General features: G+C 42.6%; 1 protein-coding gene across 1 annotated transcript; it reads left to right on the plus strand.

The window, feature by feature from the left end:
- Nucleotides 1-281: 281 nt before the first annotated feature.
- On the plus strand, nt 282-120,150 carry ctnnbip1 (catenin, beta interacting protein 1). Its single transcript, XM_060852101.1, has 4 exons — nt 282-396; nt 47,308-47,431; nt 58,770-58,860; nt 113,075-120,150. Exons 2-4 carry the CDS (start codon nt 47,336-47,338, stop codon nt 113,131-113,133), a joined length of 246 nt encoding a protein of 81 aa, XP_060708084.1. The 5' UTR covers nt 282-396; nt 47,308-47,335; the 3' UTR covers nt 113,134-120,150.
- The last annotated feature ends 24,029 nt before the right edge of the window (nt 120,151-144,179 follow it).

Consider the following 144,179-nt stretch of genomic DNA (forward strand, 5'->3'; position numbering starts at 1 on the left):
CCGTGTGGGCGCAGGCTCGGGAGACGGTGACGGCGCATCCGGGAGGCGGGACTCTGAGTGACGGACATTGCCGGCAGGACGCACGCGCATACGTCGGGAGGCGAGGCCTGAGACGGCCGACCACGCAGCGACGGCTGAACGCAGGCGCAGACTCATGTGGCGCCGTCCGGCGGGACGACTGCCGGAACAGTGCCGTACTAGCGCAGGCGCAGTAAACTCCACAGCCGGGAAGCCAGCCCGGGGGTGCCGATCGGACGCAGGCGCAGATCCTCCGGGGTGCCGGCCGCCGGCAGGGCCTCATACCGCTCGGATTATCAGCTCGAAGAAGCCGCCTTGTGTGTGAGTGCCAGGCCGGGAGGAAGAGGCACCTTCACAGGGGAGGGTCAGCTGGACCGGGTAAGGAGCCGCTGTGTGTGTTGTTGGTGGAGGGTGTGAGTGTCCGGGGAGGGGCTGGTGGCTCTGGGCCGGACTCCACTCTCTGAGCACGGACAGAGCCACCGCTTTGTCTCCCCTGGAGCCTCGAGCCCTCACATTAAATCAATCTAAACATCACTCAAATAAAACTCTCAGTGAGTTCAAACCAGCAGGGCAACTAGTGCCCCTGTTCCGTGACATTGTAAAACCTCAGCTGAGAGCTTGATACAAAAGGTTTCCTGTGTCTGAGAGACTGCTGTGTGTTGAGAGACAGATGTACATTGCTGTAGCGCCCTTCACAACCTCAGCTCGTCCCTCAGCACTGTGGCAGCCCCAGGCCAATGTTTAGTGGATATAGCTTGATATCCAACCATGGCAGATGGTGACACTTAAATTCAATCAGAACTGGAATAAATTGCTGCTGCAATGTGTAACCACTGTCAGATTAGATTAGATCCCCTACAGTGTGGAAACAGGCCCTTCGGCCCAACAAGTCCATACTGACCCTCCGGAGAGTAACTCACCCAGACCCATTTCCCTCTGAATGATGCACCTAACACTGGACAATTTAGCATAGCCAATTCACCTGACCTGCACATCTTTGGATTGTGGGAGGAAACTGGAGCACCTGGAGGAAACCCACACAGACACGTTATGACAAAAATCTCCATCTAGTTTACTAATGTCCTTTAGGAAAGGAAATGTACTATCCTTACCCAGTCTGGCCTACATGTGACTCCTGATCTACAGTGATGTGATTGACTCTTTAAGTGCTCTCAGGGAACACAGCCAGTGACACCCTGATTGCATGAATGAATTTTAAAAAGAACAGACATTAAAATAGTTTGTTTCTGTAGTCACTGTCATAATGCATGTGCTGATCAATTCACACACAGTATGCTGTCCTAGTGTGATGTTAACCAAGGAAATCATTACTTTTTGCGATGTAGATTGGGTGAATATTTGGAAGGGCACTGGGGAATGACTCCCCTACAGCTTTTTGTTGAGATCATTTTCATCTCTGTGAGAACAGATATGTCCTCAGTTTAACATCACAGCTGAAAAACAACAACACCTTGCAAAAATGTACTTGCTTGGTACTCTACTGGAATGTTAGTATGTTTTGGTGCTTAAATGTTGGACTGAAATAATTTATGGATTCTGTGTGTTTTGGAGGGGAGATGGTGAATGCTGTAGTTGCTTTGTGTAAAGATTGAGGTGCTGCCTTTTGCAAGTTTATTGAGGAAGGTGGAGGTAGTGGGAAAATAGTGTGCTTTCAGGAAGTTTTGACAGTCATAACACCACTTATGCTGTCCTGCCCCCCACCTACCTAGTATGCAAACTTAGAATTGTTATAGAATCCCCACAGTGCAAAAAGAGATCATTCAGCTCGTCAAGTCTGCACTGACTCTAAAGAGTATTCCCATCACCCCATGCTTACTCTAACTAACCCACCCCTTCTACACATCTATGGTCACTGTAGGGAAATGTAGCATTACCAATCCCCACCTAACTTGCACATCTTTTTACTGGGGGAGGAAACCAAAACATTTTGGAATTCCATGCAGACACAAGGCGAACGTGCAAGCTCCACACAGACAGTCACTCAAAAATGGAATCAATCCCGGAGCCCTAGCACCATGAGACAGCAGTGCTAACTACTGAGCCACCGTGCTGCCCTTTGGTAGGTGGATGCAGGCAGAAGGAGTTTTAAAGACTTGATTTTAAACATGAATTGACAGCTAAAATGACCAGTTCCAGAACAGTCTCTTCATGTGTAGATCAGATTTCAATAAAAATACAACAAATAAAAATGTGTACCTGACTAAATAAAGCAAGCAAAACAAATAGAGCTCCAAGATCAGTACTTGTGTAGTATTTTGAAGGGTTGACTGAGGGAGGAATGTTGAAGTCACTAGAAAAGAACATCATTTTCAAATGGTGTTATGAGATTCTTAATGTTCATCTGAAGCCCCAGAAGATTTGAATGATTTATTGTCAGTTTTACAGTGAATGGTTCAGTAAAATACAGTGAAAGCTTCAACTGTTGCCCTAGTCTGGCGTCATTTTAAATAGTTTAAGAGTAAAAAGATAATAACTCAGAGCGTCTATCTTTATTCTGCTGCCTCTGCCATGTGTCACTCACCAGTGAAACGACAACACCACCCATTGTCCACTGACTCGCTGCCGCCTGTGCTGGACCCGCCATTGTAGGAGTCACCACTCTTTGTGCCATCTCTTCATTGACCCCACCTCGCTGATGCTGCTGAGTCCCATGCTTGAACCCATACTTGCTCCACGACCAAGAGTCTCTGGCTCCGCTGCTGCCCCACCAGTGCTGGGAGTCCCCGCTCTGGACTTAGTACAGCCAGGAGTCCCTTGTTCTGCTGCACAGCCAGGCCAGGCTACTAGTGTGTCAAGAGTATCCTGTTCTGGCCGCCCTCCTCCGAGATAGAACATAGAAAAGTGCAGCACAGAACAGGCTCTTCAGCCCATGGTGTTGTGCTGAGGATTAATCCTAATCTAAAACAGAATAACCTAACCTGCACTCCCCTCAATTCACTGCTGTCCATGTGCATATTCAGCGGTCACTTAAATGTCCCTGATGACTCTGCTTCCACCACTACCGTTGGCAACGCATTCCATGCACGTGTAACTCTTCGCATAAAGTACCTACCTCTAAAATCTCCTCTATACCTTCCTCCTAACAACTTAAAACAATGACACCTTGTGGCAGTCAATCCTGACCTGTGGAAAAGTCTCTAGCTATCAACTCAATTCATGCCTCTCATTACCTTGTACACCTCAATCGGGTCACCTCTCTTCCTCCTCTCCAGAGAGAAAAGTCTGAGCTCAGTCAACCTCTCCTTGTAAGACAAGCCCTCCAGTCCAGGCAGATCTTGGTAAACCTTCTTTGCACCCTCTCCAAAGCCTCTACATTTTTTTCTGGTCACCCTATTGTAGAACCGGACACAATATTCCAAGCGTGGTTTCACCAGGACTTTGTAGAGCTGCAGCAAAACCTCGCAGCTCTTAAACTTAACCCCCCTGTTAATGAAAGCCTAAACACCATATGCTTTCTTAACAACCCTATCCATTTGGATGGAAACTTTGAGGGATCTATGCACTTGAACACCAAAATCCTGCTGTTCCTCCACACAGCCAAGAATCCTGTCTTTAATCCTATATTCACCATTTAAGTTTGACCTTCCAAAATGCATCCCTTTGCATTTATCCAGGTTGAACTCCATTTGCCATTTCTCAGCCCAGCTCTGCATACTGTCAATGTCACGCTGCAGCCTGCAATAGCCCTCGATACTATCAACGGCACCTCCAAACTTTGTGTCATTGGCAAACTTACTAACCCACCCCTCAACCTCCTTATCCAAAGCATTTATAAAACTACAAAGAACAGAGCCTGAGGGACACCACTCGCCACTGACCTCCAGGCAGAATATTTTCCATCTACAACCACTCTCTGCCTTCTGTCAGCCAGCCAATTCTGAATCCAGATAGCCAAATCTCCCTGTGTCCCATACCTCCTGACTTTGAGCCTACCGTGGGAACCTTATTAAATGTCTTGCTGAAGTCCACATACACCACATACATCCACTGCTTGACATTCGTCGACCTGTCTCATCACCTCCTCAAAGAACTCAATAAGATTTGTGAGGCATGACTTGCCCCTCTCAAAGCCATGTTGACTGCTGTTAATCATGCTATACTTTTCCAAATAGTCATAAATCCTATCCCTCAGAATTCTTCCCAAAACCTTACTGACCACAGATGTAAGACTGACTGGTCTGTAATTGCCAAGGATTTTCCTATTCCTCTTCTTGAAAAGAGGAACAACATTTGCCTCCCTTCAAACCTCTGACTCCCTTGGAGAGTGAGGAAACAAAGGTCTTCACCAGCAGCTTAGCAACCTCCTTTCTTGCTTCGCAGAGCAACCCAGGATAGATCTGGTGTGGCTTTGGGGACTTATCAATCTTAATGTTTGCCAAAATTTCCAGCACATCAACATCCTCAATCTTGATCTGTCCAAGCCTGTTTCCCCGCTCCTCAAAGTTCTCATTCACAACGTTCCTTAGTAAAGTCATAAAACTCTTTTAGGGCTTCCCCTATCTGCTCAGACTCCACGCACAAGTTCCCTATGCTATCCCTGATCGGCCCTACCTTCTCCCTGTTCGTTCTATTATTCTTCCCAAATGAGTAACATGTCTTTGGGTTATCCCTAATCCTTCCCGCCAAGCCTTTTTCATGCCCCCTCCTGGCTCTCCTCACTCCATTTCTGAGCTTCTTCCTAGCAAGTTTGTAATCCTCTAAAGCTGTGCTAGATCCTTGCTTCCTCCACCTTGCGTAAGCTGCCTTCTTCCTTTTGACGGGAAGCTCCTCTGTTCTCAGAGGCTCCTTAATCTTATCCCTTCTTGCCTGTCTCAGAGGAACAAACTTATGCATCACTCGCAACAACTGCTCCTTAAACAGATGTCGTTGCCATCTTGAAGAGTCCGCTCCTGACACCTCCGAATGTTGGAGGAGCTTTGCTGCCACTGACGCTGCTGTCGGCCCCGAGTGCCAGGAGGACGAGCTTGCTGCCTGCTGCTGTCACCCCTGATCACCAGGAGGTGACGCGTCCATTGCTGCTGCCACCTCTGATTGCCAGCAAACCCGCTGCCACTCTGTGCAGGGCCTGTTCACTGCCATGCTGATGCTGCCAACTAACCATTCAAAGACAAAAAAAAAGAAAAATAGCAGAAGTGAAAATAAGAACAAAAATAGATGAGAGCAGGCGAACTCCAGGGACAAACCTGCACATTGCCCTGTTCCCCAACCGCCATCTTGAAAAATGTCTCATGCTCTGACAACTTCTGAAGAGTGCACCTCAGCATCCCTGTCTTTGTTGTGGTATCAACTAACTGTGTAAGTTTAAATCTTGATGTGGAAATTGAATCTAGAATCTTCTAACCCATAGATGAGTGCTATCAACTGAGCTAAGTTAACGGTTTTATAATTGGTAAGTGATGAGCTGCACCTTCTCAAACCCCAACGCTATATCCTCTGGCCCTGAGATGTATCTATCGAAATGTTAAGAGGCAAGGGAGAGATGGTGGTCATGTCAGTGGGTAAATAATGCAGAGACCCAGGCTAATTCAGGAGAGATGATCGGAAACTTTTCTACACAAAGGTGATCGAGGTTTGGAACTCTCTTCCGCCAAGGGCAGGGGATGCTGGATCATTTGTTCATTTTAAATCTGCGATTGATAAGTTTTTATTATAGCTGAAAATGTCTTGCTGGAAAAGCGCAGCAGGTCAGGCAGCATCCAAGGAGCAGGAAAATCAACGTTTCGGGCATAAGCCCTTCTTCAGGAAGAAGGGCTCATGCCCGAAATGTCGATTCTCCCGCTCCTTGGACGCTGCCTGACCTGCTGCGCTTTTCCAGCAACACATTTTCAGCTCTGATCTCCAGCATCTGCAGTCCTCACTTTCTCCTAGAAGTTTTTATTATACAAAGGTATTGAGGGATATGAGCCGAAGGCAGGTAGATGAAATTAGGCCACAGATCAGCAGTGATCTCATTGAATGGCAAAACAGGTTCAAGGCGCTGAAAGGCCGCCTTCTGTTTCTAATGGGGATGTTATGACAGCTGATGGAATTTAAATTCTACTAGTTAAATCTGGAATTGAAGCCCGTCTCAATAATGGTAACCATAAGTATTCATTAATCATCTTGTTCATTTTATGGTTGGCAAGATATAATGTGTGTTGTGTCCCAGAAGTCAGTGCTGGGCCAGGAATGGTTGCTACATTTGCTGAAACACAAAGGTAGGTAGGAAAGTAAGTTATGAGGGGGAGATTGGTGAGCTACAAATGGATATAATAAGCATTCAAGAGTGCATTAGATGATTGTTTGAACAGAAAAAGTGTAACAAGGAATTGGGAAAAGAGAAGAGAGTTTTGATTTGATATATTATTGGCTTATACCGAGATACAGTGAAAAGTATTGTTTTGTATATTAGCCAGACAATCATACCTTACTTAAGTGCATCAGGGTAATAGAACAGAATGCGCAATATAAAGATCAACTCTAATATATGAGCCATCTGTTTATCAGTCTGATAACTGCAGGGAAGAAGCTGTTCTTCAATCTGTTGGTACTAAGTCACAATGTGCTTTGTGTCTGTGTGAGCTGCCCAAATCAGCCAAATGACCATTTTCTCGCTGTAACACCACCGTTGTTCTGAGAAATCTGTTGAGTGAGCGAGCAAAGATTTGGTGATTGACTTAATTTGGGGATACATATGATATTGTCCATTTTAACAGGAAGAATGAAAAATATCAATATTAGCTTATTGTGAGATTGCAGAGCTCTGAGATGCAAAGTGAGCTGATGCATAAATTACCAAAGGTTAAAATTGAGGTACAGCTATACCATTTTGGATACTGTTGGGGGAGAGGGCTCACCAGGGGAGGGCAGCAGTTGGCGCCGTGGCGGGCTCTGCTGTTCAGAAAGGCGGGAAAAAGACTCGTAGAGCCATAGTCATAGATGATTCTATTGTAAGGGGAGTAGATAGGCGCTTCTCTAGCCGTAAACGGAACTCCGGGATGGTATGTTGCCTCCCAGGTGCTTGGCTTAGGGATGTCACGATTGGCTGCAGAACATTCTGAAAGGGGAGGGTGAACGGCCAGTTGTCATGGTGCATATAAACTCCATTGATAGAAGTGAAAAAATGAGATGAGCTCCTGAAAACAGAATTCAGGGAGCTAGGAGAGAAGTTAAAGAGGAGGATCTCCAAGGTAGTGATCTTGGGATTGTTACCAGTGCCATGTGCTAGCCAGGTTAGAAGTGAAAGAATAGGCAGGATGAACACGTGGCTTGAGGGATGATGTAGGAGGGAGGGGTTCAGATTTGTGGGACATTGGGACTGGTTCTGGGGAAGGTGGGACTATTCCAAATTAGATGGTCTACACCTGAATCAGACTGAAACTAATGTCCTTGGGGGAGTTTTTGCTACTGCTGTTGGGGAGGGTTTAAAATAATGTGGCATGGGGTTGGGAACCAGAAGAGAAGAAAAGTAGACAGTGAGGTGGAAGCTAGTGATTATAAGGAACAGGGTCATGAAGTTAGCATTACCAAGGGGAGGAGTAAGCAGAGAGCAGGTGAATGCAAAGGAATAGGTGATGTGAGGTACATATGCTTTAAGGCAGACGATCTTAGGGTTTGGATTGGTGCCTGGGAGTACAACGTAATTGTGATCAGAGAGACTTGGTTGAAGAAAGGGCATGATTGGCAACTAAATGTTCCAGGATATAGATGATTCAAACAGACAGGGAGGAAAGTAAAAGGGGGCGGTGGGGAAGGAGTTGCATTGCTTGTCAGGGATGATATCATGGCTGTGCTAAAGGAGGACACTATGGAAGGCTTGAGCAGTGAGGCATAATGGGTAGAGCTGAGAAATAAGGGTGCAGTTACGTGGTTGGGGCTGTACTACAATGGTGAGTGTGAGGTAGAAGAACAAATAGGTAAACAGATTATGGAAAGATGTAGAGGCAACAGGATGGTGGTGATGGGAGATTTTAATTTTCCCAACAATGACTGGGATACACTTAGTGTCAGAGGTCTGGATGGGGCAGAATTTGTGAGGAGCATCCAGGAAGGTTTTCTAGAACAGTATGTCAATAGTCCAACTAAGGGAGGGGCCATATTGGACCTGGTGTTGTGGAATGAGCCAGGCCAGGTGGTAAAGTTGCAGTGGGGGGTTTCTTTGGGAATAGTGACCACAATTCTATAAGTTTTAGAATACTCGTAGACAAAGGTGAGAGTGGTCCAAAGGGAAGAGTACTAAACTGGGCCAAGGCCAATTATATCAAAATTCAGCAGGAGCTGGGAAATGTGGATTGGGGGCAGCTATTTGAAGTGCAGTCCACATTTGACTGGGAGGCTTACAAACGTAGTGCAGGATAGGCATGTCCCTTTGAAAACAAGGGAAAGGAAAGGCAAGATTCGTGAAATGTGGATGACAGGAGAAATTGTGCAATTAGCCAAGAGGAAAAGGGAAGCATACTTAAGGTCCAGGCAGCTAAGAAGAGAACAGGCTTTAGAGGAATGTTGGGAGAGTAGGACCAATCTTAAACAAGGAATCAAGTGGGCTAAAAGGGGTCATGAAATAAGTTTAGCGAGCAGAATTAAGGAGAATTCCAAGGCCTTCTTTCATAGGTAAGAAGTAAGAGAGTAACTAGAGAAAGGGTTGGTCCATTAAAGGATAAGAAAGGAAGGTTGTGTGTCAAACCAGAGAAAACATGTGAGATTCTCAATGATTACTTTGCATCAGTGTTCTTTGAGGAGAAGGACATAATGAATGTTGACGTAAGAGATAGAAGTTTGTTTACTCTGGATCACATTTACATAAGGAGGGAGGACGTGTTGGGTAGGCTAAAGGATATTAAGGTGGACAGATCACCAGGACCAGATGGGATCTATCCCAGGTTGCTGAGGGAGGCAAGAGAGGAAATAGCTGGGCCCAGACAGATATCTTTGTAGCATCCTTAAACACAGATGAAGTGCTGGAGGACTGGAGAGTTACAAATGTTGTCCCCCATTCAAGAAGGATAGTTGGGATATTTCAGGGAACTACAGACCAGTGAGCCTGACATAAGAGGTGGGAAATTTGCTGGAGAAGGTACTGAAGGATAGGATCAATTTATATTTGGAAGAGAATGGGTTTATCAGTAATCGGCATCATGGTTTTGTGCGGGGGAAATCATGCCTCACCAACTTGAGTCCTTTAAGGAAGTGACTAAGTTGATAGATGAAGGAAGAGCTGTAGATGTCCTATGCATGGACTTTAATCAGGCATTTGATATGGTTCCCATGATAAATTAATGGAGAAAGTGAAGTCACATGGTGTGCAGGGTGTTTGGCTAGGTGGGTAAAGAACTGGTTGAGCAACAGGCGACAAAGAGAAGTAGTTGAAGGGAGTTTCTCGAAATGGAGAAAGGTGACCAGTGGTGTTCCACAGGGATCAGTTCTGGGGCCGCTGTTTATGATGTATGTAAATGATCTGGAAGAGGGTTTTGGTGGTCTGATCAGTAAGTTTGCAGATGACATGAAGATTGGTGGAGTAGCATAAAGCATAGGGGACTGCCAAAGAATACAGAAGAATATAGCTAGACTAGAGAGTTGTTGTGGTTCTGTTCGCCGAGCTGAAAGTTTTTGTTGCAAACGTTTCGTCCTCTTTCTAGGTGACATCCTCAGTGCTTGGGAGCCTCCTGTGAAGCGCTTCTGTGCAGATTCCTCTGGCATTTGTAGTGGTTTGAATCTGCTGCTTCTGGTTGTCAGTTGCTGTCCGCTGCAGGAGCCGGCATATAGGCCACAAATTCTATCAACAGACACATTGACCTAGACCCTATATACCGGCCACTGCAGCGGACAGCAACTGACAACTGGAAGCGGCAGATTCAAACCACTATAAATGCCGGAGGAATCAGCACAGAAGCACTTCACAGGAGGCTCCCAAGCACTGAGGATGTCACCTAGAAAGGGGTCGAAACGTTTGCAACAAAAACTCGCAGTTCGGCGAACATAACCACAACAACGAGCACCTGAGCTACAAATCTTCTCCCAAACTTTGAACGAGAGAGTTGGGCAGAGAGATGGCAGGTGGAGTTCAGTCCGGGCAAATGTGAGGTGATGCATTTTGGAAGGTCTAATTCTAGAGTGAACTATACTGTAAAGGGAAGAGCCTTGGAAAAAGTTGACGAGCTGAGAGTTCAGGTTCACTGTACCCTGAAGGTGGCTGCACAGGTGGATAGAGTGGTTAAGAAGGCGTGTGGAATGCTTGCCTTCATAGGACGGAGTATTGAGTATAAGAGTTGGCAGGTCATCTTAAAATTGTACAAGACTTTGATTCGGCCGTATTAAACAACTGTGTGTCCAGTTCTGGGTGCCACATTACCAAAAGGATGTGGATGCTTTGGAGAGGGTGCAGAGAAGGTTTACGAGGATGTTGCCTGGTATGGAAGGTGCTAGCTACGAAGAGAGGTTGAGTAGGTTAGGTTTGTTTTCATTAGGGAAAAAAAGAGATTGAGAGAGGACCTGATTGAGGTCAACAAAATCATGAAGGGTATAGTCAGGGTAGATAGAGAGAACCTTTTTCCCCAGAGTGAGGGATTTGATAACAAGAGGTTACGTGTTCAAGGTTAAAGTAATGTTTAAGGGGGATACATTACATAGAGAGTGGGAGGTGCCTGGAACAAGTTGCCAGCAGTGATAGTAGAGGCAGGCATTGTAGATTCTTTTGAGTTGTATCTGGACAGATGCATGAGTAGGTGGGGAACAGAGGGATACAGATCCTTAGGAATTAGGCGATGGGTTTAGACAGTGGATTTAGATCAGCACAGCTTTGGATGGTTGAAGGGCCTGTTTCTGGGCTGTAAATTTTCTTTGTTCTTGTATTTTGATTAGTGCAACCAAGGAGTGGCAGATGCAGTTTAATTTGGATAAATGTGAGGTATTGTGGTTTGTTAAGTCAACCAGGGCAGGACTTATACAGTTAATGATAGGACTCTGGGGAGTGTTGTCAAACAGAGACACCTAGGGGTTCAGCTACGTAATTCTTTAGAAGTTGTGTCACAGGTAGGCAGGGTGGTAAAAAAGGCATTTGGCACACTTGCCTTCATTGCTGAGACCATTGCTCAGATCATGACTTGGGACAGCATGTTGTAATTGCACAGGATGTTGGTGAGGCCACTTTTGAAATACTGTGTGCAGTTCTGGTAGTCCTGCTATAAGAAGGATATTATTAAGTTGCTGGAAAGATTTACCAGGATGTGACTGGGACTGGAGGGTTTGAGTAATAAGGAGAGGCTGGATAAGCAGGATTACTTTTCACTGGAGTGTAGGAGATTGAGAGGTTATCTTTAATAACATGAGGGGCAGAGACAAGATGAATTGCAAAGGTCTTTTCCCTAGGGCAGGGAAATTCAAAACTAGAGGTGTAGTTTTAAGGTGAGGAGAAAAATTTAAAAAGGACCTGACGGGCAACTTTTTCCACACACAGGGTGGTTTGCATGAATGAACAGCCAGAGGAAGTGGTGAATGTAGGTACAGTGACAGCATTTAAAAGGCATTTGGATGGGTACATGAATAGGAAAGGTTTAGAGGGATATGGGCCAAATGTAGGCAACTGGGACTAATTTGTTCAGCATGGACAAGTTGGCCCAAAGGTTATGTTTTCATGCTGTATGACTTTATGACTGTATAAAACTAAAGTAGGGAAGTTATACTTCAGTTATATAGGTATTGGTGAGACTACATCTGGAGTGCAGTGTACAATATTGATCACCTTATTTAAGGAATGATATAAATATGTGAAAAGTCATTTAGAGGAGGCCAGTACTTGGAATGGGCATGTTGTCTTATGATAGGTTGGGCTGACTAGGCTTCTGTCCTTTTGATTTTAAAAGAGAAATAGGGGACTTACTTGAAACATATAAGATCCTGAAGGGTCTTAATAGGGGAGTGAGGATGGTTCCTCTTGCAGCAGAATTGATAACTAGGAGTCATTAGGGTTTTTATTTATAACTAAGGGATCATCCAGTTATGACAAACAAGTAATCTTTTCCCATGGAGAGTCATGAGTCTGAGCCCTCTCCCTCAAAAGGCAAAGTCTTTGAATATTTTTAAGGAATTGAAAGGCTATTTGGATCAGATGGGAATATGGAGTAATCCAATCAGCCATAATCTTATTGAATGGCAGAGCAGGTTTTGGAGGCCAAATGACCGCCTCCTGCTTCTCGAATGTTCGCATCCTTCAGGGAAGGAAATCTGCTCTACTCACCTGGTCAGGCCTCCATGTGGCTGCAGATCGGTGGCAACCTGATTGTTTCTTAATTGTCCTCTGAAATGACCCAGCAAGCCACTCAGTTTGAGGACAATTAGGGAAGGGCAGCACATACTTGCCTTGGAAATACTGTCCACATCTGATCAAAGAAATAGAAAGGGGACTCATTGGCACAACACTTGCACATTGCGAGCTAGTTGTAAAATAGCGGCTTTGAGTGATCAACCTACTTTCCTGAGATTACAGAACTTGTGGTCAAAACAACTGAGGGATTGAATTAGCATTTAAGAATTGAATGTTATGGAAATATGAATGTTTGAAGCGTTGATAAAAGTGTTGTTAACTGGGTTGGAAGGCACTTGAGAATAATGCATGAGCTACAAACAGGTGGCAGTGAACTTGAGTCTCTGGAATCCTTGTTGCTGTTGGGAGCAGTCGTTGTCAATTTTTAGCAGGACGACCAGGCTGATTTTCCACAGTGATTCTAATATCACCAAATAGCGACCCAGCAAATGGGGCCATCTGCTTCGGATGGCAATCCCACGCCTTAGAAGAGAAAGTGAGGACTGCAGATGCTGGAGATCAGAGCTGAAAATGTGTTGTTGGAAAAGCGCAGCAGGTCAGGCAGCATCCAAGGAACAGGATTCCTGAAGAAGGGCTTATGCCCGAAATGTCGAATCTCCTGTTCCTTGGATGCTGCCTGACCTGCTGCGCTTTTCCAGCAACACAATCCCATGCCTTAAACTATCACTTTTGGGCGACTAAAGGAAGGTAAACATCAATGATTCACTTCTAGGCAGTACAGTCGGTTCTGCTATAACGTGGTAATCCCATTCTCATGCAATTCTGTGTTATAAAAAAAATCTCATAATAGCAGCACCATTAAAACCAATGGGGCCGGAATTGTGTTATAATCAATACACACTTTAAATATCACGTGATAGAAACCTAGTTGCCTTCCCCTTGGGCCCCCCACATTCCTGTTGAAGAGCTTATGCTCAAAATGTTGACACTCCTCTTTGGATGAGAAAGTGAGGACTGCAGATGCTGGAGATCAGAGCTGAAAATGTGTTGCTGGAAAAGCGCAGCAGGAGAAGGGCTTATGCCCAAAACGTCGAATCTCCTGTTCCTTGGATGCTGCCTGACCTGCGCTTTTCCAGCAACACATTTTCAACTCCTCCTTGGATGCTGCCTGACCGGCTGTGCTTTTCCAGCACCACACATTTTGCCGCTATAGAAATAGGGTCACCCAATTCATCAATAGTGTTATAGCGAATTAACAAAACACATGATAGCAGACCAGATCTGTATTCAGAAAACATGGGAATATGCTGACACAGTCAGTGTGAACAAGAGGTAGGAAGTTATGGAAATGTTAAATAATTGTGTGTTTAATATTGGGAACTGGATTTGAAAATAATGTTGCAACTATAGTGCATTCTTATCAAACTAATTAATTTTGCATGAAATATATTATACCTCTACAATTTCTATAATACTAATTTCACCACTAACACTCCTAAAGGGAGAGATCAGACTGATGATTTACATACTTTTCACTTGCAGAGCAATAGTTTACCAAAAGTGAGGAGAAAGGGGTGGCACGGTGGCTCAGTGGTTAGCGCTGCAGCCTCACAGCACCAGGGTCCCAGGTTCAATTCCGCCTCATGGTGACTGTCTGTGTGGAGTATGCACATTCTCCCCGTGTCTGTGTGAGTTTCCTCTGGGTGCTCTGGTTTCCTCCCACAGTCCAAAGATATGCAGGTCAGGTGAATTGGCCATGCTAAATTGTCCATAGGGATAGGTGCATTAGTCAGAGGGAAATGGGTCTGGGTGGGTTACTCTTTGGAGGGTCAGTGTGGACTGGTTGGGCCAAAGGGCCTGTTTCCACACTGTAGGTGGAATCTAATCTAATCATTTATTTTGTGGACACTTGCATTAACCGCTTAGTCTAAAATGCTCATTACTTGCTTGGAATTCTGCACAACGTTACGTGTCTGGAATGGCACAAGAGTTCACAGTTACCTTCATTGTCAACCTGAACAATTGCAACCTTTTTTGATTTTTCTTATGGATATGGTTTTTGATAGATTTTGAGTTCCCACCTCTTGAAAAAAAGGCTGAAATTTTGCTAGGTGCAACATGATGGGCACTGGTTTCCCAATTACAAACGGTCATGAGCCTTGGTCAGCGTGTATAATTAGATTAGATTGGATCACTTACAGTATGGAAACAGGCCCTTCGGCCCAACCAGTCCACACCGACCCTCCGAAGAGCAACCCACCCAGACCCATTCCCCTACATTTACCCATTCACCTAACACTATGGACAGTTTAGCATGGCCAATTCACCTAACCTGCACATTTTTGGACTGTGGGAGGAAACCGGAGCACCCAGAGGAAACCCACGCAGACACGGGGAGAATGTGCAAACTCCACACAGACAGTTGCCTGAGGTGGGAATTGAACCCGGGTCTCTGGCACCGTGAGGCAGCAGTGCTAACCACCGAGCTGCCCAACCAGTATGCCTTAACCAGTACCAGCTACAATAAACTGACTGATCATTAGTCTCATTTGTTTTTGTTTTGTGAGTTTGCTGCAGACATATTGAGTGTTGTGTTGACCAGAATAAACAATGCCTATATTTCCAAAGTAATTCATTGCCTTTTTAGTCCTCTAAACTGTGCAAGATGCTACAAAAACTCCCAATTCTATCTGTCTTTGCATGTACACCTTGATAAGAATGTTTGCAATGATTTGCAAAGGTACTGAATCATGCCCTCCTCTAATGGCTTGATATGATAATCTTCAAGTTGAAAGAATTTAATTGTGAATTGATGTATATCAACAGGAACGGTGGTACTGTTCCCACTTCTAGGGCAGTAGTCGCAATCAAGACCCTCTTGCCCCAGAGACCTGTCGTAAAATGAGAAGATTTAGTGCATATGTGTGCAATGTATTTTTAAGTGTCAAGTGAACACTGGGGCTGTTGTCTAAAGTACGTCATATAGATTTAAATTTTATGCTTCCATTAATTTGCTGTTTCTCATTACTTAACAATTGTGTCCTCTAATTAAAGGTAAAATGATTGACCTGCATTCTAACGTTACAGTGACACAGTTGCGTTGCTGAATCACTTTAGGAAGAACTTCTGCTGGGTAGGAGCCTTGGAAAATTTAGCTGTTTCTGGTCAAGCATTGAGTCCACAACAGTGGTCACTGAAATTTTGATTGTTTTTCCATGTTTGGTCAAATAAATCTCATGTTAGCTGAGTGGAGACTTACCTGCCTATTGTTCGTTCTAAGAGGAGGAGATTAGGCAAACCCCCAAATAGCTGTCTTTGAGCTGGGTGGTAAGCTGCCTGCTTTCTGATCCTCCAGTCATGCCTATTCCAGAAGGCCAGCACATGCTGGGACTTGAATTTTATAACGGAGGCCAGCCATTCTTGATGGATGGAAACCTACAGTGCCACGAGGATATTTTAATCACGAGATGCAGAGGCTTTTCATTTTACTATTTTTTTTCATTGATTGCAAGGTGTTCCAGCGGTTGAATGAATTTTGCTTGAATTATGTTTACATCAACTATGGGTTTGGTAGATAGTACAGTCACCAAATCAGAGATTAAGTCTCACTCCAGGGGCTTGAGCTGATATTCCGTTGCTGTATTGAATGATGTACTGTTGGAGTTTGCTGTGGGACAGAGACTTATGCAGCATGGAAACCACCTTCAGTCCAACTGGAACACACTGGCCATGTTCCCAAGCTACCTGCCTGCATTTTGTCCATTTCTGTCCAAACCTTTCCTATTTATGGACTTATCCAAATGTCTTTTAAATGTTGTAACTGTATCTGCATCCACCACTTCCTCTGGCACTTCATTTTACACATGAAACTACACTCTCTGTAAAAAGGTTATTCCTATCCTAAGGCGTCACCCACTTCCTTCAAGTGAGAGTAAATGTAAAAGATTCCATGGCACTGTTTAGAAGAGAGCAGGCAAGTTTTCCCTCGTATCTTGGACAAAGTTTATCCTTTAATAAGCATCACCTAAAACAGATAGTGATTAGTTCATATTGCTGTTTGTTGGAGCTCACTGTACACAAACTGATTGCTGCTTTTCTATGTGAAGCTAAGTAGCTAGATTAAAAATCAGCTGTGACTGAAGTAATGGCAAATTTGTGATGTCCTGAGCTCGTGAGCTACACGAATGCAGATCCTTTTTAAGGAGACGGTCTAAATTAAGTTATACTGTCAGCATTTTCCCTCTAAATGTAGAATACAATACCCCCTAAGTTGTCTCAGTGATCTGTATCTAATTGAAAGGTTATTGAAATAACAAAGGTTATTCTAGTGCTGTCATAGAGATTTACAGCACAGAAACAGACACTTTGGTCTAACTTTGCTCCAACCCCAACCTCACCAGCAAACCAGCAGACAAAGGGTGTGCAGTGGTAGTTTGGTGCACTGATCTCTACAATGCTGAAGCCAAGCGCCAACTCAAAGACACTACCTCTTACCAACCCCTCAACCATGACCTCACTCCCACCATCACCAAATCATCATCTCCCAGACTGTACACAACCTCATCACCTCAGGGGATATTCCACCCACAGCTTCCAACCTCACTGTTCGGGAACCCCACACCGCCCAATTCTACCTCCTAGCCAAGATCCACAAGCCTGACCACTGTAGCCGACCTATCATCTCAGCCTGCTCCTGCCCCACCGAGTCCTGCTCCACCTACCTCAATACTTTTCTATTCCCCCTGGTCCAGGAGCTCCCCATATACATTCAGGACACCACCCACACCCTCCACCTCCTCCAAGACTTCTGTTTCCCCGGTCCACAAAGCTTCATCTTCACTGTGGACATCCAGTCCCTCTACACCTCCATCTGCCATAACGAGGGCCTCCAAGCCCTCTGTTTCTTCGTCTCCCGACATCCCCACCAGTACCCTTCCACTGACACTCTTATTCGTTTGGCTGAACTGATTCTCACCCTCAACAATTTCTCCTTCCAATCCTCCCACTTCCTCCAGACAAAAGGAGTAGCCGTAGGCACCCGCATGGGCCCCAGCTATGCCTGTCTCTTTGTCGGTTACGTAGAACAGTCCATCTTCCAGAGTTACACCAGCACACATCTTCCTCCACTACATTGATGACTGCATTGGTGCCACCTCGTGCTCCCATGAGGAGGTTGAACAGTTCATCAATTTCATCAACACATTCCACCCCAACCTCAAATTCACCTGGACCATCTCTGACACCTCACTACCCTTCCTAGACCCCTCCATCTCTAGCCACAAGGACTGATTGAACACCGACATTTTTTACAAACCCACTGACTCCCGCAGCTACCTGGATTACACCTCTCCCACCCTACATCCTGCAAAAAATGCTATCCCGTATTCCCAATCCCTCCGCCTGCACTGTATTTGCTCCCAGGAGGACTATTTCTGCCACGGAACACACCAGATGGCCTCCTTCTTTAAAGACTGAAATTTCCCCTCCCACGTGGTTGAAGATGCCCTCCAACGCATCTTACCCACATCTGCCCTTGAACCCCACCCCTCCAATTGCAACAAGCACATACACCCCTCCATGCCCCCCCCCCCCGTCCTCACCTTCCATTCCACCAATCTCTGCATAAACTGCATCATCCACCGACATTTCTGTCACCTACAAATGAACCCCACCACCAGGGATATATTTCCCTCCCCACCCCTATCCACTTTCCGCAAAGATTTCCCTCTGAGACTACCTGGTCAGGTCCACGCCCCCTAACAAGCCACCCTCCCCTCCTGGCACCTTCCCCTGCTACCGCAGGGATTACAAAACCTGCATCTACACCTCCCCCTTTACCACCACCCAAGGCCCCTAAAGGAGCCTTCTACACTACACCTGCACTTCTGCATGCCATGTATTGTATTAGTTGCTCCTGATGCAGTCTCCTCTACTTTGGGGGGGACTGGATGTCTTCATGCAGAATGTTTTAGAGAACATCTCTGGGACACCTGCACCAATCAACCCCACCACCTTGTGGCTGAAAATTCAACTCCTCCCCACCCCCCCCCCGGACTCTCATCTACTTTCTCTCTAGCCCCACCTCCCCTCACATTTATCCCTCCACCCCGGAGGCTCCCAGCTTCATTCCTGATGAAGGGCTCTGGCCCGAAACATTGATTCTCCCGCTCCTCGATAATGCTTGACCGGCTGTGCTTTTCCAGCAACACACTCTTGACTCTAATCTCCAGCATCTGCAGACCTCACTTTCTCTGACCAGATATTCTAACTTAATCTAGTCCCATTTGCCAGCACTTGGCCCATATCCCTCTCAACCCTTCATGTACCCATCCAGATGCCTTTTAAATGCTGCAGTGATACCAGCCTCCACCTCTTCCTTTGGCAGCTCATTCCGTACAAGCACAACCCTCTACTAGAAAATGTTGCCCCTTAGGTCCCTTTTATGTGTTTCCCTGTCCATTGCGCCTCTTGCAGCTTTTGAGCCTGGGTAACTCCACCTTAGTTAGGTTGCTGTTCCCTAATGTAAGGTTAAAATTGGCTAGGAGAAATTGAGAACTGGAGATCAGAGTTGAGAGTGTGGTGCTGGAAAAGCACAGCCGGTCAGGCAGCATCTGAGGAGCAGGAGAATCCTGATGAAGGGCTTATGCCTGCAACGTCGATTCTCCTGCTCCTTGGATGCTGCCTGACCGGCTGTGTTTTCCAGCAACACACTCTCGACTGCTGTTCCTTAATGTCTGCTTTGTTATATTTGAATTTTATGGACTTGGGTGTTTAGAAGTGACTGTTGATTTATGGGTAAATTCCAAAACTATTTGTTGAGAAATATGGCAATTATTGGAGCATGGATTTGAATTTCACACTTTGCTCTTTTAGCACCATGGTGTGCAGTTATGTACGTCTAATAAAGACCTAGAGATTGGAGTCCCATGCTCTAATATGATGATGTGAATTCATGTTTACCACATCGCAATCTTCCAGGTGTTTCTGAATTAAACATCTATTCTAAACAGAAATGTCAGTGATTGTAAGCCAAAACTGGCTTGTCCTATATTAGGAAAGTAGTTTACGATTGCGGAGGTTTTAGTTCTTAACCCTTGACCCTCTGACAAAGGGTCCGTTAGCTCAGTTGGCTGGATGGCTGCTTTGTGATGCAGGCATTGCAGATTCAATTCCCACCCTAGCTGAGGTCACCCCAAAGGTCCTGCCTTTTCAACCTTACTTTCTTGAAGCATGGTGACCCTTAAGTTAAACTCGCAATCAGTTGTCTCTGTCTGATGAGGGTGTAGCTCTATGATCCTGAGGGACTGTGGTCGTTGTCATTTTGAGGACTGGGCAGCTGGTTTGTGATACCGATAGCATGGGTTCAGTTCCCACATTGGCTGAGGTTGCCGTGAAGAATTTTCCTTCTCAAGCTCTCCCCTCGTCTGTGATGTGGTGACCCTCAGGTTAAGCTACCACCAGTTATCTCACCTTGTAAAGAGGGCAGCCTTATGGTTCAGTAGGACTCTGGTGAGTTTTCTCAGTGTGGAGTCTAAAGATCTAAAGGGGAAGGTTGTTTACCTCGTAATACCTTGTAGCAGTTTTTAATGTGGCATTGTTTCAGCCACTTGGGGACTTGGGGTGTTGAGCTCCAAGACTGGTTCTTTGTGCACGTGTAATATACCCAAATGAAGTCCATTTCAATCTCCAAAGGTTTTCGGCCACTAACCTGTCAATGCTCTCTGATTTTTATTGTGTGTTGCATTGTTAGCTGAGCCTTACTTTTTTGCCAAGTAGAATATTTCCTTCAAATTATGACTGCTGTATTCAGAAAGCTGTCACTGTCTTTCAGAAGTTAGGCAGGGGGTCTGTGGGAGTGAGTCAATATTTGAGAGAGAGATTGGGAACATATCAGTCTTCACAAAATGTCTCCCACACAGACTTTTGGAAATCACTAATCTTTCCCACTGCAGTACTCATTTTTTGCGTGACTTCTCATAAATCTTGAGTTTATTATGAATATGTGCCACAAGCGTTGTTTTAATGAATTATGCAAGGTGCCAGAGTCAGGATGAGAAGCAATTATATTGCTCAAAATTTCATATGGAGGTCAGCACTTTAATTATTGCAGGCCCAACTTTTTAAAGAAAAATCTTCAAGTTCCAGTGCATTAATTAAATTTTAATATTGCAATTAGAATGAGATAACAAAGATGACAACTCGTGGTTATTAAAACATCATTCCTCTTGCCTTCACAAAATATTAAACCTGCTGCAACAGGATTTTTCAAAATGCTTTAAAGCCAGTGAAATAGTTTTGAAGTGCAGCCATTGCTGTGGCTTAGGAAACAGGGCAGCCAATGTGCACACAGCAAGACCCTGCAAGCAGCAACGAGATAATGACCAGGTAAATCTGATCTCGAGATGTTAGTGGGGCAGAATTCTTGGTCAGGACACAAGTCTGTATTTGAGGGTGTTCTCAAACATGCCAGAAATACTTTGAAGCACGATGAAGGTAAAGAAAAAAAAATCAAACAACCACATTTTATGAATCTTCTCATGTAATTTTATTTCATTAGGGAGGAATTGTGAATGAGGTAGCAGCTCAGTTATGGTGGGTAGAGCATTGAGTGCAAGCCTCCTGAACCTAAAGAACATTGAAGACTGAGACTCCGAAAATGGACTGATTGGGTATCTGTAGTTGTTACTGCATAACGAATATCGATACCATCATCTCATATCTGAAATTTCCCTGACTATTTAGATTATACTGGTACATCTCTAATTGTTTATTTTACTGTGAAGTGTCTGTTTAAATACATGTTAAAGAGACAACAGATTTATAACATAGTTACTTAGCATTCAGTTGTTGGTATAAAGTACCATATGGCTGCGCTTCCTGTGCAGATCTTATTAATCATCTCTTTTTACATTTCCATCAGAAAAAAGTGACAAACGCATTTCAAAAAATTTAAAGCGCCATAGGATATCAGCAATTAGCTTGTTAGGTGAAAATGAACACCCATCGATGAAGGAGGGCAAACGTTACAGCAATGTCATGTGGATTGCAAATAGAAGCCATCCACATGTTGATAGAATTAGTTGTTAGTTGTGAGATGAAAGGTGACTTTTATTGCTATCAGCTGTGTAGAATGAAGTAATTATGCACCTCCTTCCCATTTGAGAAAATACATAATATGCACATGCGAAACTGAGAGATTTCAAACAGGATCGACAAATTCATTCAAATTACATAACAGAAAGTAAGTTTGTTCCTCTGATTCTGCTGAAGTGTAATGTTGCGGAGTTGTTGACTATTTCCATTTGAACTGTCAAAACTGGTTCAAAATCCAGCAATACTGTTTTTGTACCTCCTGAGCAATGGTTGTTTGAATTGCTTGGGTTGTAGAATTTTGGGTACATGATGTGTTGTTGATCATAAAACACGTTTCTTGGGAGGACAGATGGCAGATGGTTGAGAATCTGACCTAATATTCTACCAGCATTGTGTGGTAGGCCCTTCTATCTTGTTAAATTAGGAGTGTATTGTATTCTGCACGTAGCCTGTGACAAATCTGAGTTGGCAATGGCTGTCCAAAGTTGGATCATTCCATTCTGAACAGTGACATCCTTCATCCTGATGAGTTGCAAAGAATTGAGACAAAATCCTAAGACAAGGCAAAAGTCAGTGCAAATGCACAATGGCTCACCAAGTAAAACTTAAGGAACAAAGATACTATTTGTTTTATTGTTTGAGTGGATTTAAGTTTATTTTTAAAAATACTTTTTTGCTATTTTCTGTGGCCAGTATCTTATACTTTGGCACTATACTTTAGAAAGTATAAACTCACTTCTTCAATTCTTATCCAGGAACATTTAGTCTTTCAGTTCATGTAAACAGCTAAAATTGTAATGCCCATCATCTGGCTATTAGTGTGATTTCTTTTTATTCACTCACAGGATGTAATTTGGACAGAATTTATTGTCAATGTCAAACTGCCCTTGAGAAAGTAGTAATGAGCTGCCTCCTTAAATCACTGCAATCCATGTAGTGTAGAGACACCCACAGTGCTGTTAAGAAAGGAGACATGTTTCCAAGTCAGGATGATTCATGGCCTGGAGGGGAGCTTGCATTGTGGTGGTGCTCCGATGTCATAAGACCAGCGATGCCCTGTGAATGAATGGAACAACAAAAATTGGCCGCTAGTAGAATAAGACTCAGATGAGTTTGCCCATGATTTGGGAGTCTGCTGTCTTTGAATTTGAAGGCCCTGTTCCTCTTTGAGTAGTGTTAGGTCTTAGTAGGCAGGCCTTGCTGTAACAGCTGATCTGAAAAACATCGCTAATTTGTTTTTATTCGTTCTTGAGATGTGGGCATCATTAACTGGGACATTTATTGCCCATCCCTAGTTTCCATTGAAAGGTGGTGAGCCTTCTCAAAAGCTGTCAAGTGTGAAAAGCAGGGCAGGAGCCACAAAATCTCTTGCCTTTCTCCATTCATAGCTTTCAGGTTGTAGACCTTCTGCAGTTACAAGGAGAGGCAGCATTTCTGGTTTCAGCAGATGTGTAAGAAGTGTCCTCTTTTCACCCTCTGCTGCAGTGTGACATCTGATGTGGCAGCTCCCCATGCAGTCGGGTGTTGGTTGGGACATCTGCTAAGTGTTCTCTAAAATCCTGAGTCTCAGACTGGTTCAGGGGCAGCTATGAGCTTTGAATCGAAAGCACATGCATTTATGTCCCCTAAAAATCTTGGCTCCTTTTCTTTGTAGAAGTAATGGGATGTTGTACATTTGAATGTATTTTCATCACCTTTCCTTGGTATTTCATTAAAAATTAGCAGCCGTCTAAAACCTTCAATTAAAAGCAGTCAGCTTTATTTGTAGTCTTGATGTGGAGGTGCCAGTGTTGGACTGGAGTGTACAAAGTTAAAAATCACAACTCCAGGTTATAGTCCAACAAATAAACCTGTTGGACTATAACCTGGGGTGTGATTTTAGCTTTACTTGGTTGTTTCCTTGCATATGTCACTAATTTGTAAACCTTTTCTGTCAAAGCATTTGCAGTAGAAGTTTTGTAAGCATGGTTACTTTGAGAGTTTTTGTGATGCTGCTATAAACCTTGCTACTTTTCAGAGGTATATTAGATTATCTTTTCCATTATGGATTTTTTTCACTTTTAAGTTTCTTTTCTGTCCCAACTGTATCTTCATATTCTCACTAGTTGAAAACCACCACTTCTGGGCTACGCATCATGCCATGTGTGTGATCTCTAAACCACACTGATCCAATACCATGATCCGCACATATTCCTTAACTCTCATCTCCTGCCCTTGAAATAGGCAGCCATTATAGATCCTCTCTGTTTTGATTCCCCCAGAGTGGTGTCAATTCAGCATGCAGCTGCTTGTCTTTCTAAGATAGCCAGACATTTTAAAATGCAGTAAGATGCTGAACCATTGCCTTTGTGCTTTATTTTCACCTCTGAGGCTGTACGTTGTAAATTTGGTAGTGCGTTATTAGAGTTTTGCTTAATTAAACTGTAATTTTTGATAGCTGTTTGCAACTGGATTCAAGGTCTTTATCACAGTAGTGGAATGTGTTTGCATATTTACTGGATCTCGATCTGCTATTCTACCCCACCTCATCCCCACCACACCTGAATGATTTTTCCCTACCCCTCGATCCTCTGGGATGAAGAGCTGCAGCTGCTCTATTACCAAACTCCAATGGAAAGTTGGATAATGGGTGTCAGCATTCTATTTGGAAATAGGGATTATCACAACCATGTCTTACCTATACAGCTTTTGATATCCATACGCTTTGCAGCAGAAGAGCTCCTGGCTGGTTTGTTTCAACCCCAACGATCATTTACTCTGAGTTAATCTTAGTGACTCAGTTGCCACTCAGTTAAGTCGACACAAACTAGGAGTCATGGTTGGTTGTGCAGTTATGTGCGGCTTGGTGCCGTGTTAAGCATGCATTGCTTTTACTCACTAGAATGGGTGCTGATGCTTTTGGTGTTGTAAGATATTGTAGTTAGCTTTTGGTGATACAAACCAAAAGATGTACTTGAGAGTGAACGATAGTAACAGGGAAAAAGCACAAGGGTAAGATTAATTGGATATCTGTTTCAGAAATATGAACACAATGGGCTTTTCTCTATTTTAAGATTCTATAATTCTGTTAATGATTTGGATACTAAAATTAAAATTGTTTACACTGTAGATTTGCTTTAATTCTGCATTTTTTAAAATCAAGCATCCTTTCAGATGGGGTATCAGTTAAAACTACTCCACTTGTTCACATGTATCTAAAAACCCATCACATGGTACTACTCAAAAGCATGATCTACATTTTAACTTCCTGACATTTTATTAAAAGCAATTTTTAAAAGAGAGAGTGCATAGTGACACACCTCTGGAGCAGGTGGGACTTGAACCCAGGTCTCCTAGCTTGGGAGCTAAGGGCACAATCATTGAACGACCCTGCCAGTCCAGGCATGCTATTAGATGCTTTCAGGACAGATGGGTTCTAAACCCAGGCCTCTTGGACCAGAAGTAGGGGCATTATTACTGTACCAGAAGAACACTTGCCTTCTGCCAATATATTTTACATAACCATACTCTAATTTAATTCACCAGTCATGTATGTGTTTTAATTTTTTTAGCAATGCTATTATACACCTCTGGAGCAGGTGCAACTTACTCCTGACTCAGAGTTGGGTAATCTATCACTGCACCATAAGAGCGCTTGTCCTTCTGCCAGAACCATCAGAATTAATGTAGAGCACTTGCTGTTACCCCAGCTGAGATCGGGTAATTTAGGGGAATTGCATTGGGTGTATCCCTGGTTGAGTATAGCTCATTGTATTATAATAACTTAGCTGACTGCCTCCGGAGAGAACCAGTTTTGGAGATGTCTTGTCATTGTGCATTATTTGTGCTGATTTAGAAAATTAATAAAAATATTAGCTGAGTTAAACTGTAAAGCTGACAATTTAAAATCCCTTTAATTTGACTGATGCCATTGGCCGCTCTTTATCGTGTAATGCTCATTAAAAAGGTTATATTGTATTTTCAAGACATTGTATTTTAGCGAAATGTATTGCCTTGTGACTCAATGTAATTTTAAAACCATTAGTCTGTTCTTTGCGTTGTGACCCTGAATGGTGGACGAGTAATTGGAGATTTTTCTGTTTTTACTTTTGTGTTGCAGCATCAAGAAAATGTGGTAATCTTATTTCAGTCATTAGTGCCGTTGTTTGAACGAAGCAGGATCTATTTTAATACAGTTACAACTGAAATCTGAGCTGAGGATGAGAAAACAGTAGATGATCCCAATCATTTCAGACATGAAAATGCAATGCAAGTCTGCCTTGGTACCAGGTTCCCCTAGCTGAAATCTCCTTTATACTGACAACTGAGCAAGAGAGTCTGAAAGCAGTCTGAAGCCAGAGCTGTAGCTCAGCTGCCTAATGTCTGAAGGTCTGCTGATCCTGTGCTTCTCTCTTGAAGTTATTTCAAAATCAGTATTTGGTGCTGCAGTAAATTGATAGCAATTTGTAATGCTTGCAGACTTGAAATAAGTGTTGGAGTGAAAATGGATTTGGTTTTCACATCTGATTTTTGAATAGTATGTATAATCAGTAATTACATTAAGTTTCTAAGTACTGAAATTAAATTCAGATTTAACTTGCTTACAATTTAGCATACTAATCCATTGCCTGGTATAATTATTTCCGTAATCCTGCGGAGAAGCCAATGTGAAATAATCCAGAGTAAAAATATTCAAGTCTAAATGTGATACTGGATTTGAAATTGATTTTTGGAACATATGTGGGCAGCACGGTGGCACAGTGGTTAGCGGGCGGGACAGTGGCACAGTGGTTAGCACTGCTGCCTCACAGCGCCAGAGATCCGGGTTCAATTCCCTACTCAGGCGACTGACTGTGTGGAGTTTGCACATTCTCCCCGTGTTTGCGTGGGTTTCCTCCGGGTGCTCCGGTTTCCTTCCACAGTCCAAAGATGTGCGGGTCAGGTGAATTGGCCATGCTAAATTGCCCATAGTGTTAGGCAAAGGGGTAAATGTGGGGGAATGGCTGGGTTGCGCTTCGACGGGTCGGTGTGGACTTGTTGGGCCGAAGGGCCTGTTTCCACATTGTAAGTAATCTAATCTAAATATGTCCGAATGCAAAAAAATTTGCCTCTTCTTACTGTTGACTGTACCCCCCAAAAAATTGACAGTTCTATTGTGTGACATTGAGCAATATGTTGGAAAAGTCCGTGCGCCTTTTGTTTTATATTATGGGCTTGTCAGCAGATCACTTACATGATTGCTATAATCGGACTTTGTGTTTCTGGATTAGGAGCCAGCACAAATTGCCTTTTTTCGTTGTCCTGAGTCAGGGCTTGTCAGTTTAAGTCTCACTCTGAAGACGTGAGCACAACAACCTAAGCTAAGAAATCAGCAGAGAACAAAGCGCATGTCAGACTGCTGGAAGTGCTACTTTTTGGATCAGATGTTAAACCAAAGCAGAGTGTTATCTTGGGTGGACATAGGAGCCCTCTTGTGGTGCAGTGTTAGTATCCCTGCCCCTGGACTGAGAAGCCTGGGTTGAAGTCTCACCTGCTCCAGGGGTGTATATTAACATCTCTGAACAGGTTGATTGGAATAGCAAGTAAAAGATCCCACTGAACTATTTCAAAAAAGAACAAGGATATTACTGGCTCACTCGCCCAGATTCCTACCTCAATCAATGACATACCAAAACAGGTTATTTGATCGTAATACATTGTTATTTATGGGGAGATCGTTGTAAATAAATTGACTGCAATGTTTTCTACGACAATTGCTACACTTGAAAAGTAGACTCACTATGAGATGCATTTGAAGCCATCTAAAGCATTTATATAAATGCAAGTTTTTCTTTTTGGTTCTCTAATGAATAGGTAGCTTATTTTAAAAAAAGATCAATTATGCCAGGAATGTCAAACTGGCCTTCCTAATCAGTCATTGTTTTGTGATCTTCTGAAGAGAGGATTGGCCTTGATAATAGGTGACATTAGATAATAGATAACTAGGTCACAACCAGACTTGCATGTCGAGAATAGCCATTTGGTTGAGACCATAAGATACAGGAACAGAATTAGTCCATTTGGCCCCTCGAATTTGCTTTACCATTCAATCATGGCTGATGTTTCTCAACCCCATTCTCCTGTTTTCTCCCTGTAAGAATGATTCCTGAAGAAGGGCTCATGCCCGAAACGTCGACTCTCCTCCTTGGATGCTGCCTGACCTGCTGTGCTTTTCCAGCAACACATTTTCAGCCCTTCTCCCTGTAACCCTTGATGCTCATACTAATCAAGAACTTATCTATCTCTGTCTTAAATACACTTAATGACTTGACCTCCACTGTCTTTTGTGGCAATGGGTTTCACAGATTCACCATTCTCTGGCTTAAGAAATGCCTCCTCACCTCGGTTCTAAATGGTGTCTCTTCACTCTGAGGCTATCCCCTGGACTCCTTGTCTCCTACTAGTGGACACCTCTTCTCCATGCCCACTCTATCCAGGTCTGTCAGTATTTTGTAAGTTTCAATGAGATCCCCTGCCATCTTTCTAAATTCCATCAAGTACAGACCCAGAGTCCTCAAAACAATCCTTATGTGATGATCCCTTCATCCTTGAGATCTTTCTTGTAAACCTGCTGTGGGCTGCCTCTGAGGCCAGCACATCATCCTTGGGTATGGGGCCCAAAACCGCTCCCAATAATCCAAATGCGGCCTCTGCAGTGTCAGCAGTACATTTCTGCTCTTGCATTCTAGAGCCCCTTCAAAATTAATGCTAACATTGCATTTGTCTTCCTAACTACAAACTGAACCTACATCTTAACCTTAAGAGTATCCTGAACCAGGACACTCAAGAAAGATTTCTGAAGTCTTTCCCCTTTCAGAAAATAGTCGATGCCTGCCCTTCTTATCAAAGTGCATAACTTCACACTTTGCCATATTGTATTCCATCTGCCCCTTCTTGGCCCACTCTGCTAACCTGTCCAAGTCCTCAGCTATGTCCCTACTTCCTCAACACTACCTGTCCCCCTTCTTATCTTTGTGTCATCTGCAAACTTAGTTACAATGCCCTTGTTTCCTTCATTCAGATTGTTCATATATAATATGAACAGTTTTGGTCCCAACACTGACCCCTGCAAAACTCCACTAGTCACTGGCTGTTAGCCTGAAAAAGGCCCCTTTATCCTCACTGTCTGCCTTCTGCCAATCAGCCCGTCCTCTATCCTTGCCTCTAACACCATGGTCTTTGGTTTAACAGTCTCCTGTGCAGCATCTTGTCAAAGACGTTCTGCAAATCCAAATATACTGCATCCACTATCTCTCTTGTCTAACTTGCTGATTATCTTCTCAAAGAATTCTAACCGATTTGTCAGGCATGTCCTCTCCTTAATGAAAGGAGTCATGATACCTGTTTGTGAAACTTTCCTGTAGAATGAGTCAGTGTTAAGGAGCAGGTGATAATAGTGCAGGAGAAAAGACAGAGAGGTGATTAATAGATATTTTGAAGACATAGACTGAAGTATTCTGTTGAAATGACAGCTCTTTCTAAAAAGGAAATAACTGTAGTTTATTTGTTTAACATTGACTCTGGTGAAGTTTTGAAGAATGCAAGCTGCATAATTATTTTTACATTTAAAGCGAACGTGAAAAACAAGCTTCCCAAACTATGAATGAGGACTCCTCGTAGAGTGATGAGTTGAAACTTTGGAGTCATGAGCTCTGAAGCAGCAATGGCTGATGTAGAACTTTCAGGGTTATAAGAGCTGTGCTTTTTTTTAATTTGTTGACTAGGCCAGCTAGGCCACCTTGCACTCCAGAGGCTCATTGAGGACTGCAGATGCTGGAGATCAGAGTCAAGATTAGAGTGGTGCTGGAAGAGCACAGCAGGTCAGGCAGCATCTGAGGAGCAGGAAAATCAACTTCAAAATGGGGGTCTCAATGGGAAGAAAAAATTTGGCCAACATGAGTATATGACGGGCAATAGTTGACTTGGGTTTGAATTTGATCCAATTCCGGCTTATTAGAATATTTGAGAAGTTAACCAAGTTAGTGTACAAAACCTGTTCAGTATTTAAGGAGGCAATGGTCTAGTGGTATAATTGCTAGACTCTAATTAATCCAGAAACTCAGCTAATGTTCTTGGGGACCTGGGTTCAAATCCTGCCATGATAGATGGTGGAATTTGAATTCAATTAGAAATATCTGGAATTAAAAATCTACTGATGGCTGTGAAGTCATTGTCGATTGTCATAAAAAGCCATCTGCCTTTCCTGTCTTCAGGAAAAGAAATCTGCCATCCTTGCCTGGGCCAGCGTACATGTGACTCCAGACTCTCAGCGATGTGGTTAAGTCTTAATTGCTGTCTGGGTAATGAAAGCTAGCCTAGTCAGCAATATCCATGCCCACATCCTGTGAATGTTTTTCTTTAAACTCAATCAGAACCTACTGAAAATACTCAGCAGATCCGGAAACATCTGTGCAACAAGAAATCATTAACAGTTCAGGTTAATGTTCTGTTATCAGAACTAATTCAGCAAATGTAATTACTTGGATTTCAAGAATATGTTTGGCAAAGCAGAACTAATGAGAAAGATTAAACCTCATGAAAAGCTGACAGGTTTTCCTGATGGGTGAACTAGAGCAGAGGAATGGCAGTGGCAATTGTTCCAGTTGTATTAAACTTATAAAAAGCATTCAACTGTCGAAAGAAGATTGATGATCCCGAGAAAGACTTGTACCACTTTATGTGGGTGGGCAGATGGATTTTAATGGAGTTAATTGGACGGCAGTGTATGTGGGTGAAGTAATAACATACAGATGTAATATAAAACAGGATTAGATGGTAGACAGTGGAAAGAATTTCAGTTATCATGAGAATATATCCAGTAACATGACAGTTATCAGCAAAACAGATTGGAGGTCTGGATACTTCTTGAGCACACTGGATTGCAAATCTGAATAAACTGATAACAGTGGATTTTGTACTGATTGAAGATGATGTTAGTTCTGGAGTATTAGAAATAGTTTGGAGTAGACTGACTAATCTTTGAGGTATTATAGAAGAATAGACTTGAGTGACTGAGTCAACTTTCACTTGAGGAAAGAAAATTGTGGAGTGACATGATGAAGCGCTTTGAAATAAAAAGAGATGCAGATAAGCCTGGAACCCTCAGAGCTGTTTATCCTGGCCCATGAACATAGAATTCAAGCATGCAGTTTAAACTTCGAAAGCTTCAAGCAAATATGTAAATTTGATCAGATGCTTTTTCCCACAAGATAATGGACTTTTACATAAAATAATTGCCATAAACTAAATTGAAATCTTTAAAAGAGAAATGGATTTGAATATCTGATGATTATAATGATATGGCAAGAGAGATTTTCTTGTTTAATAGGAAATGGAGGATGACGGAATTAAATGTTCAATAATGTAGGGTTTAACAAGTTAGTATTTAAATTGAACTCCATTAAAGAATAATTGCATAGATTCGGAATGGAATAAGTTGTGCCTTCAGCATTGGATAGACTCTACCACTTTTTTATGTCTCTTCCCCATGCTTACTCTGATGTTAATTCAGCATGCGTTTGAATACAATTCCTTGTCTTCTCCAACACACACCACCTACATTCTCCCACTTTATTCTCTCCCTCCATTTTTGCCAAAAACCCACCTGTCGCTGAGACCTTTGTCAATGTTTTTGTTACTTCTGACTTGATTGTTTCATCTGTCATCTGCATCCTCCTTAAACATCAACTCACCATAAATGTTCCTACCCTCATTGTGTCCCATATTCAGTTTGTACTTGTTCCCATTAGTCTGCATTGCTCCTGCTTCTCCAGCATCAAATTTCATCAATCTTTTATTGGAGTTCAGACCCACAGGTCCTGAAGAAGGGTTACACCCGAAACGTTGACTTCTCCCCCTCTTGATGCTGCCTGGTTTGCTGTGTTCTTCCAGCCTCCTGCCTGTCTATTAAGGAGCTATATAGCAAGTTCATCAGTTCCGATGTATCACCTCATCCTACCCCTATAACCTTCTGCAGTCCTAAGCTCATTTTCTGACTCGCTTCTTTTATCCATTCTTTCTTCCCTTTGCCCTGATATTTATGATGGTGCTTTTGACCCCTTAGCTTAAAAATGTGTTTCTAGACAAGCACAGCAGGTCAGGCAGCATCAAAGGAGTAGGAGAATCGACGTTTCGGGCATAAGCCCTTCACTGCAATGCCTGACCTGCTGCGCTTTTCCAGCAACACATTTTTAAGCTCTGATCTCCAGCATCTGCAGTCCTCACTTCCTCCTTTTGACTCCTTAAACTACAAGCTGTAGAATTTCTTCCTCCTTCCTTTCCATGCCATCTAAAAAACAGATTTTTGATGAAACATTTGACCTCTTCATATCCTGTTATTTAGACCCAACATTTCAGTATGTGCATGCACAAATGGCAGTACATTTCTGTTAAAATTGCAGTGAAGACAATGATCTGGTACGGATAATCTCTCTGAATGTAGCATTATGGAAATAAATTCAAGATTTTCAAAGTTTGTGCGAAGATTTGTAGCTCGGGTGCTTGTTGTAGTGGTTCTGTTCGCCGAGCTGGAAGTTTTTGTTGCAAAAGTTTCGTCCCCTGGCTAGGAGACATCATCAGTGCTGTGGAGCCTCCTGCGAAGCGCTTCTTTGATGTTTCTTCCGGCATTTATAATGGTCTGTCCTTGCCGCTTCCGGGTGTCAGTTTCAGCTGTCCGCTGTAGTGGTTGGTATATTGGGTCCAGGTCGATGTGTCTGTTGATGGAGTTTGTGGATGAATGCCATGCCTCTAGGAATTCCCTGGCTGTTCTCTGTCTGGCTTGCCCTATGATCGTAGTGTTTTCCCTGTCGAATTCATGTTGCTTGTTGTCTGAGTGTGTGGCTACTAGGGATAGCTGGTCGTGTCGTTTTGTGGCTAGTTGGTGTTCATGTATGTGGATTGTTAGCTGTCTTCCTGTTTGTCCTATATAGTGTTTTGTGCAGTCCTTGCATGGTATTTTATAAACTACATTAGTTTTGCTCATGTTGGGTATCGGCTCCTTTGTTTTAGTAAGTTGTTTTCTGAGCATGGCTGTTGGTTTGTGTGCCGTTATGAGTCCTAAGGGTCGCAGTAGTCTGGCTGTCAGTTCTGAAACGCTCCTGATGTATGGTAGTGTGGCTAGTCCTTTTGGTTGTGGCATGTCCTCGTTCCGTGGTCTATCTCTTAGGCATCTGTTGATAAAGTTGCGCGGGTATCCGTTTTTGGTGAATACCTTGTATAGGTGTTCCTCTTCCTCTTTTCGCAGTTCTGGTGTACTGCAGGGTGTTGTAGCTCTTTTGAATAGTGTCCTGATGCATCTTCGTTTGTGTGTGTTGGGGTGGTTACTTTCATAGTTTAGGACTTGGTCTGTGTGTGTTGTTTTCCTGTGTACCCTTGTGGTGAATTCTCCGTTCGGTGTTCTCTGTACTATCACGTCTAGGAATGGGAGTTGGCTGTCCTTTTCTACTTCTCTCGTGAATCGGATGCCTGTGAGTGTGGCGTTGATGATCCGGTGTGTTTTTTCTATTTCCATGTTTTTGATGATTACGAAAGTGTCATCAACATATCTGACCCAGAGTTTGGGTTGAATTTGTGGTAGGGCTATTTGTTCTAACCTTTGCATAACTGCCTCTGCTATGAGTCCCGAGATTTGTGATCCCATGGGTGTTCCGTTGATTTGTTCGTATATCTGATTGTTGAATGTAAAGTGTGTAGTGAGGCATAAGTCCAGTAGTTTAAATATGCCGTCTTTGTTGATAGGTTCCGCCTCCTGGTTTCTGTTATGTATGTCCAGTAGACACACTGATGATGTCTCCTAGCCAGGGAACGAAACGTTTGCAACAAAAACTTCCAGCTCGGCGAACAGAACCACTACAATAAATTCAAGAGTTTGGTCAATTGATCATTATCAAAGATCTAAAGTAAAATAATGAAAACTTGACCGTTTTGTTGTCTGAGTTAGGGTGAAGAATATGTATGTGGACCATTTAATCTCATCAAGCCTGTTCTGCTGCCATTCAATGAGAATATAGCTCATTTGTGGTCTAACACGATGTGTCCATCTTCGCCCATATCCCTTTAAAAGTTTGGTTTTAAAAAATGTCAATTAATCTGGGATTTAAAATTAATAGTTGACTCCTGATAACCTGGCTCTTGTGGAACAAAGTTCCAAACATCGAATACTCCTTGCATGCACAAATATTTCTTAACCTCACTCCTGACAGGAAATCAGGTGCTGGGAATCTGAAGTAACACTGTAAAGTATTGGAAATACTCAGCAGGTCAGGCAGCTTCTGGGGAGAGAGAAAAACAATTATTGTAGACCAATGAGTTTGCATTAGAATAGCACTGCCCGCTTTCTGATAGGGGTGTGGGAGGGGATGTAATGTTGAGATTGTGGTTGAGTTGCAGCTTTTTATATATTTATCTGACAGTCCTTGGCATGTAAATACATTTAAAAAACAAAAATTCTATAGTTTAATATGAAGGTTGGTTTTATTTTGCATGTTAAACATTCCTTCAGCCATTACAGCAGCATTTACCCTGATTTAGTCTGTTCTGCCTGTATATAGACTGCTGACTGGCGAACAGATGTCTTGTAATTGAAAAACAAAGCGTCCTTTTCTTCCACAGTGCCATAAATAGGTCATGATGAAGTAAGACATCCTTTCACAATTCAGAGCCAAGACATTTTTTGAATAGCATGTGAGCGTATGAGAATATAAACCAGGAAATGTGTCTTTTTTAAAAATATAAACTCGGTTCTAGTTTGCTTTCCTCAAAAGTGTTTTACGGGACAATTATATTACCGAGATTATGTTGGTGCAGACCTGAATGTCTTTGCACCAGTGCCAATTGTATACAGCATTTCTGGCAAGAAGCTTGAGACCACCTCCAGCAGGTGGGGATTACTGGAGCCAAGTGCAAATCTAAATTTAAACTCGATTTTCATGTTAGCAGGAATAGACTCTGTGTGTGTGTGTGTGTGTGTGTGTGTGTGTGTGTGTCTCTCTTGCTCATTCTCTCCCCCTCTCTCTTAAAATGTAGCTGTAATGTACAGACCTGTGTTGTGCTACACACTGAGAGATGTAAGAGCGAGTACAATATTGTGACTACAATTCTAACGCTATGCCAACTTATGTCTAAGACAATGTGTATGGGGGATAGGGGTTGCAAGATGTGATAAGGGGAATGCATTTCCTTTTATTCAGAAATCATTGCTGATGTCCTCTTGTTTTTCCCTCTTTGCTTCAAGTCACTGAAATGCCTGTGATGGACTCTCCTCCCACCCCCACCCCCCCCCCCCCCCCCACCCCTATGAATGTACTCCCAGACCCTCACCCACCCGGTAACACGTTCATATACAGTAGGTGTAATGCTTCCTGCAGCCTCACTGACCTGTTGAGAGTTCATTTCTTTCTCTTTCTGGCATACCTTATATTAAAATGTTGGTTAAGAACATCCCAAATTATGTGAAGTCTTTGTCATTGCTGGAAAAGTCGAGTCATTTACCAATGTGCATTATTTTTCTGTTTTTCTGTGTTCCATTGTTTTAAATAAGATGAAAAGCAGTAGTCTTGATCACAAAATGTTGTTGTTAAAAAAAATTATGTCAACTCAGGTAATTGTGTGCAGATCTTCTTGAATAGTTAGTTTTGCCAGGCATATGCTAACTGTTGTCTTAACTCAGGGCATTGTTGTCAAGTCCAGTCTCAGCTTTGGGAATTGACAGCAGCTCGGCTGCCTCAAATATGCTCACTCTTTGCCCTAGTAAATTAAAACGAAGAATTTACCTGGAAGAGTAATCAGTCAGTTCACCAAGCAAATGTGTTGGATTTGCTTTCTTGTGGTCCATAATGACACACGTAGAGAGGAAAAAAAATGAAGGTGTTGTATTCCCGAGAATGGAAGTCTCCAGGATGGTTTTGTCATGTCAATGTGGTGCTGTTGCTCTTTTTGCACCAGCCAGAAACTGTGCAGTGATTTCTCATGGTTCTCAGCTAAGCTGTTCTCCCCGAGTTGGGGTGGGGGCGTTGGTGGTGAGTGGATTGGCAGTGGGGGTAGGGGGGGGAGGGGTGAGAGATTCCTGTCAGTTGAGCACACAGCAGCTCCAGTGAAGAAAAATCATGGATCCATGCAGGTAAGCAGGATATGTGGTGAGAGACAAAAAGGGCTGGGGGGAAAAAAAATAGTTTATACAAAAAATAACTTGCCATTATGCACAATTCCTGTAGGCTGGTTTGCTTTCCAGCAGAGTTTAAATTGATCAGTGCTGCCTCAGCTGTTGAAACCAGCACTGGTATAAAATTATGTGGTCGCCACAGCGTTCTTTTGTGCTGAGTAAATTTGTTCTTGCCGAGCACAGGATATAGATTGCTCAGGAGCAGTAACTGTTATTTTAAAGTGGCCTGTTACTCTGAAATGAGAACATTTTAAGCACGGCATTGCCACACTCAAGTGCAAGAAATTATCTGGGATTTTAGATATTTAAAATAGGTAGATCAGCTCAACATTAAGCAATGCTTTTTTTTGAAAAAAGAAACAGGAAAGAATGAAGTGCTGCTTTAGTGTATATTAGAGACTATTTGAGAGACTAATCATTGGGTCTCATGGAGAAATCCAAACCAATTAAACACAAACAAGTTTCCAAATGTTGTAGGCTCCAGCGTTTTCTACGTTTTGTTAAATAAGCTAAACAATACACAAGCTTGTAAGCAGCAGTTTCTCACAGAATGGGTCCTTGTGTGTTGTCTCACTGTTGTGTCCTTTCAAACATATCTCAGTTAGTAGCAATAACCTTGGTCCTTCATGTCACAGCCTCAACCAAATTTGAAGTGCACTCTGCACACCTGTCTTTTCATACCATTTGAAACATAAACACACGCAAAATACAACATCTGCAACTGGCATAAAGCCAAATGTAATCCAGGCTGTTAAAGATTTATATTCTTTAATGGAATTGCATCTTTGTAATTCCAGACTGGAGTACCCACTTTCTAGCTACAATTGCACTAAATCAAACGGTGTGTACAGAAGAAATCACTTTGCCTTCAGAAGGAGTACATCAAGAGAACACAACCACATTGTGACAGTTCTCCAAACCACAAGTTTTGATCATCAAATAAAAGATAATTCCAGGAAAGAAAATTGAAAATGAAAAGATTTTTCTCTCCGGGCATATGAAATCCATAGTATTTAAAACACAGTAGGTATCATTTTCATTGCATTACATGTCCAAAACTCCAATGAGAAGGGTTATCACTCCCTGGAAATTTAAAAAACAATAGCTTCTAATGCCAAAGCCCACATTTCTGACCATTTCAATATTCACATTTTCTAAGTGTTTGAATTTAAATCTTTCTGAAAAGAGACACATGTTGCTGAACCTTTTGGTCTTAGAACTCAAACCAACTTTCAGTAAATTTAGTTCTATGTTCCAAAGCCAGATGGCATTAGTTTAGAATGGCATCATGGTTGGCAAAGACATGGTGGGCCGAAGGGCCTGTTCCTGTGCTGTACTGTTCTATGTTCTAATTCCAAATGTTGGCAAATAGAATGAAACCACGTTGCGTTTTGTTTGACTTGGGTTTTATTCTGGCTACAGTGGATCTGTAAACAGCGCAAAACATTTTAAAAAATTCCCTATTAAACCCAAGGCAGCCTACCAGGTCACCTATTCTGGATTAGTGGTGTCGGAAGAGCACAGCAGTTCAGGCAGCATCCTTTACCAGGTCACCTAGTTTACATTAACACAGAAATGGAAGGTAATTTGATCATTCTGACAACAACTTGAATTTCAATAGCACCTTTTTGTGTAGTGAAACTTCCCAAGGAATTTTGTAGGAATGTTATCAAACAAACATTGTAACACCTGGGTTAAAGAGGTGGGTTTTAAGGACCTTCTTAAAGTAGGAGAGAGGTAGTAAAGCAGAGGTCCTTAGTAACATTAAAATATTGAATTATTGTTGGGATGTGGGCATCACTGACCAGATCAGTATTTGTTGCTAATCCCTTATTGCCAATGAACTGAGTGGCTTGTTAAAGCTGTTTTTGTACAGTAGATCCTTCTACAGTGTCACAGTGCTCTCTCGAACTTGATTCAGTTAATTGCAATAACCTTGATCCTTCGCGTCAACCAAATTTCAGAGGGCAGTTAAGAGTCATCCATGTTGCTAGGATCTGGAGTCACAGGGAGTCTACAATGAGTGAGGATGGTAGCTCTCCTTCGTTTAAAGGGCATTAGTAAACCACATGGGTTTTAACAACATTACTGAAGTGAGTTTTTTAAAAATTCTTATTAATTGGGCGATAAATTGAACCCATGTAGGGCAATAGCCTTTGGTTTACTAGTCCAGTGACATTACTCTAAACTATCAGCTTGCCTATGTTTTACTGGCATTTCAATAGTGGTTGGTTGGTGTTCCATACAGTCATTTAAGTTGACCCAGACTCTTGAAGTACAGTGTGTGAAGTGGTATGGGTTAAGCAGCGTAGTATAGTGAATGTTGTTGTTTTGTGCTCTCTAAAAGCAAGTGCAAGCTATCTAAAGTATAAAGTCAGCCTTGATCCCATAATGGCCATTTTCCATTATAGGAGGCATAAGATGAGCCTATTTATTACATTTTCATTTCTGACCAAGCACATTTATTGAGAAACAATTAGCTTTTGACAAATTGTATTGCTGAAATTGTAGCACTTAGCATCATTCAATTATGATTCAAATTTTAATGAAATTGCAGAAACACTTGAAGTTGTAGCATAAAATGCATTTAAGAGGAATCTAAGTTAACACATGGGAGAAAAAGAGGAAGGTGATGTTGCTAAGGTGAGTTGAGGCTCATGCACAACATAAAATGCTGGCCCAAAGGAAGTGACTGCACAGCCTGTTCTGTGCTGTAAATTCAATGTAATCTTCAGAGATCAGGGAGAATTTGAATGTTTTCTAGATTCAATCCTTAGGGTATGCTGCATTTGCTGATTGTAGCTGGATGGCTGTAGTTAAGTATCACAGTGCTTCAAATAAACTATGCTAACGAAGAAATAACTCAGATGTTTTGGGGTGTTCCTATTACTTCTGCTGATCTCCCGCTGGAGGGTATTTTTTGAGTGAGAGCAGGATTGACATAGCTGTGATATTGGATTAAAGTGGTGCTGGAAAAGCATAGCAGGTCAGGCAGCATCCAAGGAGCAGGAAAATCGATGTTTCGGCCAAAAGCCCTTCTTCAGGAATATATTTCCCACTCTGAAATAATTTGCATGTACCCTTTTATTGAAGATAAGCCACCAGAGTGAAATTTGAAAAGAGAGCTGGTACTTCATACAATGACCATTGCTAAGAGGGGAATCATGCAACAGTCCCTCCATATTTGGTATCAGTCTAGTAAACCTTCCCTGGGCTATCTCTAATGCCAGTGTATCTTTGTTCAGGTAAGGGACCCAAGCTCTTCATTGTATTCCAGCTGTGACTTGTATAGATTTAGCAAAACCGCCCTACTTCTGTATTTTTCTATTCCCTTTGAAGTAAAGGCTAACATTCCATTTGCCTTCCCTTTTACCCGCTTAACTTGGATGCTAGCGTTTTGTGATTCATGGGCAAGAGCTCCCAAATCCCTCTGCTCCATTGTTTTCTGCAGTTTTTCATCCAACTAAATAGTATTCACCTCTTCTATTCTTTGTGCCAAAACGTTTTTGTGTTTTCCCACATTATATAACATCTACCAAGTTCTTTCCTACTTGCTTAGCCTGTCGAAATCCCTCTGCAGACTCTGTGTAATCCTCGCTGCTTGCCTTCTCACCTATTTTTATGCCATTCACAATTTGGCTATAGTACATTCACTTTACTCATTCAAGTCATAGAATTATTTGTGGCCATTTTACAGCCAATGAAGCACATTTTGAAATTGTTGTAAAGTAAGAACTGTGGAAGTCAATTTACATTAAACACCTACAAACAAATGTGTGGTAGTGGCCAGTTAATCTCCTTTTATTCATGTTGTTTGTCAGATAAATATTGACCAGGGCAAAATGTGTGAATTGCATTTGAAAATGGAATGCCTTAATGCTCCCTTAAATTAGGGGAGTGCTCTTATGCATTAGTCCCTTCTTTTTAATGATGCATAGAATCAACTTATGCATTTGCAAATTCTGGTGCACGTAAATGGTTTGAGTTTTTATTATAGACTTGATTTTGTGGCATTACACATCACATTACGTTGTCAAGGAGAACCATTGTCCGGCTGAAAGTTTTTGTAGCAGATTCTAAAGATAATGAAGTCTCTATCGCCAGGCAGTAATTTTATACCATGCCAATATCAGCTGAAAGTCAGCACCTGTTAACAGTAGAACAGCTAGGGTGAGGTATTCGCACCTGTTAGTTTAAGGTGGTCAGTCTTAAAGCTGATGGTTTCTGCTTGATGCATGACACTTGAATACACAGCATCAATTCTGACAAATTAGTTTGCAGAGGTTTGTAACTTGGCAGGCATCTTGCAAACAGGACGCCACTTCTGCCAAAGGCAGAAACATGTCCTTTCATGTCGTCTGTTCTGCTGCATCCAATCTCCTGAAAAACTCCAAAACAAAAAAGGGGCTTGGGTTGCAGTATCCCATGTCATTTCACCTGCAGCAGCTGATGCAATCTTGAACAATGGGTCAGAATTTCAAGCCCATATTGCAGCTATAGCACGGGATTTCAAAATGTAGCTGTTTGTTGATTCTAAATTATTTTCATACAATTCTCAATCTCTCCCCTGATCTCCCCAAAAGAAAACCTTGGACACTAACTCCTGCTTAAATTTTGTGTAAGCCAATCTCCCTTTGTCACCTTAACCATTTGACATTTTATTAACGATTGCTGTCTGGGGTCAGTGTCATTGACATTTCAGTATTGTGCCAGCGCAGGCAGGTGCTGCTTTCCAGCAGAGGTCACTGGATAGTGATCTGGTGTAGGAATGCTGACTAATTTCTTCTCCCTCCCCTATGGATGCACAGGCTAGTTACTGTGCCTGATCGCTGCTCCAGCACAAACGGGAATTGAACTATTGCCCACAGTTGTTTTGCAGTACAGTGTTTGATCAGGTGGATGACTTTGCCCACTAGATCCCCACTCCTCAAGTGAATTTGTCTACACTGGAAACCTGCTTATAATGTGCACTAATTTGTAATTCTAACTTTCAAATCAGAAGCTATTGATGCAGACTGACTGGGATGAGTGTGCAGATTCACACTGGTAAAATACAGATTGAGGACTGTGTTAAGAAGGGCTTTATGCAAAAAGTACTTAACAACTGGAATGGACTATTGTGATGGCAAATAACTTGGATTCATTTAGAGAACAATTGAATAATGTGTTGGAAAGGGTGGAAAATCTTAGGTTGCTCCATGAGCCCAAGTTAGTCCAGCCTTGCTTCATAACCAGTGTCACCAATTTGTGTTGATGGAACCCAATTTTACTAAATCATGGACATGAGCATCAGACCTCACGATTCTTCATTGTATCAGTTCTGGGGATTGAATATCTCCTGCACAGCCCAGTAGCCAAGCTGCTTGCACTATTCATGATGTTGTCCAAATACAACAATGTTAAGTTCCAGCATGGTATCCCATCATTCATACTCCATTGACTTAGAGTCACAAGCACAGAAACAGATTGTTTTGTCCGACTTGTCCATGTTACTCAAACTAAACTAATCCCATTTGCTGCAGACTTATTAAGTTTCAGTCTGTTTCCATTGATTACTGATCCACAGTCACAAATGTAACTCTTATATCCTTAGCTAATTCAACATGATAATCTGTTGCTGTCCTTGTGGTTATTTGTTTTTACTGAACATCACATTGTTTAATTCAAAGATTAAAAATTAATGTTCTGTCCATAAATATGACCGTGTGTTTCCAGTTGCCTGTTACTTCAACATGCCACCATGTTCCCGTATCAAAATTTCTGTCTCCGGAGTGTTGCAGTACTCCAGTGAAGCTCAACACAAGATGGAGGAACAACATCTCGTCTTCCACCTGGGTACTGTACAGCCCTCAGGAGCTGTTCAAATTGAGCTGAACAGTTTTAGAGCATGAACATCAGCTTCCTTTCTATTGATTACCCGGACTATCCCAGGTCATGTCAGTGAAATGTTTTGTTTTTAGCACAACCAACACATTTTCAACTGCTTCTCTTCACTGGCCTGCGATCACCAATCCCTTTGCCTGCCTTTTTTATTGCTCTCTCTCTCTCTCTCTCGCCTCCTTTACCTATTCGCCTGCTGCTTTCTCCCATATCCTCCACACCAGTTCAAACACCACCTTTTCCTCACTGCTTCTAGTTCTGAAGGATCATAGAACTCAAAATTTTAACAAAATGAGATACAGTGAAAAGTATTGTTTTGCATGCTAACCAAACAAATCGTACCATACATAAGTACATCAGGGTAATAGAACAGAATGCAGAATATGTTACAGCTACAGAAAAGCTGCAGAGAAAGATCAACTTTAATACACGACTGGTCTGTTCATAACTCTGATATCAGTGGGGAAGAAACCGTTCTTAAATCTGTTGGTACATGTTTTTAACTTTTGTATCTTCTGCCTGATGGAAGAAGGTGGAAGAGAGTATGACTGGGATGGGAGGCATCTTTGATTATATTGGCCGCTTTCCCAAGGCAGCAAGTACTGATGGATTCAATGGAGGGAAAATGCTGCCAGACCTGCTAAGTTTCTCCTGCAATTTTTGTTTTTGTTTGTTTTAAAAAAAAAACTGGCTTCCATTTGTACAGTGTTTTTACTGATGTCTGAATGTCCCAAATATGAAGAACCTTTGAAGTGTAATCATTGTAATGAAGGAAATACAAGAAAGGGAACTTTGCTGGAGCAGAAGCCACCATGATTATACCAAGCGTTGATGAGTGTCGCTTAATGCGACCGTAATAGGTTACAGGCAGCAGAGAATGGAATAATCTCAAACTTAGAGTGCGGAAAATGGGCCTGCATGGCAGTGCAGCATTGGAGTAGTCAAATGGCAGGCTTGCATTTGGGTAGACTTATGCAGGTTAAAGTCTTATTATTGGATATGTGTCTGCAGATTCATCTCCGAACCAAAGACTGCTTGGTTGACTGGAAAGTGTTTTGGGGCAACCAATTATTTTGGAAGGTGCGGCATAAACTTAAATCTTTCTTTTCCTCCTATGACATTGGAGAATGGCACTCTGGATTAGAGTGGTGCTGGAAAAGCACAGCAGTTCAGGCAGCATCCAAGGAGAGAGAAATCGACGTTTTGGGCAAAAGCCCTTCATCAGGAATACAGGCAGAGTGCCTGAAGGGTGGAGAGATAAATGAGAGGTGGGTGGGGGTGGGGAGAAAGTAGCATAGAACAATAGGTGAGTGGGGAAGGGGATGAAGGTAATAGGTCAGGGAGGAAGGTAGAATGGATAGGTGGAAAAGAAGATAGGCAGGTAGGACAAGTCATGGGACAGTGCTGAGCTGGAAGTTTGGAACTGGAGTGAGGTGGGGGAAGGGGAAATGAGGAAACTGTTGAAGTCCACATTGATGCCCTGGGGTTGAAGTGTTCCGAGGTGGAAATGAGGCGTTCTTTCTCCAGGTGTTGGGTGGTGAGGGAGCGGCGGTGAAGAAGGCCCAGGACCTCCATGTCCTCGGCAAAGTGGAAGGCGGAGTTGAAATTTGGGCCACAGGGCAATGTGGTTGATTGATGCAGATGTCCCAGAGGTGTTCCCCAAAGCGCTCTGCTAGGAGGCATCCAGTCTCCCCAAGGTAGAGGAGACTGCATTGGGAGCAATGGATACAATAAATGATATTGGTGGATGTGCAGGTAAAACTTTGGATGTGGAAGGCTCCTTTCGGGCCTTGGATGGAGGTGAGGGAGGAGGTGTGGGCGCAGGTTTTGCAATTCCTGCGGTGGCAGGGGAAGATGTCAGAATGGGGGATGGGTTGTAGGGGGGACGTGGACCTGACCAGGTAGTCACGGAGGGAACAGTCTTTGCGGAAGGTGGAAAGGGGTGGGGAGGGAAATATATCTCTGGTGGTGGGGACCGTTTGGAGGTGGCGGAGACGTCGGCGGATGATTTGGTTTATGCAAAGGTTGGTAGGGTGGAAGATGAGCACCAGGGCCGTTCTGTCCTTGTTATGGTTGGAGGGGTTGGGTCTGAGGGCGGAGGTGCAGGATGTGGACGAGATGCGTTGGACGGTATTTTTAACCACGTGGGAAGGAAAATTGCGGTCTCTAAAGAAGGAGGCCATTTGGTGTGTTCTGTGGTGGAACTGGTCCTCCTGGGAGCAGATACGGCGGAGGTAGAGGAATTGGGAATACGGGATGGCGTTTTTGCAGGAGGTAGGGTGGGAAGAGGTGTAATCCAGGTAGCTGTGGGGAGTTGGTGGGTTTGTAAAAAATGTCGGTTGTCATTAATGGAGATGGAGAGGTCCAGGAAGGGGAGGGAGGTGTCAGAGATAGTTCAGGTAAATTTAAGGTCAGGGTGGAATGTGTTGATGAAGTTGATGAATTGTTCAACCTCCTCGCGGGAGCACGAGGTGGCGCCAATGCAGTCAATGTGTGGATGATGAATGGAATAGAACCAAGGCTGGTTCAACCTGAGTCAGTGTGTTGTCCAACAACAAGATTATTACCTTGTCGCCCATGGTACAAAATATACAATTGATTCATGTAACCTCATTTTGCAGATTCAAGGTGATTAAACTTGACTTCAGTAGATATTGAATTCTGACTGGACTATTAGCTCAGAGGCCTGTTCTCTAATATTTGAGTAGCTTTTTTTACAAGTTAATTTGATGTCCAGAAAGTATATTGAAGCAAGTTCCTTTTAGCCTAACCTCTACACGTGATCTACATGAACTTCAGTAAGGCATTCCTCATGGGAGATTGGTTAACAAGATTAAATCTCATGGAATACAGGAAGAACAAGCCGTTTGGATACAGAACTAGCTCAAAGGTAGAAGTCCGAGGATGGTGGTGGAAGGTTATTTTTTCAGACTGGAGGCCTGTGACCAGCGGAGTGCCACAAGGATCTGTGCTGGGTCCACTATTTTTCATCATTTATATAAATGATTTGGATGTGAGTATAAGAGGCATAATTAGTAATTTTGCAGATGACACCAAAATTGGAAGTGTAGGGGACAGCGATTACAATGGGATCTTGGTCAGATGGACCAATGGGCTGAGGAATGGCAGATGGAGTTGAATTTAGATAAATGTGAGGTGCTGCATTTTGGAAAGGCAAATCTTAGCAAGACTTATACACTTAATGGTAAGGTCCAAGGAAGTGTTGCTGAACAAAGAGATCTTGGTGTGCAAGTTCATAGCTCCTTGAATGTGGAGTCGCAGGTAGATAGGATAGTGAAGAAGGCATTTGGTATGCTTTCCTTTATTGGTCAGGGTATTGAGTACAGGAGTCGGGAGGTCATGTTGCAGCTGTACAGGACAATGGTTAGACCACTGTTGGAATATTGTGTGCAATTCAGGTCTCCTTCCTATCGGAAAGATGTTGTGAAACTTGAAAGGGTTCAGAAAAGATTTGCAAGAATGTTGCCAGGGTTGGAGGGTTTGAGCTATAGGGAGAGGCTGAATAGGCTAGGGCTGTTTTCCCTGGAGTGTCGGAGACTGAGGGGTGACCTCATAGAGGTTAATAAAATCATGAGGGGCTTAGGTAGGGTAAATAGCCAAAGTCTTTTTCCTGGAGTGGGGAAGTCCAGAACTAGAGGGCATAGGTTTAGGGCGAGAGGGGAAAGATATAAAAGGGAATTAAGGGACAGCCTTTTCATGCAAAGGGTAGTGCGTGTGTGGAATGAGCTGCCAGAGGATGTGGTAGAGGCTGGTACAATTACAGCATTAAAGGGCATTTAGATGGGTATATGAGTAGGAAGGGTTTAGAGGGATATGGGCAGAGTGCTGGCAAATAGCACTAGATCAGATTAGGATATCTGGTCAGCAAGGACAAGTTGGACCGAAGGGTCTGTTTCCATGCACTATGTCTCTATGACTATGACTCTATCACAAGTCAGTTTGTTCAAGATCTGACTCTGTCGACTACATATATTTTATTTGAAATCTAAACTGAAAAATAGAAGTTTGAACTGTTTTGCAAAGACTGAACCAGTTTTTTTTAAATAACTGTAAGCAGAAACTGCACCTTCTGGTGTTCGCTCATTGGCTGCATGACCATGCGACTTTTGGAAAGCTGGATTTGATACTTTTATGAGGTTAGCTGACATGAGTTGCTTTTGGGTTGGAAGGCAAAATTGCCCATCAGTATTGGTTTTAAGTAGCCGTATGTCACAGAACAGAGAAGCAAGCAGTTGCACTCAGATTCCACTCCTCCCCCCACCACCAAAAAGCCGACAGGCAAGCCAGATCTCCTCTTACCCACCTCTACAAGACTCTGAAAGGAAAAGACTCTTCCAAACTCGATCAAGACCTACATCCAACTGATTAGCCACTGAACGGAGGATTGCCCCTGGTTGACAGCAGTGGTATCACCACCGAAACAAAACAAAGTGAGCAAGTCACTTTAATTCCCCTTGTGGTTTGGACTCATGATCCACATAATTTTTATTCCTTTTTGCCTATATTTTCCAATCTCAATATTTCTGCCAAGCTGTCAGTCTTGTTCAACCCATTTGTGAGCGAGTGCGTGCATGTTTGGATTTAAAGAGGCTATTGTTTAAGTTAATGATGACTCATGGGGTTTGATTTCCAGTGCTCCCTCCCATCTGGGTTGTGACACCACAAACAGCAATGTGGGGGTGACAGGGTAGTTTAATTCAGTAATATTACCTATTCAGGATAAATACTGGAAAATATTTGAGAAGTAAATACTGTTCCATGCTGGAATAGTACTGTGGATTCTCTACACATGCCTGAGGGGCAGACTCCACTTCAGTTCAACATCTCTTCTGAAGTAGTGTTGTTCTGATTAATGTAGCATTACCTCAGGCTAACGCTCTAGTGCAGTGTATGTTCCAGACTCTAGACCATTTTGACTTGGGGGAGTACACTTTCCAGAGCAAAGTATAATTATTATAACACTTCCAAATTTGGGGATTGACCCTGGGGCTTCATATCTACAAGAAATACAGTGCTTTGGTGTCAAAATACTTTCATTTCCTAATTACAGGTGTTGACTTCATGTTTTCTACACCAAAGCAATTTTTAAATTATATACATTACCCTGATTTTTGGTTAATGAAAATACATAGTTCCTTGAAAGTGGAGTTGCAGGTGGATAGGTTAGTGAAGAAGTGTTCGGTACACTTACCACTAATGATCAGTGTTTTGAGTGAAGGAGTTGGGATGTTATGTTGCAGCTGTACAGGACATTGGTGAGGCCACTTTTGGAATGCTGTGTTCAGTTCTAGGAAAGATGTTGTGAAACTTGAAAAGGTTCAGCAAAGATTTACAAGGATGTTGCTGGAGCTGGAGGACTTGAGCTTTAGAGAGAGGCTGAATAGGCTGGGGCTGTTTTCCCTGGAGTGTCAGAGGCTGAGAGGTGACCTTATAGAGGCTTATAAGATCATGAGGGGTATGGATAGGGTGAACAGCCAAAGTCTTTTCCACAGGGTGGGGGAACTCGAGAGCATAGGTTTAAAGTGAGAGGGAAAAGATTTAAAAGAGACCTAAGAGGCAGTGTTTTGATGCAGAGGGTAATACATGTATAGAATGAGCTGCCAGAGGAACTGGTGGACGCTGGTACAATTACAACATTTTAATGGTTCTCTGGATGGGTATGTGAATAGGAAGGGTTTAGAGGGATGTGGGCCAAATGCTGGCAAATGGAAGTAGATTTATTTGATATCTGGTTGGTGTGGATGAGTTGGACCGAAGTGTCTGTTTCCATGCTGTGCATCTGTATGACTCTATGATATTGTGAAGGAAGAAAAGGTTCAAAAATATGGTACTTAAAGAACATTTTTTCTTCTCATTTAAGTGATAACAGAGCGGCTGGAGCTGAGCAGATGAACCGTGAAGGTGCCCAGGAGAAGAGTCCTGAAGAGATGTATATCCAGCAGAAAGTGCGAGTGCTGCTGATGTTGAGGAAGATGGGATCAAATGTGAGTGATGAACCTCGTATGAATGTTATTTCTAATATTTAATCAATCTTTGTTAATAGAATAATAGGATGGCATTGTGTGGTTGGGGGGCTATACGACCAATCATACCTGCACTGGCTGTTTGGCAGAGCTTTTGACAACTTGTATTTATATAGCAGCTTTAATGAAATGAACCATCCCAAGGTAGTTTAGAGCAGCATCATAACCAACATGACACTGAGCCACTTAATAGATATTAGGCTGATTTTGAGAAATGTCTTGAGGAACAATTACAAGATAGAAAGATGGAGAGATGTAGGGAGGCTTTTTGGAGATTGAAGCCTTGACATCCGAAAGCATGGCATAGTATAGCAAATAAAATTGGGGATGTACTTGAGACCAAAATTACTGGATTGAGGATATCTTAAGGTGGGAAGGGGTGTGTTGGGCTGGACAAGATAGCAAGTCTATGGCTTGTAAATGAGAATTTTAAAATCTCGGAACTGGACTTTGTCGCATGCAAAGTCACAGGTAGCAGAGTTTTGAATGACCTCCAGTTTAAGGAGGGTAGAAGATGGTCTATCAGCCAGGAGCAGGTTAGAGTAGTTGGGCTTGGAAGTAAGGAAAGCTTGCATGACGGATTCCGCAGCAGATGAATTGAGGTGGGTGAAGTCAGATGAAGTTATGGAGCTGGAAATAGGTGATGGCATGAATATGAGTAGGGAGCTCAACTCAAGTTCAAACATGACACCGAGGTTGTGATCAGTCTGGTTTAGTCTGAGCGTCACCAGGGAGAAGGCTGAAGCTGCAGTTACAGAATGAAGTTGGGAGCAGGGACTTAAAACAATGACTTCAGTCTTCTCAATTCTAATTGGAGGCAATTTCAGATATCAAGCATTGGATTAGAGATGAGTAGTCTAATAATTTAGCACTAACCAATTAATAGCATTCTCCTCTCTTTTACCCATAGCCCTGTACATATACTGTTCCCTTTTCCATAAGTCTGTTCAGGTGAATGTGGTCAAAATCTGACTTCATATTTTGTGCAGTCTTAATTTATTTTTAATTTGCAGGATATGGGTATCGCTAGCAAGGCCAACATTTATTGCCTTGAAAAGGTGTTGGTGTTGAACCTCTGCAGTCCATAGCAGTAGTTACACCCATGGCACAGTTAGAGAATTCCAAGGTTTTGACACTGTGACGCTAAAGGCATTGCAGTATATTTCCAACTCAGTGGTGTGTGGCCTGGATAGGAACCTGGTGGTGTTCCCATGTATCTGCTGCTTTTGTCCTTCTAGGTGGTAGATATTGTAGGTTGAGAGAGTGCTGTCTGAGGAGTCTTGGTGAGGTATTGCACAGCAAATTGTAGACGGATGCACGCTGCTGTCACTGTACTTTGATGATGGTGGGAATAAATGTTGAAAGATGAGATGTCAAATCAAGTGAGCTGCTTTGTCCTGAATGGTGTTAAGCTCTTGAATGTTATTGGAGGTAAACTCAAACAATCAAGAGGAGATTATTCCATCACACGCCTGATTTGGTGCCTTAGTGTTGGTAGTCAGGTTTGAGGAGTCAGGAGGTGAGTTATTTGTCACAGAAGTTAACCTCTGACCTGCCCTTACAAACACAGTATTTTTATGGTTGATCCAATTCAGTTTCTGGTCAATGGTAACCACCGGGCTGATAATCACAGGTCAGCAAATGTAATGCCACTGAATGTCAAAAGCCAATGATTGAACTCCCTGTAGTTGGAGATGGTCATTGCCTGGCAGTTGTAGAGGGCAGAACTGACTTGCCACTTATCAGCCTTTATTTGAATGCTATCCAGGTCTTGCTGTGTTTGAACATGTACTGCTTCACTCTCTGAGTTATTACAGTTGATGCTGAACATTATGCGATTATTAGCAAACACCCTCACATCTGACCTTCTACTGGAAGAAAGGTCATTGATGAAGCAGCTGCAGATGGTTGAACCTCAGACACTACCCTGTGGAACTCCTGCAGAGATGTCTGTCGTTAAGATAGTTAACCTGCAACAACCACACCCATTGGCCTTTGAATTTAGCAACAACTCCAGAGAGATTCCTCCCTGGTTCCCATTGATTCCAGTTTTGCTATGTCCCTTGATGCCACACTAAGTCAAATGCTAAGCTTGTTGTCAAGAGCAGTCACCCTTACTTCCCTCTTAAATTCAGATTTTTTTTTGTCCATGTTTGGACCAATTCATGCTCTAGAAATATGTTTGAGAGTATGGGTGTTAAATGAGCATTTGTTAATAAAGCCATAGGGATAACACAACACATGACTATTCAACCATTCTCTGACCAATACTGAATTTAGATATAATTACTTAAGAACTGACAGTTGGGGAAGTCAGAAATTCGGTCTCAGTTTTGCAGCTAACTGCTGGTAACAATATTCAGGTGACAGTAATATTTGTTAAATACCTAATTCATAATTCAAAGGACCAAAACACAGGGAGCTAGGAATTTTAGCCAGCTCTGTGAAACCTCATGAAAATATATGCTTAGGTTAAGTGACAACCCATGAAACTAATTTTAATCTCTCCTTTGTGTGCTTTTTGATATGGAGAGAAATAGAAGTCACTCATGCAACAACTTGTCTGGTATTAAAGCCCTTCAGGGTTTATGGTACTCCAGAGTGAAATGCATTTGATATAGTCATGTAACAAAACATTATTCTTGTGTAACAAACCAGATCTTAAATGGCAAGTCAATAAATGTGGATTTTATTGTACTCGTGAGAGCTAGACACATAATCATAACCACACTGCTTGTTGGTTATTCTTTATCCCTTGTTTTTGAAATGAATTTTGCATTCAACAGGGCAAACTCACTAGACTGTGCATGTAACTGTGAAAGGGCAGTGCCTGTGAGTCTCCAGTTCACTGGATTTACTGGAGGGGCTTGACTGGGGTAGGTGGGGGGTCAAAATAATGTCTCTTCAGGGTCTTGAGAGTTTTTTGACCACTTTGCAGCAGCTCCTAGATGGTGCATCCATCCACTGTAAGTGCCAGCTGTTTTGTTCTGTTTGATGTCAAACTGCTTGAGTGTTGTTTGGAGCTGCAGTCATTCAGACAGGACTGTATTCTATCTCACTCCCTACTTTGTTCTTTGTAGAAGATTAATAGGCTTTGGGGAATCAGAAGGCAGGTTGTTTATGGCTGAATTCCCAATGTCTTGATCTTGCAGCCGCAGTTTTTACTTAGGAATTTATTGCTGTTCTTTCTTTGTCGCTGGATCAAAATACTGGAACTCCCTCCTTAATGGTAATGTGGGTATACCTACAGCAAACGGACTGCTGTTGTTAAAGAAGGCAGCTCACCAGTGTGAGACTTAGGAAACCATTTTCAAGCAACAATAAATGCTGGCCCAGCCAGCCACACCCACATCTTGTGAATGAATTGTGAAAAATTATCATTGGCATAGTTAGGTTTTTGGTCGATTTGAACCTCTGAGGTTGATGATACAACCCTTCAGAAACCCATATAAACTGTCCACCTTTACATTAGATGTGCCCAGCAAAATAAAAGTTTGTAATTTGTGATTTTCAAATATTTTGGTCCTTCTATTTTATAACAATGAGCTGTTTCTAATTGACATGTAGTTCTCTAATTTACAGTGCATCTGCGAAGGAACTTCATGAGTATCTCTTGTCTGTGCCCCAGTTAAGGCGATTTTTTTTTTCTGAGCTGGAGCTTCTCCAACATTGTATGAAGATGTGTATCGCCTAATAATGCAGCAGAGTAGCATTATGGAAAGGTTGCAAAATATGCAGATAAGAATGAGGAAGAGCATCTCCTGGGCTCTCAGCGAGCTGCAGATGGCTGTCAATGTTTACAGAATTACATCTTAATTTTAAGAAGGTAGCCCTGTTTAAAGTAAACTTAATTCCTCTCTTTTTCACGTATTATCTTCATTATCTCATTTTGTTTTAAAGCTTTGACTCCTACTTGCAAAATGATTCACTCAAACCCTGCATTTTCTCATCAAAATGGATGTTCGTCATGCAACAGCCTAGACTGCGGGTTATTTGACTTGGTGCTGTTTATGATTTTTATTTGAAGATGGCACTAATATCTGTTTAGTTTTGCAAAACTCTTAAACTATGAGCAGAGGCTCAAGATTAAATCATTTCTATAAAAGAAAGTCATAGATGTACTCTGGAATGAAAATGGTCCTATTTGCTGTAGATCAGCCCTGCCATTTTAAGAAATGTCTTGTTTGATTGCCATTCTCTTTAAATCTAGTGCATTCTGAAGATTTAACATGGCTCAGGGATGGGCAGGACTGGCAGCTTAATGTTCCAGGATACAAATGCTACAGGAAGGATAGAGGGGGAGGCAAGATAGGAGGGGGAATGGCATTTTTGATAAGACATATAGCATTACAGCTGTACTTAGGGAGGATATTCCTGGAAATACATCCAGGGAAGTTATTTGGGTGGAACTGAGAAATAAGAAAGGGATGATCACCTTATTGGGATTGTATTATAGACCCCCTAATAGTCAGGGAAATTGAGAAACAAACTTGTAAGGAAATCTCAGCTATCTGTAAGAATAATAGGGTGGTTATGGTAGGGGATTTTAACTTTCCAAACATCGACTGGGACTGCCCTAGTGTTAAGGGTGTAGGTGGAGAGGAATTTGTTAAATGTGTTTAAGAAAATTTTCTGATTCAGTGTGTGGATGGGCAAAACTTGACCTACTCTTGGGAAATAAGGCAGGGTAGGTGACTGAGGTGTCAGTGAGGGACCACTTTGGGGCCAGTGACCATAATTCTATTAGATTTAAAATAATGATGGAAAAAGATAAACCAGATCTAAAAGTTGAAGTTCTAAATTGGAGAAAGGCCAATTTTGACGGTATTAGGCAAGAACATTTGAAAGCTGATTGGGGGCAGATGTTTGCAGGTAAAGGGACGGCTGGAAAATGGGAAGCCTTCAGAAATGAGATAACGAGAATCCAGAGAAAGTGTATTCCTGTCAGGGTGAAATGAAAGGCTGGTAGGTATAGGGAATGCTGGATGACTAAAGAAATTGAGGGTTTGGTTAAGAAAAAGAAGGAAACATATGTAGGATATAGACAGGATAGATCGAGTGAATCCTTAGAGTATAAAGGTAGTAGGAGTATACTTAAAAGGGAAATCAGGAGGGCAAAAAGGGGACATGAGATAGCTTTGGCAAATAGAATTAAGAAGAATCAAATACATTAAGACCAAAAGGGTAACTAGAGAGCGAATAGGGCCCTTCAAAGATCAGCAAGGTGGCCTTTGTGTGGAACCGCAGAAAATGGGGGAGATACTAAACGAGTATTTTGCATCAGTATTTACTATGGAAAAGGATATGGCAGATATAGACTGTAGGGAAATAGATGGTGACATCTTGCAAAATGTCCATATTACAGAGGAAGATGTGCTGGATGTCTTGAAACGCATAAAGGTGGATAAATCCCCAGGACCTGATCAGGTGTACCCTAGAACTCTGTAGGAAGCTAGCGAAGTGATTACTGGGTCTCTTGCTAAGATATTTGTATCATCACTAGTCACAGATGAGGTGCAGGAAGACTGGAGGTTGGCAAACGTGGTGCCACTGTTTAAGAAAGGCGGTAAAGACGAGCCAGGGAACTATAGACTAGTGAACCTGACGTCAGTGGTGGGCAAGTTGTTGGAGGAAATCCTGAGGGACAGGATGTACATGTATTTGGTAAGGCATGGACTAATTAGGGATAGTCACATGGCTTTGTGCATGGGAAATCATGTCTCACAAACTTGATTGAATTTTTTGAAGAAGTAACAAAGAAGATTGATGAGGGCAGAGCAGTAGATGTGATCTATATGGACTTCAGTAAGGTGTTCGATAAGGTTCCCCATGGGAGACTGATTAACAAGGTTAGATCTCACGGAATACGGGGAGAACTAGCCATTTGGATAGAAGGTAGAAGACAGAGGGTAAAAGCAAGTTACTGCGGATGCTGGAATCTGAAACCAAAAGAGAAAATGCTGGAAAATCTCAGCAGGTCTGGCAGCATCTGTAAGGAGAGACGTTTCGTGTCTAACTGACCCTTTGTCAAAGCTTTGACAAAAGGTCAGTTAGACATGAAACGTCAGTTCTTTTCTCTCCTTACAGATGCTGCCAGAGCTGCTGAGATTTTCCAGCATTTTCTCTTTTGGTAGAAGACAGAGGGTGGAGGGTTGCTTTTCAGACTGGAGGCCTGTGACCAGTGGAGTGCCACAAGGATTGGTGCTGGGCTCTCTACTTTTTGTCATTTACGTAAATGATTTGGATGCAAGCATAAGAGGTACAGTTAGTAAGTTTGCAGATGACACCAAAATTGAAGGTGTAGTGGACAGCGAAGAGGGTTAACTCAGATTACAACAGGATCTTGGCCAGATGGGCCAATGGGCTGGGAAGTGACAGATGGAGTTTAATTCCGATAAATGCAAGGTGCTGCATTTTGGGAAAGCAAACCTTAGCAGGACTTATACACTTAATGGTAAGGTCCTAGGGAGTGTTGCTGAACAAAGAGGCCTTTGAGTGCAGGTTCATAGCTCCTTGAAAGTGGAGTCGCAGGTAGATAGGATATTGAAGAAGGTGTTTAGAATTTATTGGTCAGAGTATTGAGTACAGGAGTTGGGAGGTCAGGTTGCAGCTGTACAGGACATTGGTTAGGCCACTGTTGGAATATTGCGTGCAATTCTGGTCTCCCTCCTGTCGGTAAGATGTTGTGAAACTGGAAAGGATTCAGAAAAGATTTACAAGGATATTGCCAGGGTTGGAGGATTTGGGCTATAGGGAGAGGCTGAACAGGATGGGGCTGTTTTCCCTGGAGCATCGGAAGCTGAGGGGTGACCTTATAGAGGTTTACAAAATCATGAGGGTCATGGATTGGATAAATAGACAAAGTCTTTTCCCTGGGGTAGGGGAGTCCAGAACTAGAGAGCATAGGCTTAGGGTGAGCGGGGAAAGATATAAAAGAGACCTAAGGGGCAACTTGTTCACGCAGAGGGTGGTACGTGTATGGAATGAGCTGCCAGAGGAAATGGTGGAGGCTGGTACAATTGCAATATTTAAGAGGCATCTGAATGGTTATATGAATAGGAAGGGTTTGGAGGGATATGAGCTGGGTGCTGGCAGGTGGGATTCAATTGGGTTGGGATGTCTGGCCAGCATGGACGAATTGGGTGGAAGAGTCTGTTTCCACGCTGTACATCTCTATGACTCTATATGGTATATTTCAGTGCAAGGTTTCTGAACATAGAAAGAACTATCAAGTATTTTAAGCGCCTGTTGGTGCACCAGTAATAGGGTGAGATCAAGGGAGCTTCCAGCATATTAGGGAGAATGAAGCCAGTTTCAACCAATGTTTTCTCAGTATGCAAACTGCGTTTTGAAAATAGGCACTTAATTGTTAAATCAAGTCATAAATAAGTCTGAATTAGTTAGAAGTTTTGCTTTAATATCTGTTGGCTTTAAACAAAAAACTGAATTGTGTACTTATTCCAGCCTTTGATCCTTTAGTGTCAGAAAAGGTGAGTTGTATTCACAGGGACATGGTGCACAAGCTGATCAATTTAGTTACAAAAGGTTAGAAAGCCCAGTCTCTGATATTTTTACATAAACACAAGATCTACACACATACAACTTACTAGAATAACATTGACATGGCATCACTATTGAGTTGTTCCTGAGGGGATGACAGATAACTCACGTCCTTCACCAACTTAGTAGGTTTGATTGTGGGAGAGCAGAGAGTTCTGCCTGACAATGGCTTTGAGTCCTGTTTGGCTGAGTGCCCACATGTTGTCTCTCAGGAAGACATTGCATGGAGGCTAGCTGCCAGAGTGTCAACCCTCTAGAGTTAGCCTAGAGCTTTTGAAACTCCTGGCCGCTGCTGTGATCAATGTGGGAGAAAACTCATGAGAAAGCCCAAAAGCAATTTGTTTGGGTGGGTGCTAGTTTATTAGTTACAAAAATATTGAAGGTGTGGGTGGGGAGCTGGGAAACCTTCAGGAATACATCCAACCGGAGTTGGCAAATGTTTTCTCTCGGGGAATTGCTGAGTCCAAGGGAGAGTTGTAGCTTACCTGCTTGCAGTGAATTTGAGGAGGAGAGTTGGTGGGTTACCATGAATTGAAGGAAATAGTCTCAACAGAAGCTTCATATGACACCCAAAGCAAAAAGGATTAATTTTGTGCAGCTTCTTTAAATCTGACATGCCACAGCAAAATTAGTTTAATTGAAATTATTTACTGGCTTCTGTATCATTCACCAGAAAAAAGGCACTTCCTCCAACCATTGTGTCTCGCTGAGCCTTTGTTCCCAGGTACTGAATCCTCTCTGTCTTGATGGGGTGACCGTTCTGTAAACAAGAGCCAAACCAGGGTGGATCACAGTAAAGTCCAGTTACATCCTGTCCATGTATCTGAAGGTGCCTGTGTAGCTCATTACTGTCCAGTGACCTTGGCTGATTTCCTTCCCATCCTCCCATGCTCAGAGTCAGCAGTCAGGGAGAGTAACAATTGGTCTGTTTGGACCATGGCGTAGATTTTCAATCTTGAAGATTCATTTATTTAGCCCCTTTATATTTTGTTTTCAGCATAATTGCAGTGTGGCGTTTTTGCTGTTGTAAAGTAAAATTGAACACAACTCCACTAGGATAGACCATAACATATGCTTGCTTGCAACAGCAGTAGTGTTGTACAGTGTAATACTTCAGTTATGATAGTCAGAACCATAAGTCTCTTCTGAATTCTGAATTGTGCTGTTTTCCTGCAGAGGATTACAGAGTAAAGTTAAATTTCCTGTGGTGGTTTTCCTGCCATTGCTACAACACAGTGAAACCAGTCAAAAAATTAACCCCTTTGATGCAAGAGTTAGGAACATGCTATCCAAAGTAAGTCTGACTATGCATAACTAGGCAGGCTTGTATAGATTCTGAAGGGAAAATGGTACACTTCTCAAGGAAAGAAAGCTGAAATAATTGAGGCAGCACAGGAGCAAGTGATAATCAACCTAATATATACCTATTATTTGTTCTGGGTGAAACAAAACGGTTGCTGGAAATATGAAACAAAAACGGAATTTGCTGGAGAAACTTAGCAGGTCTGGTAGCATTTGTGGAGAGAAAGAGTAAACATTCAGGGTTCATTGGCCCTCTCTCAGGACTCTGAGCTTTGGCTATTTGTTACAACATGGTGATCCACAGCTAATTAGCATAAAAGAGGAATTGATGTGGGTTTTTTTGGATGGGTTCATAGTATATTGATAGACTGCAACAGTCTTATTCAGTTATCTCCCTAACTGCAATGTCTAGGAAATATAGGGTAATGTAATATTTCTCTCCCCTTTATTATTTTTTTGCCTGTAGCTGCTTAATTCTTGTAACTTTGCTGATTCAGTCCATAATTGTGACTACCCATATATATGTTGACCAACTTCTGCACAAACTCATTAAAACAGAACTATTATTTTCACCCTGCTTCCCTTTGTTCTCTAGCAGAATCAATGACCACGATAATGATGTTGGTCTCGACCCCAGTTAAGTTATTCTGAATTGTGCTTGTCATTGTCCTTCACCATTGATCCTGCTGGAATTGATAATGTTAGCAGAAAGGCATTTAATTTATATGTGGCTCCTGGGCTCCTCTCTGTCATGTGTTACCTCACTCTGCGTGCAGGTGTCTAGTGATGCCAAGTTAGCAAAAGATCAGGACTGAGGCATCTCCTGGCTCACGAGATCTGAACTCTTGTCCTCTGCCCCGTTGGTCTCAGTGGCCTTCGGTAGGGAACTCTGTGCAGACTGAGCCTGATGTCTGGTTTTCTGCCAGTATTCAGCCAGATCTTTATGTTGCTCTCTTATCATAAGGGCCTAGCAGTTTCAGTTCTATCCATGCTTGTTTTATCTGTGCCCCTTTGTGCCTTGAGTATTTCAATGTGATTACTTGACAGTGGATGTTTCTAACAACTAAAGAGAAATCATTGAAATTAATTTAATCCACCATCCTATAAGGTAAGTTATTAACAAGATTTGTAAATTTTCAGTTCCTTTTGAAGAGCAAAGTCAGCCCAGAAACACACTGCTTATGTATTTGGACACACAGTGAAACACCTTGGATATGACACCTCAATGTATCGGCCTAGGCAGCATAGCAATCCTTGGAAAAATGCTAACCCTTGAGTAATAGCAACTCCTACTTGCTCTAATCGCGCTTTCAGGTTGTTGAGGTACATAAAATGAAGGATGATCGGCTACATCGAGTACTGATGCTGTCCAAGAAATAAAACTGTAGCCTAACACATCAGGACTGTAAGAAACTACAGAAGGTGGTATGCACAGGACAGACCATCACGGATGTCAACCTTCCATCCATGGATTTTATTTACACAGCTCATTGCTGTGGAAAGGCTGCCAACATCATCAAAGACCCATCACACCCCGGTAAAGATCTCCTACAACTTCTTCCATCAGGCAGAGGCTACAGAAACTCTGAACACACTCTGTCTCTCACACTCTCTCTGTCTCTGTCACTCTTCACTGTGTGTGTGTGTGTGTGTCTGTGTGTGTCTCCCTCTCTCTCTTGCTGTCTGTGTGTGTCTCCCTCTCTCTCTTGCTGTCTGTGTGTGTCTCCCTCTCTCTCTTGCTGTCTGTGTGTGTCTCTCTCTCTCTCTTGCTGTCTGTGTGTGTGTCTCTCTCTCACGCTCTCTGTCTCTGTCTCTTGCTCTCTTGCTCTCGCTCTCACTCTCTCTCTCGCTCTCTCTTCCTCCCTCCCTCTCTCCAACCGCAAATAATGCTGCTCTTGCTAAAGCTGGTCTCACCTAGCGCACACCCTATACAATGTAACCTGTATGCCTCTGTCGAAATTTTTTTTAAAACCTTTGATCTGTTCATCCTTGTTATATGATCTGCCTGTACTGCTCATAAATAAGGTACATGTGGCAATAAACCAATCAATCATGTTAAAGAGAGTTTAGGATGAGTTTTGTATTTCCTGCGGCAACGTTGGCTGCATTCGTTCCACATAAGTTATATTAACTGTTGAGCTGGGTAAACAGTGAGTCTTTTTCCAATGTTTTCTGTCTGTTTTGGTTCAAATATTTATATCCAAGTTCGTTTCAACTTGGCAGCTCCCATTTTACCTAAAGATGGTGCAAACTAGGTTGATGGGTTTATTGGTTACTTCTTGATTACTAGGTCATTTCTGTCATTTTTATGTCAATGCTTAGAGTTTTGAAAGAACTTAAACTTACTGCTTAAGAAGATCACATTTGAATGGACTTTTACTATCACAAAAGCTGCTCATCAACATTTGAAAGTAAAACAGGATCTTTATTTTAACAGCTCACTCCAAGTGAAGAAGCATTTCTCCGAACCTATGCAGGAGTAGTGAACAGCCAGCTTAGTCAACTTCCACAGCATCCGATTGATCAGGGTAAGTGAAAGATCGATTAAGAATGAGCAAACCAGCACAGAGAGTGCTGGAGAATCTCTGATCTGCCAGCATCTGTGGAGAGAGAAAGAGTTAATGTTTCAGGTCTATTATGATGACTCCTTCCGTTATGAAGAAGACTCAAAACATTAACTCTGCTTCTCTCTCTACAGGTGCTGCCAGACCAACGGCTGAGTTTCTCCAGCATTTTGTTTGTTTCAGGTTTCTAGCATCCACAATATTTTATTGTTCTGAGCGCGCATTCGTGGCAATTGGTTTTAATTCTTAGTGTTGCATATTTATATTTGATGTACAGATTTATTTTGTTAGAACCAGGCCTGATGCTGGATTAATCTTCAGTCGCATGTGGTAAATCAAGTACTGAATGTTAGCAAGTTGAGGCTGCTTTATTTACTTGGCTTACTGAGGACTTCTAATGGCTAGAGCTGAGTATTGCAGAATCATAATATGAACTGCCATCCTTGCATGATTGTAGAATATTGAAACTGTTTATGAATCTGGAACAGCTGGGAGATCTGTTGTTCTATTCCCAGCCTTAGTAAAGAACACCTTGGGATCTGAAACCTTGCCCTTATTCCTTGCAGAATAGAGATGCAAGGCTCCTTACATGCACTCGCTTCTACTTCTCTCACTCTCAGCTCGTCTATATGATATGATATAATGATTGTAGTGACCCTACAACATCTGGAATTGTGCTTTACTACTTGACAGAGGGTACTGTACGATGTTATTTCTAATAATTTGTTCCTTGACTTTTATATATTTGCCTAAAACACATTGGTCCTGAGTTTCTAATTCATTACAATTAATGTCTGCTTCTGATCAGGAAAAGCTGCTGAACATCTCTGCTTCTGTGGTTAAGCCTTTCCCCATATGGATTAAATGCCCTGCTGCTTAATCTTGTATTTCAGTTTTTCAATTTATGTAGGATTTGTATGTTTTGAGACTACATTAGACATTCATTTACAATTTAATCTGCCAAATGTACAAGTTGTTCAGACTTAAACCTGAGGCCAATATTTATGTAGCACTTTTGACAGAATGTAGTGTTTAACACTAGTATTATTTAAAAAAGACATTCAAGAACAAGGAGATAGTACAACAGATGTCCTGAAGCCTTGTCAAAGTGATCGTTTTTGAAAAGTGTCTTTATAGATTAAAGTAAATTAGATCAATCTTAAAATACGGAGTTGTAAATATGCATTGAGACTTCACTCCTAAATACTGTTGAAGGAAATGACTTGTTGACTTATTGAGTGATGTATTGATTATTAAATTCTTACCAAAGCTGTCCATGACCACAGCCATTCCTATTTCTAATCATCTCCAGCTGCACAAGGTATCTGCACGCATCTAAACTTGGTCTCTTCAATATTGCCAAATTTTAATGAATTCACCATGTTGATGCTGCCTTCAATTACTCAGGCTCTAAACTCTATTTCTGTGCCTTATTCTCGCTGCTTCTCTACCTCGCCTTCTTCCTTTAAGATACTTCCTAAAACCTATATCTTTAAACTTTCTGCCATCTGACTAATATCTCATGTGGTTCTGTCAGATTTATAATGCTGCCATGAAGCAGCTTGGTATGTGTTGTTATGTTGAAGGTGCTGTATAAATACAGATTGTTGTGAGGGGGTGATCTCTGTTGTCCTGCTCTACATAGATGGATGGGCTGCTACTGAGAGAGAGTAAGCTGACAATAGCACTTGGGGAAGAGTAGATATTTTTGCTTGTGGAGTTAGCTCATTATCAGGTGGAACATTCCCTCGGGGCAATGATGTCACTTATTGGATCTCCATAGAAGCTAGCTAATTTGAAATGTGGGTGTAAAATGAAAACTGACTTCATCCTCCCTTCGTGCCAAGAATGGGGATGAATTTGTGGTGTGTGCAGAGATGGGTTGGGTAGAAATGTGCTATAATTTTTAAATCATTTTAAATTAATTGTTAGCATTTGCTTATTTTCATAAATCGCAGCTCTTCTCAAAGAAAGACTGCATTAAAGGAAACAGGTCCAAGATTCCCCAAGGAGCCTTGTGCAATGACTCATGGGTAAATAAATTTATAAAACTCATTTTCAGGATGTGGACATTGCTGGCAAGCCTACTATTTATTGCCCCTCCCTATTTGCCACTTGTAGTGCTTTAGAACACACCAATGACTTGTGAGGCTGTTTCAGCTGACACGTAAGAGGCATTCACATTAGTGTGGAGCTATAGCCGTGTTTACATCAAGAGGTGTGCAAATGACAAATTCCTTCCCTGAGGTACATTAGTGAAATAGATGGGCTTTTACACCAATTCCACAGTCACTTTTGCTGATACTGGCCTTTATTTCCATTTTTCTAAACTGAATTTGAATTCTCAAACTGAGACCTGGGGTCTGAATGTTGGTTCTCTGGATTATTAATCGAGGCTTTTCTAACAATGCTGACCTACCATTGTCTACCAGAGACAAACTGGGTCAATGCTGGCTTTATCAGCCTCCCTGTCCAATATCTGCCCTCAGAATGAATATTGAATAGTTTCTTGTAAGCAGCTGATACCCTTTTGACCCTGTGCATATGGCTGTTTATTAATTGGGACTCTCCTCCATCTTTAAATGTGACATTTCCTCATGTACAGGAACTGGATGTTACTGCTGTTGCTGTCCATTTTGCCTAGGATGTCTCTCGTGGTGAAGATAAAGGGTTCTCTGCGGTTATTGTGCCCAAGGTCCTTAGTGCACTAGCTGGTCATAGGTCAACGGTGTTAAATTATTACCGATTGTTGTGGACCAGGCCTGACCCCCTCAAAACATTTCAAGAAGGTAGCCCAGACCTTAACTTTTCTAGTTGTTTTAAGCAGGTGTAAGGTGGATATTCCAGGAGTGAAGCAGCTGGTCACTCTTAAACAAAACAGAACTTATTTACAGACTACTGAATGAAGCATGAACAAAAGAGAACACTATATAGAATAACTTAAACTATCTGAAAACCCATCCGACCCGATAGCAACTTAATGATGCTGTTCTAATTTCCTGCAACATCCCCATAAACACACCTGTTGGCAAAAAGGTAAATTCAAACACAGGTTCTTACAACAGAGATGCGAGAGAGAGGATCAGCATGGAACCTCTCTCCACTGGAGCCGTTTCTTTGGGTCCCCAGCTAAAACTATACCAAACTAGAAAAAACCCTGAATTGGGAGATCTGAGCACTCCCCGTTCATTGTACAATGCTTTTAAAACAAAGCCTAACCCTGATTGTTGCCTTGGGCAGTATCTGTTAGCTATTAGCAAAGACCCTCAAATCCCAGACAAATTGGAACCTCTCGGGCCAGGCAGCATCTGAGGAGCAGGAGAATCGACGTTTTGGGCATAAACCCTTCATTAGAAATCCCAAAACGTCGATTCTCCTGCTCCTCTGATGCTACCTGGCCAGCTGTGCTGTTCCACCAGCACCCCACACCCGACTCTGATCTCCAGCATCTGCAGTCCTCACCTTCTCCAAATTAGAACCTCTGCTTTTTACAACCCCTCTTGAAAAAGACCAAGGACAACATAACCTTGTTAAAGGAGCAGCATTGTCACACTGATGACACACATTTTCTGCTTAGGATCCTGCAGCATTCAGGACTCCATATCGAGTTCAGTAACTTTACAACTTGAACATCATCTGTGACAGCCATGTGGAGCTGCTGGTGTTGGACTGGGGTGGACTCAGTTTAAAAATTACATACCAGATTTATTTGGAAGCATTAGCTTTTGGAGTGCATCTCCAACATCAGGGAGCTGTGGACCAGGAGCATAAAACACAGAATTTATAGCAAAAGATTACAGTGACGTGCAACTGAAATGATATATTGAACAAACCTTGTTAAGTCTTTCTACTTTTAGAATGGGTTGCAGGTTTCATTAATATGTAAATTCTAGAACTACTTTTGAGTCGCGTTCTCAAGGTAACTTAAGGTTTAAAAAAAAATAAAGTGACATCTCAGCTCAGACAATGCATTAAAGATCTGAGGTTAGAGTCTGTCTGTATCCCACTCTTGAATCAGACTGGTTCTATTTCCAAAGCTGCACAAGATGGGGGCCCTCAGAAATATCTACCGTTTTCCTGATTTGAGGATTCCCTACCACCGTTATTGACAGGACCTTTAGCCGTGTCTGACCCATTCCCCACACTGCTGGCCTCAACACTTCACTTCTCTTCCCTCACACACACTGTTGGAGCCCTCTGGTCCTCACCTTCCACCTTACCACCACGCACATCCAAAGGATCATAAGCCACCATTTCCACCACCTCCAATGAGATGCCACCACCACACATTTGTTTCCTTCCTCTCTCTTGTCAGCCTTCCATAGGGACAGTTCCCTCTGGGCCACCCTGGTCCTCATTTCTTCCATTCCCAACATCTCCCCACGCCACCCGGCAGCTTCCCATGCCATCGGGGAAGGAGTCTCACCTGCTAGTTTACTACCTCCCTCCTCACTATCCAAAGCCCTGGATACACTTTCCAGGTGCAGCAGTGATTTACCTGCACTTCACCCAATCTAGTATACTATATTTGCTGCTGTCAATGTGGTCTGCTCTGCACTGGGGAAATGGGATGTAGACTGGGTGACCACTTTACAGAATGTTTACATTCTGTGCACAGAAGTGACCCTGAACCTCCAGTTGTCAGCTATTTCAACGCACTGTTCCCTGGCCAGCACCTCATTTTCCACTTGGGGACCCTGCAGCCTTCAGGATTCATAATTCAATAATTTTATGACCTGAGCACTACCTTCCATGTCCCACTACCTCCACACCGCAGGTCTAGTCATCACATAGCTGTTTTGAACATAGCCAACCCATTTTCACCCACTAATGGCTCACTTTTCTTTGTTCTCAACTCACCATTATCCATTCCCTCACTCAGCGCTTGTATGTCTGTGCATCATCTCCACCTATTGTCTGCAACTACTCTTGTTTTCATTCTTGTTATCTATTTTCACTTTGCGACATTTCCATATGTTAAAGATGTTCTATAACTTTAGTTAACGATCACACAACACCAGGTTATAGTCCAACAGGTTTAAATGGAAGCACACTAGCTTTCAGAGCACTGCTCCTTCATCCGGTGCTTGTGGAGGACACCATTGTAAGACACAGAATTTGTCCTCTAAATTCTGTGCCTTACAATCATGTGCTCCACAACCTCCTGATGAAGGAGCGTCGCTCCGAAAGCTAGTGTGCTTCCATTTAAACCTGTTGGACTATAACCTGGTGTTGTGTGATTGTTAACTTTGTACACCTCAGCCCATCACCGGCATCTCCAAATCATGACTTCTATAACTTAAGTTTGTTACTGCTGTGTTTCACTTGAGTATATTTGTAAATAATTTTGATTCACTGACTAATAGTTCTGCTGTTATAAATCTCATGTATGCTTCCATGAGTATTGTTTGTTGGTAATTAGGGATAATTCTTAGATAAGATTAGATTAGATTACTTACAGTGTGGAAACAGGCCCTTCGGCCCAACAAGTCCACACCGACCCGCCAAAGCGCAACCCACCCATACCCCGACATTTACCCCTTACCTAACACTACGGGCAATTTAGCATGACCAATTCACCTGACCCGCACATCTTTGGACTGTGGGAGGAAACCGGAGCACCCGGAGGAAACCCACGCAGACACAGGGAGAACGTGCAAACTCCACACAGTTAGTCGCCTGAGGTGGGAATTAAACCCGGGTCTCAGGCGCTGTGAGGCAGCAGTGCTAACCACTGTGCCACCGTGCTGCCCCATCTTCTAACATCTTCTAATGATGTTTGGGGGGATGGGGAGGAGAATGAAAGGATAATTACAGGAGGGCAATGTCAAACCTCAGGATGTGAAGTAGTGGCCGATGAAGATCACTATTTATTATGCCATGTTAAAATGAAAAGGATGTAGCCTAACTCACTGGACTGCCCAATTATTGATGATGTGCATATTTGCAGGAACGTTTTCAATGTTAAAAACATTAAGATGCAAGGCCCTGGCGTCAGTTATAGATATTTCAGTCGGCCTATTCAGATTTGTAACACATCTCTGAGATGAGCAAGCCTTGAACCTGGACCAGAGGTGGGAGCACTGCCGCTGCAACACAACTTGTCGTCTTATCAAAAGGAGATTTTCACGATGCTTTAACCAACCTGTTCAGCGATGTTATTACGCAAGTTTTGGATCAGGTGGGACTTGAACCCAGGTTGTGTGGCTCAGAGTTAGGGACACAGTCACAAGAGCTCTGAGATATTTCTAATCAACCAGTTCTGACACATAATGACACACGGCTGGAACAGGTAGGACTTGAATCCCAAAAAGAAAGAACAATGATCTGGGAATACTGGAAATCTGAAACATAAAACCAAAATTGTTGGAGAAACTCAGCAGGTCTGGCAGCATCTGTGGAGAAAAGGCACAGTTAACATTTCCAGTACAGTGACCCTTCTCCTGAGGAAGGGTCCCAAAACATTAAAGCGCAGCAGGTCAGGCAGCATCCAAGGAGCAGGAGAATAGATGTTTTGGGCATGAACCCTTCTTCTGGTTTCCTGAAGAAGGGCTCTTGCCTGAAACGTCGATTCTCCTGCTCCTTGGATGCTGCCTGACCTGCTGCGCTTTTCCAGCAACACATTTTCAGCTCTGATCTCCAGCATCTGCAGTCCTCACTTTCTCCCAAAACATTTAGTCTGCTTTCTCCTCACAGATGCTGCCAGGCTTGAACCCAGGCCTTCTAGCTCAGAGGTAGGAACACTAGCAGTGTGTTACAAGACCCTTTAAAGTTATTTTGTAATGATCTTGCTCGGATGTGATTATATACTTCTGGAGAGGTGGAACTTAAACCCTTGTCCGCCTGGCTCAGACGTAGGAACACTACCACTGCGCCACCAGAGCCTTTCTTTTAATTTTAATCTATCTTTTTGATCACTCTGTTCAGAGATGTTGCTACACCCTCTGGAGCAGGTGGGATTTGAACACAGGTTTCTCAGTTCAGGAGTAGGGACACTACCACTGCCACTATGCCAGAAGCACCCTTAAAGTGTTAGTAGAAACAGTTACCAACTAAAATCTGAGTTGCCCTGAGTTTGGGTGGCTGTCTATGTTCCCACAGTGTGGAGTTTGTGTCGGTGTGGGTTTTCTCTGGGTGCTCTGGTTTTCTCCCAGTGTCCAAAGATGTGCAGGTTAGTTGGATTGGCCGTGCCAAATTGCCCATAGTGTCCAGAGATGTGCATGCTAGGTAGATTAGCCATGGGTTATAGGGATAGAATAGGGGTGTGGGTCTGGGTGGGATGCTGTTCGGAGGGTCAGTGTGGGCTTGATGGGCCGAATGGCCTGCTCCTGCACTGTAAGGGTTCTCTGATTCAGTTTCATTCCTGATGAAGGGCTCTGACCCGAAACGTCGAATTTCCTGTTCCTTGGATGCTGCCTAACCTGCTGTGCTTTAACCAGCAACACATTTTCAGCTCTGATCTCCAGCATCTGCAGACCTCACTTTTTACTCTCTGATTCAGTACATGCTTTTAATCAGTCGATTCAGATGTGTTGTGACACATGCCTGGAGTAAGTGGGATTTGAACTCAGGACCCCTGGCCCTTGATTGGATTTTGCAAGCAGTTAATCAGTGTTCACTTCTTACATTGACATACTTGATGCTCGGTATAATCAGGTGTGGATTCCGGGAGATAGATCTCGACTGGAATGACTGAGGGTATTCCTTATTTACTTTGTAAATATGTGTACAACACAGAATTTCACTCCTTCTTGTGCCAGCTCCAGGATTGAGATCTGCTGGACAGACTATGGGACTATTGAAGTTAATCTCAGTATTCCTAGTGTAGGATAGTGAAGAAGGTGTTTGCTATGCTTTCCTTTCTTGGTCAGAGTATTGAGTATAGGAGTTGGGAGGTCATGTTGTGGCTGTACAGGACGTTAGTTAGGCCGCTATTTGAATATTGTGTACAATTCTGGTCTCCTTCCTATCGGAAAGATGTTGTGAAACTTGAAAGGGTTCAGAAAGTATTTACAAGGATGTTGCCAACAGGGAGGAATTGAGCAATAGGGAAAGGCTGAATAGGCTAGGGCTGTTTTCCCTGATGCTGAAGGGTGACCTTTACAGGGATTTATAAAATTATGAAGGGCATGGATAGGATAAATGGGCAAAATCTTTCCCCTGGGGTGGGGGATCCCAGAACAAGAGAGCAGAGGTTTACGGTGAGGAGGGGGGAAAGATGTAAAAAGGATGTAAGGGCCAATTATTCACACAGATGGTGTTCTGCGTATGGCAGGAGCTGCCAGAGGAAGTGGTGGAGGCTGGTACAATTGCCACAGTTAAAAGGCATCTGGATGGTATGTGAATAGGAAAGGTTTAGAGGGATATGGGCTGGGTGATGGCAAATGGGACGAGATTAATTTAGAATATCTGGTCGGCATGGACAAGTTGGACTGAAGGGTCTGTTTCTGTGCTGTACATCTCTATGACTAAGTAGGAGAAAACTCAGCCTGTCTCTGGGTTCCATTTGCATATCAATAAAATCTGCTCCAATTTGAGTGAGACCAGGTCAGACTAACTTCTGATATCCGCCTCTACAATGAATGAACTTGCTGAAATTTTCTGTCAAGAATCACACATGAAGAGTGAGCACTAAGGTGAGGTAACACAATGTAAATACGACCTGTGAAACTACCTCAGCACGGACCTGTAACACTAGGTAGAAGAGAGAAATGGAAGGGAGGTTTTAAAAAAAAGGCTGAAGGAAGACTACTTGAGAAAAATTGCATTTTGTTTTCATTCATCTTTTGTAGGTTTTTATTTTATTTGAATGTTCTCCCGAATTGATTCCATCATTCCAAATCAAAAAGTGTGTACACCTGAAAACTGGATGTAGCTAATGTTCAAATAAGCTGTGCTTGACTTTCAGAAAATTAATCCAGTTACCCTAGCAACAAAGAGTTGTTACCTTCAGGTTGTCAGCAATGCTCAGACAGTAAACCAGAAATTCATATTGACAATGCTCTTTTTGTGTGTTATAGTGGTGATAACATTCCAAGCCTACTTACCCTGGGTTCAGGACAGTACATTTTGTGCTCAGTGTCAGCAATTTTTTCATGCAGTGCCTGCAGGCACATTTTGGCATTGTGTCCAAAAATATTTTGATTAGAATGGATTGTTCTCTCCCTTAGCAGTGCAAATATATCCTTCATTCTAATTCTGTATTATTATTGAGTAGAGAATGGTAGGGTAGGAAAATAAGAGAAAACTGGTATGATTATCAAAATCTATTTCCTTAAAAATCAGTCACCATATGCTTTCTTTCACACAAGCACCCTATGAAGTGTCAAATAATTGGACCAAGCTTTGTGCTGCTGAACCATGCATACCCAAGAGGGGGTGCTTTTTTATATATACCAGCTGAATTGCTGCAATTCTATTCAAGATCTCTCAGCTGTAAGGAATAATCAGCTGAAGGTCTAGTCCCTGATTGTTTATCCAATGACCTTAACTGTAAAGTGTGCAAGGACAGGCATCAGATGTGAACACCGTCAAGCTTGGCTACATTGTGGAATGGTGGGAAATTTTATGGAATTAATTATCTAGGACGGAGTAAATGAGCAGTTAGAAAAGTGTAAGCTGATTAATGTGGCTTCTTGTCTAAACAATCTAATTAAGCTTTCCAGTGGGGTGGTAAGAGGAGAATCAAGGGAAGTTGTACACTGTTAGAATTGTTACAATGCAGTAATGCATTTTTAAAGATGGTATGTGGGTGAAAAGCCATAGCTGTGATTTGAGATGATATTTTGGGGCGCTTGGCAGTGACTGATTTCCGACACAATCTAACTGAATAAAATAACAAAGGAGGCTGACAGGATTGATAGAAAATACTCTTACTTCCATATTTGGGAGATTAAAAAAATTGGCCATCATCTCAGAGGTCAGTTTAAGGAAATACCCAGAAAATCTGCATCCCGCAATACTGCAAGAGGATGCAAAGGATCAAACTTAAAGGGGATATTAGATTACTTACAGTGTGGAAACAGGCCCTTCGGCCCAACAAGTCCACACCGACCCGCCGAGGCATAACCCACCCAGACCCATTCTCCTACATTTACCCCTTCACCTAACACTACGAGCAATTTAGCATGGCCAATTCACCTAACCTGCACATTTTTGGATTGTGGGAGGAAACCGGAGCACCTGGAGGAAACCTGCACAGACACTGAGAGAATGTGCAAACTCCACACACAGTCGCCTGAGGTGGGAATTGAACCCGGGTCTCTGGCGCTGCGAGGCAGCAGTGCTAACCACTGTGCCACCGTGCTGCTGTTTATGAGAGACAATAAATTGTTCCAAAATCAGCAAATTGAGGAAGGTCAGCATCTGATTGTTGGTAAGGAGCAATTCACTTGCTATTTGCCTCTAAAGCATATTGGTCTGGCATTTAGGTTGTATAATGGAGCAATGTTTTATATCTGTTACCTAAGGGTGTGGGGAGAAATTGGGAACAGGGGTCTGAGTTGGATGGTCAGTTGTGATCGTGTTTAAAGGTGGAGCAATCTCCAAGGGCTGAATGGCCTACTTCTCCTGTTTTCTGTGTCTCTGTGTTAAGAAGGATGGCAGACTGCTTGCTTTGATGCATGCTTTTAGCAACTGTGTGTGCTATTTTGAGTTTACTGTCACCTTTAGAGGTACTGTACCATTATCAGCAAATTATGAATATAAAGCAGTGATTAACATCCAGTGAAGTTCCACCTACACATGGCATGTTCAGATTGTTCATAAATTCTTTTTTACACTATACTGTAAAACCTTTTGTTTGTCATCTGGTTGTTTTCCCTTTATGGGGTTTCTCACACACTCTATGAACATAACATTAATGTTGGAGAACAATTCCACAATTGTGGCAAGTCAGCTTTGCCATTTACAAACCATGTTATTTTTCACATATACACCCCTTGTTTGTACTCAGATAACACTCCGTTTGTGAAAAAGGAGCACGGAGCTAAGCTAGCAAAATGTCACCAGCTGGATCAGAAATCAAAATCACGACAGTTGATATTTTTGGGACCATCTTAACTTCTATCAGCAGTTTTACGTGCTAACTTGTACTGAGTGAATGAGCTAAGTTTAAACAAAACAATGGGATTCTTTGCACGTGCTGCCATTGCTCTCAGCGTAGGATCTATGGGAGGAAAAATACCTCTTTCTGAGGTATTCCTCTGTTTTAGCTTAATATCAGATCTTGGATTGTTAAAACATTGGAGATGTCTCTAAGTCAGTAGTGGTGCTACAATGCTTCCTCTGGGCAAAGATTCAGTTACATTTTTGCTTTATCAACCTGTGTTTCAAATCGTCCTGTTCTGAGATATTATTACACACCTCTCGAGCCAGTGGGGGATGAACCTGGGCCTCTCACTCCAGGGATAGGGACACTACCGCTGCCCCACAAGAGGGCCACAAATTACAATGTGACATCAACGGGGCAGTGCTGAAAATGTGTTGCTGGAAAAGTGCCGGCAGTCAGGCAGCATCCAAGGAACAGGAGATTCGACGTTTCGGGCATAATCTCGAATCTCCTATTCCTTGGATGCTGCCTGACCTGCGCTTTTCCAGCAACACATTTTCAGCTCTGATCTCCAGCATCTGCAGTCCTCACTTTCTCCATCAACGGAGCAGTTCCAATTTAAGTGTTGTTGCTGGGATCTATATTTGGAAAGTTGACAAAGTAAATCTAGAATTCAGAGTTTTAATGCATACATAGATATTTTACCGTGCAATTAGCTGCACACTGGCCTTGTAGAAGTGCCAGCAGTATTTAAACCCAGAGCTCACTGTATAATTAGTCTACACTATGAAAATACTAAAAGCTATTGCTATAATCCTGCATGAAATTAGTGGATTAGTGAAGCTTCTCCAGTTGGATTTAAGATAATCAGCAGGGTAGGTTTACTCAAAAGTGCTGGGTGTGTTATTTTGTGTAAATGTCTGTCGCGGATATCTGCATGGAAGAATAAATCTTGAAGCTGGTCAGAATTAAGGGAGAACGGCAACAATGCAAGTGAAGTTTGTTTTGTGACTGGAATCCGATTGAATGTAGAACTTGCTACCAACCCTATGATTGAATACATTAGTTTCCATATTTGTTCTGCTTTTCTAGTTTTATCTGACGTACTGTTAATATAATTATAAATTCCTCTGGCAATGAGATGACTTGGTGGTACACCTAGATTTCTGTTGAGGAATCTTTATTTCTCTTTGTTCTTTAATAAGATGCATGCATCCCTGGTTTGTTGTCCGTCCATAATTGCCCTTGAACTGAGTGAATTATGATTCTGGATCAGTGGTGCTGGAAGAGCACAGCAGTTCAGGCAGCATCCAAAGTGCAGCAAAATCGACGTTTCGGGCAAAAGCCCTTCATCAGGAATAAAGGCAGTGAGCCTGAAGTGTGGAGAGATAAGCTAGAGGAGTGTGGGGGTGGGGAGAAAGTAGCATAGAGTACAATGAGTGAGTAGGGGAGGGGATGAAGGTGATAGGTCAGAGAGGAGAGGGTGGAGTGGATAGGTGGAAAAGAAGATAGGCAGGTAGGACAAGTCCGGACAAGTCATGGGGACAGTGCTGAGCTGGAAGTTTGGAACTAGGGTGAGGTGGGGGAAGGGGAAATGAGGAAACTGTTGAAGTCCACATTGAAGCCCTGGGGTTGAAGTGTTCCGAGGCGGAAGATGAGGTGTTCTGAGTGAATTGTGAGGCTACTTTTAGAGAGCAGGTAAAAGTCAATCACAGTTGAGTCCCGCGTCACACTTAGGCCAGACTCTTTAAGGATGGCAGATTCCCTATCCCTAAAGGGAAGTGAACCAGGAATTTGTGGCAATCCATACAAATTTTATGGCTGTTATTACTGAGATAAATTAAGTTTGAATGTCACCAGCTGTCATGATTGAAATTCAAATCCATTTGCCCAGAGCAATAGCCTGGGCATTTCAATTACTGTTGAAGGGCATACGCCTGAATGTTCAACTCTCCTGCTCCTAAGATGCTGGCTAACCTGCTGTGCTTTTCCAGTGCCACAAGTTTGGCCTCTAGATTACTAGCCTGCTGCACAACCATCTCTCCATGATTATATTGCATTGTAGTTTGAGCTATTTTACTATTGTATGTGGATATCTCTCACTGAGGTACAGAGAAACAGTGAATTGGGATTGTACGGGCTGCTGTACTGGGTTTATCTTTGAGGTTCTCTATCCTTCATGCCATGGTGAATCTCCAAATCTAGGTTCAAATGCAAGAATGGTTGTGACATGTGAAAAAAATCCTGTATTTTTCTATTACCTGTACCTTATTCATATTTTTGGCTTTATTCAGACGTACATTACATCGTCATTGTCAGCATGATGAGGGCTGACATCGATGCAGAGATTCAACATTACATCCAATCAGCAAGTGGTTACCTAAGGTTGAGAGTCTTCTAAGATGTCTTCCATACTGTTACTAAGATCCTTGTGTAGAAGGTAGTCAAGGTTCTGACCCTCCTAAATGGTTCCGGTACTTACGACTACATATAAATGCCATCTCAAAACCCTTGAGGAGAATTTTCAACATTGCTTGAGACCGATTTACAGCATCAGCTGGGAAAACACTAACGAGTATGATTGTCCACCTCAGAAATTCCGTGTCACTGGTCATGGATTCAATGGGTCCTTGTGTGGCTGATGAACCTGATCACAGAGCTGCATCTCCAACCACACTTGGCAGGTGTTTCAAGGAGATGGAGGATTGGTCCTTGGCTTTGAGATTGCTGGTGTCCCTTGCTCCAGTTCCTTTACTGTACTTTCTTCTACCACCTTGTATTCTCAAAGAATTGTCTCTTTATACAGGAATTTCCTCTAAATTGGTTTCTTCTGAGTGAGAGTCTCCCCTGAATTGACATCTTGAAGAAAGTCTTCAGGAAGTCTTTGAAACACTTACTTTGTCGTCCTCTTGTTTGAGTGCGTTCCTTGAGTTGGGTGAAGTGGATTGACTTTGGTAGTTGCAACTCGGGTATCGAAAGCAGATGGTCAGCCCACGTAGAGTTGGTTTCGGGTGATCATGGCCTCAATGCTGTCGTTGTTAGCTGCTTCAGGGACTCTGATGTTACGCCTGTCTTCCTAGCTGATGCGGGAAATCTGTCTCAAGCAATGATGAAAATTCTCCTCAAGGGTTTTGAGGTGGCATTTGTATGTAGTCGTAACTTCTGGAACCACATAGAAAGGTCAGAACCGTTACTGCCTTCTACACAAGGATCTTGGGAACAGTATGGAAGACATCTTAGAAGACTCTCATCCTTAGGTAACCGCTTGCTGATTGGATGTAATGTTGATTCTCTGCATCGATGTCAGCCCTCAATGAGAGGTAGCTGAATGCAGCTCAGTGTAGGATAAGGTGACTGCATTACACTGCACTGTCTCAATATATCAACAACTGACAGCACCTGTACTTTGTCAGGACTAAAGCAACAATGTCATGATGAGACTTTACTGCCACAAAACTTGGATAGCATCCTGATTTGGACATGTCCCAACTTTGAGGCAATTTTAGTCTGGGATTTCAGGTTTACTAGTAACTGATCTCAAACAATCCAAACCACCATTTGGACCGAACCTTAGTTTCTCTGTCAAAAGGCAGACAAAGTATTTATTTTGAGTTGGGACTGTTCCAGCAATGAAATCATATTATCCCGTTATTATCAAACGTCTCGAGGAGCTCAGAATGACAGTCTTAGCAGATCAAACAGGCAGGTTATGAAGTGGAATTTTTGTAATCTGAGAAACCAGGTTTGTGAGAATTAGTTTTTGTTTAGAGAGATGAGATTACTGTTTTGTAAATATGGTAAGTATGTTCATTTGTTTCTCATCATAACCTCAGTCGGGTGATTGGCGTCAGCTTGCTTCTTTCTCAAGCCTCTGTCAGTCCACATCTCAACATTATCACCCTCCTAGTAAGGACATCCATCTCCTATTCATGTGCTAAACAAAACTGATTTCACTCCTGCATGTGGAAAGTTTGATGATTTTTGTTTGAATATTTATTCTCACTGAAATCATCAATACTCTGCACTGGAAAGATTCTCCCTACGCCTTCACTATGATCATAGCGTCGTAAGTAGGAGTAAGCAGACACAGGGTCAGCTAGACACGCAAGCCTGCCACTTAACCCATTCTTGAAATACTGAGGGTCTGGATCTCAAAATAAATCACCTTGTGTCCTGACATTTATATCTAAAATATAATCATTGCACAGATCAAGCAGCACTGAAATTGATGGCTTGACACTAAGTAACCTTTTGTGAAGTTTATTTACTAAATTATCAAGCTTTTAGCTTTATGCATGGCTGAATCATGTAAAACGAATGGAGCCTGACCACATTCTGAGGACGTGTTCGAATGATGAGTTGGCTATTGCCCAGGTCTGGGATACAAGGATGTCTGTGAGCAGGGTCACGGGTTGACTGGCGTTGGAGTGGATGTAATGTAGTCCTCGCTATTGATCAAAGATCCTGAAGACAGCAGTCAGGAAGGACATGGAAAAAATAGAGGACTAAAGGAAACATACATAAAACATTCATAAAGCATAAAACAGAGCCCAGCACAAGGAAAGATTATCAGTCAACTTTGGGCCAGTTCTATTCGTTTGTGCTAAGTATGGAAAGACTTTCATTCTCAAGTCAGTCTTTATAGTCACACTAGATGATGATCAGCCCATTGTCTCCTGAGCTGGATTGATGCTGCATAGAAGTATTGTATAGTAATTTATTGTCACTTGTATTTATGAGAATACAGTGAAACGTATATAAGTTGCCATAATCTGGCAACATTTTAAATATAGAAATTATAAAAGGAAATAATTGAGACAAAGTTAATTTTTTATTCCCTTCACGGCTCCTGGCTTTCACGTGGCTATGGAACGATGCTGACAAAGGAAGGACCAGATCCACAAAGCCTCCGCCGTTGTTGAAGCCGTCCGCCCACTGCCACCACAAGGACCCACCGAATTGCCACCAATGGAGCTGAAGCATCACCGCCAGGAGAAAGGAAAGGACCCACCAAGTCGCCGACTCCGAAGCCATTCATCAAGCCCCCACGGCTAGGAGATTGTCCCAACTCCTGAGAACCGGGTCCCGCGCTAACTCCTGAGGGCTGAGGCAATGTCCAAATTCCCGAGGAAATGGAATCACCACAGAGGGAGAAGAGATGGAGAGCAATTTTAAAGAGCCAGGGCATGGAAAATTGCAAAGGCAGGAGCTGAGGCTCAGAGACATTTTGTAGGCAGATTGCAGAATGTTGAAATAGAATATGCAGCAGGTCTTCGAAGTCAACTAAGATGGAGTTATGGGTAAGTGGGACTTCGTGAAACAACGTGTAGACAATAGAGTTCTGAATGATTGGAGTTCAGAACCTAAGAATCCGGTGAGGAGAGAGTTGGTAGAGTCGTAGGACATGAATGATATTTAACAGTGCTGATCTTGGTCTCAATTTCACATTCTTGCCTGTTCACTATAACCTTGACTCCCATATGGGTCAAAAATCCTTCAAATTCAGCCTTAAATGTATTGAATGACTCACAGCTATCGGCTTCTGGCTGTGTTACTTTGACGTATGTGATGATGATCACCTACCTCAGAGTACTGCTTGGAAAGCAGTTTGAAACTAAAACCTGCTTGTAGCTATACTGCTATCAATTTCAGAGCCAATTAAGCAAACAGCAACATTGAACAGTTGTTTATTCTGGTTTGGTATGCATGCAGGTTTTAACAGACTGATCTCCCTTGTTTTCTGATGTGCAGAGTGATGGCGTTTGTATTACAGTTTCATCAATTTCAGGATACATTTAATATGCAGTAATTCTATTCCCCTACATTAAAAAAAGACAAGTAACTGGAGGCAGTAATATCCATTACTTCAGTGATATATCTTGAATTTTATTCATCCACAGGATGTGGATGTCATTGGCGGGATCAGAATTTATTGCCCATTGCTAATTGTCCTTGAAGTGAGCTGCTGCATTGAATACAACTGAGTTAGTGGCTCATTCCACCATTTCAGGGGATGTGTAAGAGTCAAACATATTGTTGCAGGTCTAGAATTGCATGTAGGCCAGATTGGGTAAGGATGGTAGATTCCCTAAAGGACATTGAGCCAGAAGGGTTTTTACAACTAACCAATTTCCTGTGGCCACCATTACTAATATAACGACGTTTTTAATATAGTGCCTTTAATGGAATATTTCAAAGAACCTCACAAAAACATTATAAAACATGACATGCAAAATGTAATCACCGTTAATCTTTTTATTCCTGATTTATTTAGTTAATTGAATTTAAATACCAAAGCTGCCGAGGGAAGGAGAAGAGATTAGATTTTAACTTGTGTCAAGATCATTAGTTCAGTGACATAACACTGTACCGTCATACCTTAACTATACAGTACGTGCAATGTGGAATCACTGTGAAAACGGCCAGCAAGGGTACTGGCCCAGTGGTGTAGAGTTGCTCTGGGAGTCCTCAACATTTACTATGAACTCTCTGAAATCTCGTGGCTTCAGGTTAAACATGGGCAAGGAAACCTCCAGGTGATTAACGTGTTTCCCTGTTCCCTCCCTCTGATAAATCAGTGCTCCTCCATGTTGAACAGCTCTTGGAGGAAGTATTATGAGTGACAAGGGTATAATCTGGGTGGGGGATTTCAAGAGAGGGTTGGCAGTAGCCGTACTGATTCAAGTTGGTTGGGTCCTAAAGACATAGCTGCTAGACTGAGTCTGCAGCAGATGGTGAGGGAACCAATAAAAGGGAAAAAACATAGTTGACCTCATCCTTACCAATCTGTCAGCTGTAGATGCATCTGTCCATAACAATATCAGTAAGAGTGACCACCACACAGTCTTTGTGGAGATGGAATCCTGCCTCCATCATGTTGTGTGGCACTTTCACTGTGATGAATGAGACAGACTTCAAACAGATTTAGCAACTTGACACTGGGTATCCATGAGGCGTTGTGGGCCATCAGTAGCAATATAATTGTACTCCAGCACAATCTGCAACCTCACTGCTCTGCATATCCCCCACTCAACCATTACCATTCAGCTAGGGCTTCAGCCCTGATTTAATGGAAAGTGCAGGAAGTCATGCCAGGAGTAGCACCAGACGTACCTAAAAATGAGGTGTCATTGTGAAGCTACCAAGCAGCATAACTTGCCAAACAGCATAAGCAGCAAGTGATAGAGCTAAGCAAACCCACAACCACCAGTTCAGATCTAAGCTCTGCTGTCCTGCCATTTGTGAATGCTGGTAGATAATTTTTAAAAATTGACTGGAAGGAGAGAGGCTCCACAGATATCCCCCATCCTCAATGATTGAAGATATCAACACATCAGTGTACAAAATAAGACTGGAGCATACGCAGCAAACATCCGCCAGAAGTGCCAAGCAGATGATTTCAGCTTCCTCCAGTGGTCCCCAGCATCATTATGATGTGATTTACCAAAGTGTGGGCAGGGGATGGAGCAGTAGGCATCTTTGATGGTTGTGTTGTAGTGGCCCAGATTGTTCAGTCCTCTGGTGGACAGGAGATGTGTTGGTGGTACTTTGGCAGCACTCTCTTGAGGTTGGCTTGGTTGAAGTCACCAGCAACAATGAATCGGGCCTCGGGGAATTTCCTCTCTAGTGTTTGTGGTGGTGTAAGTCATATCTGAGGTGTTCTTCGCATCCGTGTGGGGTAGTATGTAGACTGCTGTCAGAATGGTAGACGTGGACCTTCGTGACAGATAGTAAGGACAGCATTTTACTGTAAGGTATTCTAGGTCCAGGGAGCAGTGGCTTGCCAGGGTCACTATGTCCAAGCAGCAGGAAGTGTTGATCAGAAAGCATTCTCCACCACCCTTCACCTTACCCAAGGACGCCATGCGGTCCATATGATGTATGGAGAACCCATCAGCTTGTAGGGCACAGTCAGGAATGGCTGGGATGAGTCAAGCTTCCATGAAGCACAGCAGTTCCCTCTAGTAGGTAAGTATAGATCTGAGTTCGTCCACTTTGTTTTCGATAGCCTGACCATTTGCTAGGAGTATGTTGCAGGGGGTTCGGGGGTTGTGTTGTTTCAACTTCAACTTCAACTTCAGGCCAGCACGTTTTACCTATTTCCTTGTAGGTTTCCTGTATCTGGGCGATCCTGGGAGTCAGTGGTGCAAGTCTGCTGCTCCACAAGATTAGTGAGTCAGTACCCCCTCTCCAAGGATGCAAACTCAGCCCCCGACTGTATTCCCTCTATACCCATGTGTGTGTTGCCAAATTCGGAACAAATGCCATCTACAAGTTTGCTTACAGCACCACCTAACAACGATGAGTCAAAATACAGAAGGGAGGTGGAGGGCTTGATGATGTGGTGCGATAAGAACCTCTCTCTCAACCTCAATCTACATCAACGGAGGTAAGGTTGAGAGTGTCATGGTCCTCCGAGTGATGATCACCAGCAACCACTCCTGGACTTCCCAAGTAGATGTGACAGTCAAGAAGACACAACAATGATTCTGCCTCAGGTGGCTCAGGAAATTTGGGATGTCCTGAAGGACCCTCAGCAACTTCTACAGATGCACCAATGAAAGCATCATGACGCCTGGAGGAAGAGCAACTCATCTTCCGCCTAGGAGCCCTCCAACCACAAGGGATGAATGCAGATTTCTCCAGTTTCCTCATTTCCCCTCCCCCCACTTTTTCTCAGTCCCAACCCTCAGACTCAGCACCAACTTCTTGACCTGCAATCTTCTTCCTGACCTCTCCGCTCCCACCCCCTCTCCAGCCTATCACCCTCACCTTAACCTCCTTCCACCTATCGCATTCCCAACGCCCCTCCCCCAAGTCCCTCCTCCATACCTTTTATCTTAGCCTGCTTGGCACACCCTCCTCATTCCTGAAGAAGGGCTTATACCCGAAACATCGATTCTCCTTCCCCTTTGCTGCCTGACCTGCGCTTTTCCAGCAACACACTTTTAAGCTCTGATCCCCAGCATCTGCAGTCCTCACTTTCTCCTGGGTCCATAATGGACTGGTATGGCAACAGCTCTGCCCAGGACCATAAGAAACTACAGAAGGTGGTGTGCACAGCCCAGACCAACACAGAAATCAACCTTCCGTCCATGGTCTCCAATTACAAAGCTCACTGCCATGGAAAGGCTGCTAACATTATGAAAGGTCCATTGCACCGTGGTAATCACCGATAACCTCTTCTGCCAGGCAGAAGATACAGAAGCCTGAACACATGCACACTGCAGATTCAGGAACAGTTTCTTCCTTGCTGTTATTAGACTGATGAATGAGCTGTCTAGCCTCAAATAATGCTGATTTTTCTAACATTGACCTTACCTAGCACACGCCCTGTGTAACCTGTATGTCTCTAAGCTTTTATTTAACCATCTCTGATCTGTAGATCCTTGCTTGCTGTGTTCTGCCTGTACAACTTGTAAACAGCTTTTCACTGTATTTTGATACATGTGACAATAAATCAGTTAGTTAATCAATCAATCACAGTTGTCAGTCTTCAACCAATTCAATTCATTCCAAGTAATGTCAAGAAATGGTTGGAAGCACTGGATAGTGCAAAGGCAATGGGCCCTGACACTTTTCTGGCAATATAATGAAGACTTGTGTTCCAGAATCTGCTGCTCCCTTAGCCACGTTGTTCCAGTACATTTACAACTGGCATCTAGACGACAATGTGGAAAATTGCCCAGGTATGTCCTATGCACAAAAAGCTGAACAAATCCAATCCAAGCAATTACTGACCTACTTTCAATCATCAGTAAAGTGATGGAAGATTCATTAATAGCGCTGTCAAGCAGCACCTGCTCGGTGATGCAGTTTGGGTTCTGCCAGGGCCACTCAGCCTTGATTCAAACATGGACAAAAGTTCTAAATTCCAGAAGGGAGGCTTGACATCAAAGCTGCATTCGACACATCCTAGGGCCCATAACAAAACTGGAATAAATAGATATTGAGAGGTAAACTCTCCACTGGTTGGATTCCTACCTAGCTCATAGGAAGATGGTTGCAGTCGTTGGAGGTCAGTCATCTCCACTCCAGGACATCTCTGTGGGAGTTCCTCAGGGCCCAATCTTCAGATGCGTCATCAATGACATTCTCTCTATCATAATGTTCGAAGTGGGAATGTTTACTGATGATTGCAAAATGTTCAGCACCATTTGCAACGCAGATACTGAAGCAGTCCACTTGCAAATGCAACAAAATCTGGACAATGTCCAGGATTAGGGGAGAGTGAGTACAGCAGATGCTGGTGGTTAGAGTCGAGAGTGTGGTGCTGGAAAAGCACAGCTGGTCAGGCAGCATCCAAGGAGCAGGAGAATCAGTGTTTCAGGCAAAAGCCCTTCCTAATGAAGGGCTTCTGTTTGAAATGTCGATTCTCCTGCTCCTCGGATGCTGCCTGACCTGTTGTGCTTTTCCAGCACCACATTCTTGACCAATATCCAGCATTAAGCTAAGAAGTGGTAAGTAACATTCATGTCATGCAACTGCCAGGTAATGACCATCTCCAATAGGATACTATCTAACCCCTGCCCCTTGGCATACGGTGATGTTACTGCTATCAATATCCTGGGTGTTACCATTGACACAAACTGAACTGAACTAGCCATGTAAATACAGGAGCTACAAGAGTAGGACAGAGCCTAGGAAAACGTCAGCAAGTAACTCGCTACATGACTCCCCAAATCCTGTCCACAATCTACTAGGTACCAGCCAGAAATGTGATGGAATTCTCTCCACATGCCTGGATAGACAGCTCCAGCAACACTCAAGAAGCTTGACACCATCTGGGACAAAGCAGCCTGTTTGACTGGCATCACACCCACAAACATCCACTCCCTCCACCACTGAGACTCCTTAGCTGCAGTGTGTAATATCCAAAGATACACTGCAGAAATTCATTAACGATTCTTAGACAGCATCTTTCAAGCCTACAACCATGTCTGTCTAGAAGGACAAGGGTAGCAGATTAATGGGAACACCACTACTGTAAGTTGCCCTCCAAGTTACTCACCGTCCTGATTTGGAAATATATCACTGTTCCTTTGGTGTGGCTGAGTCAAAATTCTGGAATTCCTTCCCTAATGACACTATGGTTTAATCCACAGCATATGGGACTGCAGTGGTTCAAGAAGGTAGATTGCCACCACTTTCCCAAGGGCAGCTGGGGCCGGGCAATAAATGCTGGCCAGCCGACACCCACGTCCTATTAGTGAATAAAATCTGAATAAAAATGGATTGGAATGGGCCCAGCTTTTTTTGTTTAGTACTGCATCCAGAATATTGAGCAAATAATTGAGGGCAGCCAGTACATACTTAGCCATGAAAGTTTACTTTGTTGTGAAGTAGTTTACCACCTCATTGCACTCTCTTATCAAACAATTATGTTTTTGTTGAGAATGAAAAAAACTGCTGTGTCTGCTGCATTCACAAGCTGCAAGTGGTTTGGGGTTTGCTTCATTGTACAAACTCCAAGTTGGCAGTTAGAGCAATCAGGAACTGCAGCAGTGAGCTCATTATTCCAACTTGGGCTGTCAAGTAGTTGTGCACTTGAAATGCCAAATCAATTTTTACTTACTTTGGAATTCTATGGACAAGATCCACAACTAAAACCCCCCAAACAGATTTATTTTCTGAGCCCTGGAAATAGCACCAAATGTGAAATTTTACAGTTCTCATAAGGCTTTATCACCTAGTCAACTCTCTCATTGGGCCCTTCTCTCATTTGCTGGTCCTTTTATAAAAGCAAGTATCCTCCTAAAATGCTGCCGCCTACAGGATCATAGAATCATACAGTACAAAAGAGGCCCTTTGGCCCATCAAATCTACACTGGCAAAAAAATTACTCCAAATCTACACTATCCCCGATTTCTAGCACTTGGTCCATGACCTTGAATGTTAGAACATTTCAAGTGTTCATCCAGATACTTTTTACAGATTCTCATGACCAGACTGTCTTGATGCTACAGAACCTCACAAATTGCTTGTAGCTTTTTCATTTGGGCTCTGGTTAAGTTGATCACCGTGTAGTTAGTATCTAAACAGTTAATCTTTGAGTACATAGTGTGGTCGGTTTTTAAAAATCAGTATTCCAATGAGCATGCCTTTTATTGCACAGCCTGAGCGAGATTCAGGTGTAAGGTTTCAGTTAAATCACTTTCACTCCCAAATAGCGTTTCACTAGAATGTGTAATCCTGTGGGTGGCATTGTGACACAACACATTGGGAGGCAGAGTAACAAAATTAAAGTTTACCTCATTATTCCCAAAGAATTTTCCCCTAATTTCAATTAAAGACTTGAAGGGAAAGTGAATGGAGATTGTGACCTGTCCAAGAAAGGAAATTGACAGGGACTGATCCATCAGATTTGAATGTTGTGTACGCCTTGGCAGAGTTACATACTGTGAAATGAGACGATGATCTGGTTTGCATTAAGCTATTGAGACCAGAAAGTCCTGTTTTTGAATGCTCTTCCTTTAGCGTAAGCTGGTCTCAGTGAAGCTTGAGTATCCCTAGATGACACAAAAGTAAGAAATGATCAACTGACTATCCATCAGCAGATCTTGCTCGACATTTAAATAATGTTGCCTTTCCCCTCTGAAGCCCAAAAGCAGGGTTAACCCAGAGATCAAGGACAATATCAAACCTTTTTTTTCTGTACCTCTGCCTTCAACTTTTGAAAGCCAGTTCAAGATTTACTTTGGGCCTCTTAATGCTGTCTCTAATCCACTGCTGTGTGAAGTTCAGGTATCAAAAACATCAGCTATCTGCTGCCAGTAGCAATTGTTATACAGTCTTTCCCTGATGTTAAGAATGATTCCACGTAGACAATGTGCGACAGCCAAAATCTGAACAATGAGCATTTGGAATGTTTGTCGAATCAATCTTAACAATGTCGAGTTGTAGCGAAGCCTTAAAGGTGAAATGGCAAACACGCTAGTGTCACCGAAGGGACGACTTATCCTCTTGACTCTTTTAACTGCCCTCATTTTCTCCCTTTATTGATTCCTGCTTGGATAAGGTTTTGTAGGCACTGGCTATACCCCAGTATCTCATGCTGGTGGCTATTTGTCTTGCATGAGCTTTGACTCTTTGCGGCAGCTAACAGTTCCCTAATGGTGGGTTGAAGCCAGTTCTTTGCTCATTCAATCTCCACACAGTGTGCACAGATTTTCCAGTGGGTGTAATAACAGTAGAAATATTGAACTACTTTTCTGCCAACAGAACTGTCAATTTTCATGCTGACATGTAGTGAGTCTACATGTGAAATTCAGTGAGGTGTATATCCTTCATGAATATAAAATGTCACTGCAGTTAACTCAAATTATGTAGCTTCTCACTCACCCTGCAGTGCAGTTTGATTTGGGTCTCACTTCCCTTTTAGAGACTATCTCTGTTCTTACTCTGCATTTAAGTGTCATTTTTATAGGAAATTCATTTCCTTTTGAAAGTTTTGCATTTGACCGTACAATCCTGGTCATCAAGCATTTTGCACACGGTGGGAAAATTATCAGGATTTTTCGCCAATAAGACTTCTGCTCCCTGAGCCTTTGTGAATTTTAACAGTTCATTGTTCTGCTTTCTCTGTCCCAAATGTGACAGTCGCTTGAAGTCAGTGTTCGTGACCTTTTGAGGAGCATACACGATGAATCAGAGAAGTTGCCTTCAGCAGCAAAATGACAAAACAAATCCTCACTTCTTACCAAGGAAAATGTCAACAGTATTTGTTGGTCAAAGGTTTTCTGTTATGAGTTCCTTCAATTGAACAATCATGTACAAGACTGATGGACTTGATGTTTTTGTTAGTTTGTCTCAGGGTAAGAAGCATTTGGATGGGTATATGAATAGGAAGAGCTTGGAGGGATATGGGCCGGGTGCTGGCAGGTGGGACTAGATTGGGTTGGGATATCTGGTCGCCATGGACGGGTTGGACTGAAGGGTCTGTTTCCATGCTGTACATCTCTATGACTCTATATGATGTGGACGTGCTGGTGCTGGACTGGGATGAATAAAGTCAGAAGTCACACGATGCCAGGTTATAGTCCAATAGGTTTATTTGGAATGACAGATTTTCAGAGCACTGCTCCTTCATTGAGTGAAGTGGAGGGAAGTGCACTGGCACAGTTGAGCCTGTGCACTTCCCATGATGAAGGAACAGCGCTCCAAAAGCTTGTCATTTCAAATAAACCTATTGGACTATCACGTGGTGTCAGGTGACTTCTGACTTTGTCTCAAGATGAACGGTCCTGTCAACCACTTATCCACTTCCCAGCCTAACAGCATGCTCTTCTCATCCAGTATAAAAATGTTGTTCTCTTTTACAACAGCATACTTGAAAATGTCTTGATGATTGCAAGACAATGTGCTTTTTTTTGAGCAAAACTCTAATAGTCATTGTATTGTAGCCAGCTTCAGAAAGAGGCTGACACATTTAATAGCATTAACACTGTGTTGCAATCAAGCTATAGAGTGCCAGCTCTGAGCAGTTTGATATTAGCCTTGCATCATATATAAAACTGGCTTACATTAGTCCATTAATGACCTTAATGTATTCATTTGTGAAACTATTTTTTTACATTCTTCATTTTTCTGCCAGTTTGCATTATTACCATTAACCCTCTGGACCATGACTGCAGTTTGTGTGTCAACCACTCACCCCTATTGGAAGAGCTATTACTGAGTCTTGTCTGTATGTTACCCGACCAAATGATAGTTTTTCTGATCCTACTCGAGCTGTAATGATTCAACATGTGGGAATTATTTTTGAGATTGTGCTGGAAACAGAATTCTATTTTCTTTTAATGCATTATATTTTGCATTGCACAAGTAGCACAGAAAAACCCATTGTTAAACAACCGAATCTGCAGTAACAGATCTGTGGTGACATTGATCGCAGCGAGTTGGAGGGTGTGCTATTTTAAAACTGGCAGTGTTACCAACAGAATCTGATGAGCAGAGTCAACCGTGGCATTTCCAAGTGTGCACAGTGTGCAAAATTTTAAGTTTGCAAATGGGAAAGAGTATTCAATGCCGAGCTGTCATAAATCGTTCTTCACCAATCACCATTCTGTTAGTGAGCTTTGTGAAGACGTTAGAGCAGATATTTGATCAAGAAAGATCCAAAAGCTATTTTTCTAGAAAGCCCTACCTTGTTATAGTAACTGACTGTAAGTATTTTGCAAAACCCCATATTGTCTATTTGATGAAATACTGAAAGCCTGAAACAAAACACTGATTCTAAGCCATGTCAAAAGCTTTAAAGTCCAGTGAACATTATTAACCTGACATTCACTCAGGCTGAAACTATCCAGAAATGGTAGAGACATAGACGTCCACTGTGATTACCCAACTTATAACAAGCTCCACAATGGGCAGTTTTCACCACTAGCTTTTGGCTTAATGGTCAAACACTTGTGGCCCAAGTGCTTCACTTATCAACGATGCAGAATGTTTGAGCTCTTGCAGCAAACTCGGACTTTAGTTGAGGCAATTTAAGGTAAGGGAAAGGTTAACAGGGACACAGGGTAAAAATTTAAAGGATTCTTTTTAGAATGCACAGCATAGAAACATGCCAACTAGAGAGAGAAATTCCAAATGAAGGGCTATTTATCTATGGATAACTAAAAAATGCTAAATGTATTAAAGATTAGATTAGATTTGATTACTTAGATTAGATTACTTACAGTGTGGAAACAGGCACTTGGGCCCAACAAGTCCACACCGACCTGCTGAAGCATAACCCACCCAGACCCATTCCCCTACATTTACCCCTTCACCTAACACTACGGGAGATTTTAGCATGGCCAGTTCACCTAACCTGCACATTTTTGGATTGTGGGAGGAAACCGGAGCACCCGGAGGAAACCCACACAGACACAGGGAGAATGTGCAAACTCCACACAGAGAGTCACCTGAGGCGGGAATTGAACCCGGGTCTCTAGCACTGTAAGGCAGCAGTGCTAGCCACTTGTGCTGCCCACAAGCATATAATTGTGCAAAGATGGTTGGCAGGTCAAAAGACTAGACAAAATATAAAAACCAATAAAAAATGTCTAATAATTAATAAAGAGCAAAAAAATAGAATATGAGATAAAGCTAGCTAAAAAAAAAATAAGGACATATTAAAAGCTTCTACAGCTACTTAAAAAGAGCTAACAAAGTAAATGTTGATAACATAGAAAATGAGTCTGTGGATTAATAATTAAAAATAAGGAGATGGTTGTTGACGTGAACCAATATTTTGTGTCTGTTTTCATGATGCAGTATCGATGTAACATCCCAGAACTAGCTGTCAATCAGAAATTAGAAGTGAAGGAAGAGCTTAAGGAAATTACAGTCACCAGCAAAAGAGTACCCTGCAAATTGTTAGAACTTAATCAGCAATTATCTGGATCCCAAAGGTTTTCATTCAAGATTCTGAAAAGATGTTATAATGAGGTAGTTGTATAAAGTCATTTAAGTCATACCAGCACAGAAACAGACCTTTCGGTCCATCTCATCCATGCTGACTGAGTTTCTCAACTAAACTACTCCCATTACCGTTGATGTGTTGCTTTTAATTTTTCACAAGTCTCTAGGTTCAGGGAAGACTTCATTAGATTGGAAGGTAGCTAATTTAACTCTTTGATTCAAACGGGGAAGGAGACAGAAAGCAGGAAACTATAGGTTTGACATTTTTCATAGTGAAAACTGTTAGAAGCTATTAATAATGTCATCCCAGGACACACACATTCAGAGCAGAGTCAGCCTGATTTTGTGAATGGGAAATTGTGTTTAGCTAATATTTTGGACTCCTTCAAAGAGGTAGCGCAATGTGGGTAAAGTGGAATCACTGGCTATGCTGAACTTAACTTTTCAGAAAGTATTTGATAGGGTATTACACCAAATGTTATTGATGAAATAAAGGTTTATCATGTAGGCTGACATATTGGCACAGTCAGGAGATTGGCTAGCTAACTGGAAATCAAGGAGGCAACAATTATATAAATGACTTGGATGAACGGACTGAAGGTATGCTTGTTAAATTTATTGGTGATTTAAAGATAGGAAAGTATGTTGTGAAAACAACGGAAGGAGGTGACTAAAGGAAATAAACAGGTTAAGTGAATGTGGCAAATGGTGTATAATGTAAGATAATGCAAAAAATTCAATTTTGGAAGGAAGATCAAAAAATAAGCATATTATCTACATGGTGAGAGATTAGAGTTCTGAGATGCCGAGGAATCTTGGTGTCCCAGTGCATGAATTGCAAAAGTGTAGTGTGCAGGTACTGCAAGTAATTATGAACGCAAATAGAATTTTAAAGATCATTGTGTGAGGGAAATTGAATAATACGTAGGGCTGTTGTGTTCCTACAACAAGACACATCTGGTGTACTGTATACAGCATTGGTTTCCCTATTTAAGGGAGGAAGTAAATATTTGGAGGCAGTTCCGAGAATATTTGCAGACTAATTCCTGGAATAGGTAGATTGTGTTCTGAAGGAAGGTTGGACAGACTAGGCTTGTGTCTGCTGGAGCTTAGAAGAACAAGAGGCATCTTGATTGCAACATAAAAGATCTGAGGGGGCCTTCAGGTTAGATATGGAAAGGATATTGCATCTGGATAACACAGTGGCCTTGGGTGACTGACTGTAGAGTTTGCACATTCTCCCTGTGTCTGTGTGGGTTTCCTCCAGGTGCTCCAATTTCCTCCCACAATCCAAAGATGTGTGGGTTAAGTGGACTGGCCATGCCAAATTACCCATGGTGTCCAGGGATATGCAGGTGGGTTAGCCACAGGAAATGCAGGGTTATAGAATCAACCTAATTAATCTCCTGTGCACCCACTCCAGTGCCAGTAAGGAGACAAACTGTACGCAGTACCTGAGGTGTGGCCTCACCAGCACTTTATACAGCTGCAGCATAACCTCACTGTTTTTAAACTCTCTTCCTCTAGCAATGATGGACAATATTCCATTTGCCATCTTAATTACCTGCTACAGCTACAAAACAACATTTTGTGATTCATGGACTTGGACACCCAGGTCCCCCTGCACAGCAGCGTGCTGCAAGTTTTCACCATTATATTCCTTTTCGAGTTGTTTCCTTTGTTTGAAACAATGTTATTAGCTAGCCATCATGTTAAACATGCATTCTAACACTTTTTATGGGGCATGGGGTCAGTATGGTGGTGGTGAGGGAGTTAATTTCCTGCCTTGTTTACTGACATGCTGACCTGGAGGTGTAATATCACTGGACCATAATCCAGAGGCCCAGACAGATATCCTGGTTGATTCTTATCTGCCCTTTGAAATGGCCAGAGACAAAAAAAAACTGCAGATGATGGAAGCCAAAGTAGACAGGCAAGAAGCTGGAAGAACACAGCAAGCCAGGCAGCATCAGGAGGTGGAGAAGTCAATATTTTGGGTGTAACCCTTCATCAGGATTGGGGATGGGTGTGGTGGAGGGTTGCAGATTAAGGGGGAGGCAGGGGCAGGGTGGTGAAGTGGGTTTGGGTGAAGACAGGCAGAGGGGTACGACCTGGTTGGTCAATGGGAGGAGTGAATGTGGTTGGTGGCAGGGAGGTGTGGAAGGGAGAGGGAGGGGCTGGAAAGGGAGTCGCGGCATGGGAAGGGAGGTTATTTGAAATTGGGGAACTCAATGTTGAGTCCTCCGGGCTGTAGGCTGCCCAGGCAGGAGGTGAGGTGTTGTTCCTCCAATTTGCGGTTTGGAATGGCCATGTAATCCACTCAGTTTAAGAGCAGTTAAGGGATGAGCAACAAATACAGTACTGGCCTTGCCAGCAACACCCGCATCCCATGAAAGAATTTTAAAAGCCTCAATTAGTTATCCATTATTGTCTGAAACATACTTGAAACAAAATCCTTAAGGAGACAAATGCCATAATTTTCGCATGAGTTTGGACCATAATATTTGTTTGTTAATTATAATGAAACTTAATTTTTAGTTTTTAAATAGTCTTTTCTGCAGTCAGTATTTCACTTCCATTAGGTGCCAGAGTAATTGCAGGGTGTGTGTTGTAATTGAGTCAGCCATAGACTGGGAGTTCCTCTTTAATGTTTTTAACTAGACCATTGCTTCCTTTGACTCACCATTCTGTCTCCCGTGGACCTGATCTAACAAAAGGGTTATCTCCATTTAGTCAGTCATACAGAATCTATCTGTGGGCATAAGTCCAGTCAGGGAGTACTAATGTCCTCCTGAGTCATACAAGAGTTAACATCAAAAGTGCTTGCTTTTCTTCTAATACTTCCATGGTATTCTGTTTTCTTTGTTCAGAGAAATGTGTGATTGTTAGATTATTATTGTTGATTATTGCAATATGTTGATTCTCCTGATGCAATGTTAGCACCAGGGGCATCCTTGTCCCTCCCGTGTTTGCTACTGAAAGTTGAGAAAGGATTAAGGTGATGAATACTGAGAAGTAGCTGACTCAGTTTTATAGCCATTACAAATTAACGATAGCTGTGCCTGGCACATTAAATTGATTTTACACGGAAAGTGGAAAAGAGGTACCAATGGTGCTGTACGTAGTATATTAGCACAGATACCGGAGTGACTAACTAATAGAAGACAGAGTTGGGATAAGAGGAATTTTCAGGATGGCAAGCTGTAGCTAATAGTGTGCTGCAGGGATCAGTGTTGGAACCTCAGTTATTGACAATATTGCACTGATGAGTTGGATGTGAAAACTTGAATGTACTATAGCCAAGTTCGTGGATATCCCAAAAAGAATTTGGAATGCAAGTGGTAAGGATTATATAGAGTCTGCAGAGGGAGCTGTATGGGCAGAAACGTTTCAGAAGGAATATAATGTGGGGAAATAAGACATTACTTCGGCAGGAAGAATAGAAGAGTGGTATGTTATTTAAATAGACTATAAAAAGCCATTGAGCTGAGGGATTTGGGAGTCCTTGTCCATGAATCGCAAAACGGTAGGGTCCAATAGATAATAGGTAGGCTCATGAAATGTTGCCTTTATTTCACAGAAAATGGAGTATAAAAATAAGGAGATTTTGCTAAAACTATATGATGTGCTAGGATACTGTGTACAGTTTTTGGCCCTTTATGTAAGGAAAGATAAACATTGGGGGCAGTCCAGAGGAGGTTCACTAAGTTGATGTCAGGTATGGAGGTGCTGTATCATAAGGAGAGGTTAAGAAGATTGAGCCTGTACAGATTGGGGTATAAAAGAATGAGGTGACCTTATTGAAGCATACAAGATTCTTAGGGATCCTGACATGATAGATATGAGATGGTTTTTCCCCTTGTGGGAGAGGCTACACCACAGGGCTTAATCTCAGAATAAGAGGTCACATTTAAGGCAGAGATGAGGTTGGATTTCTACTCCAAGGATAGTGAATCTGTGGAATTCTTTACTGCAGAGGGCTGTTGAGGCTTGGTCAGTAAGTATATTTAAATAGATTTGGTAAGTAAGGGAATCAGGATTATGGGGAAGAAGCAGGAAAGTGGAGCTGAGGTTCGTCCAATCAGCCATGAACTGACAGTGGGCTGAATGGCCTACTTCTACTCTTATGGTCTCAATCCTGTATCTGCTCGTGATGACAATCTGATTGTGCATCTGATCAAATTGATACCGCTGATCAATGGTGCCCATAAGAAAAAAGAGGATTTACTAATTTGGAAGTGTTTCCTGTAGAATTATTACAGTTTAGGGTTAGAAGTTTACTTTAGGAATCCAAATCGTTTTTCCACTTAAAACTGAAAAATATTAATTTAGCAATGCAATTAACACTGCTAAGTAGGAATTTAGTGACAAGTTGTCAATTAGCAGAGAACCTGAATTAAGTTACTTTGAATTTAGTATTTACTGGGTTTTATGTTACCTTCTTTTACAGATTATCACTTACTGGCTTGACTGTTAATTGTCTCCAGTTGTAAACTATATTTTTTGCTTCCATCTTTTGTTCATTTCTCAATTAGAGGCCTTCGGGATTGTCTATTGACACTGCTGACCTTTAATAGCTGACTCTGATTAATCAATACGTGGCCAAGTAGTCAAATAGGTGTGGCATCCTTTCTTAAAAAGTTCTAGCAATGACCTTCCCTGGACTGAGGTAATCACAACTTTGCTGCATTGAGTCATCAAGCTTTGCTTACATAAATGCTGATTAAATGTGCTTCTGTGTTCCATCTTAATGCAGTTTTCAGCCACTGGTTTCTCTTTCCCAGTTTTGTACAATGTGAAGCACAATTCTGGCTCCCAGTAGTGTGATTCCAAGGAAAGATGAGGTATTATATCAAATGGAAACAACCACATCATGCAGACTGACAGAACATAGACTCTTCACTTAGGAGTCTGTTCTCAAATCCAGTTCTATTTAAAGCATTGTAACTCTTACTGATGCTAAATCCAATAGGTTGAGTTTTCAGATCGTTCTTATGTTTGGAATGTTTTACTAGTTTGGACACTATTATACCACTAAGTATGAATGAAGTATTCAAAGCATGATTTGGAGGTGCCAGTGTTGGACTGGGGTGGACAAAGTTAAAAAATCATACAACATCAGGTTAAAGTGCAGCAGGTTTATTTGGAAGCACTAGCTCTCGGAGCGCTTTCAACCTGACAACCAGCTGATGAAGGAGCAGCGCTCCGAAAGCTAGTGCTTCCAAATAAACCTGCAACACTATAACCTGGTGTTGTGTATTCAGAGCAATCTGCATTCCTTTCAGGAAGCATCTGCCAGAGTGCATTTGTTGATGCTGTGTTTGTCTACTTCACTATGAAGATAAGCCAAAATATTGGTTCTCACACACAAACTCTGTGTAAATGTAACCAACTTCACCATTTGATTTCTTGACCTAAGCTTTAGTCCATATTTGAATCTCTAGGGAAGAAGCAGCACTCACTGCAGTGTTTTATTATCCCAGGGCATTTACAGGCAAATACAATTTCAGCAGGTAAGAGTTCAGCAGCAGATTCGATTAAAGTGAATTTTGATTCGAGACCAATGTGCTGCAGGAAGGAGTATAAGGGAAAAAAAATGGAATTGCATAAGGACATTCAGGTATTGATGAGGAACTCTAAACAAAATAAATGTAACTAAATTCTGGATTTTTAACGTCAGGCGATGCACACTAAATGATCTCGAGGATCCACCAGACTAAATCCAAATGGTAAAAACTTCACTGATATGCAAGGCTGAAATAGCCCCTTCACTTAAACAGTAACAGCAGCTTCCAGTTAGGGCCCTTGAACAGGAGTGTAATGAATTCTGCTAACTTGCAAGATCGAACTCATAGCATCCATGAGTAATGTTAATGGAGATCCTTTAGTGTTTATGTACATGCTGCTCTCTTTGAGGAATTTGGTAGCTAATTAGGTAGGGGAATGTTTAAAGATGGTGTTAATGTGACTTCCAGTGGCATTTGATAAGGTTCTGCACAAGATGTTATTGCCAAATTTTGGTCAAGTTTATCCTGATAGACTCAGTGATGAGGTGGGGCTAAGATTGTATACATCCTTGGTCTAACCTCAAAGAAGAGTGGTGGCGAACACAAAACCTCTGAAGGAATTTTAAAAAAGCAAAACAGTGCAGATCTAGTTAAAGTATATTGATTGACCTAAATGTTTGCAATGCAAATTGATCAAAATAATTTTAAGATGATGATAATTGAATTTTGTGTACATTGCTTTTACACAGGAAAATATTTCCTTGAGTTTTGAAAGATGACATTTAAAATGACAATTGAGTTTGATAGAACAGGTTCCTCTTGGAATCCAGAACAATAGTACTTAACTTAATTAGAGTAAGTTTAAAAAAATCTCATCTCATCTTATAGCCCAACAGGTTTATTTGGAAATACGAGCTTTTGGAGCGCTGCTCCTTCGTTAGACAGCTAGTGGAGTACTGCACTAGCTATCTGACAAAGGGGCAGCATTCTGAAAGCTTGTACTTCAATATAAACCTATTGGACTAATAACCTGGTGTCATGTGATTTTTAACTTTGTCTACCCCAGTCCAACACTGGCACCTCTACATCTTAATTAGAGGGATTTTGCTTTTTTTAAATGACAAAGAGCCTTCTCTCATGGGTAGTAGAAGTTTGCAATTCACTTCCTCAGAATGCTGGGTCAACTGACGTTTTCAAAACTGAAATTGATATACTTATACTGGTCAAAGATATCAAAGAATCTGAAGAAGACAAGTCAATGGAGTTGAGGTCCTTGATATTTGTGATCTACTTGAATGATGGAACATGCTTGAGGTGCTGAATGGCTACCTCCTGTTCCTCCGTATGATCAGGAGGCTGATAGGTTTATCCACATTGAATTTGTTGTGTGGTATTGTGAAGTGTTTTGTTTTCAAATTTAGCTTTTGTAACCATGCATTGTCTGACAGCTTAATAACTGGAAGTACAGTCAAGGATGTGCTTTAATAAGCAAGACGGGTTGCTAATTTTCAACTTAATTTTCTATTTTCTACATCCTGTGCTCATGTCAGATTGTTGATATTTGTGTGTGATATTTTATAACTCTCATTCTGACCATCAGTGCCTGGAAAATCAGAGTTAAATTTAAAATGCTTATATAATATTTTTAGTCACAATTCGACTGAGGTAAAATACTAAGTTTATTCATCATGTTGGGGATTTTACCAAGAGCATTAGTTCCATGAACTGGGTCATACTAGGGAAGTGAATGGGGCAAATTGGATGTTGGGTTGTCGTCATTGTTTCATCTCCATTCCAAGACATTTACCAAAAGACTCAATGACCCAATTGTTTACTCTGGTCTACTCTGTCCTTTTCTCCCATAGTAAGAGGCAATTCGCTGTCTCTCACATTAAGAAATGCTTTCCTTTTATTGAACTTTTTAAAGTTTGTTCACTCCAGTCTTTTCGAGTCATAGAAGCATAGAGTTGTACAGCATGGAAACAGACTCTTTGGTCCGTGCTGACCAGATATCCTAGCCTAATCTAGTCCTGTTTGTCAGCACTTGGCCCATATCCCTTGAAACCCTGCCTATACCCATGCAGATGTCTTTTAAATGTTGTAATTGCACCAGCCTCCACCACTACTACCTCTGGCATCTCATTACATATACACACCACCCTCTGCGTGAAAAAGTTGCCCCTTAGATCCCTTTTAAATCTTCCCCCCTCACCCCAAACCTATGCCCTCTAGTGGTGGACTCCCCCCAACCCAGGAAAAAGACCTTGTCCATTTGTCCTATTCATGCCCCTCATGATTTTGTAAATCTGTATGACGTCTGCCCTCAGGCTCCAACGCTCCAGGGAAAACTGCCTCAGCCTATTCAGCCTCCTCTTGTAGATCAAACCCTCCAACTCTGGCCAACATCCTTGTGAATCTTTTCTGAGCCTTTCAAGTTTCACAGCATCCTTCTGGTAGGAATCATATAACCCCTACAGTGTGGAAACAGGTCCTTCAGCCCAGCAAGGCCACACCGACCACCCGAAGAGCATCACACCCAGACCCATTCTGCTATTATTCTACATTTACCTCTGACTAATGCACCTAACTTACACATCCCTGAACACTACAGGCAATTTGGCATGGCCAATCCACCTAACCTGCAAATCTTTGGATTGTGTGACGAAACCGGGGCACCCAGAGGAAACCCGTTCAGACAGTGGGTGATTGTGCACATTCCACACAGACAGTCACCAGAGGCTGGAACTGAACCTGAGTCCCTGATGCTGTGAGGCAGCAGTGCTAAATACTGATCCACCTTGCCACCCACAGTGAATTGGCCATGCCAAATTACCCATAGTGTTCAGGGATATGTAGGTTAGGTGCATAAGTCTGGGGTCAATGTAGAATAAGAGGGGAATGGGTCTGGTGGGTTACTGTTTGGAGGTTTGGTGTGGGCTTGCTGAGCCGAAGGGCCTGTTTCCACACTATAGCGATTCTACGATACCTATCGGAAGGAAACCAGAATTAGATGCAATATTCCAAAAGTGGCCTAACCAATGCCCTGTAAAGCTGGAACATGCTTCCCCCCCCCCCGCTAACTCCTATACTCAATACTCTGACCAGTAAAGGAAAGTATACCAAACGCCGCCATCATGATCTGACCTACCTGCGACTCTACTTTCAAAAAACTATGAACCTGCACTCCAAGATTTCTGTTCAGCAACATTCCCCAGGACCTTACCATTAAGTGTGTAAGTGCTGCTCTGATTTGCTTTTCCAAAATACAGCACCTCACACTTATCTAAATTAAACTCCATCTGCCATTCCTCAGCCCATTGGCCCATCTGATCAACATCCCATTGTACTCTGAGGTAACCTCCTTGCTGTCCACTGCATCTCCAATTTTGTTGCATTCTGCAGTTAAGCCCTACATTAGAGTTCTAGGGGTCCACTTTCCACCCGTCCCTTCACCATAGCACTGGGTAGGAGTTCCATGCTGGAGGTGTGTCGAGCCTACCTTGGTGCAGGAGTAGCAATACTTATAGTTATGAGCCATTTACCAGCAAATCAGCAGACCCAAAGATCTGAGTGAAAATCAGACAGCTTTCATCTGCGTGCCCTTTGGTTAATTGCCAAGCTGCTACAAACCCTCTGTAACCCAGCATAAGCTTTTACGGGGCACTACTACATGTAAACTGTCTATAATTACAGTCCCAGTGAAAATAGCAGAGGAAGCTTGTTAATCCACCCACTTGTAAGCAGCCAGTCTAGTGGGTCTGTTGTAGTAACCCAACCTGCCATGCTCAAATCATTCTTTGAAATATCAAAATGAGATTTGATTAGATTAGATTAGATTCCCTCCAGTGTTGAAACAGGCCATTTGGCCCAACCAGTCCACACCGGCCCTCCGAAGAGTAACCCACCCAGACCCATTTCCCTCTGACTAATGCACCTAACACTATGGCAATTTAGCATGGCAATTTCACCTGACCTGCACATCTTTGGACTCTGCAAGGAAACTGGAGCACCTGGAGGAAACCCACGCAGACACAGGGAGAATGTGCAAACTCCACACAGACAGTCACTTGAGGTGGGAATAATGTGTGGAGCTCTGCTCTTCTAATGTTTATATGCAGACAAATTGCATTTTCCAGGGCAAGGGTAGGAAAATTGATTCTCAAAGGAATAGAATTTAGGGAAGGCCAGAGCGTTGGTCAGGGAAGCAGGGTTTCTGGCGTTGTTTTAAGGAGGTGAAGCTTACAGTTTGGAGGGGTCTTGGAAAAAAGTTTAGAATTGAGGGCAAATGATGGAATACTCATTCAACAATGGTAAACAGAGGGGGGAGTGGATGCAGAGGTATTTTGGAAAGACAGAAGGTACAGCCAGGCACAGGGAATCACAAAGGAGAAGTTAACTACGTTTTTGGTCATGGAAGTCAGTTAAGATGCGGTGATGAGTAAGTGTGTGGTATAGGATGTAAGTAATGAAGTTCTGAATTCCAAATTATTCAGAATTTACAAGTCAGAGAAGAGACAATTGAAAAAGTAAAATTGGGGGTGTCAGAGACCAGAATTAATGTTTAATCACAGTGCTGAGTTAAGTACTGAAATGAATAATCTTTTTTGATCTTGCTAATGTTTCCTGTTAGCTTGCTTCAAGTCTGGTCATATATGCATTTAATCTGAAATTCAAAATGAAATGATATGAATATGATATTTGTTTAAAGTGCCTTGCACACACCTGCCCTACTGTAGAATCTGTTTCGACCTCAAGACAATGACTCCTCCAATTGGAAATGAAGTCCCAATTTTATAAATTTCGGGTCTGCATGACAAGGAATATTCTGCCCCACATTTTGTTTTAAAAGAGAGAGATTATGGGTCCTTCCACTGACACTAATTTGGATCACAGATCTACTGTGCCATTTCATCCAGTTTGGTTATAGCTCAGTGCTGGGTTTCAGTCAAAGTAACAGAATTGGTGCATGTCTGGATGACACAATTTGTTGTCCTCTTCAGCAATGAGTTCATCACTGCAGCAGTCATTGTGGTACCAGTTTTGATATATATCTGACAGGTCCAAACAAGACTGACTGCTGCATTCTCACATCAGTATTAACATTCAGCTCCTAAGGGGTTAAAGTAAAAGCTTCAATAGATTACTGTGCCCTTGGGGGGATAGCTACAGCTTTTAGGGATTTGTTTTTAATCTTGCTGTAATGTTTTGAAATAGTTCCATTTGTTACCAGACGTACTTTTAATGCAAGTGAAGCAACAAAGGAGATGAAAGTAAAGTGTGAAATCTGTGCATCTTTAATTTGGCTAAAATTTATAGTTCAGACAGGTTTGGTATTACATTCCAAAAACCACAATTTAGAGCTTACTTGTTTAAGGATTTAGAGCAGCTTGGTTAAACATCGATTAGAAGCAGCATCTCCTCTTTGTTTTATTCAGTAATCTTCCCATATTGCTGCCAACTATGCTTATATGATGCTTTCATTATTGGCACACTGACCAAGCATGTGGCTATGTAACCACTTCTGACTTATGTGATAGCTTGTATGATAGCAATGGCATATGTGATCATGCACCTAGAAACATTTGTCTTGCATCAACACAGCATTAGGAAAGAACTTTAAATTCAGTAAAACCCTCTAACTCATAACTATGGCCACAAACTCCTCATAACACTATATCACACACATAAATCACACGCTTCAAAAGAGAATTAAGGAGAGAAAGTCAGGATTATGGCATGAAGGAGCCTAGCATTAGATCCTTACAACTTGTGTTGAAGAGTTCAATGTTGAGTTTTGTTTGAATATCTTCTGTACTATCTGCCTCCCATTTTTGTTCAACTGCCATAACTTTATATATTGAAAAATGTTTTTTTTCCCTCTGGAAGTCATTCAACAGATTCACATAGATCATAGGTTTAATACAAGTCTTCTGTAATAACTCATTGGAGTAGTGCGCCTGGAATTAAACCCCAATATTCCAGGATTAGATTAGATTGGGTTCCCTCCAGTGTGGAAATAGGCCATTTGGCCCAACAAGTCCACACTGACCCTCTGAAAAGTAACCCAACCCCCTACATTTACCCTGGACTAATACCCCTAACACCATGGGCAATTTAGCCTGGCCAATTCACCCTCCTGCACATCTTTAGATTGTGGGAGGAAACCAGAGCACCCAGAGGAAAAACACACAGACAAGGGGAGAATGTGCAAACTCCACACGAACAGACACCCAAGGTGGGAATCGATCCCAGGTCCCTGATGCTGTGAGGCAGCAGTGCTAACCACTGAGCCACTGCCGCTCCAGGAGTCGTCACAAATGTGAAAAGATTTTGTCAAACTATCCAAAGTCCCAAATTACCTCTTTTTCTTTTAGATTCACTCATGGAATGTGGGTGTCATAGCTGAGACAGCATGTATTGCACATCCCTGGTTGTCCTTGAGAATGTGGTGGAGAGCTGCCTTCTTGAACCTCTACAGTCCATGTGCTACATCTAAACCTATAATGCTGTTAGAGAGAGGGTTCCAGGATTTTGATCCAGCAGTGCTGAGGGAACAGTGATTATAGATCCAGATCAGGATTGTGAGTGCTGAGTCCCATACACAGCAGGAACCTCTGAAACCAGAGTGGAGTGCTGTGGTCAGCATGCTGACAGTGATCACCATGAGCAGAGCCTTCGTGCAGTTTAGAGGGAACATTGTTCCCGTGTATCTGCTGCCCTTATCCTTCCAGCTGGATAGAAGGGTTTAGAAGATTCTGTCTGAGGAGGCTTGGTGAATTTCAGCAGTGCATCTTGTAGATAGTACACACTGCTGCTGCTGCTGAGCATTTGTGATGGAGGGAGTGGATGTGGTGCCAAACAAGCAGACTGTTTTGTGCTGGGTGGTGTCAAGTTTCTTGAGTGTTGTTGACCCTCCATCCCATCAGGCAAGCGAGGAATATCCCAACGCACTGCTGACTTGTGCCTTGTAGATGGTGGACATCTTTGGGTAGTCAAGTGGTGAGTTACTTGTTACACGATTGCTAGCTTCTGACCTGCTCTTGTAGCTACTGTATTTAAGTAGCCAGTCCAGGTCAGTATCTGGTCATTGATAACCCTCAGGGTGCTGATAATGGGGGATTTGGTGACAGTAACACCATTGAATGGTTATTGTCTGGCATTTGTGTGGGGCGTGTGTTACTTGCCACTTATCAGCCTGAGTCTGGATACTATCAAGGTCTTGTTACATTTGAACGTGGACTGCTTCAATATCTGAGAAGTCACGATTGGTGCTGAACATAATGCAGCCATTGGCGAACGTCCCCACTTCTGACCTTATGATGGAGGGAAAGTCATTACGTAGAAACTGACGATGGTTGGGCCTCGGACACCACCCTGAGGAACTCCTGTAGCGATATCTTGGAGCTAAGATGATTGATCTCCCACAACCACAGCTATCTTCCTTTGATTTAGGTGTGATTCTAACCAGTGGAGAATTGTCCCCCATTCCCATTGATCCATATGAGGGTTCTTTGCCACATTCAGCCAAATGCAACCTTAATGTCAAGGGCTGTCGCTCTCACTTCTGCTCTGGAATCAGGCTCTTTTCCAAACTGAGTAAACACTGACAAAAGCAAGTTACTAGAAAACACTCGTCAGGTTTCTGTACTTGTCAAGAAATTACTATTTCATTCAAACAAATTAACTTTAAGCAATAACAATTAGGATTTATGAATTGCTAACTTATAACGAAAGAACTTAAATTCTATCCCTTCTTAAATTCCCCCTTCACTGACGGACATGACATGGATTTTAAGGATGGAAAAGGAAACAAACATTGGGGAAGCACAGTTGGATAACGTTGGCCTGGACCACAGGAGTTGATGAGTTGTCTTACCCTATTTCTCCCAATTCCGTTTTGTTCTGTACTTTTGATACAAGATTATTTATACACCAATGTTTTCATTCACTCTCGAGAAATTGTCCTTTCACTGACTTTGAAGATGTTTTATTCCTCCTTCATCGAGGGATTTGCAGAGAAAGGACGACATCTAGCTGTTACTGAAGACTTTCTGATGCCTTCACACCAGAGAGAAGGAGATAGACAGATTGTTTGACATTTCTCCTATGCAGGAGAAAGTGAGGACTGCAGATGCTGAAGTACCAGAGTTGAAAAATGTGGTGCTGGAAAAACACAGCAGGCAGAGGAGCAGGAGAATCGACGTTTCGGGCATAAGCTTTCCTCGGATCTGCCTCTCCTGCTGTGTTTCTCCTATGCAGACTAGGTAGTTCTGTCTTGCACTGGCCCTCATAAGCTATCACTAGTTGGTCAGGAGCCAATCAATACATTGTTATCGAGCAATAATCTCACTAAGGTTAGAAGCCATTGGCTCTGTGGGGTCTGCTTTTGCTCTATATGTTCCGGGAAGAGGTAGCGTTTGTATACAATTCAGATTCTTAGAGCTGCAGCCAACTCTTTCCACAGTCTCCTTTAGTTTCAGTTAAAAATCTCACAACACCAGGTTATCGTCCAACAGGTTTTGGACTAGAGCTTTCACTGTGCGGCACCTTCATCGGTTAGGTATGGAGCAGGAACATAAGACACAGAATTTATAGCAAAAGATTAGTGTCACGCAACTGAAATGATACATTGCTGAAGGAGCAGTGCTCCGAAAGCTAGTGCTTCCACATAAACCTGTTGGACTATAACTTGATGTTATGTGATTTTTAACTTTGTCCACCCTAGTCCAACACTGACTCCTCCACAGCCTTAGTTCAAAGCATGGTCTCCTTTCTTTTTAAATTTACAATCCAAAATAAAGGAAAGAAAGGTTTGGTTTAAACAGTTCTTAGCAGTTACATTTGTCATAACCTCTACGGGTCTGCTGACAATTTGTGTGCAATTTATTCACAGATTAACCAGTCTCTGAATGAAATATTCCTCCTCATCTCCATTCTAAAGGTCTGTTCCTCCACTTTGAGTCTGTCCTCAGATCCTAGTCTCTCCTATCAGTGAAAACATCTTCTCCATGTCCACTAGGTTCCACACTGACCCCTGCAGAACTCCACTAATCACCAGCTGCCAACCTGAAAAGATCCTTTATCTCTACTCTCTTTCTCCTGCCAGTCAACCAGTCCTCAATTCATGGTGTTACATTGCAGCTAACACCATTTAACATTTAGTTTCAGCTCAAATATCTGTGGTCTACAAGGTGAGCTCTGGAGGTAAAGATTTTTTTTAGAAAAAGGTTTGCATTTATTCAGAATGTTTCACAGCCCCAGAACATCAGAGTCATTCTCAGTCAGTGAAGTGCTTTAAGATTCATTTGTGATAGGAGAAATCCTTCCTCCACCTCCACCGCACAGTGGCAGCAGGGTCTACCCTCTACTTGCACATCAACGATTCACTAAGGTTCCTCCTATAGCACCTTCCAAGCCCCCAACCTTTCTCCACTTAAAGCAGCATGAACAGCAGGTACATTGGAACACCAGCCCTCAAATTTCCCTCCAAGCCACATGCCACATGATTTGGAACTATGTTGCTGTTCCTTCATTGTCATCAGATCAAAATTCTGGAACTCTTCCTAACGGCACTGTGGATGTCCCTACACCACGTGGACATCAGTGGTTCAAAACAGTGAGTCACCACCGCTTTATTGAGGGCAGTAAGGAATGGGTTAAAACTGTTGGCCTTGCCAGCACTACCTACATACTGTGAAATAATCAAGTTGACCTGCCTTTCCTGTTATCTTTCCTCCTTTGACCTATTGGTCGTCTATACCCCTTGCACCTTCAGCATTAAAATGGTTCTATATTAGGCTAATTCAGTCTTAATCCCTAATGATTATTCTCAAAGAGCACCAGTCCATTTTCTACATATGTGTTGGCTTATCCCACAAATCTAATAATATCCACTCACTCTCAGTAATCCAATCTCCTTTATCTGCCTTGTCAGTTTTGGTTCTGTTCAAGCCCACTATCTTTTCCTTTGACTTAAAGATACATTTATTGCATGTGTCTCCCTACTTAACATATCAACCTCTCATTTTCCTAAGCCCTTATCCTCCTAATAATGACTTGAAAATTTCAACAAGTTTGGATTTTTATTTTACATCCAAAGAGTTTGAATCTGAGAGGTACATCTCCCTTCTTTGTGTTTGTCATTATTTGATCTCTCTCTGAATTCCATTCCAGTTTTTCTTCCCTTCCCATGTTTCTGCAGTTTAGACTTGGACTCCTGGCTTCTTCTGTCGGATCCATTTAGATAACATCGTCCAGCCCCTTGACCAGGGCAGCAGATACAGGGGAGCGCTAATGCCTGAAGGTTTCCTCCAAGTCTGTCACCATCCTGACTTGGAAATGTATCGCTGTTTCATCAGAGTCACTGGATCGAAATCTTGGATCTCCCTACAGATGTGCATACACCAAATGGACGACAGCAGTTCAAGAAGGCAGCACAACACCATCTCCTCAAAGGCAACTAGGGATGGGCAATAAACACTGGCCCAGCCAACATTGCCCGTGTCCCTTGAACAATATTGAAAAGAACTCCCCTTTGCTGATCAGATGGATCTTAATGTTTCCCTTTGACTTTGCTCTCTGCAGCATTGCTCTGTGGTGTCTTCAACTACTTGCTTCCAGTGTTAAGGGAGATGCTTTGCAAGGACATACTGCAGAGACTATTACAGTTTCTCCAACATCAGCTGCTGGAATATGTTTATGACTGAAGTTGCATCTTTTGACCTGTGTCAGTCAACTGGCTCAGCAGGTTATAGGCATCAAGCACAATAACTGAATAGTTAAATCCGTCAACCATGCCAGATTATTTATTGACCACTTAAATCTACAGAAATACAGATTGAAGAATGTTGGGACGTTGAGTCTAGTGCACTCATCTGATGCACTAATGTACACGCACACATAAATATAACAGTGCAGGCAGGGGTCACTGGATAGCAATCAGAATCAATGACCATGACCAATATGCACTTCCCTCATCCTTGCACACTGATGTTAATTATATTATTGCAGCTGCGGCCAACTAATTCACCGTAGACTGAGGATTAAGCCAGAGAAATGGCTCTAAGCTGTGGCTCTCTCTGAACGGTACCCCAATTGACTTCAAAGCAGCTATTTAACTTGGTAATTTACTTGGTGGGTCCCAGAATGAAAAACATGGATGATACTGTTTAGCAGTAGCTCAATCTAAGAATGCTATTTTCTCCAAAGGAATACTTAGGCCTGTGCTTCCCAAGCCTATTCCCCAGTGACCCCATTTGGAGGATTGAAATTGTCAGGCCAGAGTCAGAGCTGTCAGAGTGGATGGAGGTTATTGTGAGCAAGTGTTAGCATAATATAATGTACATTGTAATTTACTCTCTCTGCTCTGTCAGTTGTGATTTGGAGGTCAGGGTACTCACTTTCTCATGTGTTCCCACTTCCCGCCTTGTCACACTCACTTTCACTTTCTCACACTCAATTCACTTGTACTTTCTCTGCCACATATTTTCTCACTTTTTCGCTCTTTCACCCATAACTCTTTCACACATGCTCACTACACTGTCAAACATACTGTCAAACATACTCACGTTCTCTCTCTATTTCAGATACTTGCACTCATTTTCTCTCAGACACACTTTTCTCACTCTCTCCCACACTCACCACTCACTCTGACATACATGTTCACTCTTACACTTTGTTCATGCTCTGTCTCACTCTCTTAGTCCCTCTCATTCCAACTTACACTCTTTGTCACATGTGATCGCTCCTTACTGCGCATTGGCAGTTGTAGGAGCCCTTAACAGCCAGGCTGTACTGAGGAGCAGACATAACAGGGTTGGGAGGTGGGCTGTGGCAGTGCCATTTGCAGCCCGGCTGAGCTCGCTGGGTAGAGTAGGCTCCAGTGCACAGTGACAGCACTGTCCCATACACAGGGCACAACCATTGCCTGATTAGTCTGTCCCTGGGAATGCACCACGTTGACTGCTCCGGGTGCTGACCATCTGATTGTGGCGAGCAGTCAGCCAGTGACCACCCTGATGTTTAACGCTCCTGCTATCATTCTACATGTTGTATTCCATGTATGTCATTACAGGTTTGGGATCATAATTCCCAGCTTAGGTTTTGGTGGTACTATGATGTCCACAAGTTGAAGTAGTAATCATTCAGAAATGATATCATTTGTCCCACAATCTGCCTATGCTTTCGAACCCAAAAGCCGGAATGGTGAGGCAGAGCAGTGACTGAAAAGAAAGCCGATCCTTTACCCTGGATCCCATTACCCATCCTGCTTCAGCGTGTTCACGGTTACACAAAGACACGGCAACTTGCAACCCTGAGCAAGCTCATGCTTGAACTGAGAGAGAGAGGGAGAGAGAGGAGCAATCTCCCACAACCCAGTTTTCTTGATTGCGACTCCACTATCATATGAAGTGCTGAGTGAGCCATTCTCCTAACTGATATATAGCACAGGGAGGGAAGTGTGGGTTAATCTTCAAAATGGAAATTCATTTTGTGAAAATGGTGTTAACTCAGAATTGTTTTCTGGATGGGGTTGGTGGTCAGCGATGGTGTGACCACCAAGAGGCATTGAGAGCGCTGTAGGCTCAGTGGATTGCAAGCTTTGCGTCACAGATCTGTGCTCCAAAATGAGAGCATCTTCCTCCATGTTACAAATTTGAAATGAGAGGAGGACAACATGAGCTGGTTACCAGCAATCTCCATAGGAACCTGTTGGCAGCTTGTCAGAAAAACACATTGGGTACTGCAGCTACTCAGGGCTGTACGTATTCTGATTAGAGTTGGAGAACCAGGTGGAGCTGTTGGTTTAATTAGATTTTCGTACGTCGATCCTGCTTATGAACTGAAAGAATCAGCTGTGAGCGACTTGTGATGGCAAGTTTGGAGTCAGGACTCGAGGGAAAATCTGTGTATTATTGGATTCCCTTCATCTGCTGAAACGCTCCAGCCTCTCTTTATTTACTCCTGGCTAAAGTACACACACAACCAAGGGAATCAAACCCTGGTAACCAGAAAATTCTTGCACTTTAACAGCCTGCCCTGAAAGCATTGATCCTTGGATTGACTTGATTGACAGTTGAGAATGCTGCCCTGATTCTAGGGGGAGAGGAAATCTTGGACTCTGCAAAAGGCTTTTTTCATAAATTTAGCTCTGTCATGGCAATGGCTAGAGAAAACATTCATACTCACGAGGATTGTTTGTTTGTACAATTCTTTTCAAATCAGAATTTTAAGGATCTTAGTGACATCTGCTTGGAGAGCATAATAAACAAACTGAGAAATGTTCACTTCGTACCATTGTTTGAAGTACCAAGGCCATGCCCATTAGTTAGTTTGGATCAAGACTGGGGTCAGTGGTAATTGCCTGAGTCAGTCCTGCAGAGTGCCATTGGGCATATCATATGAAGTTGATGTCAGGGGCCGATTTGTATGGAGTTAGCTGATCACATCTGCAGTAGCAGATGGATCACCAGAATCTGGCTTCAGTTCCTTTGCAATGTGGAGGTGGAAAAATGAGCTGGGCTTCAGTTCTCCTGGTTCATAGCCAATGGCTTATCCCAGAGGTCTACTTACACAGGCATTGGTTCTGGTGAAACTTAGAAATCATTCATTGTCAAATACTTTGGCAACATTTACCATCTCTGCTCACGTTTGTCGAATGTCCCCTTGGTGCCCATTGCCCATGGAACCCTACCCCAGCCACCCTTAGCTCTTTGAGACAAATGTAAGAGCAAAACAAAAATTTGACTTTGGCAGTCAGGAGTTTAATTTTAACCATATGTCCTACTTTATCACTGATGTTTTGCAAATTGCTTGTTTTTTTTAAATAACTTAATTTGGAACTGGATAAAGCACTGGTTAGGGAACAATTAGGGTACTGTGTGCCATTCTGATCTTCACACTGCAGTGAGAATGTGGTTGGAGGAGAGGGTACAGAGGTTGTTGTTTAGACTGGAGAATACTTATAATGAAAAACTGACCCTTTGGTCCAACTTGTTTGCACCGACCAGACACAACAATCTGACCTAGTCCCATTTGCCAGCAGTTGGCCTGTATCCTTCTAAACCCTACCTAAAGCCTTTCATATACCCATCCAGATGCCTTTTAAATGTTGCAATTGTATCCGTGTCCACCACTCCCTCTGGCAGTTCAGTCCACATATGAACAACTTCCTGTGTGAAAAGGTTGCTCCTCAAGTCTCTTTAAAATCTTCCTCCTCTCGCCTTAAAAATACACCCCCTGGTTTAGCCAATCTCCAGTCCTCCAACACCTCAGCCATGGTTGTGATAGTACAAAAAGCTGACATGTTTGCATCAATATCAGTCACAGGTGCGATGTGAAAATGCTGGAGGTTGGCTAATTATTTCAGAAAGGCTGTAAGGAAAAACCAGAGAACATTAGACTGGTGAGCCTTACGGCAAATTGTTGAAGGGGTTTCTGAGGGACAGGGTTTACGTGTATTTGGAAAGGCAAGGGCTGATGAGAGATAGTCAACATGGCTGTATGCTTGGGAAATCATGTCTCATTAATTTGACTGAGTTTTTTGAAGAGTTGACAAAAGCTTGTGTTTTCTTTGGAACAGTGGGGGCTGAGGGGAGACCTAATTGAAATCTGTGCAATTATAAAAGATCAAAAGAAAGTCAATCAGATGGCAGTCTTGCCTTTGGTTGAGAGGCTCATAACCAGGGGGCATTGATTTAGGATAGAAGGTTAAGAGGGGATTTCAAAGGAGAATCTTTTCACCTGGAATACGGTGAGAACGTGGGAGAGCAAGAAATCCTCTTAACATTTTATAAAGACCTTAGAAAAATACAGTTGACTAAACTATAAGACTGCTGCAAATGTGTTGCTGGTCAAAGCACAGCAGGTTAGGCAGCATCTCAGGAATAGAGAATTCGACGTTTCGAGCATAAGCCCTTCATCAGGAATAAGAGAGAGAGAGCCAAGCCGGCTGAGATAAAAGGTAGGGAGGAGGGACTAGGGGGAGGGGCGATGGAGGTGGGATAGGTGGAAGGAGGTCAAGGTGAGGGTGATAGGCCGGAGTGGGGTGGGGGCGGAGAGGTCAGGAAGAGGATTGCAGGTTAGGAGGGCGGTGCTGAGTTGAGGGAACCGACTGAGACAAGGTGGGGGGAGGGGAAATGAGGAAGCTGGAGAAATCTGAATTCATACCTTGTGGTTGGAGGGTTCCCAGGCGGAAGATGAGGCGCTCCTCCTCCAGCCGTCGTGTAGTTGTGTTCTGCCGGTGGAGGAGTCCAAGGACCTGCATGTCCTCGGTGGAGTGGGAGGGGGAGTTAAAGTGTTGAGCCACGGGGTGATTGGGTTGGTTGGTTCGGGCGGCCCAGAGGTGTTCTCTGAAGCGTTAGTTCGGAGTCCGTGTGGGATCAGTCGGTTCCTTAGGCAGGTGCTGAGGAAGGAGATGTGGCTGTAGACCAAGAGCTGGGAAATGTGATTAGACTGGATGGTTCTTTGTTGGCTGTTGTGAACACAATAGCCCGAAAGGCCTCTTGCTGTTTTGCAAATTTCAATGATTTTTAACTACCTTCTGAATCAGACTGTTGTCATGATGTGTCCATATTGAAGGGTGTAGCATTTTGAGAATGAGACGTCGAACAAGAAGAACAAATCAGAGTCCTTGTACTAATCCTGATTTGGTCTCCAGCGTGGAGGTTTGATGGTTGATTGGTGCTTTTGCACTTTAGTTTGCAGTAGAAATGTTCTGCCTGTTGTGATGTTGTAATACTACTGTGGAGGCAATGACCAGCTTCATTTTGAAAGCTTATTTTCAAAGAACAAAATTGAAGAAACTATCTCACAAATAGCAGCTTCATGTCAGACAATGCACCAAATGAGAAAAAGTTAGTGCGAGAAGTTTGGCAACTTCTGAGTATTCCAAAACATTGTGCAGCGTGTACTGCAGAAATTCACCAAGGCTCCTAAGATGAGCATCTACTAGGACCAGGGCATCAGATACATGAGATCACTATCACCCATCCAAGTCACTCACCAGCCTGACCATCCAGTTGTATTACTTTCTGTCACCATCCTGGAACTTCTTCCATGTACCTACAACAAATGATTGCAGCTGTTCAAGAAGACAACTCACCAACTTCTGAAGGGCATGAAGGGATGGGAAATAAATGCTGACCTAGCCAAGAATTCCACATCGCTGAATGAAAGCAAAATTTTAAAAAGAGACTCAGCTAACCAATAAAGGGAGTGCTGTTAAGCTGCACATACTAATACCTTAAAGACCAGAGACCGCTTCAGACTTACATTGGCTACGGCACAGTCTAAAGGAACAATGTTTTAGAAAATACTTTAAATGTGAATGCCAGGGAGCCAATCCAGTATGTCAAGTAGATGTTAGACAGGTCTCTGCACTGACTAAACACACAGGGATGTTACACAATGATTAAGATGCTACACAAATGCAAATTGTTGCAGTCTTGACTCTCCACTCAGTGCTTTCAATTAGAGCTGCTGTTGGGAGGCAGTCGGGGGCAGGGAGAGAGGTTTGGGTATTGGTGGCATAGGCTCCCCGAGCTGGAGTGGGCTGCGGAGTATTGAGTACAGTTCAGTGTCGGTGCTTTGTTGGTCAAGCTGGGTTTCGCCATGTTGTCTCAACCTGATCCTGGAAAATGAGCAATGATCTGTAAGGACTAAAATCAGTATATGCCTGTGACCAAACCGAAGCATTTTGTATTTGGGTGGATGGAAAAGCCGGTTCCTCTGTTGAAAAAAGCCCAGGTGGGCTGTGTATGCAAGAACATTGCTATAGATATAATATCTCTAACAGGGACACAAGGGAGGGACCAAGCTATGTAGCTTCTTTTGTCTGCTTTTTTTTAATGTTGGCAGTTAATATTGAGACAAGTACAATTCAAAGAAAAATCAGCCTTAATTATGGCTGGCTTATTTAAATTGAGTAATGTGTCTGAAGGTGTTAGCATGAGAAACATGAGCCTGAAAGAAAGAGCAAGTCTCCAGGGCAGGTTAGTAACTGTGGGTGTTATTGGAGGACAGATACATTGTTGTTGCAAGTTCACAGCAGTAGCAAGTGTACATTTGTTTGTTTTGAGGAAGGATAATTACAAATCTTCAGTAGTTACAGACTTAATGTATTATTTCTTCATGTACCTCATTGAGTGTTCAGTAAATTAACATTTTGGTGTATAAGCTGCAGATTTACGAAATGTTTATTTTGATGGCTTTCAAAGTAAAATACAATTGCCTGTGGGCACCCAAGTTATCCTGTGAGAGAAGGTAACCTAGCAACCTTTTTAAAAAGTACTTGGATGAGCACTTAGAGTCATAGAGATGTACAGCATGGGAACAGACCCTTCGGTCCATGCCGACCAGATATCCCAACCCAATCTAGTCCCACCTGCCAGCACTGGCCCATATCCCTCCAAACCCTTCCTATTCATATACCCATCCAAATGCCTCTTAAATGTTGCAATTGTACCAGCCTCCACCACATCCTCTGGCAGCTCATTCCATACACAAACCACCGTCTGCGTGAAAAAGTTGCCCCTTAGCTCTCTTTTATATCTTTACCCTCTTGCCCTAATCAATGTCCTGTACAGCCACAACAATACTCTGACCAATACAGGAAAGCATACCAAACGCCGCCTTCACTATCCAATCTACCTGCAACTCCACTTTCAAGGAGCTATCCCAAATCAGTCCTTGTCTTTCCAAATACATGGACATCCTGTCCCTCAGGATTCTCTCCAGCAACTTGCCCACCACCGTTGCAGTGTCATAACATTTAGGGGCCAGTGCAGGGAAGTGGGGCTCGTGTAGATTGTATATTTTTGGTGGTACAGACTTGATGGGCCAAAGGGCCTCATCTGCACTGCATGATTTTGATTCTAAATGCAGCAAGGAAGGAATTTATTGTTCAATCTTTCACTTTGATACCAATGGTTCAGATGTTGAGCAAGTTGAGGCACACTTCAATCTGAAGGGATTAGTGCCTGATATACAGCAGTGGTCAGAAATGCAGAATCAAACAAAATTATCTGAAGTAAAAACATGGAAGTCATTTCCGTTTACCAATTCCTTTTCAAATATAGGTGGGTGTGGGTGTGCATGCACATGTACGCTACATTGTGGTAATGTTACTGAACATAGGCATTCAAATCCCTATGTGAATTCCAGATGTTTTCCTTGGAACATCAGGGGCTGAGGGGTGACCTTATCGAAGTTTATATTGGGTTGGGATATCTGGTCGGCATGGACGAGTTGGACTGAAGAGTCTGTTTCCGTGCTGTACACCTCTATGACTCTACTTATAAAATCATGAGGGGCAAAGCCAGGGGTCTTTTTCCTTGGTTGGGGGGGGGGGGGGGGGGCAAAATGAGAAGGCATAAGTTTAAGATGAGAGAGGAAAGATTTACATCGGACCTGAGAGTCAATGTTTTCGCATGGAGGGTGGTGCATGTCTGGAATAAGATGCCAGTGGAAGTGGTGGAGGCTGGTCCAACTACTACATTTAAGGGGTATCTGGATGAGTATGTGAATAGGAAGGGTTTAGAGGGATATGGGCCAAGTGCAGGGAAAAGGGCTGAGGTCAGATTGGATGACTGGTCGGCGCAGATGAGTTGGACCAAAAGAACTGTTTCTGTGCTGTATGACTCAATGATACATTGGCTAATATCGCAATGGCAGATTCACAAAACCTGTATTGTGGGTTGTCAGCTGTGATCCTTCAGATTATAATTTCACTTGTTTTGCTTTACTGCTTTGCTGATAACACTTGTACAATTTCTTCCATTTACAAAGCCACTCTATTTTGAAAATATCTTATTCTGTCAGCATTAGTTTACTGTTTCCAAGTTGCAGAAATAAAATTGCTTAAAAAATACTAATGGACTATATATTTCATGTTGGGAGAGATTTTAGTTTTTTCATTAATCCAATCTAAAGTTTCCAAAAAGTTAAGGGGAAGACTCCGTTTTCTCAAGAGTATCAAGGACACGTATACTGCAGAAGTTTAGCCTTTATTGCCTCATATAAATGAATGTTTATTGAAGAAGTCTCAGCTTGCTACTGCCAGTAAAGGCAGCACTTGCATGCTGAATTTGGATTTCGACTCTCTGGTTCAGGTTAGAATTGCACTTGCTGGTAGATGCTACAGAAATATGTTGGAAACATCAGCCTTCCTAACTTTGGCTATAAAAATGTCTTTTCTCAGTCTGCCCATACAAGCCAGCAAGCTGCTTCCTCTGTTTTGGCCTCCCTGAATCTATAAAGAACAGAATGGCTTACTTTTCTAATGCACATTTTAGAACATCCCAAAGTACTTAGATGTTGAAGTACTTTCTGAAATGAAGCCCCTATTGAAAAGGAGAAAGCGCAGCAGCTAATTTGCACAGAGCAAGTTCCCACAAACAGCCATGTGATGTGGCCACACAATCTGCTTTAGCAATGTTCGAGGGCTATGTGCTAAAATGCTGGGGATAGCTCCCATGCAGCTTATCAAAATACAGCCAAAGAATGTCCACCTGAAAGAGCAGGATGGGGCATCAAATTTATCGTCATCTGAAAGAGGCAACACCATTCCCTCTGTGTTAGACTGGAGTGTCAGCCTCAATCTTTGTGTTCAAGCTTCAGGACTGGAACACACACAACCTTCTACCTGAAAGACATGAACGCTACTTATAATTAACATGACTCTTTAATGTTCCAATCCAAAGAGATGCAGGTTAGGTGAATTGGCCATTTGAAATTGCCCAAAGTGTTCAGGGATTTGTCGTTTAGGTGCATTAGTCAGGGATAAATGTAAGACTCTCAGGTTAAGGGAATGGTCTAGGTGGGTTACTCTTTGGAGAGTAGGTGTGGACTTGATGGGCCAAATGGCCTGTTTCCACACGGTAGGGAATCAATTTTTAAAAATTTCGTATTGACCACAATAAGAAGGGTAAAAGTTGCAATCACATGATTGAAATTCTACTGTAAGTCTACATTTTCAGAGAATGACTGAACTGCAAAGATACTGACCCTGCTAACAAAAACACAGAGATTTTAATACAAATAAATAGCTATTTACACATAAAACAACAAGGCAGTGACTTTGCAGTTGAATCCAGAGCCTAGTGGCTGTGGAACCTCTCCAAAAACTTGACCTCTCACTGCAGTAAGATTGCGCTTACACAAAGTCCCTCACCACATTGTACTCATTCTTTCAATCTGAAATGGTCCAAATTGCCTGAAAATTCTGATCTTTTCTCAATTCAAACCGGTAGTTTTATCCAGGTTAATTTCAACTTGAGTTCAATTTGAAACTTCCTTTCAGCACTTGGACCCTCCTTGCTCCGTCTCTCTCAATCCTGCATTAGTTGTACTTAAAAATGTCAAGTGTTTTTTTTAAAAAATGTCATTGACTGCTTTTGAATGCCTTATTATGTCAGTCGTCTTCTTAAGTACAGAAGCCAGCATTTTTCTCGAAGTTGCCCTCTGTGCTCATGACATACTTATTTAGACCTCGTTCCTCCCTCCTCCCCCACACCCATTCTTAAATGGCTGGACAGCACAATATAATCCTGTATCTGTCACAACCATGTGGTAGACCTAAAGTATCTCTCCATGGAAGTCAGCTGGAAGCTTCCCTGGCGATTACTTTCCATCCTTCATGGGGAGGTGAGCAGCAGTGTTGAGAAGATCAGCAGTGTTTATTGCTCATTCTCTCATTGTCATAGAGAAAGTGGTGAGCTGCTGCCTTGGTCTTTCTGCACAGGCATCATTGTGAACTATAAATGTACAATGACTTTATATTTCCATCTGTAGGAAATCATGTTAAAGAAAGATTGCTGCAGATTGGTGACATTGGAATTGAGACTTATTTAATGAACATTCTCTACTACTGGCCCTGAGTTCCAATTATTATTGTTCCAGATAAAATGAACAGCTATTGTCAATTGCAGATCCTGGTTTGATTTTAATTTTATAAAGTGTAATCATGAAAACTTTTCCTCATATTCTCCTGCATCTAAACGCGTCTTTGAAGTGTGCTGGCCCTCGACATCCCAGTCAGTATATTGCTGGCAGATTAAGACAGTGAATTCAAAACCCGAGGCACTCAGAAGTGCAAACCAAGTGTGTCATTATCAAGCTGGTCGCTCTTTCTTCTGTAAGATAGAACCTGCAAATAATTTCAATAATTATTTTAACTGGTATCTCCATTTTAACTTTTTTTTTTAAACCCTTGCAGGTGCAGAAGATGTCGTGATGGCCTTTTCCAGACAAGAAAGTGAGGACAGGCGACAATGAAGGGGAATCGTTACTGATGGTTGGGAGCAGGCAGTAAGATTATCGACAATGTGTGTGAAGATTCCAGGGTGTTCATGAGTTGCTAGTCTCCTCATGTGCTGCAACATCACAGCTGTGTATCTGTGATAACCAGTGTTGCTCATCAGGACAGCCTCGACCGACCAGGAAAAAAAGACTTGGTTTTTTGATTCAGGCAGGATGCACTGTCCGTCTGTTTTATTTCTGTTTGTTTGAGTTGGATTAAATTTTTTTTGTAAATATGTGTGCTGCAGGCCGTGAGCAATCTAAATGCAGTTTAATTAAAGCTGGTCTGTGTCCCTCGTGCTCTGCACTGAAACATCACTTATCCACTCCCACTCTAGACACTGATGCAGTATTTTCCAGCCTTGCCAGTGGACTCTGTGGAGAATTGATTAACATTGCACGTCCTTTACAGCAGAATAATAAACACAACAGACTGGAAACAGCAGCATACAGAGCATTCGGACATTTTGAAATGTTAAATTAATTTAAGTTGTAAGACCTCCTAAAACTAGCTTTAGTTATCTGTTCTTTTTGTGTCAGCAGTTAAGCAGCATGCACAAATTTTTAAACAAAATCTTACGTCATGACCAAAATGTAATCAAACAGCTTGTGTGCTTTACTTTCATTTCTCTTGGCCCCCTGTCTGTTTTTAAAGGAAAATGATCACACAGGCTGACAGTTTACTAAAAGAAAACACTAGCTGCAAACACCAGAGTGAACAAAAACAAAAAACTGATTTATGCAACATTCGGGAAGCAGGCCATCAGGGAAAGGTGTAGTTTTAAACATTCAAAATGGCAAAGTTACTGTTGAAGGTACAGTTAGAGAGTAACCTATCCCGTCAGCCCTGGGAGAATGCAAGCATCCATTTCATTGCCTTTGTGAAGCGTGGATGTTCACAAAGTAAAAGTCTGCTGTGTTTTAATCATTCATATTTTACAACGTACCTCTCAAGCTGCCCAGCAGTTTGCAGTTTTGACTCTGTCTTAGTTTTAGTATTTCTTACTCTGAATGAAACGAGTATTGCATGTGTATATGTGTTTTAATGTGACAGCTGAATTGATGTTGGGATGCCATTGCCTGGTAATACATTCACATCGCTCCAGATATTCTTTGAAGCTATGTGCTTCCAAATGAGTTATACCCTGGCAGATGCTGTGCTCTGAGCAGTATTGTCCTTGACTTGGGTTGCAGTTAAGGAAATGTATTGATTTTTCACCCCTACAAATAAAAGCCAGCAAAGAACAAAATATTAAGAGGTGTCTGATTCAGGAAACACCATTCCTTGCTGCAATGCTGTCAAAACTTGCTTGCCAGAATGATTAACACCTCCCTCCCCAAAGGTAATGATACATTAAACTTCTGCATTAAAATACAAGATTTTCAGATTAATACAAGCTAATCTTTTGAGTAAAATGCTTGTTTCTAAACTGATGGGGATATTTCAAAGCTTCAGGAATGTTTGCCTTTCATGAAGTGCTGCTATGCTTTGGTCACAGTCAAAAAGTGTAGTGCTGGAGAAGCACAGCCAGTCAGGCAGCATCTGAGGAGCAGAACAGTGGACATTTTGAGCACAGCTCTTCATCAGGAATTCCTAATAAACCGCTTATGCTCAAAACGTCAACTCTCCTGCTCCTCGGTTGCTGCCTGACTGGCTGTGCTTTTCCAGCACCACACTTTTTGACTCTGATCTCCAGTATTTGCAGTCATCTCGTTCTCCATATATCTTGATTAGCAAAGGCAAATTTATTTTTAGTGCGAATACTCTACAAATTCAACACCTGTGATACACCTGACTTTTGTATTCTATGCTGTATCTATTGAAAATCACAGGAAATCTATCCTCCATTTACCCCAACCTCATGCCAGTTTGAGACACAATGAGTTTACGACTTCAATCAACTTATCCTGATTAACAACTGCTCTTGTTTTATGATGGCTTGAGTTGTGAGATCCTCTGGAACTTTACTCTGAGACAATGGATCTCTCACTGAAAACTGTCACCCATGTTCAATTTGATGTGGAGCTGCCAGTGTTGGACTCGGGTGGACAAAGCTAAAAATCTCACAACACCAGGTTATAGGTATGCTTCTTCACATCTGCTGAAGGAGCGGCACTCCGAAAGCTGGTGCTTCCAAATAAAGCTGTTAGACTATAAGCTGGTGTTGTGATTTTTAGCTACATTCAATTTGAGTTGAACGTTTTGCCCGCGTTTTTCTTTATGGCAGGGAACTGTTTGTATTTGAATTAGTCCCTTTTGGAATTATTGGTGGGTATTAAAAAAAAGGATCATTTCATTATATGTGAAGTTAGCAGTAACCTTATTGTTGTCTGATTTTACAGAGCTTACATCGTGCTGAAAGGGGAGCCATTTTAGAGTCATAGAGACGTACAGCATGGAAACAGACCCTTTGGTATAACCCGTCCATGCCAACCAGATATCCCAACCCAATCTCGTCCCACCTGCCAGCACCCGGCCCATATCCCACCAAACCCTTCCTATTCATATATCCATCCAAATGCCTCTTAAATGTTGCAATTGTACCAGCCTCCATCACATCCTCTGGCAGCTCATTCCATACACGTACTATCCTCTGTGTGAAAATGTTGCCCCTTAGCTCTCTTTTATATCTTTCCCCTCTCACACTAAACCTATGCCCTCCAGTTCTGGACTCCCCGACACCAGAGAAAAGACTTTATCTATTTATCCTATCCATGCCCCTCATAATTTTGTAAACCTCTATAAGGTCACCCCTCAGCCTCCGACGCTCCAAGGAAAACAGCCCCAGCCTGTTCAGCCTCTCCCTGTAGGTCAGATCCTCCAACCCCGGCAACATCCTTGTAAACCTTTTCTGAACCCTTTTAAGTTTCACAACATCTTTCTGATAGGAAGGAGACCAGAATTGCAAGCAATATTCCAACAGTGGTCTAACCAATGTCCTGTACAGCCGCAACATGACCTCCCAACTCCTGTACTCAAAACTCTGGCCAATAAAGGAAAGCATACCAAATGACGCCTTCACCATCCTATCTACCTGCGATTCCACTTTCACGGAGCTATGAACCTGCACTCCAAGGTCTCTTTGTTCAGCAACACTCCCTAGGACCTTACCATTAAGTGTAAACGTCCTGCTAAGATTTGCTTTCCCAAAATACAGCACCTCGCATTTATCTGAATTAAACTCCATCTGCCGCTTCTTGGCCCATCTGGTCCAGATCCCGTTGTAATCTGAGGTAACCCTCTTCGCTGTTCACCACACCTCCAATTTTGGTGTCATCTGCAAACTTACTAACTGTACACCTTGTGCTCGCATCCAAACCATTTATGTAAATGACAAAAAGTAGAGGGCCCAGCACCGATCCTTGTGACACTCCACTGGTCACAGGCCTCCAGTCTGAAAAACAACCCTCCACCACCACCCTCTGTCTTCTACCTTTGAGCCAGTTCTGTATCCAAATGGCTTGTTCTCCCTGTATTCTGTGAGATCTAACCTTGCTAATCAGTCTCCCATGGGGAACCTTATCGAACGCCTTACTGAAGTCTATATAGATCATATCTTCTGCTCTGCCCTCATCAACCTTCTTTGTTACTTCTTCAAAAAACTCAATCAAATTTGAGAGACATGATTTCCCACACACAAAGCCATGTTGACTATCCCAAATCAGTCCTTGCCTTTCCAAATATATGTACATCCTGTCCCTCAGGATTCCCTCCAACAACTTGCCCACCACCGAGGTCAGGCTCACTGGTCTATAGTTCTCTGGCCTGTCTTTACCGCCCTTCTTAAACAGTGGCACCACGTTTGCCAACCTCCAGTCTTCCGGCACCTCATCTGTGACTATCGATGATACAAATATCTCAGCAAGAGGCCCAGCAATCACTTCTCTAGCTTCCCACAGAGTTCTCGAGTACGCCTGATCAGGTCTTGGGATTTATCCACTTTTAACCATTTCAAGACATTCAGCACTTCCTCCTCTGTAATCTGGTCATTTTGTAAGATGTCACCATCTATTTTCCTACAGTCTATATCTTCCATATCCTTTTCCAAAGTAAATACTGATGCAAAGTATTCATTTAGTATCTCCCCCATGTTCTGCGGCTCCACACAAAGGCCGCCTTTGTTGAAGCTTTTTCTCTTGCACTTTTTTGGATAAATGCAGGAATGCCATACTTTGAATACCTTGTTCAATCAGAATTTACTTCCAAACAATCAACATCCTTTTCTCCTGTAGTATAAATTGTTATAATGGTTTTGAAATTTGGCACTCTTGCAAGTGTCCTGAGGAATTAATGACGAAAAGTTTCAACAAATTGCCTCTTTTAAGTAATGATAAGTTAACACAGTTTTGTGACCTGTTGGATGGACCATTACTGAGTATGCGTTGGGAGGCAATAGTATAGTGGTAATGTCGCTGGGTTAACAATTCAGAGCCCCAGATTAATGTTCAAAAGACATGGGTTCAAATCCCACCATGGCAGATGGTGAGGTCAATAAAAAAGTCTGCAGTTAAAATCATATCTCACGTTGACCATTTTCATTGACAGTTGTTGACTGTCACGAAAAAAATCTGGTTCACTGATGTCTTTTAAGGAAGGAAATCTTCCAACCTACACGTGACTCCAAACCCACTGCAATGTGGTTGACTCTGAAATGACCTAGAGAGCCATGCAGTCAGGGATAGGGAACAACTTGCCAGTAGCACGAAAGAAGTTACAGGGTCACAGCTGGGTCCTAGATGCTGTATAATTTATGAGCGAAATGTTCTGGAGGAAATATCCAAAATTCCCAGGAAAGCTGTTGGGGCTTTTGAGGTTTAAAGGCTCTGTGATGTGCTTTGCGGACATCCATTGGTATCTTGAAAGGCTGTCTGGTACATGTGCCTGTGATGTGCTAAGCCCCTACTTACACTGCAGATTTGGTGCCCCTTTTGCAAAACTGGGCTGGCTGCGTTCAGAAAAATACCTAAATGTGACCTAACCAGCAATCCTTAATTTATGAAGAATACCATGCTTAGTCTAATAAATGAGAGCTGCATCAGTGACTGGTGTGTCCCATCTCCATGTGATTCCATAAAGCTCATCTATTTGCAGCTATCCAACTGCATTGGCAGCAACATAGCCTCTGTTTGGTTCTGTTTCCCACCTGTGTCAATCGTGACAGAAAAGAAATTTACTTGTGGCTATGAAGCCATCTATTGCCTATACCATAAGTCAACTGGATTTTGCAATGCATCCAAAAAAAAAGACTCCTTTAGTTTAAAACTAGGGACCCAAATACATTCATTTTTAGTTCTGCCCTGTGGCAGTGTAGTTAGTGTACATGCAGTTTTTGTACCATTTTTTGCTAACTTGGTTTTGTACATTATGCTGCGTATTGCACTAGTTAATAGTGACAGCTCGTGCTGTAGGTCTGCAGGTACTTTGGCGTGGTGGCTATTTATATTTTAGTTACTATTTGCCCTTCAGCTAATTAATCCCCTCATGGGGGGCATGGAGAGAGTAAGTTTCGCTGCTGTAGGGAAAGCTGTGGTGCACCGTTCAACAAGTTGGTTTTTTTGGCTGCACAGCATTACTATTGTGCTGTAAACTTCCCATCCCAATATTCCCGAGCCTGCTGCCATTATCTTCCAGGAGTCTTCACCTGGGTCTTTGAGTTACTAGAAGCCAGACTCTACACTTTCTCTGAACAAACTGCAAAGCATTAAAGATGATTCAGATGTATTTCATTGAGCATTGTGGTTGCATATGGAATCTGTTTCTGAATATAATATTGGTAGTTTTTAAGAGGAGTACAACGTAATGATGAAGGTGTAGACAGAAATAACCATCAAATACCAAGTGTGGAACACTGACCCTATACTGCTGAAACCAGGAAAGTATGTCTGCAAGGTGTGAAGAGCTGGGTGAACACGGCAGGAATGAGTCCTGAACTTTTATTTAGGAACATTAAGGAATACCCCAGGAAGACATTTTTACCATGTTATCCCCCAGAAGGATCATTTTTAATTGTTATTTGAAAATCAATCGATCAAATTTTCAATGCCCTGTGAAAATTGTAATTGTAAAGCCATTTCTTAGTTCTGTAAAATAATTGAGATCTGACCTTTTGAACGAATCAGGCTGGTATAAATTAGGCTGGTATAAATTAGCTTTTAATTGGAAGAGCGAGTGAGAGAAGCTTACCCTTTGCCTTACTTTCGAATTGTTTTCCTCACTTTCTGCCTGTACCTGCTTAACTGAAATTAGACACCGCCTTCTCTCTCACCCCCTCAAACCAATTATTGTCTTTGTGCTTTCCTGCTCCACCCTCCAGTTTTAGTAAATATGAATTGTAAACGTAGCAGTGTTTGTACTCTGGGTGAATATGTATAAACTGCACCTTTGCAGTAATCCTTTCTATCATTGGAACAGGCCACAGCCATACATGCCTAAGGACTTGCACTGTCATGGCTGAGTTCCAGAGCTGCTAGACTCCAGTGTTACTGAATGGAAATGAGTCTGGTTTACCCTAAGCATCTTGAGACATCTTCCCCCGAGCTGATTAAATCTTCCTGTTTCTGTTTGGTTGTATTTTATAATATAACTCTGAAAGTAAACTACAATGCTTTACTGTGGCAAAGTAATTTTTGATGGGGGGGAGGGGTGATGTTGGAGAGTAAGAAGTTTATTAAAGTATCACTGTTGTCCTAAGACCTGCTGACCCTAATGTGTCATGTTTTGTAATAAAAATAAAAATTTGCCAACTATACATCTTTCAGATTATTTTTTATTACAATTTTGATATCTTTGTGAGTCCATTATCACTAAGTACATGAACAAAAATGTTTGGAGGGATATGAGCCAAGCTCAGGCAGATGGGACGAGTTTAGTTTGGGATTATGGTCAGCATGGACTGGTTGGACCGAAGGGTCTGTTTCCATGCTGTATGGTTATGACTTGAAGTTCACCAATTTCTGCCTCCATAACTTCACCCAACTGTACCCTTGCCTCCTCTTATCTGCTGTTGAAACCCTTATCAAAGCTATTCCATGCTGGGTCTCCCTCTAAACTTGAATTTGTCTACAACTCTACCCGCATCCTAAATCCCACCAACTTCTCCCACCCATTTCCTCATTTATTTACGTTAACTCTCTGTTCAGAGATGCATCAATTTTAAAATTCCCTTCTTTGTTTTCAAATGACTCCATGATTTTGATCCTTCCTATCACTGTAATCTCTCCAGTGCTACAATTCTTTGAGATCTCTGCTCTCTGATTCTGGTCTCCTGGTGCATATCCAATGTGAATTATTTCACCGTGACCATATCTTCATCTGCAAATGGCCTACATTCTAGAATTTTCTACCTCAATTACTCCCGCTCTCTTGCTTTTAAGATGTTCCTTAAAACCACTTCATTGGTCATTTGTCCTAATATTTCTTTGTGGTTCAGTGTCAAATCCTGTTTGATAATGCTCCTGTTAAAAATACAATGTAAATACAAATTGAATTGAGACTGATGATTACTGTCATATCGATGTAATCTTAATTTAAGAAAGATAACGAGTATTTTTTTCTCCCTTAATATATTTAAAGCACACATTGATGAACCAAAGTCTATGAAGTTAAATTTTAGCTCAGTTAAAGAAAATTAACTGCCAAAATCACCTTCAAATTAAACTTTGCAAAACTGTACAATTAAAATCTTGCATCTATTTGTATTACCTGCCAAACTTCATTGTAAATTTCAATATTTGTAATAGAAACAAACTAATTATATAAGCCTTGTACAAACCTAGTTGCATTGGATTCTGTCATTACAGCACGCTAAGTTTACATAGGCAGCATCTATTATAAATATTAACAAGGAATGCTATAATTTAAAATGGGAATGCAATCATTTTGACCTGAGGACTGTGTTATGTCCATGTACACTGATCCAATTATCCTTCAACTGAAGAATAAACTAACCATTTGCAGTGTTCCTAGAATTAAACTGGATGATGTCAGATGCTACTGCCAATGTTCAGCAAGTAATCACTAGCTGCAGAGATGAGAAATTGGGGTTACACAGATATAAAAGACAAATATCTGGTTAGACAGATATAAAAGACAGCAGCTGCAAAAACATAAGATGCATGTGTAGCATTTTGCAATGTGCTGTCTGCTAACTCAGTCATAATGGGAATTCCCCAAATGTAAGTTTTGTGGATTCAGGGAAGGACTGAAAAACGCAGGTCCTTGTAAAGACAGTCTCTCAAAGCAGCACGTCTACTGAAATGCTTTTCGGTTAAATGTGAAAATATGTTTTTTCTTGCCCTTTTTCACCTCTAATCCTAAGCTATTACAGGCGGCACAGTAGCTCAGTGGTTAGCACTGCTGCCTCTCAGTGCCAGGGAGCTGCGTTTGATTCCCACCTCAGGTGACCGTCTGCATGGAGTTTGTACATTCTCCCAGTGTCTGCGTGGGTTTTCTCCCACGATCCAAAGACGTGTAGGGGAATGGGTCTGGGTGGGTTACTCTTCGGAGGGTTGATGTGGACTTGTTGGGCTGAATGGCCTGTTTCCATATTGTAGGAGTTCTAATTCTATCAGAATAGAATAACCTTTATTGTCGCGTGCAGTGGAAAGTTTGTAATCTTGGTGCCATCTTAGATACAGGGTACCTAGGTACAGATAATTTGTCACAGTTTTAAAAAAAATTGGTTAGCATGGGGTTAGACTTTAAGAAATCCAGAATGGAATAACAAGTGACGATAAAGTACTTAAGTTTCTGTCCTTTTCCAATTTGAGTCCAACCGGGCTTCAGAACACGAGGCCACGATATCTCCATGCGCTGGTCTCTGTCCATGACACATTCTGCTGCTGCTTCACTCCAGCCTGTGCTCACTGTGCTGCCCATTCGGGGACGTGGCTCCGTGATTCGGTGTGTACTCACTCTGCTTCCCACTCCAGGACTCAGCTCCATGATTCACTCTGCTCCCGCTCCAGGACTCAGCCACAAATCGTCTCCCTTGACTCCATTCTCCAGGTAGTTAGAAGTTGGGTGGGGGAAGGAATAATGCTGCAAAGACAAGAAAAAGGAACTGGCAAGCAAAGGAGCTCCAATTGGAGAATCTTACTCAGCTGCCACCTCTCCCGTTATCCCTCATTAATGAATCCACGCAGTGTGTAACAAAGAGTAACCCATTTGACTTATTCTTACTCTTGGCACTTCCAATAGTGCAGGGTTTCCCAAAGTGGGGGTCATTTGAACACAGTTGAAGCACAATAATTACCCAGGAGCTCTGACCACGTAACAATTGTGCTCCATGTCTAACAGGCGCCTACACTGTGACCGCTCTGTCTCATTTCTTGCTGGTGGTGTGGATTATGAAAATTTTGAAGTCTCTAGTTGGAATTGTAACGGAGAAACTTTGGGAATGCCTGCAGCCCACGTTCACTGTATCACAAAGAGGACAAAGAATATGGAACAGCTCTTCTCTCTCCTAACTGTGAGAGCAGTAGGATTAAAACTTCCCAACCTTACAATTTCACTTGGGAGAGATGTGGTGTGGTTTTGGTTTGTGTGTGATTTTTAGTTCTATTGTTTTGCATATGTAGAGTTTACAAATCAGAGTCACAGACATCACAGGGTATGTATTCTGATGAAGTGTCACTAGGACCTGAAACATTAGCTCTGCTTCTCTCCACAGATGCTGCCAAGCTTGCTGAGTTTTTCTAGCAACTTCTGTTTGTGTTTATGATTTCCAGCATCCACAGTTTTTTTTAATTCCAGGAATTTCTGTTTTGGTTTTTTGTTGTATTATTGCTATGGATGATGAAAGCTAAGGTCTGTACCACGCATTTTCCTGTCCTTCACAGCACACGATCCGCTCCAAATTTAGCACATTAATACAATACCTATGAGGACTCAAGGTTCCAGGCTTAGACTGTCAGGACCAGCAAAGATCTTCATCCTGCCTGATCCTGAGCAGTACAACGTTCTAACCTCCGTGGCAGTTTAAAACTGAAAGAAAGTGTCTGTGTCATTAGAAAATTCCAAATGATAATTGGGGTCAAGAATTACCGTCAATGAGCTGGGATTTCCCTTCATGGTTTTCATTTTCTGCCCTGATGTCACACATTGCAGCTGAATAACAATGACCTAATTGAAGTGGGGCTCCCGGGATTGAGGAGCTGAATAACCATCATCACCTGCAGAACCAGTTTTAGAGACAAAGAGGATTACAGAACAGAAAAAGGCCATTCAGCCCATTGAATGCACCTGCCCAAAACAACCATGTAACTATTTTAAATACTATTTTCTCGCTCTTGGTCCATAGCCTTGTATGCCCTGGCATTGCCTTTTTCATCACTTTACATACCATTCTAACACTTTAAGGAACCAATGTATATGCACATCAGAGTACCTCTGATCATCAGTGCTTCCCAGGGTCCTAATGTTCATGTATCCCTTTGTTTTGTTTATATTGCTCAAATATATTACCTCACATTTGCAAAGAGCCAACACCATCACAAAAGGAGGGGTGAAAATTGCCAAAAATTCTATTCCGTGGTGAGTCCAGAATTCATTTATTTTTCAGGTCCATCTCCTGTTTGCATGTGATGGAACCATTAGTACCAGTATGATGAGGTTCATAAGTTGCTGATAATGGAGTAGAAATTAATTGTTAGCTGTTCCCATTAAAAAAAATGGATATGGGAACATGTGGATCCAGGATGTAACTTTAAACATGGTCTTCAAACAGTGTAAAAAGAACAGATTTCTGGAATTATAAATCTCCCATATATTGCCAATACCCCAGCAAAGATTTGTCAAAGTCACAATTACAATCGGTTGACCTTCACTGCTGGAATAGCATGTCACACCGACACTTACAATAATGTAAGAAACCACCTCCATCAATGCATCTGTTGCGGGAGGGGTAACTCACTCATTTGTGAAATATGAGACAAATCTTCTCATACAGTCATCCAGCACAGACACAGACCCTTCGGCCCACCCAGTCCATGCCGACTATCATCCCAAGCTAAACTAGTCCCACCTGCTTGTGTTTAGCACATATCCCTCAAAATATTTCTCATTCATGTCCTTATCCAAATCTCTTTTAAATGTTGTAACTGTGCCTGCATCCACCATTTCCTCTGGAAGTTCATTTCACACACGAACCACTCTCTGTGCAAAAAAAGCTCCTCATGTCTTTTTAAAATCTTTCTCCTCTCACCTTTAAAGGTAAGTCCCCTAGTCTTGAAATCCCCCAGCCTAGAGAAAAGCTATCTGCCATTCATTTTATCTGTGCCCCTCATGATTTTAATAAAGCTCGATAAGGTCACCTGTCAGCCTCCTACGCTCCAGTGATAAAAATCCCAGCCTCTCCTTATAACTCAAACCCCCCCCATCCCTGGCAACATCTTGGTAAGTCTTTTCTGAACTGTATCCAGCTTAATAATATCCCTCTTATGTTTTCTCTGGGAAGTCCTCCTCCTGGTTGAAACTGAATACAAATACGCTACGATGCACTTCCACAAGCACCAGGGACCCTGTAGTTTTTGCTTTGTATGTGAGATTACTCTGAATGTTGGCAGGCTGTTTGAGTCTTCAGTAAAATGCCCTTAAACCTATTCTGACCTGATACCTGACAGAGAATCCCCCTGCATCTGAATTAATCACCCATTTGTCTCTGAGACAGGACTTGAGCACACTCCAGTGCAGTATCAAGGGAGTGCTGCACTGTCAGAGGTGCTGTCCCTTAGATAACATGTTAAACTCAGTTCTCATCTGGTCCATTGTGTGGATATAAAATATACCAAATTTGAAGGAGATCAAGAGAGTTATCCCCAATATTCTGACCAATTGTTATCCCTCAGTCAATAATGAAATCAATCCATAATAACAGTTCGTGGCTGTTTGCTCTTACAAGTTGACTGCTGTATTTTTACAGAAAGTGCTACATTAATTTTTGTTTGGGATTTTGTTTGGAACTGCATCCATGATCCCTGGAGAGTCAGCCATGTGTATTTTTCCCATCTGCATCCCAAAATCCTTGGTCAGCTCCTGCTCAGCCTACCCAACAGACAGTAGAAATTAAACCCAAAATCTCTGGAGTATGGGGTTTAATTCTGTATTTGTCTTTATTCTCTGTACCATTAAGGGAGCTTTATAATATAGCAGTTAGTCTCTTCCCATTGGTAACTTGACCAGAGGTGAAGAGATTCAGATACATGGAGAGATTGGAGCTCCTGGCCTGGTTTTCCTGACACCATGACTATAAACTATAAATCCCTCCACCTTTGGGCAGAGTGTGCACCATCTACAAGGGGCACTGTAACTATCAGTCAAGCATCTTTCAACAGAACCTCCCAAATTCACGACCTCCACAACCCAGATGAACAAGGACAGCAGAGAAACGGGAACTAGGAAATCTGCAGGATTCTCACCAAGCCATGCTCTTGACTAAGAAATGTTTTGTCATTCCTCCATTGACATTGGTACTCCTTCGGTACAGTAGTGGGCCTGTAGCTCCTCTGACAGGGCAGCACTCCTTCAGTACAGTAGTGGGCCTGTAGCTTCTCTGACAGCGCAGCACTCCCTCAGTATAGCACTGGGATTGTAGCTCCTCTGACAGAGCAGCACTCCTTCAGTTCGGCACTGGGATTGTAGCTCCTCTGACATGGCAGCATTCCTTCAGTATGGCACTGGGCTTGTAGCTCCTCTGACAGGGCAGCACTCCTCACCATTGCCTTCTGAAGTGAATGTAAGCAGAAGGCAATGAATCCTGACCTTACTGCACAGCTCACAGCCTGTGGATAAACTTAGCGAGTTTTGAGAAGATTTGAAGTTCAGGTTGACGTTCTGGATGTAGGTTTGCTCGCTGATCTGGGAGGTTCATTTTCAGACGTTTCGTCACCATACTAGGTAACATCTTCAGTGGGCCTCAGGCAAAGTGCTGCTGATAATTCCTGCTTTCTATTTATATATTTGGATTTTTTGGGTTGGTGATGTCATTTCCTGTGGTGATGTTATTTCCTGTGGTGAAGTCACTTCCTGTTATTTTTCTCAGGGGTCTAACTCAAGATGGGGTCTAACTCGATGTGTTTGTTGATAGAGTTCTGGTTGGAATGCCATGCTTCTAGGAACTCTCGTGCATGTCTTTGTTTGTCTTGTCCTAGGATCAACTATATAAAGAAAAAGACAGTGAAGGTGAAATTTAACAGAGTTGTTCCAAATCACGTTGGGGCTTAACTGGTGAAATATATAGAAACTGGTTCCGGTAGCAGAATGTTTGGTAACCAGAGGAGACAGATGAGGTAGATGAGGTTAACTACGGAAAGGATCTACAGAGAAAATGAGACAGAAATTCTTTCACTCGATGAGCTGTTGCGATCTGGAACGTGCTGCCTGAATGGGCAGTGGCAGCAGTTTCAATCATAAAGTTTCAAAAGGAAATTGGATAAATATTTCAAATGGAAACATTTTATAGGGCAGTGGGGGAACAGCAGCAGAATGGAACTAATGGTTACAAGGAGCCAACACAGGTCGGGGGAGGGAGTTGAATGGCCTCCTGTGCTGTATCATTCATAATCCAAATTTGAACTTATTCGTACAAATGTAAGAATTAAGTGCAAGACCAGGTCCTTCAGCCCATCAAGCCTGCTGTACCATTCAATAAAATTATGGCAAATCTAGTTACTCTATAAATCCATTGACTATCAATAATCTTTCACCCTTTGCTTATCAATAATCTGTCTCCCTCTGCCTTATAGTATATTCAACACTCAATATTTGATTATTAAAAACTGGGGAAATGTAGGAATGGAAAATGTAATATGTAGGAATGAGTTTAAAAGCAGACCATTCATCCTCTTATTGAATGGCAAAGCAGCCTCGAAGGGCCGAGTGGCCTCATTGTTCATATGAAGACTCTCTGTTTCCACACCGTTTTCATGAAGACAGTTGAAAAACGATTCACCACCATCTGTGAGGAAAGTCTTCTCCTTACCGTTGTCTTAAATGGATGCTCCCTTTATTTTGAAACAGTGGCTCTTAGTTCTAGCTTCTCCCACAAGAGGAAACATCCTCTCCACAGGGGCCCCGCCACCAACCTTCAGGATTTTATTGTTTCAATTGAGTATTGGAAGTGGCATGGTGGCTCAGTGGCTAGCACAGCTGCATCACTGCACCAGGGACCCGGGTTCGATTCCAACCTCGGGCGACTATCTATGTGGAGTTGACACATTCTCCCCGTGTCTGTGTGCTCCCACAGTCCGTAGGTGTGCAGGTTCGGTGCGGTGGCCATGCCAAATTTCCCATAGAGTTCAGGGATGTGTAGGTTAGGTGTAAATATAGAGATGGGGAATTGGTCTGGCTGGGTTTCTCTTCAGAGGATCAGTACAGACTTATTGGGCTGAAGGGCCTGTTTCCACACTATAGAGATTCTATGATCTAGACTCCAGTAGGTACAGGTCTAACCTATTCATCCTGACCTTGTATCAGATGTTGGGGTATGGTATGATCTTGCATGTTTTTTCACATATATGTAACATATAACTCAACCGGGCTGCAGCACTTTGAAGGTCTCCCACTAATCTTCAACGTACAACAGGCATTTTCATTTCTCATATTTGTATTCTATACATTTGCTACACTACATTAAGTGACAACACTTCAGTAAAACACTTCCTTTCTTGGGAAACACTATGGGGACACTGTGGGATAATGAAGCATGCTATATGCGTACAAATCTTTCATTTAATAAATTTGGTTTCTCTTCTGTAAGAACACAGAATGACTGTGTCCTGGAAACTCTCCATAACCATTTTCATCAGTCCTTCTGCTAAGGGAAGCAAGGGAATACAGGTTGACATTAATAAGCCTGCATCAAGGTTGTCACTGACGAGATGAAGAGCAGTTGAAGAGGTGAGGGCTTGTTGAGTGAATTATTTATGAAACACACATGCGTCATAAAGCACGCAAAGGTGAATATCACCCAGAGGGGGAGAGAAGAAAAATTCACTTTCCCAATCGGTTGTGGTGTTGCAAGTCTGTTTAATGTTTGTTGCTATTGTCAATAGGATTTCTCCAGTCTGACCTGGGCACAATTTTGGCAGTAGAAAATGTTCCAAAATGTTTTATATCAATCTCTGTTTTATACTCGCTGTTTGTGTTGGAAATCAGACCAGTGGCTGCATGGTTCTGGGCTGTATAAACCTCCTGTGTAAGAGTCAGGAGAGGTGCAGACAGGCTGACAAATGAAAGGACACTGAGGTTTACAAAAACTAGTCAGCAGACTGCATCGTGACCTCACTTAAATTGTGTAATGGCAATTATGTCTCATGCTTTAAATGACAAAGATGTTATAGAGAATTGCCAAGGTCAGGCTGTTTGAAAGTTGAGACATAGACTGTGAAACCCAAAGAACTGATTAAATCCCTCAAGCTGGCTGCACTTTACAAATTGAGAATTCAGGAAGTACTGGAGTGAGTTAGCAGCTCATTGTAATGATCTGTGTTTTGTTTTAGTTCCATAGGCATCATAAGTATCCATTTTCCACCAACATTGACAGAGGTTTGTAACAGCTGTAACAGCAGCAACACCTCAAACAAGGCTGAGTTTGTGGTCTCCTCCAGCCCCACAGCCTCCTGGGGTATCGACCCTTCGCTCTTCTGGCTCTTGCCCATCCTATACTTTAACCATTCCAACAGTGTCGGCCATCTCTTCAGTTGCCTGCACCTCAAACTCTCGATTACCCTCCCAACTCCTTCAAAGCTTCACCACATAATCCTTAAATCCAGCCTATTCCACTGAGCAATAGTCACCTGATTTAACATCTGCTTTTGTGGCTCAGAACCACGCTTTGCTTGATAGTGCACCTTGGGACATGACATTAGAAGGTGCTACATAAATACAACTTCTTGTTGTCCTGGAGGGTGGAGGTCACGCTTGAGACTCCTTGATTGAAAATGGACTGTCTGCTCTGAAAACCACAAGCCGCACGAGGCAGGATATCACCGAGTGTCGGGAAAATGCTTCTTGTTGATTCAGTGGGTCGAAGGAGGCTTCCCTCAACAAATGCAACATAGATGCTCACACATGGGAAAGCCTTGTACCATAGGAACTGACTTGGAGGAAGCTCCTGTATGGAGACAGACAACTCTGGGAATATATGGCAGCACAAGGAAGCACGGAGAAGGAAGTGGAGAAAGGAATGCCAGTGATCTGGAAGCCAAGGACCAATTCCACCTCCCAGAAACACCTGCCCCATGTGCCGATGGAGATATAGCTCAAGGATAGAGCTGATCAACTACACAGTGCCCCACAGAACCCAGGACCAGTGTCAGGGAATTTCCCCGGTGGACAGTCAGACCCGTTAGTGAGTGATTGCTGACAACAATGTGAAACGGTGTGTTAGAGTCACACAGACAAGATCCCTTGGCTGTCGGGATGTCCTCCTGTGAAGCTCACCTGTAGAGATGGCCTTGGGAGGCAGGGGTGTCTCTCTGGAAAACTGCGATGGGACATCGAGACTCTGCTGGGATTCCTGCTCCCAATCAATTGCCCCCTTTTTCCCTCCAACTCCCAACTCTGCCTCCACTCCCTGTGCCCCAAATGGGATGGGGATGCATCGGCCTCTGATTCTGCTTCAGATTGATTTGGATTTGATTCGATCTATTGATTGTCACTGTCTTTTGTTACAAATTACAGCAGAAAGTGTTGTATAGTGTCACTTCTCTCCAGATGGATCATAAAACACAGGAAAACATCATTGAATATAAAAGCAGAGAAATGAAGAAGCACAGAGAAAGATCAGGATGTTGGTATTCACTGCTTCGTCTCTGACATGAAGATGGGCCAGTGAGAACTCCCGTCCACTGTAACAGTAAAGGGAGTGGAGCAGAGACCTCCTGCCTTTCCTGTGTCATTACTATCCCCCCACTTCAATGAGTCAAGGCTGAGGGCCTTCTCCCTTCCAGCTTATCCAGGCCAATCTTCTCCTCTGTTACACAGAGGGATCTCTGCTGCATGAAGCACAAACACTGGTAATTAAGAAGGCAAATGGAATCTTGGTCTTTCATAGAATCCCTATAGTGTTGGGTAAGGCCATTGGACCCATACTGACTCTTCTGAAGAGCGTTCCACACAGACCCACCTCCCCAACCCTACCCCTGCATTTCCCATGGCTAACCCACCTAACCTGCACATCCCTAGGAGAACACTATGGGGAATTTAGCCTGGCCAATTCACCCTAATCTGGACATCTTTGGATTGTGGGAGGAAACCGGAGCACCCAGAGGAAACCCACACAGACACAGGGAGAATGTGCAAACTCCACACAGACAGGCACCCGAGGCAGGAATCAAACCCGAGTCCCTGGCACTGAGGGGCAGCAGTGCTAACCACTGAGCCACCGTGTTTCTTTATTGCAAAGAGCTCAGAGTCTAAAAATAGGGAAATCTTGTTACGACTGTGAAAGAGAGAATGAAAGAACAGCCACTACCATCCATGGAATTCCAGCTTTGAAGAAATCCTGGCTCTGCTTTTCCTCTTACATGGTTAACCCTTTCCTGGTTAATCTCTGGTGCTCACTATTCCATCATTACCTTCCCTTTCATTTGTTTGTCCACTCCCCTGCCTCCGTGCTTAAAATAAGGCTGTCAGGGTATTTATTGACAAAACCTGCTACCATTTCCCTAAGACTTAACATCTTATCAGGCATTTGGTCTGATTTAAATAGCATCTGTCAAACCACTGGGAAGAAAAATTAATTTGGAATATAGTTGCTCATTAAGAGTAATCAGTTGCTGTTACCACATGAATATGTTTAAGGTCCTGCTGTTCTAAGTGATTGTTGCTTTCTTACCTCTAGCTAAAGGTGGTTATTGCTGTTCTTGGTATTGAGTATTCTGGCAATGTGGAAATGGAGATGGACAAACAAGAGAGGAACATCCTTGAGGGTTACTTGGGTTTTGATGGTCTTTGGGACCAGTCCAAATCCCAATCTGAGTTGGCCAAACTTCCCAAAAATCCAGCAGCCAAGTCAGGACCTGAACATTCCGATTCTGTGCGTGTCTCACAGCTCACACAGGATCCAGGTGGTGAAGGTGCTGAGTCAGCCTGAGCTAACATTCACCATTAAACCGAGCCTCAGCCCTAACAGGGGCGTGGCAAGAAGCATTTCTTCAGACAAAGGTCAGTGGGAACCGGCGAAATATGGCTCCAAAATCTTCATATTTTTACAGTCAAACTTTCTGTTTAACATTGCTCTATCTCAAATTGTGAGTTTTTTTTGTATTCATGCCTGAGATAAGGCCATCAATGTTCTTATGACTGTATGATAGAGCAGCAGAATTGAGCTATTCAGCCCATCGAATCTGCCCCACCATTCCATCATGGCTGATAGGTTTCCCAACCCCATTGTCCTGCCTTCTCCCCATAACCCTTGACCTTATTACTAATCAAGAACCTATCTATGTCTCAGCAACACTCAATGACTTGGCCTCCACAGCCCTCTGTGGCAATGAGTTCCATGGATGCATGGCTGAAGAAATTCCTCCTCATCTCAGTTCTAAAGGGTCATGCGTTATGTCGGAGAATTTAGTCCAATTCACAAACATACAGATCAGACTGAGAACTGACAAGGATTTATTTAACAAACAGCGATATTGCAGAAGAGACTTGACTCCACTGGAACAGTCACAGACAGGCTGTTCAGAAGGAACCATAGCTTCCTCCCCGAGCAGAGAATACAGTGGAGTTTTATACCCTTACAACGATGAAGTGTGAGATATGAGGCAATGGTGTGAGTTGTACAACAAAATTCATTCATTGAAAAGATTCAAGTGTCCAGTGTCTGACAATGAGTTTCTTAATTGAGTCAAGAGATTCCGATCCTGGGCTGGAGTCGGTGTTAGTGGGTTTCATCCTGGTGTCAGTGTGTTCATATTGTTGATTTGCCTGCTCCTCGGATGCTGCCTGACCTGCTGTGCTTTTCCAGCACCACTCTAATCCAGAATCTGGTTTCCAGCATCTGCAGTCATTGTTTTTATCTCATTGTTTTTACCTCATTGTTTTTACCGATCATATTGTTGAGGGGGCAAGCGAAGTACCTTTGGTGCCTCTCTGTCTGGGTACCCTTTGTGAAGGGTACTTGACTCCTAGTGGGAGCAGCTGTGACCTTAGGACATCAGAGGTGCTGGGCTATTGTGGAGTGGGAGGCTCATCATCAGTTAGTCTGAAGAAATATATTGTCTCGGTCTGGGGCTGGATGAGTCATGTCCTGAGGTATGTGTGATGTCTGGAGCAGCTGGTTTGGCCAATTTGAGGCATTGTGGGTAGGCTTAGTGATTAAGTGCAGACATTTTGTGTTGTCTGTTTTGTGGCCAGGACCCGTATTTTCTCCCATACCTTCACTCTAAGTATGTGCCCTCAGGTCCTAGTCTCTCTCATGAGTAGAAACATCTCCATCCAGGCCCCTCAGTATTCTGTAAGTTTCAATTAGATCCCCTTTCATCCTTCTAAACTCCAATGAGTACAGACTCAGATCCTCAACTGCTCCTCGTCTAACAAGCCCTTCATCCTCAGGATCATTCTTGTAAGCCTCCTCTGGACCCCTTCAATGCCCGCACATCCTTCCTTAGATACAGGGCCCAAACTTGCTCACAATATTCCAGATGCAGTCTGACCAGAGCCTTATATAGCCTCAGTAGTACATCTCTGCTCTTGTATCCTAGCCCTCTTAAAATGAATCCTAACATTGTATTCGCCTTCCTAACAGTTTACTGAATCTGCATGTTAATCTGAGGAGAATTCCTAAGTCTTTTGGTCCTTCAGATTTCCGAAGCCTTTCCCCATTTAGAAAATATGCCACGATTCTTCTTGTCAAAGTGCTTAATCTCACACTTGCTCACATTGGATTCTATCTGCTACTTCTTTGCCTGCTCTCCTAGTCAGTCCATGTACTTATGCAGCCTCCCTGCTTCCTCAACGCTATCTGGCCCTCCTTGCATCTTTCCCTCTTCTGCAAACTTAGCAACAATGCCCTCAATTTCTGTGTCCAGGCCATTACTGGATCATGTGAATAGTTGTGGTCCCAACACGAATCCCTACAGAACTACTAGGCACTGGCTGCCATCTTGAAAAACCCCTTAATCCCCACTCTCTGCCTTCTGCCAATCAGCCAATCCTCTAGCCATGCGAGGACCTTGCCCCTAACATCTAATCTTATCTTATTTAGCAGTGTCTTGTGTGGCACCCTGTCAAAGACCAAATAGATCACATCCATTGGCTCTCCTTTGTCTGAATCCTCAAAGAATTCTAACAGATTTCCCCTTGATGAAGCCATGCTTATTCAGCCCTACTTTACCATGCACCTCCAAGTACTCCGCAGTCCTGTCCTTAATAATGGATGCTAAAATCTTAACAATAACTGAGCTTAGGCTAAATGGCTTATATATTCCTGTCATCTGCCTCCCTCTTTACTTAAATAGGGGTGTTACATTCACCATTTTCCAGTTCTCTGCGACCCTCCCTGACTCCAGTGATTCCTGAAAGATCATCACCAATACCTCTACAATCTCCTCAGCTATCTCCTTCAGAATTTGGAGGTAAAATCCATTTGTTCCAGGTGATTTATCAAACTTCAGATTCTCGGCTTCCCCATTAACTTTCTCTTAATGATAATCACTGCACTCACCTCTGCCCCAGACTCTCTTAAGTTCTGGTTTGCTGTCAATGTCTTATTCTGTGAAAACTGATGCAAAGTACCTTTTCAGTTCCTCCACCGTTTTATTGCTGCCTATGACTGCTTGTCCATCCTCATTATCCAATGGTACCATGCTCACTCTTGGCTCCCTTACCTTTTATATATCTAAAAAAGACTGACAATCCTCATTAATATTACTAGATAGCTTCCTCTTGTATCTCATCTTCTCCCTATAATTGCTTTTTTAGTTGTTCTCTGCTGGTTTTCAAAGGTTTCTTGTAGCCTAACCCCACTGTTGATCACCTGATTAATCTTTATGTCATCTGACAATTTACTAATCCATACCCAAAATAAGGGACTCAGCACAGATCCCTGTGGTACACCACTGGAGTCGAAAAGTGTGGTGCTGGAAACGCACAGCAGGTCAGGCAACAACTGAGGAGCAGAAGAGTTGATGTTTCAGGCATAAATCCTTCAAGACTCTCCTGCTCCTCGGATGCTCCCTGACCTGCTGTGCTTTTCCAGCACCACACATTTTGACCCTGATTCTCCAGTATCTGCAGCCCTCACTTTCTGCTACTACGCCACTGGATACTGGACTCACTGAATACTGGGATTGTCAGTGTGATTTATGGATGCTGGACCCGAAGTTATTTCCATGAACCTCCTGCCTTTGTCCATCCAGGATGAGTTTGGTCAGTGAAATTGAAGAGGAGGAGGCCTCAGGAGAATCCGAGTCTGGATTGAAATCACGGCCTGAACTAAAGGGGAATGGAAATGAAATGAGTAAATTCTGGGTTTTGACACTGCAGGAAATGAAGATTGCAAACCTCTCCTTGGATCTGTAATGTTTAAGCGCCATGTTAGTGGTCCTGGAGTCTGAGAGGTAGATATCTGTGTTTGTCTAGAGCCAGCAACAACAGGAGTCTGTTATTACAACGGTCTCCCCCTTTTCTTGAAAGTTCATTGTCAGTTGGGTGAGACTGAAACTTCAGAAGGAGTTGAAGATTTATCAGGATGTCCCTGTGTTTTTGATCGAGTCAGTGACGGCTGGTCAGGGAGGGGATGAGGGAATCACTAGAGTTTGTTTAAAGCTTCGAGTAAAAAATGAGGTCTGCAGATGCTGGAGATCACAGCTGAAAATGTGTTGCTGGTTAAAGCACAGCAGGTTAGGCAGCATCTCAGGAATAGGGAATTCGACGTTTCGAACATAAGCCCCTGACCTCCCCAGTCTTGCTGTGTGGCGGGTCCAACAACTAGCAGAGGCTGTCAGTGTTCTAGTGGATGTTGACTGTTGGTTCTGCCCAGTTTCTTGCACGAAAAACTGATCTGTGAGCATGGAGAAATGAGCAGGTGCTGACAGAAACCACGAGACATTTGTCATTCTGAAGAGAGGCAGAAATCCCCTGAGGGACTCTCTGCAGGTTTGTAAAATCATGAGGGACATGGATGGGCTAAATAGACAAGGTCTTTTCCCTGGGGTGGGGGTGTCCAGAACTAGAGGGCATAGGTTTAAAGTGAGAGGGGAAAAATTTAAAAGGGACCTAAGGGCAACTTTTTCACACAGAGGGTGGTGAGTGTATCGAAAGAACAGCCAGTGGAAGTGGTGGAGGCTGGTACAATCACAACATTTAACATTGAACATTACAGAGCAGTACAGACCCTTCGGCCCTCGATGTTGCGCCAACCGGTGAAACTAACAACAGGTTGGTTTAAAATTTAAAATGGGAATATGAATGGGAAGGGTTTAGAGGGATATGATGCAGGGCTTATGCCCGATACATCGATTCTCCTACTCCTCGATACTGCCTGCCCTGCTGTGCTTTTCCAGCACCACACTCTCCGACTCTGATCTGCAGCATCTGTAGTCCTCATTTTCTCCCATCTCTATGACTCTGACAACTCCCCCGACAACTACAATTACCACAGAGCCCAGGCTACTAAGGCCAAGTGTAACAGCAAAGACAACAAACTGTCTTTAGATAGCACCTTGAATGTAACATAATCTCCAGGTACTTCACAGCAGAGTTAATGTTTCCAGAAAGTTCTGCAGAATTGAAGAAGCATCACTGGACTCGAAATATTAACTCTGGTTTCTATCTCCACAGCTGTAGCCAGACCTGCTGGGTTTCTCCAGCACTTTCTGTGTTTGTTTTCTGGGATAGGTACTGAGGCCTTTGGTCTTATATCCCCTGAAGTCATGGTTCTTTTGACACTGTGGTAATGTCCATACTTCTGAGCCAGGAGACCCAGGTTCAAGTCCCATCTGTTCCGCAGTAATGACACGTCTCAACAGGTTGCTGAGAAAATAACTCATCTATCGAAAGATTCTGATCTCCTTAACAACCCGCCTCCTGTCTGAACTTGTGTGGAATTTGAAGAGGTGTATTCCTGTGAGTTTGAGGTGATGGTCTGTCACCTCCCATCCTATCCTGAAGGAATAATAAAACCTGAAATGGTATGAGATGCGTTATGGAGTGTGACACTGCTCTGCTATTGGATGAGGCTGCGTTTGCTACAATAGAGTCAGCAGTTTGATGAATAAAGATCAATTTGGTGAAGCGTACAGTGAGTTCTTTGTTCTGAGTCCCTTATCATGGCCATATTTTGCCTTCGATGAGGAGAAAGCGTATGGTCTGCTTCTAGATCAGGCTCACTTTCCAATATTACTTTCTCTTCCAGCTCCGATCGGTTTTACCTCACGTTGATGCTGATGAGAAGTCGTCTCCTTTCTCTCCTTTTCTTTCCCTGTGCTGTCCGAGTGTTAGTTACATCCATCAACGCTGCCTTTGATCATAACTTGTGATGTATTCCAATGACACAAAACTGTAAATTGGAGGAACAACACCTCACCTTCTGCCTGGGCAGCATATAGCCCGGAGGACTCAACATTGAGTTCTCCAATTTCAAATAACCTCCTTTCCCATCCCCCGACTCCCTTCCCAGCCCCTCCCCCTCCCTTCCACACCTCCCTGCCACCAACCAGGTTCATTCCACCCATTGACCAACCAGGTCGTACCCCTCTGCCTGTCTTCACCTACCCCTACTTCACCACCCTGACCCCACCACCCCCTTTATCTGCAGCTCCTCCCACACCCACCCACCAGTCCTGAAGAAGGGTTACAACTGAAACCTTGACTTCCCCACCTCCTGATGCTGCCTGGCTTCCTGTGTTCTTCCAGCCTCCTGCTTGTCCAGCACCTGCAGTGCTTTTGTCTCTAACCAAGTGTATTCCAATCGCTCCGTTTCTGGCAAACCCACTGTTTGATTCTTAAGATACAATTATCTAATTCCTGACGGAAGAAATTGTGCAATGGACCAAATTACGTTCAAGGGGGAGGAGAGAGACAGATTTTCAATGAGTCAGGGGTTGAAGGGTTCTGGGGAACAGGCAGGAAAGTGGAGTTGAGGCTGAGGTGAGATCAGCCATGGTAGTATTGAATGGGACAGGCTGGATGGGCTGAATGGCCTCCTTCCACTCCTCGTTCTGATGTTCTTCGGTTACATATTACAATAGCAATGTAAGTGCTTTCACAAATTCACAGAATCTCTGATTTGTTTCAATGCAGAACGAGGCCATTCAGCCCACCATGCCTGCACCTACTCTATCACCTTGTGCCAATCTCTTCCTTTTCCCCATCTCTCTGCGTATCATTTCTATCCAAATAACCACCCAATGCCCCTCTTGAATGCCACAATCGCACCTGCTCTACCACTTCCCAAGTTGGAAGTTATTGCAGATTATTTTAGGAAATTGAACTATTTTTGGCAAAAAAACAAAATTGGTCCTTATTTCATTCCTGATTAATGGACTGAGTTTTAAGATTTACCCATGTAAGACTGATTAGCAAGGTTAGATCTCACGGAATACAGGGAGAACTAGCCATTTGGATACAGAACTGGCTCAAAGGTAGAAGACAGAGGGTGGTGGTGGAGGGTTGTTTTTCAGACTGGAGGCCTGTGACCAGTGAAGTGCCACAAGGATTGGTGCTGGGTCCTCTACTTTTTGTCATTTACATAAATGGTTTGGATGCGAGCATAAGAGGTACAGTTAGTAAGTTTGCAGATGACACCAAAATTGGAGGTGTAGTGGACAGCGAAGAGGGATACTTCAGATTACAACAGGATCTGGACCAGATGGGCCAATGGGCTGAGAAGTGGCAGATGGAGTTTAATTCAGATAAATGCGAGGTGCTGCATTTTGGGAAAGCAAATCTTAGCAGGACTTATAGACTTAATGGTAAGGTCCTAGGGAGTGTTGCTGAACAAAGAGACCTTAGAGTGCAGGTTCATAGCTCCTTGAAAGTGGAGTCACAGGTAGATAGGATAATGAAGAAGGCGTTTGGTATGCTTTCCTTTATTGGTCAGAGTATTGAGTACAGGAGTTGGGAGATCATGTTGTGGCTGTACAGGACATTGGTTAGGCCATTGTTGGAATATTGCGTGCAGTTCTGGTCTCCTTCCTATCGGAAAGATGTTGTGAAACTTGAAAGAGTTCAGAAAAGATTTAGTAGGATGTTGCCAGAGGGAGGATTTGAGCTACAGGGAGAGGCTGAACAGGCTGGGGCTGTTTTCCCTGGAGCATTGGAGGCTGAGGGGTGACCTTATAGAGGTTTACAAAATTAGAGGGGCATGGATAGGATAAATAGACTAAGTCTCTTCGCTGGGGTCGGAGAGTCCAGAACTAGAGAGCATAGGTTTAGGGTGAGAGGGGAAAGATATAAAAGAGACCTAAGGGACAACTTTTTCACACAGAGGGTGGTACGTGTATGGAATGAGCTGCCAGAGGATGTGGTGGAGACTGGTACAATTGCAACATTTAAGAGGCATTTGAATGGGTATATGAATAGGAAGGGTTTGGAGGGATATGGGCTGTGTGCTGGTAGGTGGGACTAGATTGGGTTGGGATATCTGGTCAGCATGGATGGGTTGGACTGAAGGGTCTGTTTCCATGCTGTACATCTCTGTGACTCTAACCCTATTTCTTTGGTGCGATGATTTCACTCTTTCTCTTCAGATGGATCTTCGGGACAGATAGACAGGTTTTGGACTGTGTGGTTTACTCAGTGTGTGTACTGCCCAGTGTGTGCCTGGTTTACCCAGTGTGTGTACTGCCCAGTGTGTGCCTGGTTTACCCAGTGTCTGCGCTGCCCAGTGTGTGCCTGGTTTACCCAGTGTGTATACTGCCCAGTGTGTGTGTGGTTTACCCAGTGTGTGTGTACCCAGTGTGTGTGTGGTTTACCCAGTGTGTGTGTACCCAGTGTGTGCCGGGTTTAGCCAGTGTGTGTACCTGATTTACCCAGTGTGTGTACTGCCCAGTGTGTGCCTGGTTTATCATTATTCCCATCCTTGGCAAAATGCTCCCTGTTGGGGACACCCCAGGAGGTCTTCCTGTGCCTTTTTCTAACCTTCCTGCCTCCACATCCATCTCCAGGCAGCTCAGAATATTGTTGTTCAGGAGTAAAGAATAAATGAGCTGATAGTTGTTACAATCACTGCAGATGTTACAGAAATCTGGCTTGACGATCAGATTGGGCTTTTTCTTAATTTGACAGTCTTTCACTGACGCATAAACAAGCAATCCTGCAGTCTTGGTTTTAACAATAAAAGAGAAGTTTATTACATTAAAAAAATTAAAATAAAATAATCCAAATCAAGCTGTCTAAACATAACATTGTTTGAAAAACACATGTCAAAACAAATTCCATCAACTCCCCCAAAACTGTCACGTTACAATACTCAAAAACCAGAAAATGTTTACTTCCCCTCCCAATCCATGGGTTTGACTTTCTTGCTCTCTCAGCTCCTGAACTATGAGCTGTGAACTCTTCTCTCATGAATCCTCACATGACTGAGAGCTTATACTTTCTCAGCTTTGAATAACCAATGCAGATTTCTGATCAGATGCTCCTGGTCTGAATCCTCCTACAAGCTGCGCTCTATCCTATAGTTATCTTATTTTCTTAACTGCTCTTCTTTTTCTTGTGAGACATTATAGTCACGTTTGACGTCAGTTAGATCATGATCAAATTGCCCAAAAGCTTTCCAACCTCAGGGATTTTTTACATTAAAATCTATTGTTGATTACTCAAAACATTAAAGTAAGTGAAAGTATGTGAAAACCTTTCAGTGTTTTTTTTTCTTTTGCTGTTAAATTCCCACAATCCTAACACACATCTATTAACACTCCAGGACACCTACTTTCCGACACATATTTGCTTAAAATCATGGTTCCCAAAAGACAGATTGGGCCAAAAATTAAGCCTCTTCATAAAAATAAACCAACACCCAGAAGACGTGAGTTTAAAATTCAAACTCTAAAGTGACTATGTATAATATATTTATAAGTCACACACCTTTCATCACAATAGGTTGAGAGGATGGTGGATAGAACCTATTGTATGGATTATAGGCACTAGCATGGAGCCCAGGCTGAATGGCCTGTTTCTGTATTGTGATGTCATTGATCATACCTTTCTCTTGACAGATTGCTGCTGATGGGAGAATATTGAGAATAGATGACTTTAATACAGGCTACAAGTTACTCTCTGCTGATAATCTAACATGATGATTTTACTGCACTGTCTGCTTCAAACAAATATTCCATTTTAATATCTAAACTTCACGCGACCAGCACAGGCTTGCTTTTTGATGGTGGTGAAATGTTGCTTTGTCTTTGGAGAAACAGTCATCTCTGGTCTTGTTCTGCCTTTAGCTGTGTGTGAGGTAATGCTTAAACTGAATGGTACTTTACAAATGTTGCTGGAGATTCAGGGGCCCACAGGTGGAGGAAAGCAGCCTGGAGGCTTCATGGAGAAAAGCTTCAGATTATCACAAGTCATGAGCATGAAGCAAAAGAGGTTTATTAATGCAATTTGATCCCCAGATCGACTTACAGTCTCCTCTGACATTGCTGACTATCAATTATTTTCTATCATAGTTTGATGTCTGTCTGTACTGTCTCTGAAATCAAGTTCCATTTAGATGTTTTAAACAAAGATGTTCGAGTGGTTTTATTGATTTTTAACTGTGTTAATGGCTCAAGAAAATGCAGAGAAGGCCTTTGTCTAGTGAATGATTATCCAACCAAGCTGTTGTGGACCAAAGACCCCAGTTTCAGTTCCAGGTCAGTGCTGATTTAGGTCGGGTGACTTTAAGGTAGTATTAATTTTAATTGTTATTGAAGATAGCATTAATATGATATTAAAGTGGTATTTAGGTGGAGTGGCATTAAGGTAATATTAATCTTAATTACTGTTGAAGGTAGTTGTATTAGGCTAAGGTGGCATTTAGTCCTCAGGCCTGAGGGGAGAGGTTGGGAAGGAGAGCCCCTCCTGGTAATCTCAGCCAGGGTGGGAAGTGATCCCACAGGTTCTGTTACATATCACATGCTTATCAGGTGCTATTATAAAAACAAAAACTGCTGGAGATCACCACAGATCAGCCAAAATCCATGGAGAGAGAGGAATCTAACATTACATGTCTAAATAATTCTTCACCTGAGGAGCTCTGATGAAGAGTTGTCTGGGCTCGGTACATTAGCTTGCTCTGTCTCTACAGATGCTGTCTGACCTGCTGTGATCTTCAGCATTTTTCTGTTTTCAGTACAGATTCCAGCATCTGCAGTAATTTGTTCCTACTAGGTACAGTCATGGAATGTTTCCTACTTGTTCCTAGTTCTCATATACATGTGCAACAATATTGTTTACCATCTCACAAATGTGACACTCATGTTGTTACCCTGGTTGCTGGAACTGTATGGACGCTGTATTACTGGGAGGGGAATTAGCATTAATGTAAAGTGATGCTAAATGTTGCTGTTCAGCCAACAGCTGGATCAGGTTAGTAAGTGTGGGAATCAAGCTCATACAGAACAGGCAACACTACTTCACGTCTTGTTCCATTTTGCCAGTTGGTACCAGGTGGACTTTGTAGATCAGGAAAAACTTCTTCTCAACTTCATTCTTGTGATGTGGGTGCCTCTGGCTGGGCCCAGCATTTATTGCTCATCCCTAGTAGCCCCTCGAGAAGGTGGGGGTGAGCTCCATTCCTCCTGAACCACTGCAGTCCGTGTGCTGTAGGTTGACCCACAATGCCCTGAGGAAGGGAATTTCAGGAGTCTGACCCAGCAACACTAAAGAAGCTGCGAGATATTTCCAGATCAGGATGGTGAGTGGCTTGGAGGGAAATTTGCAGGTGGAGTTGTTGCCATATATCTGCTACCCTAATCCTTAAGATGGCATGGTCATTGGTTTAAAAGGTGCTGGCTGAGGTGCCTGGGTGAATTACTGCAGTGCACCTTCTGAATGATATGTACCGCTGCTACTGAGTGTCAGTGTTGGATGGAGTGGATGTCTATGGATATAGTACCAATCAAACAGGCTCCTTTGTCTTGGATGGTGTCGAGCTTCTTGAGTGTTGTTGGAGCTGCCCCCATCCATGCAAATGGGGAGTGTTCCATCACACTCCTGACTGTGCCTTGTAGATGGTGGACAGGATTTTGGGAGTCAGGGAGTGAGTTATTTGCTGTAGGTTTCGTAGTCTCTGACCTGCTGTTGTAGCCACTGTGTTTATACAATTAGTCCAATTCAGTTTCTGGTCAATGGTAACCCCCAAGGTGTTGATTATGCCGGATTCAGTGATGGTAATGCTATTCATTGTCAAAGGCCATGGTCAGATTCTCTCTTGTTGGAGATGGTCATTGCCTGACCCTTGTAGCTATAGCAATCTGCGCCAACCCAGAATCATATATGGAAATCTCTTAGTGTTGGAAACTTGCCATACATGGAAACTGATGAGGATGTGGAATTAAAATGTACATTGTAACCCTGAGACTCCAAATGAACTTTAGAGACCATGTAGGGTGAGGCTGAGAGGAAAGGAAATGAAAATTGAAATTAAATAATGCCATTCTGAAGATAATTACACACATTGGCTGGAAAGCTGTTGTAATCTGTAGAGATAAGATTTAATGAGTATGTAGATGAACCTCTAAACTAAGCTGTGATGTCTCTGTGACCTCAGTAATCATGTGTTAATAGAATCATGGAGTCATAGCTGCTCAAAAGATGCACCATGCAAGCTTGGAGTTTATTCCTCTGTCTCCTTACCATCATGCACAGTCTGCTCATAAATATTGTTTAACCTAAGGCATCTGACCTGAATTTGTATAGAGACGTGAAGAAAACACACACACACACACGGATAAAACAGAACAAGAGCTTCCCAGGATGATGAACACTAGGTCGGCACAAACTATACCTTCCTCCATTAATCAACTTAATTGTAAAATAAAGGAACAATAAACATTGCATGTTTAAATTGCAGAGATCACAATTCTCCTTTTGGTCTAACATTATTGAAGAAATATTCATGAGATGCTGGGAAATTCTATTCTGTAGCATTTAATTTCACTTGAGAGACAATGATGTTACTTCCAGCTGTTATAGTAGAGCATTATTGTTAAATGCCTGTCATTTTCCACAGCCTGACACCAGCCCTTCACAGCAATGAGAACCAGAGGGAGTGATCTCCCTGCATACTAATTTTGGGCTTACTGACCTGCATAAGCTGTGAGCTGGGTAACAGGGTGACTCATTTCTCCTCAGCCTCTTCCCTTATCTCCTGAGAATATTGACTTCAGTAAAGGGTATGCTTCAATTGATGCTGCTGTGCTCCGGTGCTGAAACAACGTGAGAGGGTGTCGAATCCAGTCTCAGACTGAATCGAGTCAGCAGATTAAAAGTACAAAACTGTGAAAGGATAGAGTCTCCAGCACCACATTTACAAAGGAAGAGAGAAGACCAAGGTTGGGGTTTTACTACAATGTCTTATAGAATTCCAAGCGTGGAAGCAGGCCATTTGGCCCATCGAGCCGATGTAGCCCCTCCAAAAAGGATTCCGCTCCCCCCCCCCAACCCTATCCCTGTAACCCCACATTTCCCATGGCTAATCTGCCTAGCCTGCACATCCCTGGACACTATGCACAATTTAGCATGGCCAATCCACCTAACTGGTTTGCCTATCTCCTTGGCAGGCTAATCTGCTACTCTCAACACCATGGGCTCTGATCTTATTAAGTAGGAATTTAGGAAGGGGGGAGAGAGCAGACTGGAGTTTGTATTGAACTCTGAGGTGCAAATCAACAGTTGGGAAACACTGACTGACGCCTGTGTCTGTAATGAGAACATAGCAAATAGGAGCAGCATCAGGCCATTCAGCCCATCAACCATGCCACAGCCTTCAACAAGGTCACAGCTGATCTGCCCTGGGCTTCTTCAGTGCCAGCTCCTCAATTCCCTGACATTTCAAACATTGATCTAACTTCTCTTTCAATGATGGAGC

Source organism: Hemiscyllium ocellatum, chromosome 37 (assembly GCF_020745735.1).
Source record: "Hemiscyllium ocellatum isolate sHemOce1 chromosome 37, sHemOce1.pat.X.cur, whole genome shotgun sequence".
NCBI classification, from domain to species: Eukaryota; Metazoa; Chordata; class Chondrichthyes; order Orectolobiformes; family Hemiscylliidae; genus Hemiscyllium; species Hemiscyllium ocellatum.

Coding starts and splice junctions, on each gene's coding strand:
- ctnnbip1 (XM_060852101.1), top strand. CDS start 47,336: ATGAACCGTGAAGGTGCCCAGGAGAAGAGTCCTGAAGAGATGTATATC. Junction 47,432..58,769: donor TGAGGAAGATGGGATCAAAT/GTGAGTGATGAA, acceptor TTATTTTAACAG/CTCACTCCAAGTGAAGAAGC. Junction 58,861..113,074: donor ACAGCATCCGATTGATCAGG/GTAAGTGAAAGA, acceptor AAACCCTTGCAG/GTGCAGAAGATGTCGTGATG.